Genomic DNA, 144179 nt, shown 5'->3' with positions numbered 1-144179 from the left:
ATTTATTTATTTATTTATTTATTTTTTTCCCCAATACCTGAGATCAGGAATTAAAACATGTTAAAAATTGGTTTCACCCTCATATGGGAGACTCTGGTTTTGCAAATATGTGGAAGGCATGTGAGGGGGTGGATTTAATAGTCATTTGCATGAGACTTGTTAGTGTGAATCCAGGTGAATGTCAGGCAAATTAGAGAATAAAGAAAATGAGAACTGTTAGCTTACAAGAATGAAACTATACAAGCCTGGATTTTGGGAAGATTGCATTTTTAATGAAACACATGGTGATATTTGGGAAAAAAAAATGTTTCTGTAATTTTCTAGCCATTTTTTTCTATAATTTCTTTGTTCTCTTCGTCCCTCAGAAGAGAAGGAAAATCCCCACAAAGACTTCAGTTAATTCTAAGGCCTTTGACACTGTCCCCCATAACATTCTGGTAGAGAAGCTGGCTTCCCGTGGTTTGGATGGGCGCACGCTCCACAGGGTGAAGAACTGATTGGATGGCTGGGCCCAGAGAGTTGTGGTCAATGGAGTGGAATCCAGTTGGTGGCCGGTCACAAGTGGCGTCCCCCAGGGCTCGGTGCTTGGGCCGCTTCTGTTTAACATCTTCATTGATGATCTGGATGAGGGGATTGAGTGCACCCTCAGTAAGTTCGCAGACGACACTAAGCTGGGAGGGAGTATTGCCTGAGGGGAGAAGGGCACTACAGAGGGACCTAGATAGACTTGATCGATGGGCCAAGGTGAACGGAATGAGTTTCAATAGGGCCAAGTGTTGGGTCCTGCATTTTGTTCACAATAACCTCAGGCAACCCTGCAGGCTTGGGGAAGTGTGGCTGGAAAGCTCCCAGACGGAAAGGGACCTTGGTGTGCTGATGGACAGTCGGCTGAATATGAGCCAGCAGTGTGCCCAGGTGGCCAAGAGGGCCAATGGCATCCTGGCTTGTATCAGGAATGGTGTGGTGAGCAGGACTAAGGAAGTCATCCTGCCCCTGTACTCATCATTGGTGAGGCCTCACCTCGAATACTGTGTCCAGTTTTGGGCACCTCAGCACAAGAAAGATATGGAGGTACTGGAGCAGGTCCAGAGAAGGGCAACGAGGCTCGTGAAGGGCTTGGAGAATCAGCCCTATGAGGAGAGGCTAAGGAAGCTGGGGCTGTTTAGTCTGGGGAAAAGGAGGCTGAGGGGAGACCTTATCGCCCTCTTCCAGTACCTGAAAGGTTCTTACAGTGAGAGTTGGGTTGGTCTCTTCTCACTAGTGACATGTGACAGGACAAGGGGAAATGGCCTCAAGTTGCGCCAGGGCAAGTTTAGGTTGGATATTAGGAAGCACTTCTTTACAGAAAGGGTAGTTAGGTACTGGAATAGGCTCCTCAGGGAGGTGGTTGAATCGCCATCCCTCTGGAGCCATTTGGATGTGGTACTCATGGATATGATATAGCAGAGGTTTTTTAGACATAGGGTACTGGTTAGGCTGCGATTGGACTTGATGATCTTCAAGGTCTTTTCCAACCTGAGTAATTCTATGATTCTATGATTCTGACTGGGGGCTGGTTTGTAGGTATGCTGCACCTGCACCATCCTTTCACAGTGATGTTTCTCAAAAAAGGGGGAAGAGGAGCTCTGCATCCTGGCAGTTTCCAGCTGTATTTGCAGAGGTAGTCTAGGATGGAGAAGATGAAGAATGTCACTCTGCTCAGCAGAGATGTAAGAGATGCTTATAATCAAAAGCAAAACTTTCAGATTCTAGTGGCAGAGGTACATATCTGTTGAAAAGAAAGACAAAGGGCAGCTGTTCCAAAGATTGTGAATGCCTCGGCTTTGTGGCTGTGCAAAGAACAATCAAATGTATTATTGGATATGGGGGAATTAGATTAAAAAGAATATTTGGCCTAAGCAAATAGGTGTGAGTATTAAAGCTTCAAAAGGTAAGTACTACTTTTTTGGGTGCCCTACAGAGTTGAGATGGTGATGGTTCACTGGTCTGTTAGTTTGCATAGATCTGGAAAGGGAAGGCAAGTCTTAAGATCTGTCTGCCGCATGGGTGTTACTCATCTACTAACTGCTCACATCATTTATGCTCAGACTTCAGTGGAGATAAATGCCTGCCTAACTACTTTCAAATCTATTGGAATTAATCAGAATTGTCTTCAAGGATCTGTGCATTAACCTATGGGGATGGACATATTTTATGTTGGAGCTAAAATCTGACTTGCTCCTTTAACTTGCTTAAGGTCTCCTCAGCTGAAGGATACTTGTTTGAATTGATTATCAAGGGACTCATTTTGTGGGATCAACAACAAATCAACTTTTCTATAAACACACATGTCCTTTAGACAGCTGACATGAAGATCCTTCGAAAAATTATCTGAGGACTTCACAGTATTGGTATTACTGCTATGGCTAGGAAAACTGTCTTGAGACCTGTGCTCAGCATGCTCTATTGGTCTGCACAATGGAGGTCGTGGTCCTTCCCAGGTCACAAAGGGTCGAGTAGAAATGCATTAAATTCAGGTCTGCTCTGATAGAACAATAATAGAACTACTAAAGAAGGAGAAATGTCCTTCCAGTACTGTATGCATTTTACTGAATTATACTGTTCAGGGCAAGGGCCTCAAAAAATATGTCACATATTTTGTTCAACATAAATAGTAAATGATAAAAATTAATTTCTGCTGAAGGATGTGTAAGTGGGGGCTGGATAAATAAGAGGTGGTAAGGAGTAAAAGGAGCATGGTTACTGTCAGCCTCAATATGCTACAGTTTAAGCACGGTAAATTTACTTGGGCTTTCCTTTATTTTAAAACACAGATTTCTCTCCAACTGCTTTAAGCAGGAACTGGAACCTACTCAGAAGAGGAATGCCTCCCCCTGTTCATCTAAGCTGAGAAGAAAAGCTACTAACATCTGCATGGTTACAGAGAAAAATGGAAATGGCAGCGTTGAATTCACAAGAGTATTGTGAAGATCATTCATTCATTTATTTGAGTTAGAAAGTATCACAGAAAAATCTTAAAACATAAATAAATGGGAAATGGCTGGGGTTTTCTGTTTGATAGGATTTCTCACACAGTTTATAAAGTACAGCATCTCAAACTTTTAGGAACTGAACATAAAACTTGAACAGTTCTGTGAAAATGGGCATACTATATCTGAAAAACAAAATGACATTTACTGTCTTAATTGAGTTAGTACACAAGTGGCAAAGCAAATAGCAGTATAAAATTATGATAGTAGTTGTTCAGATCTCTAGTCTTCTATAAAAGCACAGGAAATATGCTGCTGTGGTGTGGAGTGCCAGGAGACATTTACAGGCAGGCAAAAAGAGAAAGCTCTATTAAATGTCAATTTTATTGTAGGGGAGAAACAATAACTCTATGTAATAAACAATTTGAATCCAAATCTGTAATTAATATGTTGCAGATACACCAAAAAAAAAAAAAAAAAAAAAAAAAGTACCTGACTGTTGTATTCTTGTTAGGATTTGATTTTTTTTTTAGTACCCATATTAAATTAAACCCAGTTTGCAAGACAAAGTAAAGTGGTCACACAGTCACACAGAAACGTTATGACTTAGGTTTTTTCTGTTGTTTTTACTGGTTGTAACTTACATGAATAATACCTATGCTTTTTATGCAGTTGAATAATACCTATGCTGTTTGTACAGTAAGCATATATTTAAGTTTATATACACATAAATAAAAGTTCTGGCTGATATGGCTCAGGGCCAGACTGGGTTTTAGTGTGCACGTAAAGACTAAGAGCATATGTTATTAGGCATTCCTGAGACCTGCTGAATTGTATCCTCTCCTATTACAGGAGCTATTACGGAGTTAAGGCTGTTTGGGGAACATGCTGGGTAATAAATAAAAGTATCCATTCATTTAATGTTGTAGTCATGTAATGGTTAAATTACAGTGTGTGGTCAGGCTGCCTTTTTTTTTGTGTTAGTACCACCAATGTAGAAAACCTCCTCTTTACTGCAACTGGAAAAACATACATTTCCCAGCTTACAAAATACTAACTCAAATAAACCTTTCTTTGATGTAAATGAGCCAATTCAATTTTTAGCTTTTCTGCTTCTCTTTATAAAGGAGTTGTTTTGAGATGGCAATATCTTGTTGTGACACAAAGTGAAGTGTGCCCTTAGTCTATCATCATTCCAAAACAAATACTATTCCCTGGGGCTACTTCCTGATCAAATACTTAAAAATGATGTGGCCTGGATGCAGTACTCCAGACAGGGCCTCACAGGAGCTGAGTAGAGGAGGGGGGACAATCACCTCCCTCTCCCTGCTGGCCACCCATTTTTTAGTGCAGCCCAGAGCACAGTTGGCCTTCTGGGCTGCACACGCACACTGCTGGCTAATGTCCAGCGTCTCGTCCACTGGGACCCCAAACTCCTTTTCCACAGGGCTGCTCTCAAGGAGATCTTCCCCCAATACCTGGGATTGTCCCAACCCAATTGCAGCACCCTGTACTTGGCCTTATTGAACGTCATTAGGTTTTCATGGGCCCACTTCTCCAGCCTGTCCAGGTCCCTCTGATTATGGTATCTCAAGAAAGAGATAGTGTCTTTAGTGTCTTTACCTTATGCTGCAGTCTAACAAACTGCCAAAGATGAAAGTCCTGTGTTCCCAGGCTTCCTGAGCTGGCAGTCTGAGCAGTCCCTTCAGACTGCTGCAAGGGAGGTAAGGAACTTTTTTTTTTTTGCTGGGTTACCTTTCAGCTGTCTCAGCTCCTCAAACCAGATGACTTCTTGATTAACTTTGATGAGATGGAGCATTTTTGAAGGTATGCCTGTGATCAGTGGGCAAAGCAGTGCTGCGGCATTCTTGATTTAGGGTACTTCATGATAGATGATATCTGTGAATGTACAGTGCTGGAGATGATGGAAAGCACACTCTCAGTTCTCTTGCAGCTGTAACCTGCAGTTAGATCATCATGATTTAAAATAAGAAACATCAGTGTAAAAGTCCACACCAAGTAAGATGGCTATTCAAGCTGAAATTTTGTTTTGTATTTTGTTATAGCTCTTTAAAGACAATCAGGACAATGTATTTTCATCATTCTCCACCTTTCCAGAAGAGTGATTTCCCCTGATGTGTGTTTTACATCTAATTTAAATCCTGGGTGGCAATAATTTTGTAGTAACTCCACATTACTAAACCAACTATACAAACATTTTTCCTCTGTTGTCAGTCTTGCCTTCAAAGGTGCTCGAGAGGAAGGCAAACAACCTGCTAGCTTCTGACAGCTGGCTCAGCTCAGGGGTGAAATCCAGGACAGAGTCGCCCCAACAACGCAGGCTGTTTAAACACACAGTATAAACGTGAGACCAACTAAACCCTCCGGCATTATCTTATCTTTTTGAGAGCAGTGTGATTATTTTCAGGGCACAGTCTATGTGGTCCCAAGCATCTGTATAATAGCTAATTGGATGAAAGATGTATCCTTTTCCACCACATTACTCATAGCATGATTGGCTTTGCTGTAAACCAACTACAGTTTAAAATACACAGTGCGGTTAACTCTTACATATCTTGCTACCTTCCATGAACAGTATTTTACTGCTGATACATTTAAAAAAATTCAGCAAACCTCATATCAGATGAAACCACATACATTAGAATGGTTGCCATAAAGACCTGTGATAGATTTTAGAGGATTACAGTGAAGGATTTATGTGCAGGTGATTTATATGACTTTATCGCATTTGAGGTCATAATTATGTTTGCCAATAAATTTCTCAGCAAGGACCATTTTTCACTTTAATTTTCATTTTATAACAAGTGTTATCATAAATGGCAAAAAATAGGAGAGACTGAGAGAGACTTTGCAGGATAATCTAATCCAACATAAAATGCAAACCTCCCCCATGAGAAAATTTTCCATCAGATGACACACAAAGTCACTGTGTCATTTGACAAGGTTGACAGACAGAAAGTCTCTCTTTAAAAGTCAGAAGCCAAACTGTCTTTGCTGTTGGTAGTGTCTCTAGGATTTACCAGGAAATATTAGTGCAAGATAAATATCTCTTCCTCATTTCAGTATCTGTTTCAGTATCTGTTTACCATGAAAATGAAAAAAGAGAGAAAATTTGGCAGCCCAGCCTTTTCAAGGTTCCATTTATGCAACTATTTCTCCAGCATTATTTCAATCACGAAAAATGATTCCATTTACATTTAAGAAGTGAGAGTGATTACCTTTATTTGTGCCTGGTATTGGTATGCTGAGAGTATGTGTGGCCACACAAAGAATGGGGGAAGCAGAAGCAGGCAAATCATTTGAGCTAGCAGCACAAGGCAGAGCAACTGTAAACCTGAGTTGCACACTTTTTATAGAACTGTATTTGTATTTCTAACAGGCCTTCAGCATGTATTGCAAAGTCATTTGGGTTGGATTATATAGAAAGGAAGAAGGGTGTTCTGGGGAGCCTGAATATAGAGGGCTATTATCTGAGAAAAGTATAAACAGAAAAATATGTTACTCAACATTATTCTTTGAAAGAGAATTACCTTTTTAAGGAAAGGCACAGTGTAGGATATTGGTAGAAACAACATATAGAACTGCTTCTCTCAGCATGAAATTTAAAAGCTTTCAAACCTTAAGCTTCAAGGCATATGGTCAGATGGGATTTCACTTCCATGTAGGTGCTGCATATATTGGTGTATCATAAGAAGATTTGTTGCCTCAGGAACAACTGCAACTGACAGATGAGCTGAGGTCCAAATTACCAACCTAATTACCTGTGTGCCGTATCCTCTATGGAGACCACCCAGCTGGGAGGGAGTAGAAAGCATGGCTGTAAGTGGCAGCTCTGCTCCCCTTTTGGAACAATGTCTGCAGGTTTGGGGGGCTGAAGTGCCAGAGGTTCCATACAGTGTGAGCAGAAACAACCCCAGCTATCTACTGCCATCATTCCTTTTGTTCTGTCCTGCCCACCCATATAGAGTTGCTCAGTGTTCCTTATAGATAAAACATTTCTAGCTTTCTCTTATTTATAAGTTCTCCAAATACTGTACTTCAGTTGCTGATGGAAGAAACTGACATACAGTTTTTTAAGGTCTGTTTTAACATTAGCATTTTGGCCACAATATCTTTATCAAACTTCCATTCCTTTTTCTCCCCTTCTATTTTCTCCCCTTCCTTTCTTCTAGCAAAATGAATTTGTGATAGGAAGATATTTTGAAGATTCCCAGAACAGATAATGTGAAGATTTCAGGACCCATAATTTATAATGAAAACCATTAAAAAACAAAAACAAAACAAACAAACAAACAAACAAAAACCAACAAAAAAAATCTATAATTTTGAAGTAACAGTGAAAATATTCCATGCTTGAATTTTCAGAGTGGAAACCTTAGTAAAATAAGTGTGTGATAAGTTCTAATTTAGAAGGTCAAAATCTTTTGTCAACACTCTTTTTTTTTTTTTTTTTTCTTTTTTCTTCTCTTTTCTGAAAAAAAAATTGTAATTATTATTACTCATTTTACTTGCAAAATTATTGCTACTCCCTTTGTCAGCACTGCATGGAGCTAAACATCAGCCTGGGATGCTTGTGTGTTATTGACAGCACTGACATTTCCTCAGCTATGATGGAATCCATCTTACCTACTCCTGTGGGTTTTAAATGCTTATAGTAACAACAGCCAATTTTAAATAGTAAAGATGGTATCTAAGACAAGCCTTGTTATTATCTTCTAAGATAAGCCACTGAGGTTGCAATGGGGTGGTCCCAAACATTGGTCAGTTCAAGCAGATGTTTTAGAAAGTTCCTGAGAACATGATACTTGTTTTTATGTTCAAGTGTTTTTGAGAGGAGTTGATAGAAGGTTTCAGGGCAAGGCAGGAACTAGTTACTTTGTTTATTACTTTGGTAATTCACTGGCTCCACTTAAAATTTGTGTTATTTAATCTGCAGTTTTATATATACTTGTATATGTTGGCAAAATTTGCCATTTTCCTGCAGATTAAAAAAAAAAAAAGTCATACATAAGAAAAGGAGGGTCTGATGTTCTAAAAGTCAATCAGAAAAAAAAAATGACCTCAGATATCCCAGTATATGTACATATTTCCCTTCCTAGTTTCCCTGCTCTAAGTGGGCAGTGCTTCATTATGAGGAATGTTTTCATAATTTGCCCTGTTTTTTGTTTGGTTTTTGGAAAAGCATAACAAAAATATGCTTCTATTTCAATAGTGTATTTTTTCTCATAACATTTTAGGATATTTACACCTAATGCCATTATACATTGTAATTATGTAATTGCACATCTTAATTACACATTCTCATTATTTCATCATGCAAGCTACCACAATTAAGTAATTAGATCTAATTTTATAAATTAGGCCTAATTGTATAAAAACATGACAATGGCATAAAAGTGGCCTGAAAGAATGAAGAAGACTTTAATCAAAATGCAAAGAATGTTCTGTGTGTCACAAACCCATGCAGACAGGGCATATGCAGCACAGGACCAATCCATGGGCACTGTATGATGGCTCTGTTTTCTCTTAAAATGAGAACACTGTCTGCTTGCAGGTAATCATTTTAGAGATCTGGATCTTGAGATTTTGTTTCTTCCAGCTTTGGGCTAGACATTGTAATTTCAAAGTGATTATTTTTTGGTGCAATGGCCACATTTATGTCATTTTTTTTTTTTTTTTTTTTTTTTTTTTTTTTTTTTTAACCATGTTAGTCCTCTAGTATTCTTCATATTTATTTAATCTATTCCTTACTTTCCCCAGACTTCAATTTCCTTTTGGCAAGAATTATGGGCTATGTTTATCCCAAACCCCTCAGCTCATCAGTGTGCAGCCTTGAGCACCGCTGAGCCCTCACAGACCAGAATACTTGCAGGTTGCAAGCTCCTGGGCACACTTTTGACTTGCTGCAAATACTTAATTTCCATATAATACCTTGGAAACACATTAGGGAGGTCAGAGGCTTTTACCAGTAGGAAGTATGAATGAAGCTGTCCTGTCCTGAATGCTGTGACAGAGCGTTCTGTAATATGGACACAAGCAGTGCAATCCTGCTTGTCAAAGACAACCAGGAAGGGACCTTTGTCCCATGTAGTATTTCTGTATAGCTTTAGGCACAGAGACCATCTCATGAGACAGACACCATCTTAGAGCTGAGAAGATTCTGCTAACTAACTCAGTACTCTTGAGCTGTGCCCATGAGGCTGTTCATGGTCATTACACTACTGTAAACATAGCCTTTAGGTGAGGCCTCGACAAACTGGCCAGACTGCTCAGTTTTGCCACACAGAACTTGACAGGTACAAATATAATCTGAATTTTACAACCTGTTGGGTTGTCCTCTCTATGCAATATTCATCGCCAAAAAGTAAAGGCAGTTCTCTGCTATAACTGCAGAGAAGAGGCTCTGCTCTGTGAGCTGGTTCAAGAAAAGGTAGTGTAGGTGTACAATGAAGAGACTTGCAAGCAAGACGGCATCATAATAAGATTCATCCATTTCCTTTTTGGGGGCAATATTTTTTCTTCTTTTCAGAAGATGAAATTAAACTGATTTTTCTGACAAAACAGGAAGAAATTTTACAACAAAAGGAATCTGGATGAAAAAAATCCACATAACTTGAAAAGGAAAAGATTGCCTCAAATCAGATTATTTCATAAATGTAAATGCTTTTAAAATATCAATATATTTTGAAAACACGAACAATTATCTTACTGTGGGGCCCTCAAGAGTTTCTTTCAGAAACCAGCCAACTACAGGAGAAACAGTGATGGCTTTAGCAAAAAATAATATGAGTTGCATCTTCCATTGGAGATTCACAAAAATGATTAATTTCTCAAGGGAATATGTACCTGCCTATTGTGACACAATGAAGACATGTCCTATCTGACTGAAGTTATTCTCTTGCTTGCAACAGGAATTTTGTACTGGCTGGGAAATTAGGAATTTTTTTTTTTTTATTTTTTTTTTTTTTTTTTTTAAATTCTATCCTCCCTCCTCTCTGCTAAATACCTTCATTTTTCCTCTGAGAGTTTCCCCAGGAAATCTGAACTTACCCAATTTCACTTATTTACGAAAAGAAAAGAAAAGGAGATGTGCATTTATTTCTACTCTGTTTTAATATTGAGCTAACATTTGTTACTATTTAGTTTGTGCAATTACAAGAATTAAAAACTATCAGTTCTTACTTTGCCCCTCGATACCTCTGTCTGCAATGAAAACGGTAACAAATTTATCTCTGCTGCAAATCCATTGGAGATAATGGAGTTGCAAAGGGTTTGAATACTACTTGTGTGAAACCTGTAACCTCATTTTCAGCAGGGTAGGAGTAGGGGTGCTCTGTGCCTTTATTTAGACCTGCAGCTTCCATTACATTTAATTACTTTTCTCCGAAGCTGTAAATAGAAGATGTTTCTTGTTAAATGTAATTCCTTTTACTTGTATCTTGCATGATAAAGATATGGTTACTAAATGGATTGAGATTGAATCAAAGAGAAGATTTCATTTTTAGGCTGAAACTGATAAACCTCCTTGAAAAAAAAATCACAGCTAGTAGATAAAGCACCATAACTCCTTCATTAAAAAGGACTTGTCCTCTACAGCTAAGCTGGAAGTACAGGAAAGCTGAGCATAAGGAAATAAGCTAGAGTATGCATAATGAATAAAATGAATTATTGTGATTAAGGATGTTAAATTAGGATATTGATTGAGTGCCTGGTTTTCTGATAGGTATAAAAGAAAGGAAATGATTAAAAAAATATATGTATATATTTTTTTCTTTTATAAACTCTCTTGATTAAAAGCTTAAGGATAAATCTGTAAGAGCCTGAGGGTTAGTTCTCTTGAGCTACTGCCGTAGAATCATGCTTTGGGAAGAAACTGATTAAATTTCCTATATTGATATATATATATATATATATATATATATATATTTCTATTACCCTTCTCTTATTGTCTTTCTTCCATTATCATATTTCTGATCATTCCTCTGTTTAAAATTAACCCCTGCCCCAGCTGACATAACTCCTGAGAGAGTGCAAAGGTTTCAGTACAGTTTTCATTGGTCCCTAAGAAAAAATGTAATACCCTGGGATCTGTGCCATACCCTGTCATTCATAACCATCCTCTTCATCCACTGTGCATTTTTTATCAAGATATTTTCTGCATGGTTACAAGTATACACAATTATGAAGTACTCATTGCCATGGTATTCAAGTGCACTTCAATTTATTAAAAGGGTTATATGACGTGACTGCTTGAACAGCAGGGAATTGGACATGATGACACAGGTTCCTTCTAGCTTCATTGTTCTGAAGATTAAACTAATACCGTAAAACATTCCTCTAAAAATAGATACTATTTGGAAGGTCACAATATATTTAGTGTTTAAAAGAGCAACATCATGAAGTTGCAAATTATGCTATGAAATGCTCAAGGACTCTGTGCTCTGACTTTAGGGTGGCATCTCCTTTGCTGCAGCTAGAAAAGTTCAACCTGAAGCAGGACAGCAAACAAAAGAAAGGCTGAATCTGAAACTGGAAGGCCCTCTTGATACTGACATCTGCCTTGCTGTGGCTCTGTGCTATTTTGCCAGCCATTCTAAGAGTCTGGTCCTCTGCAAGGAGCTGCAGTCAATTCTTGGGCCTCTAAGTGGGGACTCAGGAAGTCCTAGAAAAGCAAAATGATGATGCATGAAAGGTATTTTAGTTATGTATTTTTGACCACAGGGAACTAACTGACAGAAAGAGAAGAAGGCAGGGCAGGGACTATGCAAAATAGCCAGTGAGCATGCTTATCCAGGCAGGAGAGCAGGAGTTTGTGCTCTGAGCTAGGTCTGACTCAATTCCTGTCAGTAACTAATGTACACCATGCTAGTATGGGGTGTGTGGGCACTGTGACAAAATGGATTCTGATGTGGAAGTGTGAATGAAGCAAAGGTGTGGAATTTCTGAAGTGACAAAAACAAAAGCACACACATACACAAAACAAAGCATAAAAACCTTGAATAGCGTGCATATACTAGGAACTTGATTTCAGCTTGGTTTCTGTGTCTGAAATAGCTTTAGTTCTAGCTGGCTACTGCCTTGGCATGTATGTGCAAAACAGGCAATCTTCAAGCTGCTAAAATTGGTGCAGTGCAGCTATTGTATTTCTGATCCAACCTGTTAGTTAAGAACACCATTTCAAGCCATGTATGCTTTTATAGAAGCCCGTAATCTCCACAGACCTTGAAATGCTGTTATCAAGATTGAGACCAAGATTCTTTTATCAAGGCAAAAGAACTGGCTCACCATATTTTCATCTGAACAAGGAGAGGCACTTTGTCTACAAGAACATTTTTCACTTTTGTATTCTGTAAGGCATTGGAAGTTTAACATTTTTAAAGAAGGAAAACTTAAACTTAGTCACTTAATGTGACCTTACTTTAAACAAAAGCACAGCCCCAAGTACTTATTGAGCCGTGTGTGTGGGCAGTAATATTTTGGCTGTTAATTTGTTAAGCCATTGTGAATATGAGATGATCACTAGTTTACTAACAGATGGACATCCTTTTAAAGCCAAGCTGTTACATATTTTTACCATTTTAGTTTGGATAGAAACCAGTTTTTTTTACTTTATGCTGTGCTTTTTATTTCTTGAGTCAGAAGAAAAATTTACTACCACACAGTGCTTTAAAAAATAAGGAACATTCCTGTATTCCACATGGACTTCTTTAACAGAAAAATATTTGCCCTGGATGTTCCCCTGCCAGTAAAGTATCGAAGTCTGGCCTCAGGGCTTCATTTACTCATGCATCCTCTACCTAAATCAGTGAGATGCCATTCAGTTGATTGACATCCAGGTACAGCAGACTTGGGAGATGTCATGGCAGGTGCCAGGTCTGAGGATATTTTGTCAGACTACTCTCTTTGTTCCAGTGTTCCACCATTTGTTGCTACTGCCATCTGTCAGGTTTTCCTTAGTGACTCCCTTCCTTCTTTTTGTATGTTTGATTCATAGCTCCTGAACCAAAATCTGATCCAATATTCAACACTGTTGTTATTAACATTCAGTACTGTAAAAATAAATTTAAAATATTGCTAATATACAATGTACTGTAGACATAGATTGCAGTAAATAAACTGATGGAGATTTTCTCAGGCTTCTTAGTCAAAACTGTAACTCTGAAAGCAGCATATTTTAGAATGAATATTGTGTTTTTATTTATTCCAAACTCTTTACTGATTCCAAGGGCTGGTGTCAGTATTCCCTATTGCATAACCTTTCTCTGAAAAAATTCAGATGTCAGAGAAATAAGTAGTTGATAATAAATGTTTAGAAAATATGACTTTCTCTCTCTCTTTTTTTTTTTTTTTAGTTCAAAGAATGTAATCTACATTTTTACTCAATTAAATAAATAAATAACTTGAAAGAAGGTTGCTCAGAAAACCTGTAGATGTCCTACCCCTGGCATCATTAAAAGCCAGATTGGATGGGCCCCTGGACAACCTAATAAACTGATAGGTGGCCACTCGGTCCATGGCAGGGGACATGGAACTGGGTGATCTTTTAAGGTCCTTCCCAACCCTAGCCATTAGAATCACAGGATCATAGAACCCTTAGAGTTGGAAGGGACTTTTAAAGGTTATCTAGGCCAAGTACCCTGCAATGAACAGGGACATCCACAGCTTGATCAGGTTGCCAGGTCCTGATCCAGCCTCGCCTTGAAAGTCACCAGGGATGAGACATCCACCACATCACTGGGCAACATGTTTCAGTGACTATAACAGCCACCCTCATTGTAAAAGATTTTTTCCTAACATCCAACCTAAATCTATTCTCTTTGACCCTGAAACAATTTCTACTTTTTCTGTCACCATAGGCCCTGATAATAGTCTGTCTCCTTCTTTCTTGTAGTTCCCCTTCAAATACTGAAAGGCTGCAGTCAGGTCTCCCTGGAGCCTTCTCTTTTTCAGGAGCCTACCTCATAGGAGCAACATTCCATTCCATGGATCATTTGTTTAACCCTTCTCTGGATGCACTCCACAGGGTCTATGTCTCTCCTGCACTGATTCCATATCTGGATGCAGTGCTCTGGGTGAAACCTCACCGGTGAAGAGTAGAGGGGCAGGATCGCCTCCCTCAACCTGCTGGCCACACTTCTTTTGATGCAGCCCAGGATATGTTTGGCTTTCTGGGCTGTGGGGGCTTATGTCCAGCTTCCCATCCACCAACACCACCAGGCCTTTTTTGGCAGGGCTGCACTCAATCCTTTCGAAAATCTTTCCAATTTGGAGAGAAGGAAGTTTTGGGTACCATATCAAAGACCTTACTGAAGCCCAGTTAGATGACTTCAGTGGCTCTTCCTTTATCCATTGATACAGTTACACCATCATAAAAGGCCACTATTCTGTGGTTCTGTAATTCTATGATTCAATTATAAGAAAGCAGGTTTTAAAGGAACTAGGATATATTTAGGTCTACAATGCCTACAGATGTGAGAAATCAGAAAAACTAAGCAAAACAAAGAAATCACACGTTGGTATAGTAGAGATACCAATAGTATCTCTACTATATATATGGTATAGTAGAGATATATTAGAGAGAATTAGGTGACACTTCAGATGCCAACCTTATGGAAAAATATATAGATCTCAACTTCTCTGAAATGTGGCTCTAATGACAGAAATAAAATAAAGATTTGGCAAATCAAGAACTGACATCAAAAGGTAAAAAAATATGGGAAAAGTATAAATTAAGTCGAATTATTAGGGATATGTATAAGAAAGTTATAAAAAAAAAGTAAGGACAAAGGAAAAACATAAAATGAGACACAACTAGCAGGAGACATCAAGAGTAAGAGGAAACTGTTTGCAGCTACATTATCAGCAATGGAATATTAAGCAAATATCTTCCTTTTTGCTGAGGTCTGATTACGCTGGAAAAAAGAAAGAAACAAAAAACCCACCAGTGTTTAATGTTACTTTTATATCAGCTGTCATTAAAAATAAATTTGGATATGAGATGCTGCTTAGTACGGCAAAAATGGTAAAGAACTCAGGCAGGAATATGATAGGGAGTGGAGAGATGAAGTAGAGATTTTCATATGAAATCCCTGACAAGATATATCATGATCTAGTTACAGAAAAGAGTAGTAGTTCCTACTAGTTATTTGGTAGAGGACATCTGACAGAAAACTGAACAGATGTATTTTTAATTCTTTTGAAATTATCTTTGAGAGCATAGGAATTATAGATGGACAGCTAAATTGCAGTTTCTGGAAATAAAAGCGACAAACTTGGAACAAATAATGAGACAAACTTTTGTAAGCACTAGGATGATAATAAGAAAATGAATAGTAGGAAACATACCTTTTTGAAAAGATGCACTGAACCAAAGTAACTTAATATGTTTTTTTAGCACAATAACACCTTGTAGACTGTTGCTTCTGTGGGTGTTACCAGGGATTGTATGAGGTCTTTCTGCACCAAAACAAGTGAGAAAATTGGGCTAGTTATGCTAGTCATGACTGTCAACTTGTCCAACTCCCCAGCAATTGAAATGCTTGCCCTCTTTACAGTGCTGCTCTTCATAGTGTCTCATTGATGAGAGTTCTTTTCCAAGCTCACAGAATATGGAGTTTTAAAATCAGATTTATGTTTTTACAGAAATTCCTGCCAACTACCAGATGATGGTTGGAAATTAAATAACTTTTCAAAGATGTTTAAAGAAATTGCAAGGGAATGTAAAACAATTTAAAAACTGCTGGGCAAGGATATAGCAAAGAAGCAAGTCTGAGGTGAAAGAGGGAATTCAGCCCAAAGGTTGGAGATGAATCAACAGAAATGGAAAACATTGGTCTTACAGAAAAGCTCAGCCAGGACCTGAAGGCCCTGGGCTGGGCAGAAATGATCCCATGCAGCAAGGTGTGTTGGGAGGCCTAGCCAAGGCTGGTAAAGGTGACAGGGGCTTAATAGTGCCCTCAATGCAACTCTGGCACATTTCAGTACATTTTTGAAACAGGTTTAATTTTTTTTTTTCTTTCTTACTTTGTTATGTTATTATGACTTTTTTTTTTTGTGCAGTGATTAGAGTTATAGCCAACAACAACTAGTAAAACTGAAAATAGTCAAGGTTTCAAGACTTATAATAATTTTCAGGCTTAGCAGTTTGTCTGAAGCTGCTATGAATGGCTAAAGCCCTACTCTATACCTACAAAAGACAGCTCATCAGTATTTCATATTCCTTAATTTGACTGTGCTGGGATAATCCAGAACTGTTTGTAGATTTCTAGCCTTTTCTTCACCAGGCTGAACAACTCCAGCTCTCTCAGCCTGACTTTGTTGGAGAGGTCTTCCATCCCTCAGATCATTTTTGTGACCCTCCTCTGGATGTGCTCCAACAGGTCTGTGTCTCCTCTGTACTGAGGATTCCACATCTGGATGCAGTACTCCAAATGAGATCTCTCCAGTGCAGAGTAAAGGGGCAGGATCACCTCCTTTGATCTGCTGCTCACTCTTCTTTTGATGCAGCTCAGGATACTGTTGGCTTTCTGAGCAGCAAGGGTATATCATTTTTCCCCCTGCTTGCCAGTGCAGACAGCTCATTCCATATAGCCTTAATGACTAAATATGGGTAAAGAAGAACAGATGACTCTATCTGTGTGTTAGTGAACATTCCTCAAGTTAGAAATTGTATGGGTTGTTGATATACAGATGGTAGCAAAGATGGTAACAAACATACAGAAGTAACAAGCAAAGGGAAACTCACCAGTGGTGAAGCCTTAGCTGAAGAAGCTGGAGCAGTCCTCACTGGAGAGCAATCTCGAAGAGATGCTGCCTCAGTGGGAGTCAGCCCTTAAATGAGGTCTCAGAGGAAGTGGAGTCGAGCTCCACCCCTTCCGGAAGCACAGCTACATCACTCTCACCTGTGCTCCCACAGCTGACCCCACACTTGCCTCAGCTGATTAATCAGAGGTTCAGGCTGTGATTACCAATTTCCCATACAGAAATCTTAAAAGTGCAGGAGCAGGCTGTCCCCGTGTTCTGTAAGATGAGTTGGTGGGGAAGATGACTGAGCTGGCTGAATAGAGATTATAATCTTACAGAAAATTCACAAAATTGTACAGACAAGTTATGTAAATAGTAATTTATCTGTGAATTAGGAAGAATTAGAGAGTTTGAACAGTAGATAGGTGCTTGCAGTTAGAAACAAGTTGTAGAGGAAACTGCTATATCACAGCCTGAACTGATGACTGAGAACCTGGTGCAGAAGGTAACTGACTCAAGAAGTTCAGGTACAAACAATTTACCTGTGATTTTGATTTGACCAGAACGTGACATGGGTCCATCCCTCTCTCTGGGCTCATTTAAGGGCTAGCCTCCAAAGAGAGTGTATCCTGGATGAAGGTTGCTTTCAGAGGTGGAGTGGTTTGTAGCTAGAGACCCTATCACCAGTTGGGTGAGTCAACTTTTCCCTGTGTGTGACTGTTGGTGTTACCAATAACACTTTCTCAGGTGTCACAAAGAACTTGGTAGAAGCAGTTTTACTGCTTCCAAGGACAAAACCAAAATCATATTATTTTCACAAGAGGAATGCAAATCAACAGCAAGAGAACAGATATGTAAATGTCCTGGATGAATAAAAGTTATCAGAGTGATGTTGTGAAGAATGAGGTGAAGTTAAGCAAGTTCACTCACTGGACATTGTGATTGGGTTGATATTATACAATATGATATATGGTAATAATTTTGTAATATAGCTTTGCCCCAAGTAGTACTTCTATGGTTAGTTAGAAGCACAAGGTGTGAGTTTTTTTTTTTTTTGTTTTGTTTTGTTTTGTTTCTTTTTTTCCATAGACCCATAAAAATCATACAAACTTTAGAACTGGAAGGGACTCTTACAGATCCATGTAGTCTGACTCTTCTGCAATGAACAGAAGCATCCACAGCTAGACCAGTTCACTTAGTGTCTTGGTCCAGCATGTCTTTGAAAGTCTTCAGAAATATTTTTTTTCCTCTAATAATACAAAACCATGACACCAGTAAATTGAAATATTAGTAACTTTTGCTATTGGCTTTCCACATCATAACATTGTGTGGAACACAGAGAAGAAGAGCTATGCATCCCAGAGGATCTCACGGTCAGAGAGGAAGATGTGTCATGGAAGTGATTCTCGCTGCCTCTTACTGCCTGGTAGCAGGTGTGGGTATGCATCTTCAATTTCAAAGGAGGCTTCTTGGTCTTTGGAAAACTCACTCTCTCTTACTTTATTTGATTTATTAGCCTCTCTTTCATTTAGATTGTTATTATATCGTGTTATCTTGCATTCTGATATCATAGTTAAATAAGTTTTCCTCCTTAGATCATTGTCACTCCTCTGTTTGTTTCCTTGAGTCTAGCTTTTATCTTCCTACCCCTTTCCCTTTTTCCCTTCCCACTTTTGGGGGCAAGGGGGCCCATGGGCCTCCTGCTCCACAGGCACAAACATAGATTGATCTAGACAACTCCGAGTCAACTTGCCTTAATATTCTTTATATGCGGAGAAACACAGAGCTGCATGTAATGTTCAAGGTGAGGCTGCACTAATGCTAACTATAATGGAGAATCACCTGTTTTTCCATCTATGTAAGATGTGTTTAATGCCCCCCAAAATGTATCTTTTCTTCTTGGCTGCCAGGGTGCAGGCTCTTGGTGAACCTGCTGGCAACAAAGACCCAAAGACCCTGAGGTTCCTTTCTGCTGAGCTGCTCTCCAGTCACTTGTCTCCCATTTGTGTCTGGCATTACTCCATTCCAGGTGCAGAACTTGGCATTTTCCTTCATTGAATTACACGCCATTGATGACTGCTCACTCTTCCAATCTATCTAGATTCCTCCGGGATTCCTCTCATTCCTCTATGGAATAAACAGTATCTCATTGTTAAGAATGTTGAAAAGAACTGGCCCTAGAATTGGACTGGTGGTTTCTGAGGATGGATATTTCTTACGTGGCCTGATAAATGATGGCTGAATACTTGGTTAAATATAGTTTACAATTTTATTTAAGAAGAATCCTTACCAGCAGTATTTTGATGGCTTTTTCTGTGAAATAGCTTGGCCTGATTCCTTCTTGCTTCAAGCTGGCATAACTCTAACAATAAAGATCTGGATTAATATTAACAACAAAGAAGATCAGCTATAGGATTGCAGCAGTACAACACAAGTCTAGGGAGGAAACACCTGGTGTAAATATCCTTAGCATAACCAGATGAATTTATTTATTTGTTTGTCGGTTTGTTCGTTTATTTCACGGGTGCATTTTAAAATATTGAAGGATAAGACAATTTTCATGAAATATCATGGAAAAAAATAGGCTTTTTATTTTCCTGGTTTGTAGCTGTAAATATTTAATAATTTAGGAGAATGACATATTCAGAGCAAGTGTCTATGTTAACAGTCACTATGACACTAGAAACATTCCACGTTTCTGAGTGCATTCTTTTCTGTCACATTTAAATTGACTGTTCTATAGTTCCAATTACATTAAGTGTCAGGGGTCATGATCAGTGGATGTCATTGTCAGTAACTTCATTTACATAGCATTCAAGACAACTCAGGATCATAGTCATACTGGTGATTTTAGAGAATACGGTGATCATCTAATCTCTGAATCAAGTGCCTACTGAATGTGAACGGAATACAGCGGAAAGCTACAATGATACATTGCTGTTGCCTGAGCTGAGTAGGTGGATTACTGTTCAGAACTCTGTGATGTTTATTAAATTCTATTTTTTAAGGAAAATAACTTCATACTTAAATTACTGAGAGATGCATTTCTCAGCTAAGGCCTTGCTCATAAGTGTGCAGTGCATCAGTTATATTTGTTTCCAACAAAAGAGAACAGTAAAGGCGTGTTTTTTCTTTCCTTTTTTTACTTTTTCTCATGATCATTGCTAACCCTTGCGAAACCTAGGGCTGTGAGCAGTGGATACAGAGTCTATAGTCTGCCTTAGTGACTGGAGAATAGACACCCTCACCATAGTGGTGTGAAACTCCTTGAAATGCTGCTTTCTCCTGAGAAGCATCACTTCAGGCTTTGCAAGAGTATGCCTCAGTCAGCTACTTCTCATCCATATTCAGGCAGAGAGAGCACTGTATTGTCCTGTGCAGAAAAATCAATACTGTGAATACTGTGTGTGCTCAGCCTATTTGATCTCCATGGTTGTCATGACTACACTTCAAGGTATTGATTCATCCACAGGGATCTCAGGGTTGGATGGTCCTTGTATTGAGGCAGAAATCTTTTGTCCTGTGAAATCTAAGCACATTCTACAGTGCACGAAGTTTCATATATTCTTAGACCACCAAAGTGTTTTTGTTTTGTTTTTAATTTTCTGGGGTTGAGGGGTAAAGGGAACAATGTCTTAAATACCTACTGCAAATTCCTGCACATTCTGTTGACAAAGATATTGCAGATGTGACAATGTATAATGAAAATTAGATGGATAAAATGAAAGACACTTAAAGTACTGCTGGTTTGCTTCAGTGAACACAGTGAATTGTGCAGTCTGGGTGTATCCTCAGTAGCTCAGATCTTTTTGTTCATGTATTTTATCTATTATGGTCTTCTCATGAAAGGAAATAAATGGAAAAGATTGTGATTGGAAAGGACTGTAATTTGCATTAGAGCTATGTATTAGAGTCTGCTTCATACTAGTTATTACAGTTCAATTTTTTACATGAGCATGTATATAAGATTTATAAAAATAGTACTTACAAATGTATTTATAAAATAACAGGTCGCAAAAGACTTATGCTACACATCCTATTTGTACCTCATATTTATGTTTCTCTGTTTAGATGCCTTTGTGCTTGTATTCGACTGATTCTTTTATGATTACTACTGACTTTGATCTCCTGGAAGAGTTTTATATAGAGTAGCAATGTTTTGGCCTATTTTTCTACTATGGAGCTATTTGAAGTAGTCAGTAAGGTCACACATGGTAAGATCATGGTTTGACTCAGACCACAATGCAAGTCTTTGAGGTCCAAAGCTAGTCTTTGTCCACTAAGCACCACTGCCTTAGGTGAATTATGTTTTGTTCATTAGCATTCAAAAGAAGACTTTTAATAGAAAAAAGAAAAGAACAGGAAAAAGAAACATCAGTCAAAAAATTATTAAAAATGTGTGTGGGAGAAGGTCAACCTGCATCTTATATTTTAAATTCATTTGAGGATCCAGGTAACACTCAGTTTTGCCTTCTGTGGCAGTGCAGATCTTGCTGTAAAAAGACAGGGAGGCGCATAATGGGGAAAAGTGTGAATGAATAGAAAAGGTATGTTCTCCAGCTTTAAACATTGAGAATATCAAGCTTCTTTCTCCCTTGACTGAGGGAGCAGTCAAGTTTCTCATTGCCTGTAGCTGTTTGCTCTGTGCAGATATGCTGCTTGAATTTGCACCATAAAATTCATTATGTCCGCATATTGTGAAGAAATAGTTTTCTCAGTTGAATTTGCATATTAAATCTGTATAACAACTGGGTAGAAATCAATGGAAAATCCTAGGGTATTACAGGGACAGGAAAGTTGCCTTGGCATGCTGCTCCCTTTCTGATCCCATGATTGTTGCAGCTTATTGTACTGCTGAGACTCTACTCTTCAGCTGGATTTCCGTCAACGGTGTGTGTGTGTGTGTTTTTAATTTTTATTCTTTTATTTTTTATTTTTATTTTATTTCAGTAATACTTTCATGGCAGAAACCAAGGAATTTTTTTTGTCTTTGGAATGAGGTACTGAGGTTCTGCTGTATTTTATACCTACAGAGATTTCTGGTGTTAATAGCAGTAGAGTTGGTACTGTTTCTCAGCTCTTAGCTGAGAGAAGTCTTCATAGGAAGACATAGGAAGTCTTCCAGATTTCCTACATTTAAGTAATTTTTCAGTTGCAATTATATGAAAATATCCCTTCTATTCCCTCTGATGTATGTTAAGTTTTCATCTGTTTTTATACTTTGAAATCATTGATAATATAAATGTATAGCATGAAGGAAGCATTATAAAAAGATTCATTTCTCTTTGATTATACACTTTGGATTTAGATGTTAGTTAATAAAAATGAATGCTGAGCTTTAATTCTTTCTTGAATCTCAAGAGGATCTCTCAAGAGGAGAGAAAACTTCTGGAAACACTGTGTCTTTAAATTACAGGTGACAGTCATGGAATGGTCCTTTGTGGATCTTGAGCTCTGAGTGGTATTTTGATGTTGTAGCAGTTGGACAGATCAATACAGTCAGTGGGAATGGCATTACAACAAAGGTGCAATGACAGAAGAACTGGCACAATAGAAAAGTGCTGTGTAGGAAAGGAAGTTTGTTCACTCATATCAGAAGATTCTAGGGTCACAGGGGAAAGTTTCACTAAGGAGTAATATCCAGAAAGAGATCCTTCCCCAGTGGCAGTCAGCCACTGGTCTAAGAGAGATGCAGCCAGACACCACCCCTTCCAGTCATACAGGTGAACTGCCTTAATTTTTTTTGTTCCCAAGGCTGACCAGGTCCATTCCCCAGGTGATCAATCAGTGTTTCAGGCTGGGACTCAGAAGTTCCCATACAAGTGTCCATAAAAAAATATGAATGCTGGTCCCAGGTTCTTGGTTAACCAAAATCCGAGACTGAGAACTCAAATAAGAAGCAGAAAGAATTTTTATTTATTTTTATTTCTTTATTTTAATGTAATAATATCAAGAGCAAGACAACTTCCCTTTCTAGAGACATTAGACTTTCTTCTTAAATCCCTGGAGTTTTGGTTTTTGTGGGTTTTGTTTTGTTTTTGTGTGTGTGTGTGATTTTTTTTTCCTTTCCCTCTTTATTATGATTTGCTAATAGAATGGTTAATATTTTAAGTCTTCAGTTTTGAGCTGACTTATCTGGGAGTCTCAGATTTCAGTCTTTTTCCATGAGACTTAATGAAAAGAAGAAACCCTTGTAGTGCTATTGGCAGAACTTTTTTCTGGTAGAAGGTGAATAATTTCCTGCATTAAATCTCATCTTGGAGTGTGCTGCATCCTAAAATAATGTTAAGGTCTTGAGTCAGTCTTATAAACGGTGTAATGAACATTTTAAACTGAAGAACAGAGCACAGGCTTGAATAAGCGTACAGTTCCCACTCTGGCAAAATGAGGTGAATATCTTAAATGAATCTTTTGTGGAATTTGAAAATGGGGAGAAGCAGATGTATGAAGCTACTAATGCCACACCTCCAGTCCTTTTCAGGCATCTTGTCCTGTCTATGACCAGACATAGGCAGAAGCACCTCCATGAGATGCTTTGTCTTAATGCACTCATGGACCTAAGAATCCTTTTCAAGGCGTGTCAGTGAAATAGGCTGCCATAACAGTAATAAACTTTGAAGACATAGCACAGATAATATCAGATGATAAAGGAAGAAGGTACCTGGGGCTAAATGCAGATAATGTAGCACTATTGGCTATCATCACTTGATGACTTAACCTCAAACTGCATGTTTCGTTACTTGCAAAATGGAACAGTGATATTTAAAATTATGATGGAGCTGCTGTGCCTGCTCTTCAACAACAATCTTGTAGAAGAAAATCTCACTACAGCAGATACACTTATATAACTTGAAAAATATAGAAACAAGAGAAAGGAAAAATATGAGGCCTACTAGTAATCTTCCAGAGATTCATAATGCATCTTTAGTTACTTCAAATAGTCTTCTAGAAAGCTTTCTAGCAGTTCAGAAAACACTGTAGTTCTTCTCTTTCTAGGATCCTGGGATTAATCATTCATTTATGAACTACTCAAGGTCAGACTTTCAGCAGTAATTTACTTAGTAGATATTCTTGTAGCCAATGCATTTTTTAAACCCTAGAAAAAGAAGTTTTTGCAACCAGGTGGTGGTCATTTCTTTGGAACTATTATCTGGAGAGTAACTGAGTTCTTTCTTGATTTGTATTTGTTTCTGAGGGATGGGTGTCTCTAAACATGTGCAAACAAAAACATACATACTCCTTACAATCTACAACCAGAATGGTTTTTAAAATCATCAGGGAGAGATAATTTAGTCTTTGTTATATTATGAGAATAATCATCTCCACTGAGAGGAAAGCAACTTAAATCCTATTATTGAAGGTTTAGGGAGAAGGCTAAGAAAACTATTTCAGAAGCATAATTCATGATGTACTGAAAGCTCACAATGCCTGTAACTGTTAGTGTGGAAGCTGAACCAAACGTATGCTGAACATCATTGGCAAATATTGTACCTATGTGTAAAGACTGTTGCTAGAGTAAGAGCAAAGGTTTCTCATCAGCTTTTAGCTACAGTATATAAATTTTTATTTATTGGTTCCTTGTTGTATTAGATAGTTGACTCTAAAGCAGTTGTTTCTGAAACAATTTAAAACAGACTAGTATCATTTGGTCTGATACATGAAGGCAATATCCTCTCCCTGCCCTCTTGAGATCCACCAGAACTTGTTTTCTACAGTAAAAATTTTTTCTAACAGCATTAGGTTCACTTATAGCATCTGTTAAGAAGTTCTAAATAACAATATCACTTAATGAACATGCATTCTTATGTCAAATTGTTGAAGTTTTGTTTTGGACAGTTTCAGCATTTGCATCTCCAGAAAGATTTATTTCCCTGACATTAGTTGGATATTAGAAGGAAAAACACAATTCGACCCCAGGTGAGCTAGAGCTAGATGAGATGTGAGACTGTTCCAGGTTGAATTTTCCTCTTTAAATTTTTCATGAAATTCTCTCGGCAGGGCCACTGCTCATCTCTGAAAAGATTTTTGAACCTAGTAACTGCAAATGTTTCAGTCCAACCATCAGGAAAAACACACCTGCACACAAAAATCCCTCCAATGAAAAACATGCATTTCACCAAAGCTTTCTTCCTGGTTTTACTGCACCATAATAACACTGAATAGATTTAAGGGCCATCAATTGTAAAGTTATCATTTTTCACCAAAGCAACATTATATTAAATGCTTAATTATTCATTGCTAATGCTTGTCATGGTGAAAGATTGGTCCCAGAAATTTTTAAAGCAGTAGGCCTGGCTTTTCTGCCTTGAAGGTTAATGGCTGAGCCCTTGGTTTCATTAGGCTCCTGAATGTAGCACACCTCATATGTCATAGCCTAGCTTTTTGCTTTCTCTCCCATCACTCCCCTGGTGACTACATATTCACAATGCTAAATATTCAGTAGGGTCTCTTTCCTGGCTTTGTTCTGTGTTGTTATTTTATTTTTTAAAGGATAAATGTTTTACTGTGACAGTAAGGTGGGTGGTGGCAAGAGAAGTTAGGGGCTTTGTGAGAAGTGGTTGTTCTTGGCTGGGTAGAATTATTCCACTTGGGCATTTTTAAAATGGTGGCACTTAGCTTTAAATGGAACAAGGCGCACTGAGATTATGAGCAAATTATGCAACTTGCAGAAAGCTATTTACTCATCTGAAATTACATGCATAAAATATTGATGGTACATTAGTAACACAATGGGTATAAAATTGGACTACATTCTGTCTTCCTATGTACAAGGCTACAGGATTACAGCATTAAGCTTTTTTCCTCTGCAAGCCTCTGGACGTTTAAGGTTTGTATTTTATAGGCCAATTTCAATATACCCTGTCAATACACGGTGAAAGTTGTTTGGGTTATTTCAGAACGTTAACAGCATCAAAAATCCCATATGACAGAGAAGATATTCACTTCACAAACATGGAGGGAAGTTTTCTACAGTTAGAAGGGATTGCTCCATATGTTTTCATACTGTAACTTTTATTCACCCTTAGAAGTAAGAAGCTTTTAATACATGATTAGGTCCATTCTATTTTTTGTGTGATTTTTTTTTAAGCTCTTTCTGATCTCTTTTAAAAGAATGAGACAAGACTTGACACTGACTAAAAACACTTAGTTTCAAGATTGAAGAACTAATGCAATCACTGAAAATCCAGGAATTTTGGAACAGACAGTGATACTGTTTCCATCTATCTTGGTATCGCTGCTAGGAACCTTTCTTTGATATCTAGCAGGTGAGGGAGTTTGTTGTATTTCTGAACATATTAGAGCTTTCTGTTTAGCACTGTTTTTTTTACCATGTGCTCATTCCTCTAAGTCTGAATCTTGTATGCAATTCTAATTACTGAATTTGATTCCTATAAATAAAGCCAGTGCTGTATAAATAATGAATTTTGAACCTACCTATATATGTGCCAGTGTTCTATAAATATAAATGTGTAATTTTCAACAAAGCTATTCAATGCACTTTAAAGGGGTTAAATAATTAATATGGGCTCCTTTTAGTTATTAAAGAGGCACTGTCAAGATAAAAATCATTGGAAGTTTTTAACAAAATTCCCTGATTGCTAGAAGTAACATTGATAAATGGAAACAGATTTTTTTGAAATATCTATTCCAGGTCTTGCCTTTGCTGCCTCTACGAATCCTTTATAGACAGCGATAGATGATAGATATCTGGGCAAGAGAGCAGATGGATGCCCAGAAATGCTGATTTCTCACTGTTTGTTTGCTTTTCTCTCAGCTTGGAAAAGAAAGTATTTGTTTTCTTAGTTTCTGAGCTTTCATTTGCTGTGCTTCCCTCTTTTCCCTTACTCTCTCATCCAAACAAAATTCTGTGCAGAAGTTCAAAGCCTTAGTTTCAAAGCCTTGTTAGGACAGCAAAACTTCTAGAGGTGGGAACTGGGGTTAAGAATTCAATGATTGTTCTTAGGTCTGTGGTGGGCTCTTGTTCAAGCACAACCCTTTCTTCCCTTTCTAAATATGTGTGATTTCACTGCTCTGGACATTCCAGGTGCAAAGTGCTGTTGCCCCTTAAGGAAAGATGGAAGATTAAATGGTAACTGTTGAATGGGGAGATCAGCTCGATTGAAGGCTGTTTGCAAGATCCTACTGCTCTGTGGCTTCTCTTTCCTTGGCCACTTCTCTTTTTATTATTCAAGAAAGTTTTATGTCTGATTTCATAGGAAGATGACCATGTCTGGGCATGTAAGTATCGTTGCTTAATTGTGACGTTTTGGGTTTGCAGTAAGAAAAATACTCTGTTCTTACTAGTATTTTGTTCTTGTATGTTAGCTGATTATTGATCGAGCTGATCAATGAATGCCTTTCCCAGTAGTAATATGATTATATTGTATTTCATTTTTAATTAAATATGGACCCGACCAAGAAACCACCTGCTATATCCACAGTTTTAGAAAATGTTTGGAAGATCAGTTAAGCAAAGGAGCGGGGATAAAACAATTATTGCTGTGTAACTCAAAGGTGATATTTATTCATCCACTATCAGTGTTATAAAACTTATGTGCCATTCTGAGCTGGAGTCCTTTGCTGGTTACTATGAAACAAATTCTGTAATGGGTAGAGGAGAACTCATTATGATTAATAGCATCCTTCTGCTGCATCAGAACTCAGAGCGTGTTCCTAGCCCAGCCATTACTTCCTGCTGGAGACTGCACACAACTGTTTACCTTTTCTTTGGGAACATTTGTAATCAGATAATTATTACTCATGCTGTGGCAGCTAAGTGGAGTTGAAATACAGGATGCCTTCCTCATATGCAGGCCAAGAAACTATACCTCCCTCCTCATGGGGTATGTGTGATCTTCTTCCAAACATTTATAGCTGAGGAACTGGAACAAAATACTTAGGTTTTTAAATTATTATTTTAAAAATTATTTTTAAAAAGGCATTTAAGGTCAGCATAAGCTGTACCCTTTCAGTATGGCATGTTTTCTTCATCTCTGATGGCAAATCATGTCACATAGAAGTCAATAATCTCACAGCAGCACAGTGTACCCATTCTGATAACTGCTTAGCTGAGATGATATAAATACATACATGAAGTAGTAGTGTATCCTAAGAATCTTGAACTTGAGATACCTATGAATGGTTTGGGAGCTAAGATACTAGGAAGAATATGCAGTCTATATTCAAAAATGCTTCCAGTGACGCTAATAATATTTGTTTACAGGCCACTGGATTGTTCCAGTGTGCTCTGTAGGAAAATATAAGTGGAGGCTTAGAGAGCAGGTTCCAGTCCCAGGAGAATATTTATTGGTGTACAGAGTCAAACAGTAGATTATGGCTGTGAAGATTAGGCACTGTGAGTTTTAGGTGAATGAACTTCATCTACTGTAATACCATCCTAGCTGATAAATATCTAGCTGTATATATGAGAGAATACAATTGCATAGATCCATAGATCTCTGGAGGCCTTCCAGACATAATATTTTTGGTAGTAAATCACTTACCCAGTGTTTTTTTTTTTTTTTACCTCATGGGTGATCTGTATTTTCTTCTTTTTTTCACTGAATTTGTTTAATCTGTTCTATCAGATTAAAAATGAGTATCATATTTAATACTAAACTCCAGCCTTGCTAAATACTGTGTTCTGAATGTTTAATTATTTTGCATGTAGAACATAATTAGCCATTTGTTTTCTAACAAGCTTTCATTAGAGATTCCAAAATGGATAAGTAAATGGCATTAACACCCTCCCGATACAATTATTCTCTCACAGGAACATTGCATCATGTAAACTAGTTAGACACTGGCACCAGAAAAATAGACTCATTCTATTGTGCTGAACTCATATTCATTTTAAGAATGTTTCTTTAGATAGCTCACTGCACTAAATATTCTGGAGTGTAAAGGAGAAATTAGCAGGCAGAAATGTTTCTCAACTTGGTCAGTTTGTTGGAGGACTTTTTTAATATTTCTACATTGGAAAATTCTGATCAAAACTGAAAATTACTGCAAGGAGGTGCTACATCTGAGAATATTGTTTTGGAAACATAACATAACAAACATAAACTGGATAAATCATTCTTTGAAAGTACCTATTAATTTCAAATGTCTACAAAGGGTTATGTGGATGTTGCCTGAATCCAAATAAGCCTCAGGAAGTTGGTAGAAGTAGTCTACACAGCACTCTCTGCAAACTCTGGTGGGTACTGAACAGCACACTGGGAAGAAGGAGTCTCCCTGCATTAGCCCTGGTATTTCTGATGATGTGATCGCAAACTTGTGAGTGCTATATGTGTAGGTCACTCTAAAAGTAATGCCTCCTATTTATTTCCAAGGAAACTACAACAGAAACAAAGCACTGTTTGATAGAGCAAATTCTTAGCTACTAAACACTGTTTTCCAATGTAGTCACTGCCATTATTTATGCGTTTTGGCCAGCAATGAACAAGAGCCTGCATTCTGTGGTTGTAAAAATCTACGTGGCTATCTGAAATGTGGCTCATCTTTCATGCTGTTGTCACCATTGCTGAAGCTTTTTCTACATGGAGGAATTCACTTCCACACCTTTGCTTCATACGTACTTTCATGTCAGATACAGTATTGTTAGACTGCCCCTCTGCTGCCGTCTGTCACATAGCAACAAAATGTAATGGAATATCGGTGGGAAGGTTCAACCTTTACTGTCATACCACCAACATCCTCTTATGCCATGGCCCAACATAATAAATCGATGTTACTTTTGGAGCAGCATCACTGCTCCTTTGCTGTATTTATGCCAGTCTGCTCACTCTTTCAAGGTCTGTCCATGTTCAGGTACAGCAACTTATATCCTGAAATTAATTCTCTCCTCCTTGACTCCAACTTTTGCAAATACTTGTCTGAGGTTACATCCTTGGTGTGTCTGCTGTCATATTCTGTGGATTCAGATAGCTCATCTGAATAATCATCAGAATAATCTCACACTTACTTGGGATAGAAAAGAGCTTAACGAGTAAAGAAGTCTAGGACATAGAACTCCAAGCTCATCTGTCTCTTGTGAATCACACCTGCCTTTTCTGCCTAGCTATATTCTGCATGATGCCTTTCATCAAGTAACAGTTGTCATATTCTGCATTAAAAGAGACAGAGAGTATAAAAGATGGAGGAAGAACCTCTGACAACTTTAAAACCACCTAAACAAGAATCATGTTCTGTCTTCTGATTGGCTTGGATTTTCTATATGGAGTGAATGCAGTTGCCTTGTGGCTCTGTATACCTCTGAAAGCCATGCATGTCTCATCAAAATTTGAAGTCTTCCTTTTTTGCTATTTTTATACTGAAAGAGTAATCTGTTACCCATTTTCATATATTAAAAAAAATAAAAAATGTAGCACTGCCTAGAGCTTATGATTATGAAAGTTATCCAGATTTTCTAGAAGGCTTTTCATGTTAGGAAGCTGCTCTGGATGGGAATATGTGAACCAACCCTGAAGTATTTGTCTCTAGGTGTGTAAAGACTGCTCCAAAAATAATGCCTCCTATTTTATTATGTCATCCATCATGTCACAGCTGACTGCTGGTGGTATGGCAGTGGGTAGTGCATTTCAGCAGTGGTGACATCAGTATGAAAGACAAGCCACATTCTGGTTAGCCATGAACAGCTGTCATGCTATGAAATGAAGAGTGTTTTGGCCTGCTCATCCATACAAACTGGTTAATGATAGTGACTTTCCAGAAAATACTTTTAGAGGGGCTTATGTATGGCTTTTAAAGTCTTACTCTCCAAAAAGATCATTACTATTTATTGTTTTCTTTTCCTTTTGTTATTTAGTTGTTTTTAGTGGAACAACTATCATTAAAAATGAAATACTATATAAAAGGAAAGTTTTTTTTTTTTTTTTTTTTTTTTTTTTTTTTTTAAGACAATATTCAGTGTATTAGAGAATTATTAGTAAGATATAGGTAACAGTATCTTTCTGTCATCACCATTCAGTTCCTGTTTGAGAGATGAGACTGGATGTACCAGAGACTGTGAATAATTCATTTTAAATATGAGAAGCAGTGTAGTTTGTGTATTTCTTCTTAGATATGTGCTCCATGGATTCCATTCTGCATTTAGTAGAATCCAGAAAGGCACATTTCCCTGTGTGTATGTGATATGTCCATGTATCTCTGCACTGGTTTCTGTCAGTGCATATATGATACACTAGGATACTTTATGGGGGTGTTATTTAAACATTAAAACTTTTTAAAATGCAATTTTTGATAATTTTGAGTGAATCCAATAACTCTTCACAGCAATGTATCAGATATTCACTCAAGAAAAAACAAAACAAAACAACAACAAAAAACAACACAAGGAACAAATCTTGTCTCAACTTCTGTAAGACTGTTAATACGAACTGTCATGACCATTTTATGAATTTTATTACAAAAGAGAAATATATATATATATATATTTGCATGTATTCCTTGTTTTGGCTAAGCCTCACTTCTATCATTTCTGTATTCTTCACATTGCTGGGATAGAAATGAGCATATCTGTTCAAAATTCTTCATGGCAGAAGTGCAAAAACTCAAACGTTACTTCTGAAAGACACAATCAAAATTTTACATGCCATAATAGAATCTAACCCTTTAACAGAGTAGTCAAAAAAATGGTATTCTTCTGTCTCAGAGACAAATCATTCCTGTCTCCGTTTCCTACAATCAGCACATTCTTCCAAACTCAGCTCTATCCAACCTGTGCCAGCAATACTGTCAGTCAACAGTTGTCTCTTGGTTAACCAGAGGTGGAGATGAAGAGCAGCTGAGGGTTTTCCTAAAGCAAGGAAGTTTTAGATTAGACATCAGAAATAATATTTGAACAGAATCATTAGGTAAGTGCTAGAATGCATTTCTCCAAGGAAGCAATGAAGTCTTCACCATTGGACATTTAAGAAAAAGCTGTGCAGATGTTCTCCCAGGTATGAGATAGGTGTCATTGATTTAGCGATAGAATAGGTAATTAAATACATCTTAATGTTTTAAATAAACCTCACTTTTGACATTTCCACTACTGAATGCTTTGCTTTTCTTTATTTTCCTCCTTCCCTTACATACGCAAACAAACATGTACTTCATTCAGCAGTTGGTTGACTATGACAATTTCTATATTGCATAAACTGGAAATTGTAATCACCAAGCCAGTATAACTCTCTGTTTAAATTAGCAAAATTGTGCCATTTGTTGCAGATTTGCGATTGCATTTAAAAACAGTAGGTCTACATAGCTGAGATTTGCTCGACTTATCTTTGAAACTTAGTTCTTATTGGAGGAAAATACTCAGAGGAAAAAAATTTAGTACTGGTGTAATGCCATACCCGTATGACAAAACTGATTTGTTGAAAACAAAGTTCTCTACATTGTCTGCTTCTGAAAACACGTTGTTTCTATGTATGAAGTTTTAAATCTTTGAAATTGGAATACATTGTTCCAAAGAGTCAGGTAAATTGAAAGCTATTTATCACAGCATTTCAGAGAAACAAATTGTGTACATTTCCAGCCTGGATAGAATGTCTCAACTTTACACAAAAAAGAACCATGCTGTTTTCTGCATTGGTCAGCTAGAACTGAGGTTCTCGAGCTTTTGCCAGACAAATTAGTTTGTGCCAAAATTTTTCCTTTGCCATATATTGACATATTTTGATCAGACACCCCGTCAAGGAGACATTTAGCAGGTAAGAAATAAGAGAATTTGAATATTGCTGAATCTTAGGCTTAGACAGGGTTAATTCAGAATCTGGAGGAAGCACTAGACAGAAGAAAACTTTTGGTGAAAATCTAATGTGGATTTAAAAGGTTATACTAAAATGCAAATCCCAATCCATGACTGTTAATAGTCAGCACAGTAAAGTAGCTTGGGACATTGCTATCTAAAGTCACTTTGAATTTCTCACAGGCATTGATCACATATTTGATACCACATATAAGAGAGCTTCTGCTGCTGCTAATACATATTCTGGGATATTAAAAAAAAAAAAAAAAAGTCTATTTATGCTGATGAATTTGTTTGGCTGTATAAATCTCTGATCAAATTCTCATGTACTGAAAGTTCAGATAGCGTACTTTGTGTATTACTGATTATATAGATATATTTAATAGCTATGCAGCATAGAAATGCTGACCTAAATAGCTCTCAGTTTACTTGACTCTCATTGTCAGCTTGTGAAGGTGAATGCTCTTTTAACCAAACTAGTTCTGATCAAAACCAGACTGAGGTCAACAGTGAGACAGGAGATTGAATGGGTTATCACCAGTGTTGATTGAGAGTGATTTGATTCAGCTGCTGCTGCAGCATTTCAAAGGAACAGTTGGTGATTCTGCAACATCAAAGAGCAGAAAGAAGTTTTAAATTAAACTGCAGATCTTAAAACTTTGCTAAATATGAATGTTCTCTTTTTTTATAACCAAAAATTATGAGTTAAGACATAATGTATCAGTGGCATTTTTGTTAAATGTTCCTTTAAATATGGTGTAGCCCGATGTCACTAGTATTTGCCCGAGAAGCCACTGAATATCAAAATATTTATTACTTATATTTAACCTTTGATACTGCTGGTGACGTGATTGTTTTTTAATAACTGCATTGCGTAGAAAACTATGGCTACCATTTCGCTGTTGGAATAATGGATCAGTTATGCATTCTAAGTGGTAATGTTTCATTTACTGTCATTTACTTCACACACAAATAAGATACTTTGATTTGTAGTTGGGCATGGAGTAAGCATTCTAAAAATACTGAACATATGAAATACTGAAAACCATTATTTTCACTTTAACTTCTTATCTCCCTATCCATATAGAGCAGTCAGAGATTTATTGCCTTGAAATATCTGTATTCAGAAGAGGCAACTATCTATTTTAAAATGAAAAAAAGAATATATATTTTTAAAAAATATCCAAAATTGAACATTACTCTTGATAAAACTATGAAAGAGAAGAGTGGATTATTCTTGATAATAGTGAATTTCTAATTAGTCAGAATATAATTTTTCAAGTTCAACTAAGAAACAAAGCTCTCTGGTACTCCACTTGTTACTTCATTTGTTCTGCAAATCTGGCTATGGGTGTTTTAGTCTATCTGTAAGATTCTGTCTGTTCTGCCACTATATACTGAAACAGGAGTACAAAAATATGTGTAGTTTTCTAACAGGGGAAGCAGAGCTTGTCCAATAGCATGGTAAGGTTTAGCTTCAAGAGCATGAAGGGATTCTGGAAGAAGGAAATTCCCATGCATCCTTCTTCTGAGTTCAAGGCAGGAGGACTTTCAGGCTAAATTTCTTGCTCTGAGCTGCAAAATACAGCCTCCAAATTGGAATGATCTTACTGCTTTTTTTTTTTTTTTTTTTTTTTTTTCCTCGCCCGGAAGTGATCCCACCAATTCTAGACAGCAGAAATCCAAGAGCCCTGCAGTTTCTCTTCAACATGCTGAAACTTAAATACCTGGGAGTGATAGAAGCCATAAAACACCCATTTCAGAACCCTTTTTACTCACTTTATCCAGGCAATGGCTATTTACCTATTCCTAACCTCCTCAACACTTTTTATCCCAGCAATCATTCTAGTAATGAATCATTTTAATGTTTATTGAAAACACAGGTATATCTTTTTCCTCTGTGTATGATGAAAAAAACCAACAACAACAACAAAAAAAAAACAAACAACAAAAAACCAAAAATAAACAAAAAAAAGAGACAAACCACTCCAGTCTCCAAACTCATTAATTAATCATGAATGCCATTGTCTCAATTCCCTTAAACTGTTTTCTCATACTTTTTTGATGTGATGTCTTAGACTTAAAGTTATATTTAGGATGATCACTCTGTGTGAAAGTTCTTATGCTAAATTCCCTTATTTAGATTCTTATATTGTCTCTATCTCTTTTAAAAGCAAAGGAGTTGAGTTCCTCTTTAAACACCTTTGAAGATTCTGAGCTTAAATAAATGTAATTTAAGGAGTCACCAATTTCCTAACAAATGTCTCTTAATGTTTCTTGATGTACGTTAATGGTCCCGAAGCTTTGCCTACCCTAAGTGCAACTAATAGCTGATTCTTTCCTATGTATGCTGTCTGTGTATACTTCTGTTGCAATGCTCCTTGAATATTGACTCCTGAGTTGGTTTATCGCCAAATTCTGTAAAGACACAGACAAATCGTTTGTATGCCTACACGGTGTAATTTATCACTGATTGGAACTCTATGTTGTAACTTAATGACAAAAAATTTTTACTGCTTTCCATTGCATAGGTATGTCTTCATAAATAGGTAAAAAAGAAGAAGCAATAGCCTGGCATCAACTGCTACCCAAACCATATTTCTGTATATCTTTTACAACTCAATTGTCCTGAAAGCTGTTCTGAAGACTGCAGGGAATGCTAAGGAAATTTTCAGAGAGAGCTGATGGAATCTGAGTTGATTCATCTAAAGAAACATTTAGATGTCCTGAGGGATATGGTTTAGTAAGAAATGGTAGTGGTAGGAGGATGGTTGCACTGGATAATCTTAAAGGTCATTTCCAACCTTGGTGTTTTTTTATGATGAACATTGTATACAGCCTTTCACTTTTGTTTAACATTTCCATCTGTTTTAGGACAATGCTTATTATTTCTTCAAACTTTTCCTATAATATGAGGTCAGTTCCCATTACCTCTGTTATAAGGCAAGTTGTATACAGATTCAGTGACTAAAACTTCTTTTAAACAGTAGTAATAAAGATTTAAATGTTTTAAGAGCTAGCACTATTTGAAAACTAGATGAAGTTTTTCATAATGGAAGCTGAAAATAAAAAACAAATATTTACTTTTTGTCAGGATCAAATTCATTTTATTAAAAAGATACTAAGATACTGAGGTGATGTATCAGATGCAGACAAGAAGAGGGCCTTTCATTGATAAGTGCCCTCTGCATGCTCTACTGACATTTTGGGGTGGTGTACTTCAACAAGACAGTACACTTCCACTGACAGATTTTGTACTGATCTTTAGAAATATAATGAAGCAGAGATTTAGAGCAGAAACTGTGTGCAGCACTTTATTCAAATGATTCCGAGCTCTGCTTTGTATTGTGCTTGCAAGAGACATGAAGCTGGAACAAGGAAATGCATATGGAGTTTTAAGGTTTCTTTTTTTCTTTTCTTTTTTTTTTTTTTTTTTCTGTTTGCATGTGATGAGGTAACTGTGCTTTAGTTAAGGAATACATACCAGCACTTTGCATGTTCCTGATGCTTCAACAGTCAGTTGGAAATCTTCCAAAGAGTCTGAAGAAGTGTTGAAATCTATTAGTGTACCTGCATTTTAAGTCTCCACTGAGCTATAGTGTTGACACAGCAGAGATAATTTACAGAAATGGTGAAATATGTTTCTTAAAATATCAAAGCAAACTAATTGCTGATAGTCTCATTTAACAGTATATTTGCCTGTCAGCTTTATACATTTTAAGACATGGAAATGAACAGTTGCTCTCTTTTTGGCAAATAAACAGACATTGGTCTGTTTTAAAATTAAACAGATTTTCACATGAGTAAAGAGTAAGTTTTGTGTGCTCAGAGATCGACAGAGGAGCCAATGTATATCCTTAGTCATCTGTTTTCTTTGGTATGAGCCTTCACAAATGGTAAATGGGCTGATAAAGTATTCTGTCATCCGGCAACTTGATTTTTTTAAAAAACTGTGTTGTAAGACCTGTGTATATGCATCCAAATCAAAGGAGAAAGACATTACACTGTTCAGCTTTAATTGCCAGTGCAAAGGCAGTAGAGCTTGGTAGCAGATATGATGGACACTGCCTTCTGCCCTCTGCTCACTGTCTCACCTATTTATTTATTTTTTTTTCATAGAGTGCAGCATGTTTCTTCTCTATGTGGGCATCTTAAGATGTTCTCTATCATATCTATGGTGGAATTTTTGCGAAGTAATTCTTCCTGATCCCTTTTCCTGCTGAGTTTCATAGTACTTTTAATATTAGATTGTGTTTATTTCTCTTTGGTTTAAAGGAGTTTCTAGTATAACCAGATTTTTCTTAATTGGAGCTTTGAATTTATAGGCTTCATAAGTTGAATGACCTTTTGTTTTCCATTCAGCAATGTCAAGTGTCAGACATCAGTGCTGTCTGGAGGCTAAGAATTTAAACCTACAGTTCATTTTTTCTCAAAAGCAGTTTGGGCACAGTGTAACTGTGGATAAAAGTTCCCCTAATGACTATAATGAGCGTGTTCTTTTGAAAAATGTCCTGTTCATGAGTCTCTGATTCTGTAATTCATGTTGGCCAAAACAGCAGCAAAAAAATCTTCTGCAATTAGGCAGGACAAATACTAAAGCTATCTGGAAGAAAAGTCTGTTAAAGAAAAAAAGTCCAAGAGTAGCCATTGAAATATGAGTAACAATGAAGTCTAGCTTGCATGGTACAAAAAAGACATAGTGAAAACTCACTCCCTTGACATGTATAAGATAAGGTAAAGTTGAATTCAGACGATAATTTGCAGGATAAAACTATACTGAAACATCCATGTGCTTTGGTCTGATTTCTTATTCATAACAACATTATTGTCTTGCACAGTCAAAATAAAGTTAAGTCTGTTGTAAAAAGTATATGAAAATGGGAGAGTGAACATCTGTGAATATCTTTGCTTTTGAGTTGGCCCTGCAGAGAAGCAAACAGAAGTTCTACAGGTCAACATGGAAGCTTTTGATAATTAATTAATTTACTGGTTGATTGCAATGTATCATAGAATCATAGAATTACCCAGGCTGGAAAAGACCTTGAAGATCATCAAGTCCAACCGCAGCATAACCAGCACCCTATCCCTAAAAACCCTCCACTAAATCATATCCATGAGTACCACATCCAAAGGGCTCTTAAACACATCCAGGGATGGTGATTCACCCACCTCCCTGGGGAGCCTATTCCAGTACCTAACTACCCTTTCTGTAAAGAAGTTCTACCTAATATCCAACCTGAACTTGCCCTGGCACAACTTGAGGCCATTTCCCCTCGTCCTGTCACATGTCACTAGTGAGAAGAGACCTGCCCCACTCTCGCTGTAAGAACCTTTCAGGAACTGGAAGAGGGCGATAAGGTCTCCCCTCAGCCTCCTTTTCCCCAGACTAAACAGCCCCAGCTTCCTTAGCCTCTCCTCGTAGGGCTGATTCTCCAAGCCCTTCATGAGCCTTGTTGCCCTAAGAAACTACAGGGAAAGAAGAGGCTTGTGGGGGAAAAAAAAGAACTCATTTCTGTAGTTTATCAGTTATCTTGCCAGTTAATGCTTTCACTGCACTTGTTTTTCATTTGTTTCAACACAGAGACAGCAGAAAGCAGTTAGTGATATACAGTGCTGAAATCAAGTACTTGTGTTAACCCCAGTGTGATAGAGGTGAAGCTCTTGAATAGAAGGCTGTGGAGAGGTACAAGCTTATCCTAGCAGATTGACAACACAAAATTGTTGATGTATGCTTTTAATATAAGAAATCAATAAACATGTTTTTGTGGATAAGGTTGTTGAATAGACTAGATAGAAAAGTGGAACTTGTGAAAGACTGCAGACATGCATTTCCATCCTTGTTTGAAAGCTGCAAGAGCAATGAAAAATAAGGTGCACAAGAAATAAGCAGAATTTTAGACCAGTTCGTTGATTTAATATGTCCCTTTGCATTGTTGTTATTTTATTCTTCGGATATTCTTCTAGATATTACTCTTGTACAAAACCAGAATGCTAATTTTTATGCTTGCTTTACTTTGTGGTACAAGATTTTATTAAAAAAAAGAAAAAAAAAAAGAAAAAAGAATGCTTTATCTCCAAATCTTTTGTGCTAGTTGGGTTGTTAATGTAATCAACCTCTTCTGAAATGAATGGTAAACTAATGACTAGAGATGTGTTCAGTAACCCACGAATAATTCCAACACCCACTCATTACTTAAAAAGAAGAGATCAGATTTTTCTGTGGGTGATCCAACAGTAATTACAAGACCACAAGTTCACATAAATGACAGTGCAAAAGTCAGTGTTGTCCTTTGGTAGATCTAAGCTCAGTACTTTCTTTTTCTTTTTCTTTTTTAAATATTCTTGTATTTCTCTATTGAGACAATTTGTAGAAAAATAGTTGTTAAATTCTCTTTAGGCAACGGAACGGGTTTTTTTCCAGTGCTGGTTGCAAACTGTGATATATTGTTAGGGTTTTGCACTCACTGGTGCAGACCCTGTCCCTAACACCCCCTCCCCTGGCACAGCTCCATGCCATTCCCTCAGGCCCTGTCACTGTCACAGAGAGCAGAGTTCAGTGTTTCCCATCCACTCCTTGTGGGGAGCTGCAGTTGCCATGAGGCCTCCCCTCAGTTCCTCTGCTCTGGGCTGAACAAACCAAGGGAACAAACCTCAGCTGCTCTTCACACTTCTTGGACCTCTAGACCAAAGATGGTGATCTTTGTAGCTCTCCTTCGGACACTCTAATAGTTTTTTGTTCTTTTATTGTGGTACTTAAAACTGTACCCAGTGTTCAAGATGATGCCACACTAATGCAGAGCAGTGTTGAAAAACTCCTAAATCCTGACTGACTAGCACATGGTAGACACTTTTCAAGTAAACATAAAATCTTCCTTTGCACAAATATTTAAACTACTGTCCATATTCAGATGAATTCTAGACTCTCTAGACTCTCTTGTGCAATACAATTCTTTGCCCAAGTCTGCCCTGGAGTTTGATCTGGTAGCTATTAACTGAGTTTGTCTAATAAGTACTGACAGATCTGAATTAATTCAGAAAAGCAGCTAGAGAAATGTGCTTACTATTTACATAATTGTCTAATAATCACAGCATTTACCCTGGAAAAGGGAAACTTTTTCTTCTCAACCTTCCTCAGCCTGAAGAGATTTGAGCCCTACGTCATCCTGTTTTCTGCTAGAGTGCCCTATAACCAGTACATCTGGGAATGCTGCTCCAACTCTCCTGCTTGATAATAGCAGCGGAGCTGGGCCTGACTCTCGGCTTAACAAAGTATTAAAGCATATTCTGAATAAAAGACAAGAACTCAGGTTCCCTTTCTATCTTGCTATACAGATATCTGCTTGTGCCTTCTCTCCCTCTGATGTTTTAGGTATTCCTGGATGAAAACTGACCTTGTGGAGGTATGGAGAGCTTTCTTAACATGAATAACTTAGAGCCTGGAGTTTAGGGAGATTTCCATGACTGGTGATTATGGGATCAGGGAATGAAATCTAAACCATCTGAGCCAGAAGGAAAGTATAGTTGCCTCTGTAGGGAAATGCTTTTAACACTAAGCTCTCCTACAGTGAGAGCATGCAATTTGTTATCTTCATGAATAAAGTGTGACCGTGCCTCTGAAGTGCTGATCCTCAGAAACTGCCTGGCTTCACATAACTGGGTTATGAGAGCTCCACAGAGAGACAATTGCTTTGAAATACCACTAAATATATATGTATTTCCAACGATAGTTGCAAATAACAATCGTCTTAGTACTGAAAGTTTTTTGGTGTGGGGGCCAAGGGTGCCATATACTGTATACTATGGTTTTAGGATTATTTCTGATAAAGTGTCCATAGTGCATTTTGGCAGCTACTCTGTTATGTACCAGGGCCATTAAGGCTTCTGTCATGGGTTCTAAAAATTTCCAGCAGTCACTGAGGTTAGCTGAAGGTGCCACTGCTATTTTGGTATCTCCCTAGGGCAGCATTTCTATAGCAGGAAGCAGGATCCAGATAGTGTTGGGTAGCAAGCCAAATCTGGAGACCTGGAACATTTTGTACCTGTGCAAGAGAAAGAGTGGGAGCAGAATAGTATGAAAGGAAAAAGGCACGAATCTGTGAGCTGTTCCTCAAAATACTGTTATAATATTAGAATATTGTTTAAGCTTATTATGCTGATAGAATGTATTAGATGCCACTTACAGTTTGGGCAATTTATTGATCTTGATCAGTGATAAGAAAATAAAAATTTCCCCGGTGGAGCTGATCAGAGAAGGCCACTGTTCATAGTCAGGAGTACCATTATGGAGCTAGTATACACATAAGACAACAGTAAATGACATGCTGTCAGTTACAGTGGTCTTATTAAACAGAATATCCACACAGTATTATATATAAAAGAGAACTGTTCAAATTGATTGGCTTAGTCTCCTAGCAGATCTTCTAGCAGACACAATTTCCAGTGGCAGCAGGAATTGGTTGCACCTGTCCAGTCCCACAAAGGTGTTCCACAGAGAACAGTGGGATGTGTTTCACAGGTGGTTTTAATTTCATCACTTAAATAGTGATATAGATGCAGCTGGGCAGGTCATAAACTCAATTTATCTTTGCAGGGTGGTGGCATGATATATAGTTGTCTTCTATCTGAAGGTGCCAGCACCCACCAAGAAGGACATAGTGATTGTCCCACAGGGTCACATTTGCTTGTTGTCAACAGCATAGGTTTCCTTTTTTCATCTTAACTATATTGACTTTTTCTGCTCTTCAGAATATATCTGTTTGGGAAATCACAATTGTCTAACACACCAGATGGCATTAACTCCGGTCATCAGCATTTTGCTGTTGAGTTTAACAGCTAAAACTATTTTTTGTCATCATAAATTTGGCAAAACGCTACATGCTGACTTAAATTTACAGTACTTGCACATCTGGCAGTACTTACTATGCAGCTAACAGGAGTAGGTCCTTTTGTGTTCTTACGTATTTCTTGTGCTGGCAGGTGGCTTCCTCCATACTGCTAGGAGTGTCTGTGCGTACAAGCAAAACTCAGGGCAAACAGACAACTGAAGTTGTTGTAGAAGAAGCAGATTCTCAGCTAGAAGTGTGCAGATTTCTTATAACTTTAACTCATTGAAAATGACCTTTACTGATCATTTATTCTGATATTTCACTTTGACACTCAAGAGATAGTAAAATCACACAGTAAACTACAGAATAAATATTGTTGCCCTAATCATTCCAGCTGGTCAGGAGTTGGCATTTCTGTTTGGAGAGAAATTCTGACATTCTAAAAGTTAATTACATAATCAATTAAAAGGAAGCAGGAATTTCCTCTCCTCTCTCTATCACAGACTCTTTGGTTGTGTTACATTTTGAATATGGTGGTTAAATGATGTTTAAATATATATTTTGGTTAATATTGACTTTTTATAGTAATAATGACTATAGAGTATATATAAGGTAAATATAAAGATTGAAATAAACCACTTTAATAACCTCTAAAAGAAGAGAGGGTCATATTCTGTTTCAATCTTTTTCTCTGCAAATTTTGTCTAAATCAGCATGTTCTTCCAAAATTACACAATCACAATTTCATGAACTAATACTTTAGTAGGAAATAGTACTGCTGAGGGATTTTCAATCATCAGCAATTATCTGTCTGAATACCTTTGTTTAGTTAGACTAATTGTTTTAGAGAAAAATATTATAAAAATAGTGAAAGTTATGAAAGTTATGTATAAAGATTAAAGGCATTCTCCCCTACTAAGGACATACCTATTTACGAGGGTGGATAGTGGTAGGACAAGGAGGGATGGTTTAAAACAGATAGAGGAGGTGTAGGTTAGATATTAGGAGGAAGTTTTTCATACAGAGGGTGGTGATGCACTGGAACAGGTTGCCCAAGGGGTTGTGATGCCCATGGAGGCATCCAAGGCCAGGCTGGATATGGCTCTGGGCATCCTGGTCTAGTGGTTGGCAATCCTGCACATAGCAGTGGGGTTGAAACTGGATGATCACTGTGGTTCTTTTCAACTCAGGCTATTCTATGATTCTATGATATTACCAGTTTGAACATGATCTTCAAGGTCTTTTCCAACCTGAGTAATTCTATGATTAGCAAGTTATTATCAAATAGGCTCTTTATACTTGGGCATAGACATGGAGTGAAATTTGCTATAGTGAAGATACGGGATAGAAAGAAGCAGAATGTTTCTTAAAAACATCCAGGGATGGTGACTCCACTACTTCCTTGGGCAGCCTATTCCAGAGCCTCACCACTTCGAGAAGAAATTTTTTAAAAGATTTTTTTTTCCCAGAAACAAAAGTGAATGTTGTACAGAAACATACCTCAGACACAACCTCCCCTAAGGCAAAATCCAGTAAGGCCACAAATCTGCCATCCATGTGCTTTTAGCTTTCTTCCAAACTGGATATTTTCTTTTTGTGCCATTTTGACTCCCAGTACAATCACTGGGAATCCATACCTTTGATTTGATGAGGCTTTCACATCTCAGTGTTCTTAATTCATAAATCAAAAAACCTAGTTTTCTGTTTCTGTGTACCTTAGGCTATGTGCTTTCTGAGTAAGTAGGACTTGTATGTCTGAGGTGAAGCCAATAACAAAAGAGAAGGAAGAATCAGTGAGCTCATCCCTGGTGAGACCTGTTATGGATTCATCTTTCTAGGTAGCACTGGAAAGAGTCTTCCCCGACAACAGTAAAACTCCTTGGGAACCAGCTGTTGTTTTGATAACAGTTTACAGACCCATTTCAAACTGACTCAAATAAGGCCTTGGTTCAGGTCAAGCCTGTGTAGCAGTAGTCATGCATCATTTACTACAGTACTTTAACATAATAGAAAAACTTAAAAACAAACAAACAAACAAACAAAAACCCACAGTTGCTTTCTGATTGTTCAGATGTTGATTGTACACTGAGATCAGAATGAGTCTTCCCTCTAATAGGCCTCAGATATGATGCTGCACGTGTTTGTAGAGACCCACTTGACTTCTCACTGAGTGAAGCATATTTTTTCTCTACAGCTTTTGAGCCTGTTTTTTGGTATCAGTCAATAAAATGCTAATCAATCAGATCACTTGATTTCAATTTGTAGTGTGATGGATTCAAATTCTAATCAGAGTTGGAAGATTTTCCATGTTATTTTGAAATACTGCTATGAAATGTCAACTTATTTCATTTTCTTTGTGATTATTGCAGGTAAGACTAATTATGATTTCAGTTTTTGACTATAGTATTTGTATTGAATTTGTTGTTTCATATTTTAGTCAGCATCACCATTTATATTTTCAAGGTCATTATCATCAAACTAGAACAGGTTGCCTAGAGGTGTCCTGGAATAGCTGTATATGTCCATGCTCACTGCAGGGGAGTTGGACTAGATGGCATTTAAGAGTCCCTTCCAAATCTATGGATTCTCTGATTCTATGATTTTATAACTATTGTGTTTTCTTGTCCAATTTAGATTTCTGTTTTTCTTTAGATGGGCTGCATTTAGTTAGTACTACATTATTTGATTTTCTCTATCTCCTATTCCAGATACAATTAGAAATCTGCATTAGCTTAATTATTACTGCTATCTACCAGACGAAGTAATGGACTATAAATTTGATGCATGAATATGTTTCTGTTAAGAAAGCACACAGACACATGCACAAAGTATTTTTCCATTAAGTTGTATCTTAAATACTTTATATCTTCATTTACAACACTTGAAAAATATATCGAACAGTCTCATAATACAAGTTTACTTTTTGCAGGATTGATTTTTAAGTCCATTTTGTAATTAAGTTAATCCTGTGTGGCATCTGAATCTTAAACCTAATTACATAATTAGACATCTGCATTATTAACTGATCTGTGGTGACATAACAAATGCATCCTTTGAATTCCGTTGTCTTTTTACATTTGATCTAAAAGTTATTAGGCATACAGCTGACATAAGAGCATATGTTTCAACAGCTTTGTTATATTAAAATTTCCAAATTGATACAGAACTCAAATGTGGAAGAGTTAAATGAGTAGCTACAAGTTATCTATGGATGATTGTAGCATGTTTCAGTATGAAAATCTTATTTCTTAAATATCATAGACATGCAATGCCACATTTTGTAGGAAATTATTACATGTGCAAATGTCTTCTAAATTAAATGATTACAGACAGAAAAAAACCAAGCATGACTGTAATGGGGAGGTTGAGAAAGAGAGGTATGACTGAAAAATATATTTACTTGACATTTTGGAATCAGTAGAATGCTGATGAAATAAATAGACATATTAGATAGCTATTTCTTAGATCAAAGTGAGTGTGTGATAACTATATGTTACAAAATGACTAGAGTTAGTGCAGAAAGGAGTGAAGAGAAATTGGATCCATGAGGTGAATTATAGCAGATTTGTTTTAGTATCTTTATAATATTGCCTTTTAAAAACAGAGGTGTGTGAGTTTTGTGTGACCATTTTCACTTGATATATATATATATATATATTTTTTTTTTTTTGAAATCTCCTATATAATTAGGTGTACAACACTGATTAGTTTGAAACAACAACAGCAAAATCTGACCAAAAACCCCCCAAAAACAGTGATAAAGGCTGGTTTCTGGGCCACATAAGTTTCCATTACCTCCACTGTTTTGAACACAATTTATTAATTGATTAATTATTCTTTATGCAGTGAGTTACAAGTTCATAAGAACTAAGCTTAAGATGTAGGGTCCTCAGCAAAATGGATTTGGGGATATGATTTAACTGCTCTGGATTTCCTTTATCTGCAAGCAGAGGATATGCTGATACATAAAGTGAAGACAAATGTTTCTGTTCTGTATTGAGGTGTTTTTTCATACTAAGGCTGTTCTGCCTTGAGGAACAACTAGAGCTTTAAATTTCTCCCATATGGAGAATGGATTTGGAACACAGAGATTGCTTATCTGTGGGGCTCTTGTGACACCGAGATTTATATTCCTAGCTTATGCTTAAGGCCAAATTTAACATAATTTGAACCATTTTTACACTTTTTAATCTCTCTTGGTTATGTTGATTAATTTAATATCACAATATTACTGTAAAGTGAATTAGGTGTTCTTATTAATGGATAGGACAAAGGCACCCCACTGATCTTCTATTCATCCATCTGGATTCAATTCCTAGTTTTTCATAGCCTTCCTATGTTACCTTGGCCAAATTAAATTACCTTCCTGCATCCTGAGATTTTTTTTTTGTTGTTGTTCTTCATCCCCCCTTTTTTAGTGTTTCATCAGTTAGTATCTTGATCGATTTGTAACAGAGATTGTCTTTTCCTGCAATTTTGGCCATACTTGGAAGAATCTTATTTGAGGGCCAAAGCACTAAAAATGAAATGATCAATTAACAAATTTTACAGAAGCATAAGAAAAATGCATAAAGATTATTTTAAATTCATTTATTTTCTCAGAAAGTTGTTGATGGTAATAGAAGAAAAGCAGGGCTTTTCTAACTCTTTTACACATCGCTTGAATGACTCTGCTGCACATCCACCAAGGAAAAGTTGAAGCTACAGTGGTTATGTGCTGAGGACTTGTCATTGTAAAGGTGTCAGAAAATGAAATGAAAGGAAATAAAAGGAGAGGCTTCCCGAGAGTGAAATCATCTCATCTCCTGAAATGTTTCATGTTTGACATATCAAAGTTCAATGAATGTCAAATAGTAAAGCCATTTTGCATGTTTATTTTTACCTTCACTAACTTGCATGTTCTTCCTCTAAATTCCAGATCTTTTTTTTCCATCCAGTTTCTGTTTCTGCCCCAGAAAAGCATGATGTTGAAAGAATTTTGTGAGGCAGCAACTAAAATAGTAGCTATTTCATGCTATTACCCTCTTTTCTGTTCAGTCAGGGCAGATGTGTCATTGCATACCAACCACATGCTGGAAATCTGGCAAAACTACAGCATAGATCTTAAGTCAGCACAGAAACAAAAATCTTTCCCTGTGACTGTGAATACTCTGGGTCTTTTGCTGCTTGGGACCAACAGCGGCTTCTGAATGCAGCTCAGCTGTGCAAAAGGCTTCAAAAGGCTCAGAGTTGGCTTACCTCCAGTACCATCTGTGCTTTTAGATCTTAAACATGTATCTATTCAGATGCATTAACACGTGCAAATTCATTGTTTTATTTAAACTAGCAAAAGACAATGAAAAATAGAAGGGGAGAAAAACCACCCACAGTGTTAAAACCCCTAATCTTGTTATTCACTGAAAAGTTGCAGTGACAGAATACTCACTCCTCCTTTTGGCTTTAAGTGTTGTATTTCCTGGGTGAATGATGTGCAGACTATTGCTACATGGCATATAGTAACCCAAAGTGGAGTTTTGCATGTGAATGGTGGTACTCTGAAGTCATAAAAGAGTTACTTGCCATAAATACAGGCAGTTGATTTTAGTCCAAGTGCCTGAAGTTTATGTAGTCATCAGTACGGAAAATTAGTTTTTATGCTCCCTTAGCTTGAAGATTTTAAGATCTCTTATATTCACATATGAAATTCTAGGTCACTGAGACTTCTCAAATTATTGCTTAAAGAAAATAGTTCATATCATCTATTCGTATCTAAGTGCAACATTGTGTATGCGTAATAGAGAGAAATCCCACTGAAGTACAAGAAGAGTCCCTTTGTGTTTAGAGAGTTTCAGATAAAGCCCAACATTTTATACTGCGACTCAGTGACATGCACTACAAATGCTCGAGTATTGTAGCTTTTAATTATTTTATAATATATATTTAAATACAGTTGTAATAGGTTACATATGTTTTATTCTACAGTTTGTCATTAGATGGAATTCTATAGCTTGCGTTCTGAAGGTGATCTGAGCAGACAATTTAGGCCTCTGAGTCTTTGAGTCTAAGAGGAGTAACTTTTGCCCATTTTGGAAACTACTAAAAATGCTGATATTGCTTCAGATTCCATTCTCCTCACAGTTTGGAAAAGGTTACTGAATGCAGTTTATTCCATTCTCCTCACAGTTTGGAAAAGGTTACTGAATGCAGTTTTTCCATGCTGGAATCTTTTTTTTTTTTTTTTTTTTTTTTTTTTTTTTAAATTTAATTTATTTTTTTTAAGTAGCGCCCTGCAATAAATCTTGCCTTGATGACTGTTATCTTACTTTGCCACAGTTATTCCAGGAACGTTCCTGCCAATCCCTTGTCAATCCCCTGTCCGTTTCTCTGAGAGTAACAGATTGCTGAACTGCACATATGCCACTGTCAGAAAAGTTGCCAGTGATGTCTCTTGTGATTTGCAGCCTCTACTTCCAATGAGCGCTCTACAAAAAGGAAAATACAAACGCTTCTCATCATTTCCCCAATTTTGTCTACCCGTAAATCTATATTTCTTGGTGGTGGTGTAATGACTGGTCCTCACTCCAGGCTACTGGACTGGTAAGCAGCAAGCATACTACTGGTTCACTGTAAACCACCAAACCTTAGATGCTTTTGATTCCTTCCTGTGTTGGATAGAGATGACAAGATATAATAGCTTTAAATCAGCAGCTTCTTAGTCTGGCAGTGCAAGTAGCCTGAGATCATATAAATGCCAGTAGCATTTATATGCTTCTCCCCTGAAGGAACTGTCTGCTTTCTTGGCTCTCTTTAACATCTTTCCTTCTAGCTGTCCAAATTATGCTTGGAATGACATCAAGTGAAACGGCTTTTACCAGGTTGAGAACTGTTTCTTCTTTTGCCTCACAACTGCTCCCTGGGCATCTGCAAGACAATGACAAGTGCTGCTGTGCTGAGGTGGAAGCTGAAATCAAAAGGTTTCTTGGAGTGTGTATATGCATGGAAGGAAGTATTCAGCAACATTATTATGTAGGTTACCATCATTAACCCATTATTTTTAGAGATTGAATATGTAATTAATGACATAATTATCACAAATCTTTTTCACCCACTTTATATTCTCTTTCTTTCCTTTTCTTCTTTGTAAAAGCTTGTTTTTCAGAGAGTTTGCAATTAGCATTATCTCAGCTTCACAAATTCTACTTAACCTGGGAAGTAAAGGATTATTTACTTTCTCTTTATTGACAGATTGTGTGCCTGAAATAGTAAACTTTGACGGTGATTTAATAAGTCAGTCCTTAACCAAGAAGCATTATGCCTTTCCATATTTTAACATTTAGATCTGTGATTCCTGCTAACATGTTCTATATATTTATGAAAATGATTAATTTATTCATTTGTACTTAGTATCCATTAGGCAGGGTTGATATCCTTCAAACAGTGATGAATTACCGAGTAAGTAGGCCAGATACTTCTCCTGAACAAGAAGTCTTTTTTTTTTAGCAAAAGGAATCTGAGAAAGTCAGAAAGGTTTATGAAAAAGACAGTGTTTGAATGCCTTGTGTTTTTCATGCACCAACTAAATTAAGTATAAATATAAAGTAAATGGCTAGTCTCAAAAGAAAAAAAAGGAAAAATAAATAAATAAATCTGAAGTCTGCTTTTCTGTAACAATTTAGTTAGAGGCTTTTAGAGTTGTTTTTCTTTTTGCCACCAAACCAGTGGTGGCAAACACAGCCTGTGGGCCATATTGTCTAGTAGCCTATACAAGATCAAGAACACATCTGCCATTATTTACTAATTTAAATTCCTTGTTGTAAAGTCTGCCACCATTTCATTAGCAGAAGAGAGACAATGCATTTAATACAGAAATCCCACTGTAGAGACAGGCAAGATTTGAAAACTGCCTATTTGCACAGCATTGTGCAGCAGTATATCCTAAAAAGAATGTTGGGTATGGTAGGTGGGACTAGAGGATACACGTTATTGAGATTTCCTAAGATTTGTGAGTTCATACTGAATAATAAGAGAAATGTGGGGCAGTCAGAGCTGGGTAGCTTTGTGTAGATGCTGCAATAGGTGATGATGGGACAGTGCTGGGGATACATGATGTTTGTAGGATGCAGAATATAGCTGTAGTATGAGGATGAGGAGAGCAGAGCCGTGGGAGAGGACACTGGCAGTAATGTTATTGGTCATAGAATAGTAGAAGGATTTGGGTCAGAAGCGTTCTTTAAGATCACCTAGTTCCAACCCCCTGCTATAGGCCGAGATACCTTCCTCTAGACCAGGTTACTCACAGCCCCATCCATTCCGACCTTGAATGCCTCCGGGGGGCGGGGGCATCCAAAGCCTCCCTGGGCAACCTATTCCAGTGTCTCACCACCCTCACATTAAAGAATTTCTTTCCAATATCTAGTGTAAATCTACCCTTTTCCTGTCTGAAACCATTTCCCCTCATCCTGTTGCTACATGCGCTTATAAAAAGTCCCTCCTCAGCTATCTTGTAGGCTCCCTTCAAGTAGTAGAAGGCAGCTAATAAATTTCCCCCTGAGCTTTCTCATCTCCAGGCAGAAAAGCCCCAGCTCTCTCAGCCTGTTTTCATAGGGAAGGTGCTCCAGTCCTTTGATCATCTTTGTGTCCTTCTTCTGGACCTGCTCCAATAAATCCACGTCCTTCTTATGTTGGGGTCCCCAGAACTGGACATAGTACTCCAGGTGGGGTCTTGTGTTATTGTTGGGTCTTTTAGAATAAGCAACATATGATACGATTTTGAATAAACAATATTTGCCATTTATTTTTTAAACATGAAGAACAGCAACAAAAAATGTAGTTATGTGATAGAGATACATGTCATTTTGCTGGTAGTCTGGATTTCTTGTATTTCCAGGAGAAAGAATGTCGTATGTGTGTTATTGAATTGAATGCTAGTTCCCCTGATATTGTATATCAGACATCATCCATTATTACTTGTCAGAAGTCAGTCTGGGTCCAGGTTGGCTCTCCATCAGGGAAGTGCTATCATCATTTTGGAAATGGAAACTGATTGAGACTGGTGTAGGCATGTTGAACTGAGGAACTCTACAGTGGAGGTAGTTCCTATGTATTCAGCTTCTTTTTCTCTCTCTCTCTCTTTTTTATTTTATTTTATTTTTTTTCCTATAGCACACCAGAGTCCAAATATAGTAATCAGAGTTCATATATAGATTATATTTCAGTTTTCAAGCTGATAGATATTTTGATCTTGGTTTGCCATAGATGTGAAATGTTTTTACACCCCTATGGCTGCTTATATGTATGAATAGAGACTATTTCTAGAACATTATGTATCCGGTGGGAAATTATGTGATACACAGATATGTGCAAATACTCAAAAATCACAGGCTATGATGTGATTTTGCATGTACTTGCATGTCCAATCAGTTGTAAGCATTGGAGACCAATGTAAGTGAAGGTCTTTGTATCAGTGCCTTTAAAATTGCAGATTTACAGCTTTAAAACAACAACAACAACAACATTTAAAATATTAGCCTGAGATTTTTCAGTCTTCTAGTTTTTACCTCTTTTACTTGAAAACGGATATCAAAACAGCAGCTGTGATTTTCAGACACTGAAATTATGAAAACATTTTGAGAATCCTTGAAGTCTATGGATTTTAAAATGAAGACTAAATTTAAAGAAAGCATTTCTCACCATATTTTACAGTAAAAGCATTGCTATGTCTGTGTCTCACACCAGCATGACATAACGTGGCATTCTCCTGGGGGAATACGTCAGCTCGCAGAGACCTTCTTTCACATGTAGGTCAGTTCCCTTTTGAACTGACGTGAGATAACTGCAAGAGGTGTGAGAGTTGACATTGCTGGGTCAGAGGGTGAGTTCTGCTTTCAAGCTAATGTAGACTCTCAGCAACACCAACAGACCCTTGGGAAAATTTACAAATGTGGAAAAAAATAGAATTTGACCTCATGGTTACACGAGCTATCTTTACTCCTCTATTGCATATGAGCCTAATGAAGTAGTAGCATAATTAAACTCACTTTGTATAGATAGACTACATTTCAGGCCAAATTCCGTACTGCGACATGGAAGGGATTCACTTCAGGTGCTTTTGTTTTTTCCCAATGGTCTGAGTAAAGGAAACAGGAGGGGGAGCTGTGGGAACAGGAAAATGAAGGAATTATTGCTTTGCTTGAGAGGAATGACTCCAGCTTATTTTAACTTTAGCTCACACAAAAGACTACTTTGTTTAACCTAGCAGAGTAAGGGCTAGAAAGGCTAAACATATTGGGCAGGGGATGGTGGAGAGGTAAAAAGGAATACTTAATGTGAAAGACACTATTAGTATCTGGACAACTTAGTATAAGTAACAGACAGGAATAAACCCAAACTGGACACCTAAAGGTTTCTGACTCATTAGAATTTCTCATTTTCATGCTTCTTCCAGTAGGTGAAAATAATCTTTTAGATTCTGTGAAGGCAGAAGTTGGCAAATTTCTGAAAGACATGGTGAATGAAATTGCAGGGTACTGGATTCAAAACTCTAAAACTTTAAGTCCTGTACAACTCTGGGTTTAGAAGAAGTAAATTTAGTCTTTAGATAGCTCTCAGGGAGACCTCCAGTTTTTATTAGCAAGAACAGCTTCACAAAAGGAACCTACGAATAGCCCAAGGTGCTAAAGCAGCGTTTATGAAGCAGTGACTTCTACTCTAAATTTGTGTTCTGCATCTGTTGGTGGAGAAGGGGGAGGACCCAGCCTTGTGTATGTATTTGAGTGCCTTTTCTCCTGGCTTCTGGGAAGGGAGAAGACAGTGCTGGGGCAGCAAATGCCTGAAATAAACTTATTCTGTTGCCTGTCTGCAAAGAAGGATTCATAGCTGTGAATCCTCAGAAGAGCTAAGCACTACTTTGTGCCTCAGAGTTTGTTACCTGCCTCTTCTAGGCCAGCAGAAGCACCTTCCTCTGTAACCTTGGCTCTTCCTACTGCCAATGCTAGATGATGCTTCCTTGAGTTTTGCTCTACACGGAATATGCCCACATTTAAAGCTTTAACTGTGATTTTCAAAGGTCTCCATGGAAACAACTTCCTAGGCTACCACACCTGTCTTGGATGTGATCATCATCAATGCCTATCCTCCCATGGAGAGGGGAAATTACAAGCCTCAGCAGGAGCTACTCAGGAGATGGGGATAAGGGTGGATTTCAGTGTTTGATTCACTTCCGCACATCATCAGCACAGCAACAAGCTGCAGTACTCCTAAGAAAATCTATTTTAGCAATGCAACAGACAAAAAAAAATAAAAAATAAGTGTGTGTCCTGGTGAGAGACAGAAAGTAAACAAGAGTTTCTTTTATAATTAATGAAGTGTTTATATTCTGTAGGGGTAACAGTGATATTAAATCCTCCTCCCATAGAATGAAATAATGGTGTTCTTTAGGTGCATTTAATAGTATGAGTAAGGAGAATCCAGTAAATAGAACATACACTACAGACTTATGAAATGTTCAATTTTGGTCACATTCTTCTTTCCTTTAAGTTCTTCTATGCATCTTCAGTTCTTCAGTCGCAGTTATTTTGCTGCTATTTAGTAAACACTTCCACTTTTCTTAGTTGGCCATGTTTCTTATTAAGCAAATTCAGCCAAAACTTTAACAGAATTCCATAATACGTGTACTAAGCAATATAAAACTACAGAGATGAGTAAAGTTACAATTTCAATATTAAAAAAAGCCTATAAATTAAATTAATCATTGTTGAAAACATTTTATGTATGATAGACTTGTTAAATTGACAAGAAAATATTTTAATGCCTACGTGGAACTCCTATTTTCTTTTTTATTTACTTGTCTTATAATGCTACTCTTGCTCACTTTGCTCTTCATACTCTAGATTAAAATGTGAAAATTGAGATTGCAGAGAATATTAGTGCAATAATAATTGAAAATTTTATTTCTACTGCTTCATGCAGTGTGATGTGCTTTTGTTTAATTCAGATCATAGCTAAATCATTTCCTCCTACTAATAAAAACATTTCAGAGTAGTCTCATTCTACTTTCACTATATCATTAGTCAGTAATTGCATGGTTTATTTAAGAGAGATTTTCAGGTAGAAAAACCTGCTGTCACTAAGAAAAAGGGTTCTTTTAATAATTATTTGTGGATTAAATGAATAATGTTCATGTTTAAAGAGGAGCTGTAAACTAGCTGCACAGTTAACCTAGAGCTTTATCTAAGTCACTGCCCAAAAGAGCAAAACTTGAAAAATAAGAGCTTCCCCATTGCTTTCTGAATGAAGGCTTTTTATTCTACATAAAGGTCTACATTATTCACGTAGTGAGGTAAATAAGAACCATTTACCTCTTTCATATAGACTCAAACCTGTTAATTCTTCAGTTACCAGTGATCATCCTGAGACAAAGCCAAATGCATCTGTTCTTGTCCTGTCCACCTCATCCTGGACAGATACTGAATTCCTGGGTGTGAAAAGCTACATAGAACCCTGACACACACACAGGGTGTCTAATAGAAATCGATACAAGTGCAGTGCTTTCATGGCGGTGGGAATCCATGCATCAGAAGGCTGAACAATTAAGTTGTTGTGGCTTTCTCATCTCCAGTTAAAACTGCCAGTTCACACTGAATGTCTGAGGTTGGTTAGGGTGGTATGGAACAAAGCAAAGCTTTTCAGAATGGTTTCAGGAACAGAGGCACAAACCTTTGCATGACAAGACCTGTAGAATTAAACTGACCTCTGTGCATCGCTCAGATGGTTTTCATCTTCTTAAGAAACCCATTTTAGATATATATATATTTTTCATTTATTCTTAGATTTGAATTTGAATTACTAGGACAGAAGCAGTGACAGATTTGTTGCATTTGGATGTAGGGAAGTTTGTGGAAGGGCTGGAAGCTGTTTTCTTTCTGGGCAGAGTGGGATGCTTAATGTTGCTATAGTATGTAGGGGGAGGGGAAGAGAGAAGTGGCTGATGTATCAGGGATTGAATGAGTTCTGTGTAGGACTGGACCGTGCTTCTGGGGGGACCCTCACACACTGTGAGGAATCTGCAATAATCTTGTGGATGTTTCTTCTTCATAAACACTGGGTATTTGGGATTTCTGCAGCATAGCTGTTGAGCGCTGGATCATGTTGATGTCTTCATCTAGTGCTTCCATGTCTTGCAGGAATTCTGTTAGAACATACAAATTGAGGGTTACAAGATGATGAGCTAGTTTAACATGGAGAAATATAAATATCTCTATGAAAAGTATCTAAACAATATTATTACTTTTTTTCCTCAGACAAACAGTATTTTATCCTGGAATAAAGAACTATCAGGGGCTTTTGTTACAGCCTCTGGTATGCATAGGTTTTATGAATTTATTTTTGCTTGTTCCACGCTTAATTCTAAAGCTAAGCTCTGTCTATAGGAGATTATGAAGTTTGAAAAGTTGTATTTATTAACATTTTAAAATTAACAGTGACTGAACCCGTACCCACCAGACTAAAAGGGAGACAGAACTCTTGTGAAGAAGTAAAATCATATAATGAATGTCTCCAAAGGTGTTCAACATCTTCTTTTAGAATTAAATTAGAAAAATGGCTATTTGGAAAAGTACCAGCATTATTCCTGATACTGAATTCTCTGATAATGAATCAAGTTCCATGGAAGTGATTTCTGACTGTAATTCTTTGAGAAATGTTTACGAAGTTTCTTATCACATGAATTTCCTTGTGACCAAAGTTTCCATGAGATAAACTTACAAATGAGTCCATCCAGCAAGAATAAGAGATTGCTCAAGACTCTAATAGGCCACAAATTGGATTGCTGAACAGTCCACTAATCTGTTGTCTCTTTTCTTCTTTCTCTATAACTGAGGCTAAGGAGGGGGAAAAAAAGAAAGCTACAAGCTGCTGTCGGTTGTAATTATGCCCAGTTGAGATAAAATGTCCTGACCTGTGAGAGGTAGGTCAAATGTCAGAGAAGGCTTATGGGAAACAGTAGAGTGTTGATACTATCTGTATAAGCTTTGCAAGTATCTACCCATTTTGTAGAAAATAACTGTGAATTTCTAAACCAGAAAATTATAGAGATGTCAGAGCACGCCTATGATGACTCTGTTCTACTCATCTCTTGTCAGGTGTATTGATAAGTTGAGAGGCTTAATAATTATTTCTCCATCAGAGATGATGTACACTGATGCTTCTTCAGCAGATAATTTTTTTAATATTTTATACCTGAATTAGAGCTGCTTAAGTCATGCTGTTTAATGTTGTCTGTGTATAAACAGCCATGACACAACTTGAACCAATGTGTTTTAATTTGACCAAACTTGCTAATTCACTCAGTTCTACTCTACAGGTACCTATTGTACCTGTAACAATTAAACAGAAACCTGACATTTTCAGAAATATTCTTATCATTATGTAATACAAGAATTCATTACTTTTCAAGACTCCGCTGATGTTATATTTATGGGTTGTACTGGTAGCTATAATATTCTGTAACTTATTTTTTGTTTTCTGGATAAAGGACTCACTCATGAAAGAGATGGGCAGCCAAAAATGTGATTAGCAAGTGAGAAATGAAACACCAAATCATTCACCACTTTGCGAATAAAACATGGGATTTTCTGTTCTAGCTGAAGTAGTCCCTTTGATGCACAATGCCACATTTCTTTTTTTTTCATTATCATTTTCTTTAATGTACTAATACACAGGATGCAAAATCGGGAATAACTGTCAAGGAATGAGAACCAGGATATTCAGTCCAACACGTAGTACCTGTTAACTTGCACAGTAATGTTATTTCTGTGCTTATTTACACAGCAAATTGAATGGCTTTACAGGTAAAGAGATTGCTGGTTTGCAAGCACAGAAGAATACTGTTGACTTACAGGATAAATTATTACTATTCCAGTTCTTATACCACTTCAGCTGCCAGTGTGAGTTATCCTTTCCTCAAACAAGCTAATGGACAGAACAACTTGGATGACCTGTTGAATCAACCTTCCTTGTCTTCACTCTTTCCTTTACTGAAAGATTATGCTTGTGGTGCTTCTGCAGATTAACAGAAGTGGCCATCAACTCCATTTTGGATCACTAAAGATTTTGGGTACTTAACTGATCAGTTTTTATTGTTCTAACTCCACTGAAGATCTCATAATAAAATGTGATATTTTGAGAACAGAACATATATTGCAAATAATCATCTTTTGAATACTTTTTCCATAATATTTATGTATAAACCAGTAATCTATCGTGTCATTCCAAACTTGTTTGAATTTGCAAATGGATTTTGAGCAATCTTACAGTTACTAGAGTCTATAATGAATGAAATCACCTCTAATCTCTTAAAAAATCTTCAATTTTATATGAACATATTCTGTGCAGACATTAATGTATGTTAATTATTTTACCTTAAACAGTATTTTCCTGTCAGTTCTAACCAGCCAGGACACCTCCTTATCAGCTACTTCTATAATATTGTAATCGGGTTATCTAGATTTATCCGTGATAGAGGCTGCTGCCCCTAGAAGGGGAGAAATGAACAAAAACAACGGCAGCAATCTAAGGAAAGAAATTATTTTACTAAATACGAGACACAATATGATACAATATAACTACAACTACTATATCAAACAAGGCAGAGAAAAAAGAAAGAGAGAAAAAGAGTCCCGGAGAACCGGGGGCCTACTGCAATCTCTAGGCGACAGGCTGGAACGTTGCTGATAGAGCGAGACGGCAGGGATGGAGCGCTCCAAAGCGAAAGACAGGGCGAAAAGAGGGACGTTCCAGCCTGGGAGCGAGATTATATGTGTGTCCTCCTCCTCTGGTGATTCATCTCTGGCCGCGTTGTCCCCTGGGATATGTAGTTTCCTCCAAGGGCTGAGTACTCGGGATGCTGCCATTCCACAGATATGGAGCATGAACCTTCCACACTTCCGCATACCCTCTGTTACACTTCCACATACCCTCTATTACACTTCCACATACCCTCTGTTACACTTCCACATACCCTCTGTTACACTTCCACATACCCTCTGTTACACTTCCACATACCCTTTGTTACACTTCCACATACCCTCTGTTACACTTCCACATACCCTCTGTTACACTTCCACATACCCTTTGTTACACTTCCACATACCCTCTGTTACACTTCCACATACCCTCTGTTACACTTCCACATACCCTCTGTTACACTTCCACATACCCTCTGTTACACTTCCACATACCCTCTGTTACACTTTCTTATACCACCAAAACAGTTCATACCGCACATGATGTCATGATGTAGAATATTGACAGCACAAAACCATGACATTCCACCCCTTATTCTACATTATTACATCATGGTTACACAGATACATGGAATTACTGACTGCACTCCCCCAGCATCAATTTGCCCTGTGGTACACACTGAACATCCCCATCCTTCTGCATCACCCACCAGGTGCACCCAGGTCCCTGGGCAAAAACAGTTCCACGGACAGAGATAATGTAATCGGGTTATCTAGATTTATCCGTGATAGAGGCTGCTGCCCCTAGAAGGGGAGAAATGAACAAAAACAACGGCAGCAATCTAAGGAAAGAAATTATTTTACTAAATACGAGACACAATATGATACAATATAACTACAACTACTATATCAAACAAGGCAGAGAAAAAAGAAAGAGAGAAAAAGAGTCCCGGAGAACCGGGGGCCTACTGCAATCTCTAGGCGACAGGCTGGAACGTTGCTGATAGAGCGAGACGGCAGGGATGGAGCGCTCCAAAGCGAAAGACAGGGCGAAAAGAGGGACGTTCCAGCCTGGGAGCGAGATTATATGTGTGTCCTCCTCCTCTGGTGATTCATCTCTGGCCGCGTTGTCCCCTGGGATATGTAGTTTCCTCCAAGGGCTGAGTACTCGGGATGCTGCCATTCCACAGATATGGAGCATGAACCTTCCACACTTCCGCATACCCTCTGTTACACTTCCACATACCCTCTATTACACTTCCACATACCCTCTGTTACACTTCCACATACCCTTTGTTACACTTCCACATACCCTCTGTTACACTTCCACATACCCTTTGTTACACTTCCACATACCCTCTGTTACACTTCCACATACCCTCTGTTACACTTCCACATACCCTCTGTTACACTTCCACATACCCTCTGTTACACTTCCACATACCCTCTGTTACACTTTCTTATACCACCAAAACAGTTCATACCGCACATGATGTCATGATGTAGAATATTGACAGCACAAAACCATGACAAATATACAACTTCTTTGGTCTTTTGTCTTCCTTATTTTAAATGGTGTAGAAGATATTTTAACTTTCAACAGCATATTAATGCTAAAACTGAAAAATTCAGGTTGATATAGAAATATTATTAACATTAATTCTCTGTAAAGTTGTTCATTGGAGCCAGATAATGTGCTTCCTATGGTTAGATGTATGTTCAGATGAGAAAAATATGAATGAGTTTCAGTGGCATTGGAGTGCTTGCGATACTGCAGTTTTGCTTTGTTGCCAGGATTATATCAGTTCTAGGGGATAAACAGGTGAACGCTGTCTTCATCTCAGTCATATGGAATATTTCCAGATATGAAAAGTTTCTACAGGGGATGTTGGTCAGGTCAATGGGACAGCTTGATCAAGTGACATAAAAGCTTTTGAACAAAGTTGTCCATCTAAAAAAAAAAAGAAAAAGAAAAAGTTTCAATGTAAAATTACTGCTTTGGTTGCTATTCTGTGAGTAAAAGCCTTGAATATTAATATGAACCTCAGTAGTGCATTATCTTGTCTGTTGAGAAATTCATCTCAATATTTTCTTGCTAGAGCTATTTTAGTCACAGAAGAAAGCTTGTGATCAATAAACAGAAGCTTTTATTTTAGGCATCAATCTTTTATTCATAAGTATGCAGATTTCCAGCTTTCTAGTAATAATACTCACAGTCCCCCACCCCCACCCCATTTTTTTTTTCTTTTTCTTTTTTTTTTTTTTTTTCTTTTTTTTTTTTTTTCATTGAATGGCTGAAATGGATTGAAGTCATTCTGTCAGACCCTGTCGGAACATAGAACCAGTATGTGTCGTGACCAGTGTGTATCACAAGAAAGTGTTGCTGATGCCTGTTTAGATGTTCTGCATGTACAGTGGGAAGGACGGACTTCATCTCTACTGCTTTATGGAGTTAGTAATATTCTAATATCTTCTCTTAATCAAAACTTCTCTGTACAAACTGTGGCTACCTATGAGAAGGAAGAAATTTCATAGGAATTTCAATGTGGTTTTTTTCAGAGATGGATAATAGATAATGCTGTTTTTCATACTGTCAGCTGAAATACATGTTTGGACAGCTGATAAATTTTTAATTCTCCAGATTGGTTACTTCACACTGAAAGTGACCAGAAGGAAAAATATGATGCTTGGATAATTGATATCTGATGGAAATAACTATGGATCTCCACTGTAGAATGGGATTTGTTATTTTCTTTGCTTGTCACCCAGGAATCAGAATATATGAAACCATAAGATTCCACCACATTTCTTTGTTCATCCCTCTGAGAAAGGACAACTTCTATGTCTTTGAAATTAATTTTTAATGGTATATAGATTACAAGTATTAAAAAACAACACAGCTGCTTCATCATCAGGTTGATTATGATTTAATTCACAATGAAATAACCACATGCTTTTATAGATATCTTGCAAATAGGTTGATGGTGGTAAATTTGTCAAGCATTAAATGATCAGTGCAACAACTTTTTTTTATGTTGCATCATTACTGACTTTTGAAACAGTTCTTGCTGGTATGAATTCCAGACCACGAATTAGACAGGGTTGAGATTAAAGTCTTATAATAGAAGCATTTTCCAGCTGAAATAACTAAGGAAGAGAAACTAAAAGCCTTTTCCAGTCTTTGAAACACTGAGCAGTCTTAATGAAACACAATAAGAAGCGTGGCTTTTACCAGTGTCAGTTAATCTTCTTTTCACTATAAATTTTTCAAATAAAAAGCTCAAATGTCTCTTCCTATAGAAAATTTAAATAATACAGAAGTCTTTGTGGAATATTTAGAGATTTAAATATTCAATCAATTTTAGGAGCTGAATAATAATGAAAGAAACCTCCAAGTATTATTTCTTTTTACTTTTTATGTTGATTACCAAGCTAGGTTATTTCCGACCTATGATATTTCCTGGTAATAAATAATAATTCTATTAATCAGCAAGCTCTCCAGATACATAACCCAACAACCTATTATTGATATCTAATGGACTTCTTCTATTACTGAACTGGAACCCATGTCTCTTTGCTGCAATTTGACATTTCCTGTCATAGTTAGTCAGTGACATCCTTTCTGAATTAAAGAATGTGTTCTAAAATGTAAATGGAGAAAGTTCAATATACTGTAAATATTTACATATACTCTACATTTAAAATACTATGTAATAAATCTATAGATAATACATTATTTTGCAAAAAATTATGTGACTGACAAAATAAAAATCACCAGCAAATTCTGTGAGCTTATGAGCACATTGGTAGAAGCAGAGTATGTATTATGTAGCAACACGTTATGTAATGTCATTTTTCAGATATTCGTTGACTACATTATGTTTCTTTCTAAGTTCATAAACATCCATAGTATGTTGACAATCTAACTGTAATTTCACATTAAGATATATAGGAATCTAGTGAAACTCTTTAAACCAGCATTATCATATATTGAATTCTCACTTTTTAAGGGCTGTCTGCTAGGGTATTTATTTGATATCATACCATGTATTACATGAGCCATTTTCAATTCCCCATCTTGCATGGTAAAAATAGACCACTTTTCCTGAAATCCATTACCATCTTTCCTGGTTATTATCTATTGGCTAATACAGGACTGCCCAAAAAACACAGCAAGTACCCAGCACAAGTAAGGGTAAGGGTGGTTCAGTGCACTGATGGTGCAGAGCACATGCTGAGTGGGAAAAAAACCTAAAACAACAACAAAAAAGCAACCTACAAACTTGTGTTATGCCTAAAGAAAAAAACAAATACAGAAGAAAAATGCATCGATCATTTCTCATTTACCCTTCAACATGCAGCCCTGATCTATTTTGTATTTTGTTCACAGGGTCATTACTGGTCTGACAATATAATCTATTTGTTTTTGGAATGTGTCATCCTCTGACTGAAGGAGTTGATTCTGAGGGTGAGTGCTGATAAGGACATGGAAGCTGCTGGGAAATTCCTTGCAGAATGAAGGGATCTGTTTTAAACTTGAAGCAGCTGCATAGCCTCACTTACACCTATCTGCAAAAAAGAGGATTTGGTATTTTAAAGTATTTCTTACTCTGGTGTTTTCATGTCTGCTGACAGTTCTGATTGAAATGGAAAGTTATCATATACTCCATATCAAAATCTAAACAGAGGACAACCTGACCTTTCTTTACTGTGCTGAAGAATTTATGTAAATGAAGAGAAATAGTAGTTTGAAATGGAAACAAAGAGTAAGCTCAATTTTTGTGTACAATTTCCTATCTGCTGTTTGATTCCTACGCCACTAAGAACAAACAAATCAAGAACTGTCATGACAACCATAGGTGATATAATTGAGCATTTTAGGTGTTGCAATGGGATGCTGTTCTGATTCACGTACTCATGAATATCTTATTGGGTTGTATAAGTGTTGCTTTACTTTACATCACTGTATTTGTAAACATGCAGTTTTGATTTGCTGTTTGGTTTCATAAAAATATTTTAGGGGGAGAGTATAAGAGGATTGTTTCTACTGGAGGAAATACTGTTCAAACATTTTAATGAGTGATATTTTCCCTCTGAATTGTGCATATTAGTGTCTCTAATACAATACTAACTGATGGCCATAAGCTACCGTTTGAATGACAAAAAAATCTTCAGTGTAATATACTTATGTGTTCTTGTGCTGAGGATTATTTGAGTTGAAACTCTCAAATTATACAGCACACTTGTTATCTGTTTGATTTCAGTACTGGGTAATATGTGTGTTTTAATTAGATCAACAACATGGCTAATTCCTTATTTTCCTGAATTATTCCAGCATGGCATAAATCGGTTGAAACATCTACATATTTGTTTCATAGAAGTGTAAAGAAGAGTGAAGGGACCTTCTGCAGCTGTTAATATTCTTTTACAGAGGGAGGAACTCTTACAGGACCAGGAGCTAGGGACTCCTTGCTTGTTTAATGTTTCAGTAAAGTCCTGATGACACTGACTTCATAACTTGAGCATAAAAGTGAAGAAAAAATATATCCATCACAGTGTCATGAACAAACTAGCATTTGTCAGAGAGAGACTAATCCCTGTTGGTTTCATGGAGTTATTATTGTTAATTACATTAATTACAGCAGTGACTAGAAATCCCTGAGAAAGAGACCCTTCTATATTAGTCTGCTTAAGCACAGAGTACTCAGTGAGGCTTACAATTTACACAGGCAGGACAGACATTAGATGAAAGAAATTATTAGAACACACCTTTGGGATTTACAACTCTGAGAGAAGTATGTCAATAATATGGTAATTCATGTTATATTTATTTTCATTATTTTGGAAATATCTTTCCTTGTCTTTGTCTTCACATTTGGTTAAAATGGTTGCCTGATGTCTAGCACATGCTATTCCAACCAGATTGGGGTTTGATTGCTGTTTATTAACAATAGAGTTACTACCTGTAATATAATACAAGGATTCTGTTACTTGTTCCCAGATGCTGTTAACTGAAACAGATTTCCCACTCATCTTGACTCATACAGTTTTTAAACTTGTACTTAATAGCAGGACTTTGTATTTGCAAATAGGTCACTTCAACCCAAATTATAATTTCTGGTCTAATATAATTTCTGTACAAGAAAAATGCATAAAGAAATGCTGATGTTTTTTGGAACATGAAAGAGTTCAGTACTTAGGCTGAAAACACCAATGGGTAGGATGTTAAATCAGAGTGGTTGGAGTTTGCATTGGAAACCCCTTAAAATTGTTCTTCTGTCCCCAGGAGATGAGAGCACATTGAAATGTTTTTCAGGCTGTTCTATTGCAGCTCTTCTGTAGAGAACTCAAAATAATAGTAGGATTAACAACCAAATTCCAAATTTCTCTCTTGATTGCCCTTAACCTCCAACCTTAAGGGTCACTCCCAAGCTCTTTCTCAGCGAATTAAGTTAGTTGTGTAGAGTCCTCTTTCATGCATGTTTGTACCCAGGAGTGGAACCTAGGGAAAAGAGGGCAAGTGGTCAAATGAATGAAAGCTGCGCTATGCAACTTGAGAAGGTTAAAATAAGGCTGTTAATGTTCGCAAACCTTCCTTTCAGTGTCTCTTGGGGTGCTTCAGTTTGTAATCCAGGTAAATGTTCACAGCAGGGTAAGACAAGGTGACATACACACCTGTGCTACTTTAGTATTAAAAAAGATATCATAAAATGAATTATCAAAAAAGAGCCAGTTATACAGTTTGCAAGAAAAACCTCAGCAACAATAACTCATAGAAGTAAACTGAGCTAATAAAGTCATTCCTGTTAAACCATACTTGAGGTCTTAAGTTTGAATTATATTGAATTATCTATGCAACCAACCTACAGGTAGTACTGAATCTGGAGATTCTGCACTGGAATTCAGCTGTGCTTCCTATTGTGATGTGAAGATTAAAGTCTGCATATGGTCATAGGAATCATTTGGCAAGAAATTTTCTGAACTATAAGAATTTGGAATATCTTGGGTTATTATTATACCCCCTGCCCCCCTTTATAATTATTATTATTTTGATATAACTGATCCAATTAGTTTGTTTTCTAATTCATACACAAACATTCAAATAGAAATCTGAGGATAGCAGAGACCGAGTTTGTTTTTCTTGTAGTTTCCTAATCCTCTGGAATGTTTCAATTAATACCCAGATGATTTTGATACCAATCCAGTCATTATAAAATAAATTTACAGTACATTAGGAATTATTATGTGGGTTTTGCAATTTGTCATATGATAGCAAAATACTTGAAGTGTTCACTGTTGCAGAACTGAGCATTGTTCAGCTGGAGTTTATAGTTATTAATAAATATAATTTAATGACCTTAAGTTGTTCCAGGGGAGTTTTGGGATGGATATTATAAGAAATGTGGAGATGTGGCAATGAGAGATGTGTTGGTGGGCATGGTGGGGATGGGTTGGGGTTGGACTAGATGATCTTATGGATCTTTTCCAACCTTAATGTTTCTATTATCATAGTACACCTCTTTTCTTGTAGATGCTAAGGAAGAATAGATGTTACTAAAAATGTTAAAGCAATGAGTTAGTTACCTTAGTTTAGAAAGTTGTTATACAAATAGTTTCTTTACTTTTGCTCAGCTTTTTTTTTCAAAGTATTACATTGTCCCATTACAAACCCTGGGTCATAATAATAAAGTAACAAGGCAGAGATAATGTTATTGGGGCAAAGATAAACTGATGCCACATTTTATTTGTAGTGTTTGACATATCTTTCTTACCTGTTTCTATACCTTATGTATGTTTGAGAGCTTTACACATTTTCAAATTCTGCTTCCAGGGCAACTTCCTAAGATTTCAAATGTCCAGTTTTTTGAAGCAGCCTGCTGCACAAATCTGTATTCATTAGTTCTTCCTTACAGACTTTCTCTTAAAGCTATTAATTTTCTAGTCAGGAATTATCTAAATATGTCAGTCTCTGCTATTTACTTTGACAAGTATTTGATGACATATTATGAGTTTAGACCTGTCTTTGAGTTTGTTTTCGGTGATAGACTGCACTTCAGAACAAAACCCTGGTTATTAACGTCTCTTAATTTCTTTGATGTTATCAACAATGAGTATCAAAGGATTAATTTTTAATAAAACATGAAAGCAAACATAAGTGAACTTTCCTGCTATGAAATTCTTCATCTATTTGTAGAAACCAACAAATATCCTGTTCTAAAATCCAGAGATATTTTAGCTTTCCTGCGCAATTTTAGTTAATAACCATTTAAATTTGATTGATTTGATTTGGAAAGGTTTGGAATTAGTGGCTCTTAAGGCATTATGACATTTTACAAATCCCAAATATTAGATGTGATATGTTTGTTTGTTTGTTTTTATGCTCTCTTTCTGAAAATTCTGATTGTACCCTTATCATCTTGTCGATCTCTGCCTATAACCTTTTCGTTGTCTGTCTCTGTTCTTTATCCAAGCTTAGAAAAATGTTTTTTTTAAATTATTATTATTATTTTTAATTTTTTAATTTTTTTATTTTTTTTCTTCATTGTTTCTGTTTATTTTCCCATTAGATTATCTTCTGGATTTGAACACACACACCTGTAGTTCTTATTTCTAGTAGTCTAAGAAGCAGTGTATATTGATTGAGGAGCACTATCAACACATACAGATTTATGCATAAGAATGGAACTAAAGCTCTTAGAGAAAAGTCTTTAGTATATTTGGCATGTGTATCTGTCTTACCCAACCCCTTATACTGGCAAAGCTGAGGTTTTTACGCAGATCCATATAGATTCAGGCTCTTTCTCTAACTGCAATGAGGGAGGGAAAAAAAAGTTGCTAGACTATTTCCACTTCTGTGATTCTTTTTCTTCCTATCTTAGGTAGACAGAAGCCAAAGCTGAAGTCAGTAAATGAATTCATGTGTCATGGGTCCTGAAACTTTCAGCAAACACAAATTGTTGCATTGGATTTTTAGTGAAAATGCATTTTCTTGTTGTATTGATAGCTCCATATAAAATCATACCTTGTTGTATATACTGTATATAATGTATACATTACATATATTACATACATTAATATATATATACATATATTACAATATATATTATATTGTAAACATCTCAATTGTCAACCTCAAAAGAAAAACATCTTGAATATCATCTCAATTGCTGTCATATTCAGCCTTTGGATTCAGGCCATAGCTTCTCGTTTTTTTTCTATGGAAAACTGAGTAGCAGTCCAGCTGCTTGAGTGTCCATTTCTCAAGTAATCTTTCTCAGTAAATTTTGAGCTAATTTCCTCTAGCTTGGCAACAACAAGAAGATCATTAAGATTCTGTGTTTCATGAAAATAGGTAGAATAGTGCCTATAGTGCACTCATGTCCAATTGAGACTTGGGCATTCTTACATTTGGAAGACAGTAAATCACAACAAAATGTCCATCAGAGGCCGATAACTCTTGGGTGTCTACAGAACAGTCTATTGTTGTTGATTTTAATGCACCAGGAATTCTGACAATATGAATTCAAATACACACAAACACAGCAAAAATATATGTATTTGTGTGTTCAAAGGAAAATCCTCAATCCTTCAGAAAAAGTAGAATAAAGTATTTTGACAATATCCTACAATTGAAAGACAACAAAAGAAACTGATGACAAATGAAGAAAGTTTTGTACAAACCATATTTAATTTGGGGCCTGTGGAACCTATGGCTTTTATAAAAATGAAAGCATTTCATTTGTATGAGAAAAAGTATCTGCTGTTAGCACATCATGCAGATCTGCCTCAGACTTTTGACTCCGGTAAACATGTTTATACCTCCTTCTGCTTCTGGAAAGGATATTGGATACAATTTACCTATACAATGTTTTGAAACCTAGCATTTCTTCTGCAAATGTATGTGTACTGTGATTCTTGGCCACAGTTTTAGTTTTTCAAAGATGACTTGCTGTGAAGATCTGTATCATTTAAGTGCACCTGTTCCTGTCCACACTGTTTGTTTCAGGTTCCCTGTAGAAATTTATGTTTTTGTGTTTTTTTATATATATTCAGAGGTGGGAGGAACTTGTCATCTCTGTCTGTCATCATCTTCCTTACCCTAGAATGAGTCCTAAGCATGCTACACCTCCTACTCTCCAAAATCCCCATTCTGCCATTTCCTTCTGAGCTTCTCTCTTGTCCCGATTCTACCCCCACGAACAGTCTTGTTCACATCTTTTCTATCCAGTTCATTACAAGATCATTGCAAGCTGTTTTCTTCAGGGTTTCTCTAGTTTGCACTACTGAAATTAACCTTCATTGTTCCTCTTCCAGCCTCATCCACATCTCTTTCTTCCTTCCCTTACTCCCAGTGTCATCAATGCCCCTAGACTCTGTGGCCATACTTGGAGCTTACTGATAATTGTTGCTAATATTGCCACTCCCACTGTGCATTTTTCTTTTAAAATTAGGATTTTATCTTCATCCCGTTTTCTTTTTCTAATGTTCTGCATACGTATTTATGACTGACTGAGTTTCCTTCTTTTTCTGTTTTTTTTTTTTTTTTTTTTTTTTTTTTTTTTCAATTGTACGGAAAAAATCTTCCTTACTCCAATATTGCAGGCTCTGGAATTTGCAGGAATATAACTTTCATTACCTATTCTGTTGGACATATGTAAACAAACTCACTGATATATTTGCAAAGAGGGTTAAATACACATTGCTGACTTTTTAGTTAAGTTTGGATATTTCTAACCATACTTAAATTTTAATCAGAGAATCATAAAATGGTTTGGGTTGAAAGTAAACTTAAAGATTATCTAGTTCCAACCTCATGAATCCCTGCCTCAAACTGTGGGGTGGGAAGAACTCATGAGGGTCACCACAACTCACAGAGAGCAGACCTGCAGAGAAGAATCTGAGAGTCTAGATGAATAAAAAGCTGGACATTGAGCCGACAGTGTCCTCTCACAGTCCTGACAACGAACAGTTCCCTGAGCTGCATCAAAAGATGTGTGACCAGCAAGGAGAGGGAGATGATTTTCTCCCTCTACTCAGCTCTTGTGAGGTCCCATCCGGAGTACTGCATCCTCCAGCACAAGAAGATAAGTCACTAAGATAACTGAGGGCTGAAGCACCTCTCCTATTAAGAGAGGCTGAGGGAACTGGGGCTGTTTATTTTGGAGAAGGCTCCAGGCAGACCTCACTGTGGCCTTCTAGTAACTGAAGGGAGCATATTAACAGGAGGAATGCCAACTTTTATGTAGGCTGATAGTGATAGGACAATTAGAAAAGGGGAGATTTAGGTTAGATGTTAAGCAGAAATTTTTTACTCAGAGGGCAGTGAGACTCTGGCACAGGCTGTCCAGAGAAGCTTTGGGTGCAACCCCTGGAGGCTTTTAAGGCCAGACTGGTTGGAATCTTGGACAGCCTGATCTAGTTACTAGCGATCTTTCCCCTAGCATGGGGGGGGGAAGGGGATATTTCCTAAATTCCTTTATTTTAATTTATTTTATTAATTTATTTTTTATTCAGAGAAGAATAAAAGAAGATTATTAGAAGATTTTGCCTTAAGATGGAAAATACAAATAAGATATGGTAAAATTATATGCAAACATAAATCAGTGTTTTATACTGAGTAGTGTCAGGGAATATTGACAATGGACTCTGTTCCTTTTCACATTGAAGAAGTGTGTGTTTGCTTTCAACCCACTTTTCTTCTGCTATCAAAGAGCTATGGTGTGCTGTATGCAGATAGACCTTCATTAGCTTTAATGAGGCCTTATGGAACACTGCAGCTTTCCTTCTAAGATCTCCTTATGAATAAAGATCTTTCTTTTATATGACCTTAAACAGAAGGACTGTCTGTCTATGAATATATGCATCAGAGTGTACAATGGATTCCCATCTGTTTGTGCTCTTTAAGTATTATTAGATCATAAATTAAACATTGACTCTAGTAATAATAATAACAGGCACAAATTAGCTCAAGACTTCAATAGCAGCCAGATTCTGCTGGCTAGGAACTTAATTACTTAGGAAATGAGTGTGTGGCATTGTGGAGTGCAAAAGGAGAAATGGATTTCCTGAGAAGTGATGTGTAACTTTAGGATCTCTTCTGACAAATGCTTTTTGGGCAGCACAGTGTGGCTATAAGTTGCACAAAAGTCTCAATATTTCTTCACTTGATTTGAAGTTGAAATCTCTTTGGTTTTATTTGTTCTTAAAATGGGAAGATATGCTTTAATATAGATGTAATAACTCAGAATATAATATCATATTGTCTAGGGTTTCTTTGAAAAGAACAGAAATCTTGACTATAATACTGTTAATAGTTTCTTGATAATACTAATTACACCCAATCAGTGATTATTCTTAATTACAATTTTATTAATGTGCAAAATAATCTATTCTAATAGAGAATTAATTAGTATCTTTCCTAAATGTGTTGATAACAAACTATAATATATATTCACAAAATATACTCTTCATAAGTATGCATACTTAATTTTACTTGTAAGTCAGTTGATCTTAACAGGACAGCTTGTAACAGTAACCAAATTCATTGCAAAATCATGATCTAGTTTATCCATTAATTACAAAAGTAGATACTTTTTTAAAGTACTCAAAGATGAAAATATTATCATTTTAATAATTATAGAATAAGGGCTATCATATTTTTTAAAGATAACTCTTCGCAAGCAGTGCTTTATTGTTAAGGTAATCTTCTGGATTCTCTTCTTTTTCTTGCTTATCGTGATATGCTTCACTGCCTAGAAATTAAAAAGATATTACTGCCTTACAAGACCTCTGCAGCCTTGTTGTCAATATTGAATTTAAAGGATTACAATCTTTACTCATGATTTCTTTGCAAAAGCAGAAAGCAGGTGAAAATTGAAAACAAGCAAGCATCAGATAACTTAATTTTTTTGAAAAACAAAAGGCAAATTTCAACTGAAATATCATGATTATTTTCTTGTCAGTTGGACCATTTTATTTGTTGACTGTTTAAATCATTCATCACAAAAAGTGAAAAGTATCAGTACTTTGGCATCTACAATTCTGTAGCTGTTTATAGCTCCAGCTTTTCTCTTTCATGGGAGAGGTATTGTGCTGAGTGTTTCCAGGATGGTGCAGACAAGAGCTATCAAGTGTTAGATGCAGTTAGGAAGGTCATTTAGAGCCTTCTGGGTTATTTTCTTTTGCATTTTTGTCTTTGCAAATTTTCAAAAAATAGTTAAACCAGCAGTACAAAGCTGTCATTCAAAAGAAAATATTCCCAGCAGCCTTTTCAGATAACCCATTCCTCAAGGTAAGTAACCTCAAGACCTTTAAACCAAAAAGTATTCCTAAGGTAAAGGGTTTTTAAGCATTAAACTGGGAAATTTTCAGAACTAACACTGCATCATTTAGATGTTTATTTTCTGTTCCATAATTCTATGTTACTGATTTGTATAATGCAGGTTCTAAGTTTTATCGAGTCTGTACTATCCTGATAACTGCTGAAATCCAGGAGTATGCTTTCAATTACATGTGATATGGGTTCGTTTGTTATGCAATAGGGATTAGTACATTAGTTTAAAAAACAGTATATTAGTTTAGTGAAAGGAATATATAAGTGATGGTTCTAAAACTTTCCATTTCAGCTTTAGTGGGTGAACTCAATGATTTTGCACTGAGAACATAATAGAATACTTCTATCTTCTGCCTTAGTGATATTTTCCACATGAGAAGTGCTGGAGTCACAATGGAACACTTTTATCGTTTGCTTCAAAATGTGTAAGGACATTTTCCTCAGGTTCCACATACAGTGTTTTTTAAAAAGTGTCTCACTGTGACCTGATAAGCAATGGAAATCTTTCAAACTGTGAAAAAGTGGATGGAAGTGGGTCAAAGGTTTCAGTGATGAAGCAGGTGGTGAAAAATAAGGAAGTAGGTGGGCAATCAACCACCCTAGATGACACTGAGCATGCCCAAAGGGGCATTAGCACATATCTATGAATCCTTGAAAAAAAATGAATACATGTGCCATTGTACAGCATATGCATGTCTTAACTATTCAAATGTAGAACCTGAAGTCTGAGAGGGTGAACTTGCTTGTCAAGTTGCCTCTTATGTATCACGAGGAAGAAAGGAATGCCGCTTTCTAACACCACTTTGGAGTTAGAGAGTTTTCTTCCTGGATTTTAGATGACACTTGTCTGTACTTAAACCCATGTTGGCAACTAGCAGGATTCTTGCAGTTTTATAACTTTTATTATATAATTCAGTTACAGAAATAACTTTCATCTTTCATAAGGCAACACAAGATGGGATATCACGTGGAATATGAGAGACACGTAAAAGTGTTCTACTATATGGAATTAGTGCTATGTTGTATGGAGTTAGACATATAGCTTTGTCCACTTAAAGTTAGTAATATTTTGTGACACAAGAGAGCCCAATTTAATCAAAGCTCATTTATGATGGAGCTATATTGGCTTTTACTTACTGGTTTAATTTTAGCAATATGAAGTACTGTTGGGGACTAAAATCTTTGGTAGAGTACTGAACACATTGCAGAGTGACTCCAGTACAGGAACACTGGCTTGATTTGCAAGGGTAAACTTCTTTGCTCAACACAGGAATGACAAGAAACTTGAAATTAGTAGTCACTTGGGCAATACAAGCCTGGGCTCACCAGTGTATCACAGGCACGAGATTCTATCTTTCATGCTTCCACAACTACTGGATGATTTTTCAGATAATGAAATAATAATTGCTTCGAGATGCTCTCTGATCCTCTCTTTCATGTAGGCTTGTAAATAACCACATTTTTTTTAAGAAAGTTCAAGCAACTTTAAAAAAACATGATGTCAAAAGCAAAGCTTGCTTTTAGAGATAATCCCCAGTGGAATGACTTTCAACTGAATAATGCTTTGTCTTTTTATTGACAGGTCTTAGCTTCTTTATGTTTTTCTGTTTGCTCACATCAACCTTGTTATTTTTTCCTTTACAAGAAAGCAAACAGCCCGCAAATCTTTTCTGCAGACAAGTCAATACATTTTTATACTTTCTGGTGTTTTATTTTCAGGGAAGCTCACATGGTGAGGTTGGGCATGAAGCCAGATGGCCTGGAGGTAATTCCTAGAGCTGCAGCAAGCTTTACACTGACTAACAACTGCTTTGAACAAATACTTCCAAATCACAAGCTCACTGATGCTTGTCTGTTGAGCTTCATTCCAGAGAAAAATGGCTCATGATCTGCTGTTGCCTTGTGCCTTTTCTCCATGCTCTCATCCAAGAAGTCTGGCTACAGATGATATTTAGCTGGAATAAGTAATTTGGGCAATGTGCTAATCTAATAGTATGCAAATAATTTTAAGAATGCATCAGTGATTTATTTTTATATCTAAGTAATCGAACTTCAATCTAATATATATATGTATCAGTATGAATCAGCATAAAAATCTTAGGATCCTGCTGCATTAGAAAGGGGGACAAAGGCCTACTTCTGAAAATACCAATCTAAGTATTTCATTTGCTATACTAGAGAGTGAGAAAGAGATTTATGGCAGTTGGAAGAACTTCAGAAAGAGGAAAATCAGGAATTACTGTGCTGAAAGGACTAGGAATAGAAATTGCCCTCAGATTTAGGATATTGATCCTAAATCCTAGGTCCAACTTCACTAACCTGATCTCCTTCTATGACACGATGACCAACTTGGTAGATCATAGAATCAAAGAATTACCAAGGCTGTAGATGTTGTGTACGTTAATTTTAGTAAAGTGTTTGACAGCTTTCCGACATTACTCTGCTGGAGAAACTAGATTCGTGGACAGGTCTACAGCTCACCTGATGAAGAACTAGCAGTATGGCTCGGCTCAGAGAGTCATAATTGGCCAATTGCTCTCAAAGGACTGAGGTCTGTGACACATATACCAGCTGGACACAGGTCATTACATGGACCGTGAGCATTGATACCAGGACCAAGTGAAATATAGGAAATTTCACTTAAACATAAGAAAACTTTTGTTTTGTTTGTTTTTTGTTTGTTTTTTGTTTTTAACTGAAGTTTGTCAACAGCTGAAATTAATAACTTAGATAAATTACAGTCTCCCCATCCATGAAGGTATTTGAAATCCAATTGGACGCAGTCTTGCTTTTGACAGCTTAAGGAGGGGATGTGATAGTATATATGTGATAGTAAATATTAGGACTTCTTCCTAAACACTGATAATTCATTTCCTGTGCAGTGTTCTTTAGTTATTACTTTTAAAGAAAAAAAGAAAAAAAGAAAAAAAGAAAAAAAAAAAAAAAAAAAGGCAATATGCAGTATTCTCCAAGGTGTATCAACACTGTCAGGAATAATGAGGTTTCCTGAGTTCTGCACATACATGTTGAACTTCCATCCCCACTATGATGCTTGTAGAAGAGAAGTTTAGATAGAAAATTGCCATTTTTATAGTAATTGATTTTTATTACGAATGAAAAGGATGAAAGAAGTACACAATTTTATCTAGGTTTGTTTTTTTTTTTTCCTCATGCATAGTGATTGTTGGCTCATTATGTTATTGTCTTGACCTCTGACTCATTTATCTGATTTAAGGAATAATTTGTCTGCTAGTAATTAGTATCTCCATCTCCTTCTCATTAAAGTAGCTAATATGCTTTCCTTCTGCTCCAGCTGAAGCTGGAATGAGGTTTATTAAGCTGCAAGAACAGAACCTTAAGACCATTCCTTTTATTAGAAAGGCTTCCTTATGTTTTTACAGAACGGGTAGTCTGAAACTTTAATTTAGCTGCTTTGACAGAGGGAATCAATACAAACCACCTAAAAAAAAACAACAACAACAAAAAAACCAAAAAAACCCACCCAAACAACAATTTATATTTCCTTGCTAATTAGCTTGGGTTTGAGAGACTGACAAAAGGAGATTCAGAATTTTTCTTAGAAACACAGTCATTTCTCTGTTTCTTCTCTGGAGAAGACCATCCAGTGCAACTAAATCAGCCTCTCTACATGTAGGCCAGATGTCCTGTTAATGCTTTCTGCTCAGTCTCTTCTGAGGATATTTGTTATTACTATTTACTCACATAAGTTATGCACTACAGGAGGGGTAGGAGACTAAAAGGCCCAAGGCTGTGTCCTAAACAGCAACCCAAAGAGATACTGCTTTGTCAGTAGGTCTTTAAAAAAGCTCAAAGAATGGAGGGAGATCACTTTCTGCTTTCCGTGTGACACTTGTTACTTTTTTTAAAGAGTGACCTGAGAGCCTCACTTGAAAGAATAAGGCATGAAGCCCCAAATTACCACTCTCAGGAAGTGTCAGTGCAGTATAGCAAATAGATTTTGCCATTCATTTGAATTTGCTTAAAAGAGAACTAACATTTCAATTCCATCTAATGCACTGAAAAAAAAACATTACTTTACAAATGTTGAAAGGTCTTGTTTCTACGAAAAATCGTAGAGGTCTAGTCTCTTTCATCCTATCTAAATTAAATTAGAGATCTTTATTCCATGAAAAAAAAAAAAAAAAGCTTTTTTTTTTTTTTTTTTTTTTTTTTTTGTGTGTGTGTGTGTGTGCAACCTGAGTGGAAAATCAAACTTTTTAATTGCAATTGCTTTAAATGACATTTTTGATTTTTCAGGGATTAAAAACTTCCTTGTTTGTGGGCTTTTACTCATATATAGAATCACAGAATCATAGAATTACCCTGGTTGGGAAAGACCTCGAATATCCTCAAGTCCAACAATAGCTTAACCATAGTACCCTGACTCTAATGACTATCTGTTTATACAAGAGATCATAAACACAAACAATGATTTTCATTTTCACTGAGTAGCCATATTTAAAGACCTTTAATCTCTAACTATACCAAGTGAGATAAGTAATAAGTAGCAATTTTATAAAAACTGAATGCTCACTGTGAACACAAATTGTTCTTCCCTTTCAGCTCTGATTTTCACCTATGCAACACAAAAAACTTCCTGTTTCCAAAAAGACTAAGAAAATGTTTGCAATAGAATTTAGCTCTCATATAATAATCTGACTACATTACAATTCAGCCTGATGTGGTTGTGAATTTTTATATGTAATATTTAAAAATGTATACACCTATAAATATATATGTATCTCAAAACCTAAATAAATAAGATCTAATTTCTAAGACATTCTTTACTTTGGAGAGTTGTCTACTGCTCTGCAAGTTAGGCAGTTGTCACCTGAGCAAAGTAAAAGGGAGATTTTAGTCACTCAGTGAACACAGCAACATGCATACTGCTGTTGGCAATACCAGTTTTCTGGTAAATACCTAACTTGTTTCTTTATTATGTCCCTTCCCTGTCAGACAGAAATTTTGCATGATGAAAATATATTTGATAATCTCACAGAAAACGAAACTCAATAGGAATAGTAAATGAAAATTAAATATGTTGTTAAATGATAATTCCTGATAAGACTGTTATTTTGCAGAAGGTGCAAACAACTTTTGAATCAGTCTTTCCCTTGCTTTATATATATGCACATTGAAATGCACCTGTCTAGTACAATCTTTGGATCTTTTGCTTTTTTTTTTTTTTCATACTCTCTGATGATGACATGATAAAGTAGTTATGTCAAACCAGGAAATATTTCATTATAGCATGATCAAAGGAAAGTGAAGAACACCAAAGCATTAGCTCTCAAGAATGTCATGATATAAAAATAGCTCAGGGAAAGCAATAGCACAACTTCAGAAGTTGTGCCAGCAGTTGGATTCAGTTATTTGCTTGCTTCAAGGAAATCTGGTGCTAGGGAAAGAAATCGTTGGGATTGCTGCTGTCCCTTGTGTCATGGGAGACACTATGGTGGAGTTTTCAGAGTGGGTCTGGCACTTGTGGGACTATTGCAGAGACTTGCTGGGCACTGGCCACAAGCCAGTTTTGCAAGGTGGGTATCAGAGGTGGGCATCAGAGAGGGGCAGAGGCTGCATGGTTCCCTGCTGGTGTTACATAAATGTCCAAAAGCTTGTTTAAATGACTGTGGAATATATCTGTTACCTGAACAATGCACTTGTCTCCTGATGTCCTAATTGTAGGAGAGAACAATGTATAGCCCTGCAACCTTCTGCTTATTAGCTATTGTTAGTTATATAATATCCTAGTGCTACTTTGAAAGAAATATGGACTAGAGTTATTTAGTACACTTAAGATACACATTTTGTGTAACAAGTTGTACATCAGTTTGATTTTGTTACATACAATAATATAGTATGCACTTTAGGAATGTAAAAGGCTGCACACCTGAGAAGATCATGGGCAATTTGGTTCCTGTTCTTCCCTTAAATTCCTACTGAACAGTGAGACTGTTTATGAGCACTGCAGTGCTAAGTGAGTTTGGTCACAGTCCTGGTACTGATAATCTGTGTAGATCCTTTTAAGCCCACAGAGCACACATTCTAATTCATACTTTGCAAAGAAGATCCTTGGAAATGCACTGTTGGAGATTTCATCTATCTCTAAAGTTCTTACGTGCTGCACTTCAGAAATTGTGCTAGTAAGGGAGAGTACAGATTCCAAGCTTAACGTGAGCCCTGGAATGACTGAAACAGATACCAGGAAAAAATCTGGAGAGGAAAGCTTTGTCCAAAAGAAGATGACATGTCAGATGCCATTTTTGCTATCTTAATGATAGCATTCTTATGATACCATTTTCCTCCTGTCAGACTGGAACCAGAAAAATGACCTAATTGGTTTTGAATCAGATAACGAAGTTGCATCATTTCAGATTTGTGTTTGTTGATTTGGCTTGTGTCTGTCTGTTAACAGAAGTACAGCTGGAAGGTACCAACCTTGCATAACTTTTTGCTGTCTTCAAATTGTTGTAGTTGAATAGTGCCACTGTCAAAGCTTGTTACACTATGAATCTGCTGATTTTTAGCAGAAAAATAAAATGTATTAAATGACATCACAACAAATTCTGACACTGATTAAGAAGGCTGTAAGTTTTATTGCTTTCTCTTCCTAAAATAAATAGTGAAATATATAAGGAAAAAAATTACAAACTGTATAAGTTTCCTGTGAGTGGATTGATCAAATTGTACAGCAGTTGTACATTTTAAGAGGAGTTTTTATTTACCATCATAGACCTGGAGCTGTAAGCTTCAAATATCTGAATAGAAAGTTGCTTTTATTTGCCTCCCAGCATCTTTGAAATAAGAAGTGTGTACTTTTACAGCAAAAGTGAGCACTATGCTCTAAAGGAAACATACTTTCATTAGTGCTTTGCAATGGTTCTGTAGTTTATTTTTTTACTAGGAGAAAGAAAATTGTTTGTATGAGAAACAGGAAATTATGTTATGTATGTATGAAAGTATTTTCATATGTGGATAAAAAACAATACACATAGACATGATAATCATTGTTTTCTTATTTGTGCTGTATGTATGATGAGTACACCAAGGTTCTGCAGCCTGCATTATTTTGTAACAGGACAGCACATAATCAGAACAGCTCCTTCTGTCTGTGTAGTGAGTAAGGGTGTTTATGTATCTTTAGTGGAAAGAAATTAAGAAGAGAACAAGAGATACTATTTATTTGTTCATTCACTTACAGTTGCAGTAGCTATAAAATCAACTCTCTTGCAGGTTTAGAATACATTTACAGTTAATAGATTTCCATTACTTTCCTGTTAAATTGTGCCTAGCTGAATTTGTCTCTCCTCACTTGGATTAGGTATCATACCATCTTCCTGATTTTCTGTTTTGTGCAGTTATATTTCACTACACCTTGACAATTTAATGTTAGTTTCCAAAGTCTTACGATGACATCAATTTCACTTGTTTTGCTCTTTTTCCTAGTGTGTTTTCCCTTTAGTAATATTGTCTTCCATCTGAATACAATTTCCTTGCAAAATGCCAACGATATTTGAGAGGTAGCGGTCATCAGTTTACTCTGAAATAAAAGTCAATACTTGTGAATTTTTAAGTCGTTCCAGAATAGAACAGATGTATGAAGCAATGAAGTATCTTGCATTTTCATGGAGTGACACTAGATGGCATTCTATATATATAATTTTTTTTTTTTTTTTTTTTTTTTTTTTTTTTTTTTTTTTTGGTCTGTTCTTTACCACAATACAGGGAGCTGTGTGGTGCACATAGATGTCAGACCCAGCATATTACCTGCTGACCTGTATTCTGCTCTGCATTAGTTATTTTTGGGCACATAACCCTTATAAAATAACTTTCAGTATATCATAGAATTATGCAGCATCATTCATTTGCTGTCTTCTGTGGTAGTTTTTTTCTCTTTTTTCTTTAATCTTAAGACTGAACAAGTGAACTAATGTTTGTGATTAATATCTGTTGTGAATCGAGATGGATGATTTCCTAAAAAAATATTTCCACGAAAAAAATACAGTCTCGAATTTGTGAATGATGCTGACAAAAAAATGTAAATAGACATTTTGTTGGCATTTTTTGAGAGCATGAATTATTTCCTGTCAAAGTAGCATTTGGGAACAAAAGACACGTGAAAATTAATCTCCCACTTCCAGGCATAATTGTGGTTACTGTTCCTTGTTTCAGTGATGAAAAGCCCCTGTTGTTCCAATTGAGCTCAATCCAAAGTGAAGCCCCTCCTCTCCTTCTAGTCTAACAATCTCAATTTCACAATCAAAATGTGAATAAATATCTAACTGAAATTACACGAACCATAAGATTAAAATAAAATTAAGCTGAAACAGCTAAGGTTCATCTAATAAGGGATTAAAATTGCCAACAGCATAACTAATTTTTCAGTGCAACAGACAGTATATTTTACTTTGTCAATTTGAAACCCCACATCTCCAAATTACCAGATGTGATTTGTAGTTTATTTAGTTGCTCATTTCTCCTTGCAGTTATCTACAGTGGGATTGGAGGACATCTTATGCCCATTTCTCCTTGCCTACAAATTCTTTAATATTTTTCTGAAGGCGAGACACTTCAGTGCAGTATGCTTTTTATTGAGGATTTGGGCCAACTGCCTTTGAAGAAAGAGGAAGGATTCACACTGACTTCAGTGGAAGTTGGATTAAGCCCATGGGAATGTAATCAACACTGGAAACATGCATATTTATCCTATTCTGTTTGTTCATGCCAAAGTAAATGGAGTACCACCAAGCTTGCAAATTAAGCTACCTCTAAATGTTTTCCATCTTCCTACTTATATTCCTACTTTCCTAATTCTATATACAGCCTGTATATGTTGACAGTACACATAAATAGATCAATGGTGACATTAGATGTGCAGTCGGTGTGTGAAGCTCCATAATTTGGCCTTATGCTATTTTACTTTTCATGTGAACTAACTCATCTGATGGCCCCATGAGTAGCAATTTGTGCCAGTCTACCATGTCAGGGTTCTTTCTATCTGAAATAAAGTGTTAACATTCAACTTCTACAAGAAAATTGCAAGCTGACTAATACAGAAGAGCAATTACAACTATTCATATGTTTTTGTTTTGTTTGTTTGTTTGTTTGTTTGTTTTCCTTCTCCTGGTTTTACTTATTATTATTAAAATCTCTGAAACATAAAGTAATAGTAGATTAAATCTCAGTCTTAGATGATGTGGTGATGTGGAGACATGAACAGGAGGTGATGTAATATTTTACCAGCCTTCCGATTTCTGAAAGCTTCCAGTGACAGCTATTAAGTTCGAACTTAAGCATGGTGAAATTTTGATCAACTGTGATGCCCAAAGAGACATGATCATGTCAGAAACTAGCTGGATTGCTTTTATTATCACTTCATAGCCTCATAGCTTGCTCATTTTTCTCTCTCTGCTACTTTAAATTTATTTTTATATGTGAGGTCTAGTTAAATGCTGCTAGTGTAGAAATATGCTATTCAAAGTATCTAAAAGCAGAACTTTAATGTCTTGCTCAGTTTTGAAAAGGCTAGATTGCACTGACTGAGGTAAGCATAAGCCTTTAGGAAGATTAGCCACTCATTTGGCTAAAATATTGCCTCAAAGTCAAAGCCTTTCGTAATCTTGTTTTTCCATCCTGCTTTTTCCCTATTACCCTTTGCAACCAATATTTTTATATGACCTACATCCACACTAGGGAAGTAAAAAAATCCAGGGTACAAAGGTGAGAACTGGTGCATGACTGACCAGAACTTTTATCTTTTAGAGCTCTGGTAGCATGGCTCTGGTGCAGTGCAGGTCCCTCACTGTTGGTGCTAAAATGTGCTCATTGCCTAAGGGCCAGAAAATGGGCTTTGGCCCATTTTATTTGTTCACGGTGTTGGAAAAGACCCAGATTCTCCTTTCATTTAATTAACATATAGCTTGAATTCTTACATGATATTTTCAAAAAGTGTAATTAAGTTAGCTGTTTCTGTTAACAGATTTCAAAAACAAGCATAAAATGAACATGTAAAAGCTCTGGTTGCTGTCTCATGCTCTTGAAGAAAAGTTGTACATGAACGGTATAGGTAGTCTAAAGTAACTTGGATCTGTTTTCATTCCTTAACAGAGCATTAAAATGCTGCAGAGACTTAGTCAGTATATTATATTTATACTTTAACAATAATTGTTTTATTGAAAAAGAAGTCTGTTTCAAGGGCTATGAACTTCCTGATATTACAAGTGTATGTGGATAAAGTGACAGCTGGCTCCCAAGAATAACTGTTGGTCAGAGCTCTAGTCTCATCAAATTCATTTCTAAACCTTTCTCCCTCTCCAGCCTTAATTAATAGATAATTTTTGACAGCACTGTCTGCAACTGATCACATTTATACTTCTCTAAATCTTATATTGGTTCCAGAAAGAAAAGGTTACAGTCTTCTTGATTACGCTACCATCCTCTGGTAAAAATATGGGGATTCTTGGAATAATACTTTTTCAAGGGAAAAGATAAAGCTGATTTTGAAGCATCCTACATTATGGAAAATGACCTTGTTTTATATTTATACTCCAAGTGTTACGGAACAGCATATTTTTCTGTGTTTTGATAGTGGCTGGTATCAATGGCTTGTGGTCCATGACCAGGAACCAAAAAACTAAAGTACAGAGGAATTTAAAAATGTGTCTGTCAGATGAGTTGAGTATAAAGGAGAGAATGAGGAAAACGAAAGCTGATTTAGATCTACCAGAACAGAATTTAAGATCCTATTTTCAGGGTAAAAATGTACTGATGTTTATTGGCAACTGCCAAAGTACAGGCGGAAAATATTATAGATGGAATTTTATTCAAAATATGAAAAGCTGATCTTGAGATAAGCCCTCAATTTTTGCCTGTAGTAACTTCAAACTATTTTCTTTATCTCTCAATGGATTCTTAGCCCTTTTTCAGCTTGTCCTTCACCTTCTTTCTTCTCCTTACCCCCTACCTGTCCAAAGAACATCCTCTTTCTTGGAGTGAATGAAATTTCTGCAGAATGTTCTTGTATTCTTCCCTCTCCTCCTAGATTGGATTGGGAAGTCTAGATCAGGGTCCCAGCTCCTGGCCCTGACTCTGAATTTTTATCTTCTTTAACTTCCCATGGAAGTCATTTGGGCCTTGGAATAGCTTGCAGACATCAGCAAAATGTTTAGAATGGGTACCCACAGAGAAGCAGTTGATGTTTCCATTGGCTCTGGAAATACTGCACAATAAACCATGTCCCTGCATACAGAAATAAAACTGAAGGAGCCAGGTAGAAGAGTTATTCTACAGAGTTTTGCTCAGCACGTTGTACTTAGGACAAGAGAACCCTGACCTTTGTCCTTGTGAAAGGCAGAATAGCTGGAACTCAGGCCTGCACCAGGCAGCTCCAGGCATGGGCAGTGAGAGCAAGTATCCAAGCACTGTATACACAAAACGAGATTACAGTGTGCCTGCAAAGTATGTGTAACTTTGCTCTCAAAGCCCCTCTTGTCTGTTATCCCACTAGACCTAAATACCGGGTGTACTTACACACCCTTTCCTTACAGGAGAACATGACAGTAGTTGATTAAAGTGAATCCAAGCTAACATCTTCAAAAACAAAATATTATTTATTCATTCAAGAAGTTCTATAACAGGGAGCAAAGGCATAAAATGAAAACAGACCAATTCACATGGGACTCACCTATATGAAAATTTCTCTTTCTTTTTTGTCTTCTTTATTTTTACCTCCCTACAAGATTTTGTTAATTGATTCAGCAGCATCCACTTGGCTTGTATAGTTAACAACCTCTTTAAACCTGAGCTATTAAGTAAGCTGTAGTTGAAGTTACAAGATTAAAGAGTTAAAAAGCAACTGAACAGGACAGAAATGATCATTGTAACACTAATGCATATATAGCCCAGACCTAGCAAACTTAAAAAGTTTCAAATTGTACTCTTGTCCACTCCATCAGCCATATCAGAACTCACCCCATCTTCTGCAATGGGCAAGGAAATCATCCAGTGGCCACTTCTCCCTCTTCCTTTCTCTCTTTGTCTTTCAGTAGAGATTTTTCATGCAGACCTAGCCCCTGCATTATACAGGAGTCTTAGCATGTATGACTGTTTGATCTCACCAACAGTCTTGGCTAGTTCATTCTTTGTACTAGTCTCACATAATGTCTGTGCTTTCATGCAGACGAGTAAGTCAAACACTGGCATAAGCATTATACTTGAATACACATGAGGATTGTTGATGCTTGCCATAATGTTGTATCTGACCATATAATCTAGTGTAGCACTATGCTAAAACAGTGACCCAAAGCAATGGAAGTGCCTGTTCCTCCATTACAGTACACCTATATATAAACCTGTGACTGCTGTCTGCTCACCTTTCTGCTTTTGTGGTCAGTATTGGCTGTTTGGATTAGCAACCACAGACTTTAGCACCAACAAGGACAGCAGCAAATTGATGAATGGGGCTGCTTGTATTAGCCCTAAGTGTACTGTGTCAGCAACCTTTCCTTTAGCAATGAGTTTTTTTCTTCTCTCTACTCCATTTGCTATTGCTACAAGAAAAGGGCTACATGTAAGCTGGTGGTCAGTTCATGGTAGGGATTGTTCTCCGCTCCTAAGATTAGGTGTCATGATAAGGCTTACATGTATAAGGTTTAAACATTTTTTTCTCACTACAATAGAGTGAATCCATGTATTGAGGATGGCCCTCTCTTGAGTCCTTTTCCTCTCTGATTCTCCAAATCATTGCTGAGTCACTGGCTTGGCATGGGCCAATCTGTACTAGGAAGCCTGCTAACAATCAAACATGGATGTCTGTGAAATAGTACTTGTCTGTGACTTTGCACTATGGATGCACTGTTTACTATTTATTTTTTTTTTTGTCTCAACATTGCAGCACAGTAAGGGGCTCCTGAATGATCTGGGCATTTGCTGCAGAAGTGTAGTTTCCAGGGCTACAGAAATGGGGAGACTTCTCTGTTCTGCTGGCTGAATGATCAAATGAGCCTATCTTGCCTTTGAGCAGAGTACTAACAACAATGTGTTTCCTTCTCTATTTCAAACACTAAACTCTGCCACCAAAATGCCTTTCTATTTTGAGAACAAACCGTGGTACATGATTGAATAAACAAAAATTGAAAAAGAAATAAAATACTGCTGCTGATACAGCACAGCTTTAATAGACTGGATGATTTTGTATATGTTTAAAGTGATTAACTCCTAATTAGAACATTAGAATATATTTTAAAAGTGTCTGATGTGACACTTAGTGTTTATTTTAAGTGACTAGGGGAGCAATCACATAGGGAAGAAAATAAGCAGAAGGATCCAAAACTATAATATCAAAATGATCACTAAATCTATTACTGATTTCAGTACATCATATTGAGTGTTCAAGATGTTTATTTAGGTATCGTGCATGTCAGGTATTTAACACTCCCTTTGAACAAGTAAAGTGCAATCAATAGTTTTAAAATCTCTTGCTACCATTGCATTTCACACATGTGCATGTCACTTATGTATCTTAGATCTTCCATCTTTATCAGTATTGCTTCCAATAGTACAGAAATAATTCTTTTGTATTTCTTACATTTACTTATATTGTAAACACTTGTAGATTTCTTTCTGAGTCCTCCATTGTGTCTATGTATTTGTTTTGCTTTTTTCTTTAGAGAATAGCTATTTTTATGCTGTTACATGAAATTCCTTTTGCATTTTCAAGATATTTTTATCTTAGACTCTCAATGGAATTTGTTGTCTTTTAGCAGAAAAGAAATTGGAAGTAATTAAGCAAATTTGTATGCAATAGAATGAAGTTGGTCCTTTACCACTGGGACAAACTGGTATGAGAAACTTTGCATGCAGTCAGATTCTCTCTGGGTCCAGAGCAGGTTGTCTGCCTCCAAACAAATGGTCACTGATAGTAAATAGTAACTGTACATGCTGTTGAACTATGCATAGGTTTTTTGGGGAATATAGTTGACATGGCCAATAGTCTGGTAATAGCAGTTTAATAGCAGACAAAATCAATTTGCAGTGCTTGGGACATTCCAGTGTTAAACAGCATTTCTGAATTCCTCAGTATAGATGTAACCAGAAGTTACCATCCCTTCCCACATGGGCTTGCAACTACCAAAAGCAATCTGTCAGTAATTGACAGACCAGGACAAAAAATGGCTGTGAGAGGTTTCACAACAGAAAGGGTGTGGCATCTGTTGCGTACATAGGCAGTAATATGGGCTGAAGTGCATCTGCAGATGTTTGTTTTTTCTCCCATATCTCTGTGTCCCTATACAATGGAGTGCCTCTTTTGTGCTGACAGTGCAGTTCCCTATAATGTCACTCTCCTTGATAGACATTGCTGATACTTACTGTGATTTTAAAGCCTTAAAAAATGTCTTTTTTCTGGTACATGAAGGACCTGTCTTTCACAAAGATCTGAGTTTTCATTTTCTTCATGCTCTCTGATGCTTTATTTCAAGGACATTTAATTTTTTATAATGTCGTTTCTGAAATACCTGTACTTTACTGGATCCTTTTGTTTCTGAAACACTCAGCTAAGATTGCATTTGTTTGTTTTCTTTTCTTCTATCAGTGCTCGCAACGTCTGATCTTTCAGCTTTTTGTATATTTAATAAGTGTGTTATTGTATATTTAATTAAAAAGAAGTGCTGCTTTGCCATAAATTTTCAGGAGTCTACCTAGAAACATTGTGGGAGAAATGCTCTGTTTTAGCTAGACTGAAATTCCATCTATTTTGATTCTCCTGAACAACTTTCTTCAGTACAAACCATAGCATTTTCTAGGTAGGTGCATCTCCTGGAGGGTCTTGGTCACTGCTGCTCCCCTTGCTGCTCTCTGAAAAAGTGACAAAACACACCAGACCTGGTGAGACTTTGATTGTTCTGTACTAGTTCAATTAGAGTATCCATAGCTATATAATTGTCTTAGTAAGCTGGTACTGCCAGGGCTGCTCTGCCATACCAAGATCAGATTTGATGACATTAGAGAGAAGAAATTCACTGCTTCTCTTGAGACTTTGTTCCATTTGTTAACCTTGTTCATAGGAAGAATTATACATTTGTTTCTGACATAAATTTATCCGCTTTGACTTTAAGCCATTGACTTTTTTTCTCTTTGCTTAAGCATTTCATTGTCTGCTCAAAAAAAAAAAAAAAAAAAAAAAAAAAAATATATATATATATATATATATTTATATATATATATATATATATATATTCCCTTAACATTGCATGGATTTGGCTCTTTTAATATTCTGGGGCTTTCTTTCCAAACCTCAAATCATTTAAATTTTTTTTTTTTTTAGATTGTTTTTGTACAGGGGGATATGGAAACTTTAGAGGCATCTTCAGGTATAAAATGACAACTTTTATTATTTATTTTTATTTTACAGATAGCTGAAATCTGTTGCAGGGGAAGGGTGCCCATTTTGGATATGAGAATAGCACTCAACACTCAAGGTCAAGATCATATTTTCCTAATAAGGTCTCTTCTATTTTATATATAAAATTTAGAGGCAGATGTCTGGATCTCAGTCTGGATGATCTTCAGGATGGAATATTGAAGAAGGTGACACATGAAATTCTTCTTTTGCTGCCAAGAATATATGTGGATTTGGAAATAGCATGATTGAAAATAAATAAATATAGCATGTACATATTTTGGAAAATAAGAGCCCTATACTTGCCAGGTGCAGACTAGTTAATATGAACTTAATGATACACAGCATTTTGGAACAATTACAGAAGTGAATAATTTGAGAAGTGGAAGTAAATAACTAATGAGGTAAGACACAACATGGCTTTAGCAAACAGAGAATATGTGATGCTAATATGATACTTTACTAAGAGAAGATAACTGATTTTCCAGACAAGTGAACTGCAGCAGATCTCATCTATCTAGAATAAAATGCAGCCCTTGAATATAGTGCCTTATCAGAGGTTATTAGTTCAGGAGCTGAAGCTGAATGCAAATGCTATTATGTGTATAAAGATCTGGATAAAAAAAGACTTTGTTGGGTGAAGTTAAAAGGGGAGCAGTTGGGTAGGAAGGAAGTCATTACATACCAATTTCTCAAAGACCAGTCTTTGGACCATTTTGTTTAATACCGTTGTAAATAAGATCGGCAAAAGTAGATGCCTGGTAGTGAAAATGACTACGGTCACAAAATAACCTTAACAGAAAGGAAAATCAGAATGTAATTTGATAGCAAAACTGAATGATTATGAAGACTGAGAGTAATAGTATTATTAGGAAAAAGTATTAATAGCACAGGGAGTATAGTCATGAATTAGGGACAGAAAATCACTATACTAATGGCTCTTTATGTATAGAAGGCGGGGAATAAAATGTGCATATATGTGACTATGAAAAGAGAAAATGCTACCAGAGCACATTTTGAACAAAGTATTTCAAGTGCAGGCAGGGAGATCCTTGTCTCATAATGTCTCTGAGCATTTGTGCTCAAAATTGAGAAAGATACATTTCTAAAATTGGAGTAAGTGGAAAGAAATTTTATTAAGTATCTGGAAATTATTCTTTGAGGATAGACTAGAAAGTAATCTGTCTTACCTAGGCTTTCAAAATGGAGACTGAAAAAGGTTTGATTAATCACCAGTGGGGGAAGGGAGATGTATTAGATTTAAAAATGTGTTTGTACAAGGACATAAATTAGTTTAAGTGAGAAATTAGAATAAACATAGTGGAGTGTTGCTTCAGTGTTTTTTGTTTTTTTGTTTGTCTTTGAGCTATAGCCATGCTTTGAAAAATTCTTGTGTGAAGAATGCAAAATCTTAATTTGTTTAAGTGAAACAGTATCCATTTCTAAAAAGGATTCTGCTATAGGTTGTCTTCATTAGCAAATCTGTAGAGTAGCTGCTCCAGGAGTTCTCTTGAGTATGGTTTCATGCTCACTGCCTTCCATTTTGGTGCCTATTGCCCTCATTTTGAGAAGAGCACTACATCTGACACGCTTTACAGTCTTTTCTCTGTGTAAGTGTTTTGGCTCTGATAATGACTCCAGTGTTCTTCAGAAAATAAGACCCTAGGTTAGTTGCTCAAGCTTACACAAGAGACACAGTACAGGTTTTGGATGTTAACTTTCAAAGATGAACATGTCTTAAGCATACAGCCATCCTTTCATCTTTGCACTTCAGTCTTATTTTATTTTACACACAAATTAATTTCTGACAACAGTCTAAACAGAGGATTAACAAGGTTTGTTTTTTGTCTGTTTTGGCAATAAAGCAAAATATATAGCACAGGTTTTACACAAAATGGTTATTGAAAGACAAATTGTTATCAGTCAGGAGTTGTTGCCTTCCTGTTGCTGTGTTACAGATTCATAGAATAATTTGTGTTGGAAGGGGCATTTAAAGGCCATTTAGTGCCACTCCCCTGCAATGAAAAGGGGCACCTACAGCTAGATCAGGTTGCTCAGAGCCTATGACCCTGAATATCTCCAGGGATAGGGCATCCACTGCCTCTCTGAGCAACCTGTTCCAGTGCCTCACTACTATTATTGTAAATAATTTATATCCTTATATACTGTATAACTCTCTCTCCCCCACCCCACCCCACCCCCCCCCTTTTTTTTTTTTTTTCCATTTTTTTATCTCTTATTTCTTAGATATCCCTTTTAAATAGGTTACACTTTGAAAAGTCACTGTCAGGTATCCCCAGAACCTCCTCTACTCTGGGCTGAGCAGCCCCAGTTCTCTTAGCCTGTCCTCACAGGGAGGTGTTCTATCCCTTGGATCATTCCTGTACGCCTCCTCTGGATGTGCTCTAATAGTTCAATGTCTCTTCTGCACCAAGGACTCCACATCTGGATGCAGTACTGCAGGTGAGATCTCTCCAGTGTGGAGAAAAGGGGAAGAACCACCTCCCTCACCCTGCTGACCATGCTTCTGTTGATGCAGCCCAGGATACTGTTGGCTTTCTGGGCTGTGTGTGCACATTGCTGGCTCATGTCCTGCTTCCCATCCACCAGTACACCAAGTCCTTTATGGCAGTTCTGTGCTCAGTCCTTTCAACCCCCATCTTGTACTGCTAGTGGGAGAGAAACATGCATTCTATTTCTGAGAGTCCTTATTTTGTCTGAAGGACAACTTAAGTTATCTAATGAGAATGCAAATACATCAAGAATTCATATTAATCTTGGTTAAATAATCTATTCCTCTAAGTAAAGCTTAAGTAGCTACCATACAGCAATATATGGAAGTGTACACAGGAGTTTTAACAAAGTTTGGTAATCAATGTGTTTTAGTTAATCTAAAGTGTTACCAGTAATTACCAGTATTTATTCATTACCAGTAATGCTCTTTACATTACCAGTAATGCTCTTTACATCTTGAAAATTATCTGTTAAAAAGTATTAAAAATTAAAGCCTATATTGGGTTTATATTATGACACAAGAGACTAAAGTATGCTGTTTCAATGACTGGTGATCCCTCAAGTTGGTGTTACACCTTTCCTTTTTTTCCTATTAAAAGGCATCTGAAAAGACAAGAGACAGAAATAACATAAAGCACTGGGAGCGATCATGGGAGACTGCTTTCTCTTTTGCATTTTTAAAGACCTTATCTTATATGTGAATGTCCAGATGGTAATTAAGACTAAGATAAATAAAAGCCCTGGGGTTCAGCATTAGGAACTTAGGAACTTCTTTATGGTGAGGGTGATGGAGCACTGGAACAGGCTGCCCAGGGGGGTTGTGAAGTCTCCTTCTCTGGAGATATTCAAGACCTGCCTGGATGCCGACCTGTGCGACGTGGTGTAGGGAACCTGCTTTGGCAGGGGGATTGGACTCAATGATCTCTGGAGGTCCCTCCCAACCCCTACAGTTCTGTGATTCTGTGAAAACTAGGAAACTTCAGACTAAGTTAGATACACAAAACTGTAAACTTGGGGTTAAATGCCTTTATCCATAAGAGACAATTTACAAAAGATGAATTAACTGACTTGATATCTCTTAGCAGTAAATACTGAGTTATTCTTCCTACTTACTCTGTTAAGTGTTGGTAGGAACACTCCACTAAAACAAAAGAAGTTAAGAATAAAATGGAGCTGGAGTTTTCAGTCTGATTTGTTTTCTGCTTAAGTAGGGAAAAAGTTAATTCTCTTGTGTCTTATCTCAGATCTTTCACTTTAAAGACAGCAAGTTGTTCTCAGAGTAATTCCAAAGTAAATCTGGGCCCAGCTGGTACAGTCAGCATGACATCAGATTTGCTCCATCCACAAGTAATGACAATTGATAAACTACTGATAGAATTGTGATGTAGAATGGACACAGGGGAAGAGAAAATGTACCTACACTGTTCTTATTTTCTTTCTTTAAGCATTCGCTGCTGGAAGTGTACTGGACCAGGACGGACCTTTTAACTGGTCAAGTACACAATTTCTTCTAGAACTGAGGAGCAAGAATGAAATACTAGGTTTTGGTTTTATCAGATCATATCAGATTTTCATGTCTAATATTTACTAGAAAACACCAAAATAGTGTAATGACACATATTTTGAAAGCTGGTAGAAAGATTCTGTACTGAAACTCCTGCAGAAAAACAAACCAACAAACAATCATTGGAAGAGATTTAGCAAAAGATCTTATGCTGTTTTACATATTATGATGAAATACCTTGGATTGTCTTTGTAGATGAATATAATGCTGCTCGTGTTTCAGGCTTTGCTCTGTTCTTTATTCCTGTTTTCCAAACTGAGCAAGCTTTACATATGTTGCAGTGTACAGTCTCTTGGTCTACCTTTCTTTTTTTTTTTTTTCTTTTAACAGCTGATGTACAGGGTGATCCTAGAGATTATCCTCTAATTAAAATAATTGTAGAAATCTAGATTTTACTATTGTTAATCTTTCCATACCCTTGAAATTCACATTCTCTCCTATCTGAACCTAAACTCAGTTCATTAAGTACCCTTTGTTTCTCACTGTGTAGTAAACCTTCTCTTTTAACTTCCCAGTTTTTTTTTGTTTGTTTGTTTGTTTTTTTTCCCTAGAAAAAAGGAATCCAACTTATAACACATAGACTATAAGCAGCAGTTTTAATGTAAAAAAACATTTTAGTTAGTGTAGCTTTATATTTAATGTTAGTGTCTTTGGAGACTGACTAGCTCTATTCTTGATATGCCAAGACCAAAAATATAATTTATTTCTCCTTTGACCTGCAACAATCCTCTGTGAAGTGGAGTTTGCCTTTGCAATAAATTCTGCCTCTCTTTGGTTTTGGTCAGTATTGTTTTAATAAGAAAATGGTAGTGATTGTTTTGCTTTTGCAGATCTACAGCAATGGTATCAAGGAATTTTCCAAACCTTCTGGAGCCAATTAGTATCTTATAACACATTAGTTTCATGTTAGTTGCCTTATCTATAAAAAAGGGACAAGTGACTGTTATTTTTGAACTCCTTTGCTCCCTGAGGCTTGGCAAATTCAGAGAAATAAATTGCAAATCTTCTATTATTATCATTATTGTTATTATTATTATTATTATTAGTCCATATTGGTGTAGTGAGGAAAAAAGCCCCATGAAGTGCTCGATGCTATATGTATGTCAGAAACTGATGCCTCTTTTTTTTTTTTTCTTTTGCTGAAATATAAGGCACTTATAGCAGGAATAGTACTGCTTCAGCAAGTTGATTTAAGGGAAAACTGCCCTATTTGCTAGAGAAATATTTTTTCCTTTTGTACAGTGCAAATCTTATGTGAAATTGGGCAATGCAAACTCAATATATTTTTTTTAGTTTTTTACTGTAGTATTCTAAGTGCCTTGAAGATGTTCAGATTGAAAGTTGACGTTACAGATAGTAAGGTGATAGGCAGTGATGGAATTAGTAACTCATAAAGAGCATTAGAAACATTATTTCTAGCACTTTAAATGTTTCACAGTATTGTATGTAAATAATTTTAACTAAATGATTTATAAGAATTTTCATTTGTTTGAGGGACCTTAGTATAAAATATGATGCTTTTAGAAGTATATTGGATTCTACAGTGAAGTGAAAAGGTGTTTTTGTGAATTTCATAGCTCTAAGATTTAAATATTGACTGGAAACAGTCACTTCCTTTTATAAGCAAACTAAGAATCTTTGCTGCTAGTTATGCTATTTTGTATCATTCACTGATTTGTGGAATAATATCATATAGGTACTGATGTACAGTATCACACATCCCTGTCATTTTACTGTGAGAATTTACCATTTATTCCCGTATTTTGCTTCTGATCTTACCTAAGTATTTAAGTATGCATAGACCTTCTTTCTTACTGAGTAACAACTTGCTTTCTTCAGAAAACTGAGTGGAAGGGGGACTCCTGGAATGCTTTTGGAATCCAGATGCTACTGCTGTCTTTCAAGGAACCTGAGTGAGTCACTGAGGTGTAGCTTCTTTTGGAAAACCTGTTTTTTTTTTTTTTTTTTTTTTTTTTTTTTTTTTTTTTTTTTTTCTTTTTTGTCATATTATATGCATTCCTACTAGCTCTGCTCTTTAGCATGGGGAAGTGCGAGACCAGTTTACCACTTTCAGGTTGCCCTGAATTATTTTTAAAGATTGATTGCTCTCCAGGATGCTCATGCCAAAGCACTTTCAAATGAGAGGTGGCACATTATTACTGTGGCATTTTCTTGAGTTCCTACATCTGGAGGCAGTTATAATTATGTTTTTCTTTTATTTTTCCACACCACACTTCAACTAAAACTTTTGTTTAAGATAGACTCTCTGTTAAATCTTCTGTATAATATTTTGCCCCACCAAAAAAAACAAACATATCCAAATCAGCTGAATAAGACATTGATAGTCAATTGTCTGTGAACAATCTGAAGAAATTTCCTATTAGAATAAACATATTTTTCTTTCAGGATATACTATAATGGTGATAATGTGCCTTAGCCTAAGACTTTTTGAAGTATTTAAATCTGTGCTCACTGACTCTTGTAGCACATATCTGGTAGAATAATACTGCTGTGATTCCTAACCTGCAGTGCTGTAACATGAAAACATGCTCCTGATATTTTTATTCTACATGGGTAGATGCTAAATCTATAGATTCAATGAGATACTGATTTATTTCACTATGTTGATAATCTCATGATCCCAGGGCTGTCCAATCTGACAGTCTTATTCTTTTTCAATATTTGTTAAATTTTTGTTTGGCTTTCATTTTTCTCAGGCCACTCAAACTGGCCAATGGTGACTTTCACTTGTTGGTCTTTCCATCTCTTTCCATCTGGAATGATATAGATGTTTTTTCTAAATCTACTTTTAAAAGAACTCTGAAGCAAGAGATTTATGATCTCAAAAGTAACTAAGATTTCCTTCAAGTGAGTTGGATCTCCAAAGAAAAGTGCACTTAGTTAGTTGAATGCATTACTTCTCAGTTTTATTGGTCTTACAAAATTAGATTGCAAATAGTGACTGCAGTTTTCACTGTAGAGTTATACAGCACCGTGCTGTTAGAACCTCAGAAAGAACTCCCTTAGTACTAAGGGAGAATATATATATGTACAATGCATAAGAAATGTATGATAAGGACAACAAAGCCGGTGAGGAGTCTGGAGCACAGGCCTTAGGAGGAGCAGCTGAAGGAGCTGGGATTGTTCAGCCTGGAGAAGAGGAGGCTCAGGGGAGACCTTATAGCTCTCTATAACTACTCAAAGGGAGGTTGTAGTGAGCTGGGGGTCAGCCTCTTCTTGTGTAACCAGTGATAGGACTAGAGAGAATGGCTTCAAGCTGCACCAGGAGAGGTTCAGGCTGGACATTAGGAAATACTACTTCTCTAAAAGAGTGGTCAGGCAGCAGAGTGGCCTGCCCAGGGAGATGGTGGAGTCACCGACCCTGGAGGTGTTCAAGGAATGATTGGACGTTGTGTTGAGGGATATGGTTTAGTGAGAACTATTGGTGATGAGTGGATGGTTGGACTGGATGATCCTGAGCGTCTTTTCCAACCTTGGTGATTCTGTGATTCTGTGATTCTATGATATGACAGAGGTGTGCTACATCTGGTGGTAAAAATCTGTTCTTGATACATCTCCTAGAGTATTTAGGAGATAAATACAAAATTAGAACAACAACAAAATGGTAGGGAAATGTCAAAAGCATATAGAAAATGAAAGTCAAAGCAAAAAGTCAAAAGTCAAAGCATATGGAGTGAAAAATCAAAGCATATGGAGAGAAGCCTTTAGAAGATAATACTGCATTTTTGGCCTCGCAGCTGCTACTGCTGACCCAATAACCTAATTTATTTTGGTTGGAAAGTCATGCTGTCTAGATGATGTAGTGTTGCAGATCTCTTCCGTTATGCATTGCTGTAATTTGGAAATATTTTTACTTCCACAATTACTGTAAAACAGCAGCATTACCTTGTGAAGACAGAATAGAGAGTAATGGATTAGAAAAACTGCAGAACTTATGCTAATAGTTTTGCAGTTTTTGATATTTAGTCAGTTTGTGAAAAGCTACATCATATTGGAATCAGTGACTTTCATGAACTGCAGTTTTTCACCTCACCCAGTGAGGTTAGTTTGTCCTTCTCACAAAATTACAGTCAGTATTTCCTATTTTTACAGTGCCCACCTTCAATACAGTGGATAGAATGTGACTATTCACTTTTCTTAGTCCAATCTTCTCAGATAACATTTGCTGAAATGCCTTCAGATATGAATTGGTTATACTGAAGAGATCTGAAAGTCAGGATTCTTCTTCCTCAGAAGGTGGTATAGCTTGTAGGTTTCTATGAGAAAGATTCTTACACTATACTTTTCCTCGAGCAATGTTTCTAAAATAAGGAGACCTTATTTTTGTGTTCGTTTTTGCTACAGGGGTATGCAAATTTGTGCTGAGTCAAATATATGCATTACGTGTGGTTTGGAGTTGAAGTTAAAATGTTATCCTGTTCTTAACTGCAGCAAAAATTAAACATGAAATAGGTACTCAGCCTTTGTGTTTCTATGCAAGTGTGGTATTGTACAGAGAGGGATTTTATTTTTGTTCAAAATGGAGGTGATATTTGCCTCCAGCATTAGAGAACATATGAAAGGAATTACTCTTAATCTCTCCCTCTGAGACTTAGGCATCTAGTTTTTGTCTGTGTCTGAAAAAGTGTGATCACTTCAAATCAAGCCTTAAGCTACTCTTAACTACTAAATGTTCTAATAAGAAAACATGATGTTATTTCTAGGTAAGCAGTGAGCATCACCTCTCTTCCCCAACACATATTGAGTAAATTTTATTTTTCTCCAAAAACATCCATATTCTTTTTGTGATATGAGTACTTATGTTGAATAGTGATCCTGATGGCACAAAACATCAGTACAATTAAGCAGTCATTATGTAAATGGATTCTGCCTCACTAATTTCTTACTGAATGGTATAGGATACATTAAGATAAGATCTGATATATTCAAATAATAACATGAATTTGAATTTGGAACACTGACCATGGTCAAAAAACAAGCAACAAAAAATGTGAGCCATTTGTAGCATGCGGATAAAAATTAGGATACTGATATTTTTGTATATGAATACCTTTTTATTTTTTTTTTCTTTTTCTTTTTCTTAACACAGAATTAATCAATAAAACATTGTAAAGTATCAGAGCAAAAAATAGAATCAAAGTGGTATGTTCATGTCTTCAGGGCTTCTGGATAAAGAACATATAATTATTTCTTTTTGGCAGTCTGCATATTGATAATGCCATACCTGCGGAGAATATGCAGATAAACTTCCTAAAACTGTACAGTTCTTGTCATGTAGCGCATGCCTTGTTTTTCATGTCATGTCCCATTAATTTAAAGAAATGGGACCCAAGGTTTCCTCAGTTTAACCATCAGCTGGAAAACATCCAGTGGATAGGATCTCAGTTAGTTGAACCAGTTACCACTGAGATATGCTATATGTTCTCCAGACTCATAGTATATTCTGTAGGAACAGCAGGATGTGTGCTTGCTCCAAATAAGTAAAAATAATTATTACGGGCATGGTGCAGGAAACATTTCCTCACAGCTGAATTTATATGATGAGATAACAAACATTTATTATTCTAGAAACAGGGAAGATGTCCACAACTGCTCTTGAGGGAAGAGTAAACAATTTTTTTGGCCAGTACTCATCATCTTGTATCTTATGGAAGAAAACCAGGAGCAGATGGATGCTACCCAGAAGAGGTGCTCCCTCGGACTCACAGGAGATGCTTCTGCTGCTGCTTTCAGCTGAATTATCATTTCAAGAAACTCATGCTTCAAATACTCAAGTGGCAATTGCTTCAAGTGTAGTTCTTTAATTTATTAAAAAATGTGTCAGAAAACATATTGCTTGAATAGTAGCATTATTTAAGGATAATAATGCTAACAAATTATAGTAAACGTAGTTCCTAAATTAGATCATGGGCTTAGCAATATCATAAGCAGACTACTTTTAAAAAGGAATAATAATTGTAATGTAAAACTGATGGTAACATCAAGTTGAAATTTAATTAATGTCACTCATTAAAGAAAAATAAAAATAAAAAGGATTGTCAAGATCTACAGTGCGCCAAGAATCTTAATCTCTTTAAGCAACCACATCTGTGATTTCCTCCCAGAGTCCTTTCCCATGGGATCCCTGTTTCCACTTCATCTCAGCATCTGCTGTTGAATGCACTGTGTGTAGCTCTGTCTCTGCTCTCCATGCATATGGACTGGTCTCCTTCAATGTTTTTTTTTTGTTGTTGTTTTGTTTTTGTTTTTGTTTTTTTCTGGCTATATAGGCGGATTTACCTTCAGTTTTACTGCTTGTCCTGTTTCCTGCTGCTCTATGTTGGGCTTCTCAATTGTACCTAGGACCTTCCTCACCACCTGCAACCACACGTTCTGTACTTTGTTCACCATCTGCTCCTGTCTCTTTCCACCACCTACACAGTAGCTGCTGCTGTCATTACAGTCTTCATCCCATTTTTTGGGTGAAGCTACAAATCTATAGAGTACCTTGTGAGAGGCACAGTTCAAATGCTCTCCTGCTCCCATGCCCTTTATGACTGAAAAAAAAAAAAAAAAAGCCCACAAGATTTTTAATGTTAGGATCTTAGGTTGTCTTCTTCTCAAGTGCATATTCTTTGAAAATCAGGGCAGTTGCACATCTCATAGAATTTTATTTTCAGGAACAATATAGAGGGAGGAGGGAGAAATACAGATTTAATATGAACACCTCCAATAATTCTTGGACCAATCAATAGCAAAAGTCAAAGGTTGTTTTATTTGCCTTTAAAGTCAATGGAAAAATTGAACTATAAATGTATCCAGAGTTGAGAAGTCACATATTTATTACCACTGAAGGAAAGACTGAACTTACTACAGGGCTTCTAATAGGATTTTAGATTCCTCTTTCAAATAAAATACAATCAATATAGTCCATCAGAGCAATCCTCAGTTTATTGGATACTTCTACTTAGAAGTTCTTTGCAGATTTCAAATTGTCTTATTGGTTTGTGTGGAGCTACTAAGGGCAGAATCTCCTAGAGCTATATTTGAAGAGTCATTACTGTTCTTCTATCTCAAAAAATAATCCCAAGTAAAATAATTGGATAGTATTAAGTTGTTTGCATCCCAAACTTCTATAGTTTGGGTCTGGTCTTCAAAAAATGAATCAATCTTGTCCCATCTCTGTTTAACATCATTAAATTATTTATGTAGTGATTTAACACTTGAGGGGAGAGAAAAGGTAGCAAACAACAGCATGTCTTGTAGTGCTTTTGTATGTCTTCTGACAAAGTTTTGTGGGGACATTTAGCATTTTATTGAGAATAATTCCATTAAGACTGTAACTACACTTTCTGATAAAGTATTGCAATTATGTAAATATATGTGCTCTAATTACTTGATTAGGCCAACAGTAATTATGCATCCACACAGACAATTCTGAGTTAAAATTACATTTAAAACAATGTCACTCAATGCAAAGAACAAAAAGAAAATTAGAGATGTGGAAATGAGAAATATGGAAATGCGTGCCAAAGGTTATACCAAGCCATTCACTCATATAAACTAACTCTGTTCCACCTTATCAATGTCTTTGTTCTGTTTCCCAGCTGTTGCAGTAGCTAGGACTACCTTTTTTTTTTTTTTTTTTTTTTTTTTTTTTTTGCTGTTTAACTTGTACATAGGTGCTGAAAATACAGAGGTGTAAGGCTAGACAATACGGCTGTTTGCCTCCTAAGAATTCTCTGTCAGTTACAGACTCCTCCTTAAATAAAACAAATCCTTCATGGTTTATTTTGAAATATGATTTTTAAATTTGTTGTGACTGAATGGACAAGAAGTGCTCTGAAGGATAAAACCATCTTATGTACAGAGAGCAAGAGGGTGAATCAGAAGGTGCTGGCTAGGTCTGAGCATAGAAAATTTCTGTGTTGCCATCAATATATCATGTTTTGAACACATTGTTTCACCTGATCACAAATTTGAGTTGCTGCTTATTGACAAATTTCCAAGTTATCAAAATATCTTCCAAACAGAATACATAGTATTATGACTTTATTAATAATTTCCCAAGACACACTCCTTTTGAGTGCATGAACTCTGATCACAAAAGACTATCTATACCTTGCCATGTTGTTTCCTGAAAGCATGACAGAACTCTTGATTTATATAGACACCCACTTTATTTAACTAAGTGAGATAGTGCTATTTATTTTTGGTCTATATGCATGCAAAAATCTTTGAAGCAATATATCTTGCTTTTCAAGGAGTCATGACGTGCAGACAGAAGTAGCTTAAATAGTTCATTCACATTTAGGGGCTGTAATTTGTCAAGTGCAAAATACAGAGAGAAATTAACTTGATCCAACTAATGCACCACGCTGAGAGCTATTCTCTTTCACTCAGGTTGCTTATAACAAAAGGCACATACAGCAGTAACTCAAAGCTACACATATACAACATTTGGGAACATTAGCAGTTTTTGCATCTGTAGTTTGTCAGTTTTAGCTGAAAAGGAATTAACATATCTGTGGATGATTTTCCTATCTAAGACACCATAATAGGCATACAAAATGGAAAATTTAGTTTCTTGATAAACCTAATCTTAATTTACAGAACTGAAATGCCAGATTAAGGATGAAGAAATACAGACCAGATATAAAAGCCTTGGTGCCTATTTCGGTGGTGCAGAAATAATGTAGAGCAGGAAAAGGGACTAGAATTTGGTACTACTGTTGAAATCACCAGGGTATTTTTGTGGATGAAATTCCATTTCATGCTAAGCTACCTGTAAAAACATTAATAATCCCATTTTTGGTCACAAAAGGTAACACTGAGTTCTGGAGGTACTAGAACGGTAGAATGGGGGTGGACACAGTACAGACAGAGAATGAAATGTTAGCCTCAAAAGGCCAGCTTAAAGATAAGTAAAGGTAGCAACAGAGTGGGGTGATAACTGCTATACAGTAAATTTGAAAGGGCATCAGACTATTAAAATATACCATATATACAAGAAATGTTGTATATATCATCCAAATTTCATTTTCTTGATAATTTAGCATTCATTATTATTATTTTTTTATATAGTTATTCATTATACTTCTGATCAATGCACAGATAGATTTGTAACAAAATCCATGCATATGTATGTCTAAGATTTTCTTCTTCTTTTTTTTTTTTTTTTTTTTTTTTTAATCACCATTTTATTCTTCAGGTCTGAAGTAATTCTTGCAGAATGTCTCAGCATTTCCATACTCCTGAAGTAAAATGCAAACAAGCAGAATATGTGCTTGAGAAAATGTTGAAAAGCACATAAAGATTTCACAAATAATGGCATCACTCATTAAAATTGAGGAAAATTTTAAAGAACAATTAATGATAGTTTTTCACACAAAATGTGTTTGTTGTAATAATAATGTAACATTAAGTTCTGGAACAAGTATTCATGCTGAGAATATTTAAAGCATGACTTTAATTTATAAAAGTTTCTTAGCCAAATTATGTAATTTTGTATTAGTTACAGTATAGGAATGTTTATGATGTTTGTGTGTAATAAATGCCTAGATATGTTTTATGAATTTGTATGAAGGAGGATTTTGATGTGTAAAATCTACAACTTCTATTACAAAAAAAGCATCATCGTATTTGTATGGTGCTTGAGGGGTCAGAAACATAAAGCTACATTTCATGTGTCTTTTAAGTAGGCTGCTTACCAGCTGACATTATTGTTTGATAAATTACTGATATCCATCATTATCAAGCTCTGCCTTAAATTTGGAGGTCAGTGGCCCTTTGCATCATGATTCACAAGTCCTGACATCCCCCCATTGCTTGCAGAAATCTGTTTTGTTGCTGACCCAATCCCTGCTTCCATTTTTGCTTGCAGTTCTGCCTTGCACTATTGTTTTTGCTGATCGATCTCCATCTCTCCTTGGTATGTCCCTGAAATATTTCAGCTTGCTCTCCTTGATGTTCTGGGAGCAGTAAATGGTTCTTTCTGCACTGCTGCAATATATGCTCATTTGTCTTCTTTCGTTCTCTAAAGTCTTCAATGTATATCAGCCACATAGATCTCAAAGGACCCTGATGACTTCACATTTGCTGCCTTGAGGATCCAGCTTTCACAGTCACACCTAGCAATAGATCAAATTGTCAGTGATTGCACCAGCTTGACCTTTATGAGCAGCTCTCCAATATCCTCTTTTCTCTCAGAATATCTTTTAATTTAACATCTGCTGGACATGGCATAAGCAACCTTATCCAGATGTAGCCTTATTCAGATGTTGCTATCCTTATGCACAGGGAAGACTAGGTACTTCCTATATTTCCCCCCTCCTGTCACAGTCCTTATTAAATCAAAATGAAATGATCCAATGTCATCCTTTCTTATCTTTTACTGCTATTTTGTGCTTCAGTGAAAGAGTCAGACCCAGATTATATAATTAACTTATTTCTGCGCCAATAGACAAGTGCAAATTCAAACTGAATTTGAAATAGGCTAAAATTTTTGGACTTAGTTTGAAAAATCACTCCTGTTAGACTTCTTTTTCAGGAACAGGTATGATTCTGAACTGTGCAGCTTAATGGCAGATAAGAAAACCAGTCTCATGATGCAATTCTTCCTTATTTGGGGGTTTTCAATTTTTTTTTTTTTTTTTTGGAAATTATTTATAATTTGCTTTTAGAGACAGGTTTTGTTTTCTGAAAATTAGATGAAATAATTAAAAAAATAAATTCAGCAAAATTAATGTATTCTACTTTGTTAGGAGGCTGGAGCGCGCAGTAGCGTAATGCTGGGACATGTCATGTTTTAAGTCTTTATACATGATTGGAAAGAGGCAACTGAGTTCTTGTCCTTCATGTTTGTAGATAATGCAAAAAAATAGAGACACGGAGAGGCTGGAGAAATGGGCTGACAGGAACCTCACAAAATCCAGTAAGGACAAAAGCCAAGTTGTGCACACTGGGAGGAGCCCCTGGCAATGACACAGCTGGGCCTGCCTCCCTAGGAGTAGCTTTGATGTAGAGACACTGGCAGTCATAGTGATCAGCAAACTGAGGCTGAGACAGTAATGAGCCTTGGAGGTGGAGAAGATAAGCTGTCCTGGGCTGTGTTAGCAGTAGCACATACAGACTGGGGCAGATGATTACCCCCCTGGGCTCAGCATGTTTGACCATATTCAGTTTCGGGCCCCCGGTTCAAGAAAGTCACTGATAAACTGGAGTGATCTCAGTGAAGGCCACCAGGGATGTTAGGAGGGCTGAAATATTTGCCCTGTGAGCAGAGGCTGAAGGAGCTGGGCTGAAGCTGAGATGGCTTTAGCAGTCCCTGGTGTTTAAAGCGAGGTGGTGGAGCACCTGGTGGCATGTCTGGTGCACACTGAAACTAGAGAGTTTCAGACTGAAGATTATGAGAAACTTTCTTACCATGAGGACAGTGGGTCAGGGTGCCCAAAGAGATTATGCAATTACCATCTCTGGTGATTTTCCAGAACAAACGGATAAAGCTCTGAGCAACCTGCTCTGATTCCACAGTATCTTTGGCTTCCTGTGTGCGAGGATGGGATAGAGATCTTCTAAGTTACCTTCCAAAGAGCAGTTTAAATTCTGAGATTCTGTGATTTTTCTAATATGAAGAAAGTATCATAGATTCACTTTCTGACACTGAGGCAGACCAGAAAGAATTTCAGATGTACTATAAGCTATGTGAACAGAACTCAGATGTACCTGAAAGCTGTCTGGAAATGTTAACACTGTACATCAGTGCACCCAGCTGTAATTTGTAGATAGCTGCTTTAGGTATGTAAGGTATTATATGTAGTGATCTGTCTTTTTTCACTTTCGGCATCTGTCCCCTAAGGGTTATTGTATCTCTGAGACTGCTTTTTTCTATTAACAGACACTTTTGAGAGCTCTTTACTTTTATCTAAAGTGCAAGATTTAAAGATAAGACTCACACATCAGTACAACAAACATTATTTCAAATCGCTTGAAAAGGATCAGTCTTGGGTTTTTGGATTGTTTTTGTGCTTTCTAAGAAGTGTTTTTAAATATTTCTTAAGAAGTTACTGAGGAAGTGATTAATTTAAAGCTTTAAAAGTATGTAATAATTTTCTTGTATGTCTTGTGTTTATATAAGCTTGCATTGCTTATCTCTTTAAACTTAATGTCTCATACAGTATTATTTTCTAGTCTTTTCCCCTGCTTTATCCTTCAGTACGCATCCTGAGTGCTTGAAGAAGATAGTTACAGTCTCTTTATTTGCCTGGACTCAAGAAGTCAAACTGTAATAGTCTCCTGTATGACAGGAAATCCATTCTGTTTTATCTTAGTAGCCTTTTTATCACTTCTATTTTTATGAATGTTTCTTCAATATTTGTGATCAAATGTATGGCATAACACTTGCCAGATCTTTGTTTTTGTCCATGCTTTGTAAACCTACATTAGTGTTTTCTGAGTATGACTAGAAGTACTGTCCATGAAACATCATTGCAGAAACTGTCTTCATGGATGCTTTCAGTGATTAATTCACACACTCAGGTCTGCTTTTCCTTCTGCCTTTACACTCGACTGAATTCCCTCCTTAATACAGAAGTTTTATCTTTAGTCCTTAAATGCACACAAGAGTCTTCCTTGCATTTTTATTATAGTAGTTCTCAACATTAGATTTGTCTCTGGGTTATACTTAACTACCTTCTCTAATTACACTGTAGGTTATCAATGTATATCATAAATACATTTTCCCTTTCCTGAAAAGATGAATACTGATACAAATAAGTATACCAGAACCTAAAGATAGTCTTTTAATACTTTCAGCAGCAAGTGTTCCATTTCTGTTCTTGTAGTGCCTCTGTATTCTACCATTCACTCTACATTTCTTTCACAAAAGTTCCTTTATCCTACAATTCTATCCTACTCAATTTGCATTTCTTGAATTCTTCTGTTTAAGAAGTGATTTTTGGGTCTTGTGTTACATGTTTTGTGGAACTCTGAGCAGGTGTAGCTATCTTTTTGTAAGCAGCACTCTCAAGGAACAACATACACCTGTTCAAATACAATTATTTTGCAGGTTATTTTTTCAAAATCAGCTCTTTTTTGACATTCAGTTTTGATTACTCTCATGTGTGAACATAGAATATCAAGCTTTAATTGCTGATCCAGACAGTATTTATATGTGGGCACATGCTCTCCAACACACACACACACACACACACACACAAAGAAAAAGAAAAAGAAAAAGAAAAGGAAAAAGAAAAAGAAAAAGAAAAAGAAAAAGAAGAAGAAAAAGAAGAAGAAAAAGAAGAAGAAAAAGAAAAAGAAAAAGAAAAAGAAAAAGAAAAAGAAAAAGAAAAAGAAAAAGAAAAAGAAAAAGAAAAAGAAAAAGAAAAAGAAAAAGAAAAAAAGAAAAAGAAAAAGAAAAAGAAAAAGAAAAAGAAAAAGAAAAAGAAAAAGAAAAAGAAAAAGAAAAAGAAAAAGAAAAAGAAAGAAAGAGAAAGAGAAAAAGAAAAAGAAAAAGAAAGAGAAAAAGAAAAAGAAAAAGAAAAAGAAAAAGAAAAAGAAAAAGAAAAAGAAAAAGAAAAAGGGAAAGAAAAAGAAAAAGAGAAAGAAAAAGAAAAAGAAAAAGAGAAGTAGATCAAACACAGAAGAAATTAAGGAGTTAACAAATGCCACATTCCTTCTAAGAGCAACTGTGTGCCACTTACTGTTTGCACTCAGTGTCTACTTAACACTTAACTCATCATTCATCTCCCTGACTCACTTTTTTTCAGATATTTACTTTGATACAGCAATAATGGAGCCCTTTGTGGTATTGATGTGCACTCACCCATACACACCAAATTAACAGAGGATCTTTCTTCTTGAAGTTAGCTTGAAGTTAGCTTCAATTAGCCCACTTATAGGCTTGGAATGAGTGTCCTTCCTGACCTTTAGGCCAGGTTGTTTCGGGAAAATGATTTAATGAAGTTGGACAGTAGACAGAGATAGCAAGGTCTTGTTTACTGTACAGCTGATAGATCTGTGATCACTGAAAAAAATTATGTAGTACTAATTGGTGACTCAGAGCCCACTGTACCAGTAACCATACATATTGAAGCCTTCTTCCCTTTTTAGGAGTATTTTAGACCCAATTTTCTCTATTGTTTTCAAAGTGACTTGAGATTCAAGCAATATAAATATATTTATTAAAAGAAAACTTTGCTGTGTAAATTCAGTTGTTTCTATGTGCCATGTTTCTTCACTATATTTATTAATCCTTCAAAATAAGGAAATATATAATAATAAGAAAAAAATAAACTGAAGCATTCTGAGTGGAAATAATATAAGAAAAATGCACCCTAACATTTTAACTTGATTTTTTTTTTTTTATTTTGATTTTTTTTTTTTTTTAAGTAAATCTCACAGCAGTTTAAATTACTATTTCTGAATGCTAACTACAATGTTGGACGTGGCTTTGAGTACCTCAGTCTAGTGAAAGATGTGCTCATGGCAATGGGAATCACAGAACCCAAACAGTTCTATGATTCTTTGATTCTGTGATGTAATGTTACTTTAGTCCGCTTATCCACAATTTTTTGTTAAATGCAGTCTAGAAGTAAGATCGGTTGTGTATACATTGCTGAACTGCAGATATTCTGCACAGAAACAGATAATGAACTTGAATTTGATGTGCCTCTGTATGTAACTGATGGTATATTTTGAAAACTAGTCAGGGAAAAAACATTATCCTTAGCCAAATTCTTTTCAGAGAGGATGTTTTCATGTGGTTGTTGCATCAGTGAGGATGTTTTCATGAAACCCCTTGCCAGTATTTTTGATTTTTTACTATATGTTAGATCTATGCAACTGAACAATCCCAGTAAAAGTTTCTCAAATACTTAATGAACTTCCTGCTCCCTTCGTAGAAATCAGTGTTGGTAACATTCTTCCTATATTGCAGATATTCAGTATGGATTCTTATGACACACAGCTCTCTTAGCTGATGATAGGTGATCAAAATGGATCTCTTAGTCTAATTTCCTAGAGTTAAACGAGGTGAAATTTGCATTTCAGGGTGCTGAATTCCATTTTACACTTTTCTGGGCATTAAACTAAGGTCCTCCAATGAGACATTACATAAAGTATTTTAAATTTAAAAACTGAAAATGTGACCTATGTAGCAACAGGAAAAATGGAAATAGTTTCAAACTAGAACAGGGTAGATTTAGACTAGATATTAGGCAGAAATTCTTTACTGTGAGGATGGTGAGGCACTGAAACAAGTTTTCCAGAGAGGTTGTGGATGCTCCCATCCTGGAGGCGTTCAAAGCCAGGCTAGATGGAACTTTGAGCAATCTGGTCTAGTGGGAGGTGTGCCTTCTTAGAGCAGGGAGGTTGGAACCAGATGATTCTAAAGTCCCTTTCCAACCCAAAGCATCCCATGATTCTGTGATTCTATGAATTTGTGTTTGAGCATGAAAACGGATGCACACCACAGTGTAGGCAGTAGGCTGCATAAATATATTTTGAACTTAATTATATGAGTATGTTTGAAATGTAGAATTTATGTAACTACAGTGGATAAATTAAAGGCTAAGACTAGACTTTACAACCTTAAAGGTAATGAGTTTCTTATTTAATGAGTTTGTGCCTAAACTGTATCCATATCCACAACCTTGTATTTCTATCATCCCTAACAAGAAGTTAATATAAAGGTTTCAGGATTTGGGAATTGGATTCTACTCAAATAGAATTGCTCATAGTGCTGTTGCTACCCTTCAGAGACATGTAGGAAGAAACCTCAGCTAATTCTTTTCTTTACCCAGGATGTTGTTGCCTAGTTAATACAATCATTTTCAGGAGTGGTGATGTAGTGTCATCTGTGTTTATGCCTATTTGGGCATGCACAGGGAAGCAAACTCTGATTTCTGCCACATGCTGTGTGGCTCCCCAGAGAATAAGCAGTGAGCAGAGCATGCTGTAGGCAGTGTTTAACAGCAGTATGGAAGCTATAATTTCAAGTTTTATTGAGCTAGTCTATTCTGCTTTACAGAACAGCTTTGCCTTTGCCCCAAGGAAAGATCAGCTCTGTATAAACCACTCTTTACTGACTGAGCCAACATATATAGGCATTCTTTTCCAGAACTTCACCATCCTCACTTGCAGAATTGTCCTAGAGAACAATTCAGCTTGAGTTGCAGATATAAACTTGTTAGGCATACACAAAGGAGACATCTGCATGTGAACTGAGCTCTCTTTATACTCATTGTCAGTAGGGACAGTAGAATCCAGGAACTTTCTCAGACAAGAAAGTGCAAATATTATGTTTTGTCTATTTTTCTAACCTCCACTGAATTTGATGATAGCTTAAATACCTGGTTCACATGTGAATGCCTTTTTTTTTTCATCACTTAAATGCAAGTGTGAGAAACTGATTCTGATTCTCATCCTTCATCTCTATATCCCACATAAGGCTACATATCTGAAAATTTCCAAACTACATGTCCTACTCAAAGAAAAAAAAAAAATCTACATGGAAAAATTTATTTTTATACTTATAACATGCTAGAAGACTGTTGTAATTTTTAACTTCAGTTCATTACCTGACCTTAGTTAACTTGTATTCATTTAGCATGTCCCTGTGCCCCATATATTCTTAAGCTCTGATTGTTCTCATTGCTGTCTTCTGGATTCTATCCAATATCTTTACACTCTCCCTAAAGTGCAGAGGCTAAACTAGATAAGGTATTCTGCTGAAACTCAACTGTGGGAAGAGTATTAAATGGAAGGCATTCTTCTTTATTATGGCAATGCAAAACCTTCAAAATCGGTTCCATGAATATTTAATTATTTCTTATGAAGTGAAATGGTTTAGGTAGAGATATTGTACTGGTTGACACACAATTCAATATGCTCTACAATGTCTTCAACTTATTACTTTTCTGCAAGGCATGTGATTCATGTTGCAAACCTTGATTGTGAGCAGAAGCTGGAACTAGATCTCAAAAGATATTGAGCTATTGTATAGGAAGAAAAAAAGTTTATGCCTATTTCGTTTTCTGTTGAGAAAGGGAGGATTAAGCCTTCCATTGTTTGAGCTGAGTTTCTTGAGAGAAGGAAGAAGTTGTTCAGCTTAAAATGCTTAATTGGGATAAGTGTAATTGAACATATGCTCTCATAGTTGGCCACTTCCTACTGTGATAGGCAGCCCCTTGCAGTCAGGGCAATGTGTCTGGTGTTTGGTAGTCAAGGGAAAAATCAGCTAATAGAGTATTGGACTGCTGGCATACCGGTGGAGGTTATTTTCTTGTTCTTATTGTCTTTTTTTAAAGTTAGATTTCTTCAAAAATCTGTTTACAGCAACTGATAAACCATGTCTTGCGTTTGTTCCTCAAGCTCTCCTCAGACTGCCTTCTCCTCAATGTCTACTCCTCAAAAACAGCAGTTTTCTGTCTAACTAGAAATATCTGTTGGTGTCCCAGCTTGGCTTCATTTGGTACATTATCATTTCAAGAACTGAGAAAGAAAAGGAGAGAGACAGAGGCTATCCATACAGTTAAAAAGAAAATGGAAAATAATGTAGTAAACAAAATTCAGGCTGGCAGCAGAGTACTATCAGCCTTACTATATTATATGTAGTAAGGGGTATTCTCTCTGCTAACATTGTGTGCTCTATGAAATACACAGACAGAAGGCTTACTTTGAAATATGAATACCTTTATCTTAGAGAAAGTTTCATAATACTTTTGAAAGCTTTTCATGGTTATAACAGAATTGAGAATGTATTCAGAGTAACGAATTGCAAGCTATTTAGAAATTCAAATTAAAGTAGAGCTTCAGCAAATGGAATGCTACAATGCTAACAAGATTAGAAAGCATGAGCCAATTTTCATATGCAAAAATGTAGAAAATAATTTCTAAGTCATAAAATACTTGAAGGCTGTATTATAGAAAAATGAGGAATGGTGTGTGTGCGAATATATATCTAATCTCTTACAGCCCAGATTCTGCAGTCTTGGTAGCACTCCTTTGAACCTAAATATGATGAGGTTTTTTCATATTCCTTTTTGAAAATATATGTATATACTTGTATATGTATACATGACAGATGTAAAATTACTCTTTTGCATCCCATTTTTGATAATATGGTCAACATCCATTTGATTTCTATGTTTTGGTGTTTCACTTTTTCTGATTGAAACATCATACTCATTAGCAAGCCAATAATCAGTGCAGAACTTATGTTTTTCTCTTGAGTTTTCTGGTGTGCAGAAAATCTAAGTGAGCTTTTCTGAAATATTCTAGTAAAATGATGAATGTATTTGGAAGGTGGATACTACTGACTCAATGCAGAAATGAGCTTATGCTCAGAATATTTTTCTGTTCTGTGAACTCTTGGTATACCTCTGATCTTACTGTTTTTTTATAAAAAGGATAAGAATTGGCAGTCCTTTTACCCTCAGTTTATAAAAAGTACATAGTTTAGTCTGAAAGCAATGCCTCCTGTTTATTTCCATGGAAACCACAACTGATGCAAAGAGCACAATTACACTGCTTGGTAGAGCAAGTTTTCGATTACACAACACTGTTTTTCAATACTGACCACCATTAGCTGTGCATTTTTGCCAGTGACGAACAAGAAACTGCATGCCATGCTCATGGATATTTGCACCAGTAGTGACGTAGTGACCTACTGTTTCACAGATGCTATTTCCATTGTTGCTAGGAAAAAGGCTGCCCATGCAGTCCAAATTTCATCCGCCTGAACAAACTGAAATCAGAAATTTCCAAATACAGATTATACAGTGTGTGTAGTAGGACAGTCCAGCCAAGACTGGCAGCTCCATGATCTTCAAACTGATATGGGGCCTGTCATTATCATGTTGCAAGAAAAAGGCTGTTTTTTCAGTCTGGTCTGACTCTGGAAGTTCCAATATGCACACTGAGATCTAGAGAGTCTCCTGATTTTACTAGTTCAAATGTAACTTTTCTCACATATACAGTTCTGTTTTCTCTTTTAGTTTTAAGATTAAAAACACACTCTTTTCTGATAAGTTTTTGATTAGTTTTAAACATTCACATCCCTAGTTAGAGGTATTTTATTACTTATACAAGGCAAAATTTTCACAGCCCTTCTAACTGAAGACGTTTTCTTAGTTATTAAGCAGCATCTCTTTTGACACTATTGATATAGATCCAACATAAATTTATTTTGTCTGCTACCGTTGGTTAATACTGTACATATTTCTTAAGTTATGGGCAAAATGAAACTAAACATGCTTAAAAGAGATCATAAAAACTAAGAACAGAGTGTTTAGTATGTAAATGGGGTGTATTCAGTGAATTAGAAAATTAAAAGGAGCTTATGCTTCAAACGTTGCCATAAACATAACATGGCTCTAATCCAGCAAATATTTGTGCAGACATGTAACTTTTCTCCTGTGAATAAGATTAATAACATATCTAATCAGAATTTTTAATTCAGGAATCTGCAGGAAAGAGATCTCAAAGACATGGAAGACATAGGTGACTATGGTGCTTTCTGGGAGATCAGGACTTTTGTTCTTTGTATTGATGCTCACCCAATCAAGTACAATGTAGAATTTATATTTTGCTTATAAGTTTTCTAGAAGACTGTCTAGCCCTATGCAGATGGCTCAGTAATTTCATCTGTTTTCTGATCTGACTTTTCTCTCTTGCCACAGACAACATCAGTTCTAAAATCTGTGCAAAAATAGTCATACAACTTAATTATATCCTTACTTTTCTCTCTGTTTTCTACACAAAATGAAAGCACTTCATTTAAAGCATTTACAGAAGAAAACACATTAGAAGTTTTGGTGTCACAATTCAAAAGCTTAAGTTTGTACTTTCTTAAATCAAACTAAATATCCTTCTGAAACATATACTATTGCAAATTGAAGACATTATGTTCAGTGAAACAATTACTGGACACAGTTCCATCTTTGAGGTATATAAGAGAATCCAACTAGATGATTGAATTGCTCTTTATGGTCTAAGAATCTACATCTTTTTATTCATTCATTTATTTATTAATCAAATATAACTTCCTGAATGGAGGTTGTAGTGAGCTGGAGGTTGGCCTCTTCTCTCGTGTAATCGGTGATAGAACTAGAGAGCATGGTTTCAAGCTGCGCCAGGGGAGATTCAGGTTGGACATTAGGAAATATTACTTCTTGGAAAGGGTGGTCAGGCACTGGAATGCACTGTCCAGGGAGGTGGTGAAGTCGCCGACCATGGGGGTGTTCAAGAAACGTTTGGATGTTGTATTGAGGGATATGATTTAGCTTGGAAGTATTGGTGATGGTTGAATTGGATGATCTTCTAGTTCTTTTCCAACCTTGACAATTCTGTGATTCTGATTCTATGAAATATCCGCATGCTTGTTGTTCTTCAAGGATAACTAGCTGAATAACAGCAGGTGGTGTTCCTACTTGGTTAAGGCATATCAATGCTTTCTAAAAGGAATAACTTTGTCTATTTTTTGTAAAGAATAACTTTGATTAAATAGAATAACCTCATTTTCATCAATCTGTATATCATCTGATTAGTCAAAAGTGAATCAGTGAATCTACGATGATTTGTTTCAATTTTTTTTTTTTTTATTTTTTTTTTTTTCCCAGCTGAAGTTTCAAGGGATTTCCGCTCAGAGATCACAACTGAATTTTTTTCTTGAAAGTTCGTGGAAGTAATTATTCATAATGTGTACTTGCAGAAATGGAGTTACACCAATTAGAAACAAACTATATATACACATATATGACTAGTACATATATGTGGGAATTCTTTCTCCACAAGGATAAATATAGATGTTTTGTCATGTACTCATGAAGACTGCCGTCTTGTAAAATTTAGGATGCTTTGTGTGGAATTCACAAGTCTAAATATAGGCCCAGATATAAAACAAACGAACAAACAAAACAACCACAAAACCAAACAGTCATCTTTCTAAAACAATACCCTTAACATTGCAATTGAATAAGCAGGTCAACTAACAGGAGTCACAGATTGTATCAGCTGCATATCCACCGTGTACATGCAACATTTGCTCACATTGTCAGAGTAGCTTCATCATCTTCATACATTTTCTAACATGTCAGCTTGCTGAAGAGCCAACCACAGATAATATTCTTAAGGGGATGTACAGTTTACATGCGTAGAAGCAGGAATCAATTGCTTCCAAAGAGTCACAGAACACAAATCGCTGATGCTAACAACTTCAGATTTGCAGAGGAAAAATCTTCTGAAACTTTTACCTGATATGATCACATCCTGCCTATCAAGTATTTTTCTGAATATGATATTCATCAGACTAGTTTCTGTGTGAAGAAAATTGTCTGTATTTGGACTGAAAAGAGGGATGGAATTGACCCTTAGCTTGTGAGTGGCAGGTGGCCCTGCCAGGCAGGGTTGTTGGAACTTCATGATCCTTGAGGTCCCTTCCAACCCAGGTCATTCTGTGATTCTGTGAGAATAATCCTGTAGATGTGGCTGATTTGTCTGCCTGCCAGTGTACATAAGAAGGTGGTATGAGTAGTACTTCAGCCTTGAGGTTTAAATGGTTACCTGTGGTTATTGAGTCACTCTGACAATTTAGGAATGAACTCCAGCAACTTATGTGTTTTGATGTTTTATGTTGTACTGTTGTACTCAAACTTATTTGGAACCGTTACTTGAAAAAAGTCAGTTTCAAGTTCCTGACACTTATTGTAATAGCCCATGTCCACATCAGTTTGTTTAAGGATGAAGACAACATGTTAGTTCACCTAACAGAAGACTGAAGATGCAACACAACTAATTTAAATAAATGTCAATGATAAAATACCTTCGTAAGTTACCGAGCATTATATTCATCTGACTCACCAAAGCTTGATATTTTGTCAGTGATAGCTTTTACTTGAATGAATGTACTCTAGAATGACTTTTAACCAATATGATACTTTTATTCAGTGTTTGATGGTATGATAATTAACTATTAGCAAGTAGAATTCTAAATTGCATGCAGTCACATGAGGACCAAATCACAACACAACACACCTTCTTTCAAATGCAAGAATTTCAGTAGGAATATTCACTAGAATGGTTAAATATTTCAACAAGCGACTGCACTGTTTACCAACATTTGATATTTATCTTCTGAATTTTTATAGTACACATTATGATACCATTTTTTGATGCAAGTCATTTTGATTCTGGCTTACGTTAGGATGTGACATGACATACAGTAACATAAAGAACTGTTCTAGTGTTACACTATTATCCATTTATCACATGAAAAACATCTCTTGTGGTTTTGTAGGGTTTTTCCTTAGTAATGAGATGTCAGAAGTTGATTCAAATATATGATGCTTTCTGAAATACTAGATAATATACATAAAATGTGTATGTACCAATAGGCATTTAATTTACTTTACTGAGAATGCTAAAGAAAACAATGAAAGATAGGATGACATCATTTAAAACTGTACGCATTTCTGCAAGGGCTTCATTATTCCCCTTTTATATTTACACTAGGGTATAGTTTTTAATTATTTGATAGGTAGGATTGGGTTGTTATGTTTTTCCCCTGTAAGTATTCAGCCTTACACAATCCTCATGAGAAATATCAGATCAACTAATTGCCTTGTGACTTCTTTAGTGCTTTATATCTCCTAAGCTATCAATAATCCCCTTCTGATACAGCATTGAATCATTTATTTCCCTGCAGAGTACGTGCATACATACAAATATATATATATATATATATATATATATATATATATATATATTGTACATATGTGCAGAATAATGCAGCATAAACATTGTAAACTCTCTTAGGAGAAAGTGGTTGTAGTTACAAAATCAAATACACAAAAGTGATAAGATTCATTTATTTGTTTTGGAAAAATAGATCTCATAATGAAATTGTGAAACAAAAAAATGAAATCAAGGTCTTCTAATTAGTTGCATCAAATGAAACTCGGTTGTCTTGCCACTGATTTACAGAACCAACACCTACGGAATAAAATAATATAGACAAAAGTAGAACACTTCAGAGTTTTACACTGATTCAAAAAGTCAAAAAAATATCTCATGGTCATAACACAGTCTCTTCATTTTTTAACAAAACAATAATAATTCTTTGCATCTTTGCAGAATAGTTTTCTGTCTTTTTTTTTTTTTTTTTTTTTTTTTTTTTTTTTTTTTTTAGCCTTTTGCTATGGATTAGCATATATATTGTTAAAAGAGAACATTTAATTATTTATTTATTTTCAATATTGTTTCATGTGATGTATTTTTCCCCACCGTCCCATATGGAATTAACTTTTAAAGAGAACTGTGGAAGTTTAAGTTTTCATTTTGCAACAAAGACATCATTCGTGGTGCTATTTGCAATTTACTCTGAAACATTAGTTTTTGTAAATGTAAATGGTAGTATTAATTACTTAAAAACATACACCGTTCTATATTAAAGGCCAAATTCCCTCTGAGACAATTTTATGAAGCCAAAAATAAATCTACAGATTTCAGCAAAGTTTAGCAAAGTTTATTAAATGAAAGCTATTTTTTTTTCCTTTTTTTTTTTTTTTTTTCTTTTTCTTTTTGTTTTCTTTTTATTTTCCCCAGACTATTGAAAACCTTAGGGAGGTTTTAAAACCAGAAATTTAATGGTGGTGGAATTTTTGAGTTCTGTGAGAGGATAGTTGTGCAAAGCAGGTACTTGTTATGGAATAAAATAGTAGATCTTCAGCCATGTTGTACTGAGATGAATGTGACCAATATTATATTAAAATTTTTGTACACTTAAGGACTATGAAGGGCTATAAATGCAAATGGTTACCTTTCCTTTACCTCGGTGCAGTAGTAGTGCCATCTAATGTTCTAATTAATCTACTGTATCTTTCTAGTCCAACTTTCAACAGAAATAAAAAATGCTTCCAGAAATGATGAAATTGGCCTTGTTCCAGATACTATTGTGGCTGCTACTCATATCAGCTCTTGGCTTTTACAGCAAAATGATCAAGTTAAGAAAATCTGGACAAGATATCAGGAGTCAATCAAATGCTTGATTTCACTTTTAAATACTGAACAGGCGCAAGTGTGGTACATTCAAAGCGGTCATTAGGCAAAACTTGCTTTGGGGAAGGTGGAGCCAACATCTGTTCTTATTTTCACAGATACAAAAGAGCAAGCCTCCCAAGAAAATGTGAGGATCCAAATGGACGAAGCAGCAGGGCTGAATAAAGTATTCTGATTTAAGACTTTCTCTGCTGATAGTAATTTGCATTTGAAAAAAGCATGATCAATCTTTTCTTTTTTTTTTTTTTTTTTTTTTCTCTTGGGGTAGTGAAGGAGGAGTCTGGTTTAATTAAGAAAAACATTAACTCCAAGCACCTATCTAATGAAATATTAACTATATTCAGAACAAGTAAATTATAGTCATTTTATAGCAATTTACGTGTTTCCCTCTACTGCAACATGTATTTGTTAGAGTGCTTTTTTTGTTTTTTGCTAAAAAACCCTTCTTAGTTTACCCTTCTTATGTTCTACTTTTTCATGATAGGCTGATAGGATCCTCCTACAATAGACCTTTATGACATCATTTTATATTTTATATCCAAAAAAATGAGAAAGGATTATGTGTAACAGTGAAGTAGAGCCAGCTCATTAAATCATGATGTGACATCTTATATTATTAGTGAGATGTGTGAAGAAAACTGGTTTGCATTTCTGATTCTCACTGACTTTAAAAAACCTTCTGTTTATATATTACATTCATCCTGTCTAGCAAACTTCCTCATTTTGCAGTTAGAATGAAATACCTTTGTTTAATTTATGTGTTAGTTTTTCATCAAATAACTATTTAAGAATGTGATGTTTTTGGTATATTGCTAACACGTGGCTTGACAGTTCTCCCTACATCCTGGTACGGCTGTGAATTCTCTAGCTGTATACAGTTAGGTGGATCTCAGAGGAGAACTGGGTGTGAATGCTAACTATGCTGAATTACCTGGACTATACTGGTGCTGGATGATCTCCTGAGGATTATATCTGGTTCAGCTTTTACTGGCAATTATTTCTAGCTGATGTTGTAGTGTCACATATTGTTACATGACCTTGAAGAAACAGTCATTATAAAGGCTTTATTTCTGTTCCTGGTGGGCCAGGATAGGGCACTAGTTTATTTGCAACCTGACTGTCACCACACCTATTCTTTGCTATTCAGGAAAGCACACACATTGTACAACTGGCAACACTAAGTTACTCAGAGTTTGCACATAAACTGGAAAAAGGTTATATTATCAAAATGTGCATTCATGTTGCCACAGTTCTACTTAAGCTGTACTTGTCCAGTACCTGAAGGGGGCCTACAGGAAAGCTGGAGCGGGGCTTTTATAAGGATAGGTAGCTACAGGATGAGGGGAAATAGTTTCAAACTGGAAGAGGGTGGATTTAAACTAGATATTAGAAAGAAATGTTATACTGTGCTGGCTGTAAGATACTGGAACAGTTTGCCCAGAGAGGCTGAGGGTATTTCCACTCTGAAGGAATTCAAGGACAGAACGGATTGGGCTGTGAGCAACCTAGTCTAGTGAGAAGTGTTCTTGCCTATAGCAAGGGAGTTAGAACTAGATGATGTTAAAAGTCCAGTGCCAAGGCAAAAGGCAATGGGCACAAACTGGAATACAGGAGGTCCCATCTCCTGTATTCACCAGGAACCACTTCTGTGAAGTGTAGGAGACAGAACTCTGACATAGGCTGTGCAGATGCTGTAGAGTCTCCTCCTTGGACATCTTCAAAATCTGCCTGGAAATGGTACTACGACCCTGCTCTGGGTGTCCCTGCTGGAGAAGAGGCTGTGCCAGATAGACCAAGGGGTTCCTGCTCACATCTGCCATTCTGTGATTTCTGTGAATTTGTGATAGATATTTCTGACCAATCTAGTGGAAAATATTATAGAGGTTTAGTTTTCTACATATTTGTCAGAGCAGCATTGGGCTGCAAATAGAATTTTTTTTTTTTTTTTTGCTGAAAATAAAAATACTCCAGTTTAAAATTAAGGGAAGTTAGCACATACTGGATCCCCTGCATGTATATTTATGTGGTGCAATCTAAGCTGGATGTTTACAATGAAACTGGTGTGCCACTGCTCAGTCAAATGTAATTGTTTCTTCAAGACTGGTTTCACCCTCTCAGTCATATATGTATTTGTTTTCTTTGCTTATGAAGCAAACTCTCTGTCCCTGAAGGTGATTGATTGCGCAGAAGAATGAACCTCTTTATCCACAGGCCACCTATGCTGTTTGTCTCTTTTGACTTTCATGCTTCCCTATCTAAACTCTGACCCAGCTAGATAACAACCAGCTGAAATAATCTCTTTAGACTTGCATACATTCATTACTGAGCTGTGCCAGTTTCAGTTCAGCATAGGTAAAGATAGTATATCTTGTATGTGATAGTAGGAATACTACCTGATATGAATGAATGTAGACATGTTCTCACAGGTTCTTATTTTTATTTTTATTTATTTATTCATTTTTTTTTTTTTCTGGAATTTAGAAGCAGCAGAGGAAGGAATGTCAAAAAAGCAGGATGCTGATTAATTTTTTAAATTGCTGAGAAGGGTGTGCAGGCTCAGATTGCAGTTAGCTTCCTTGTGTGCTACTGATTTGTGATTGCTGAATGTTTTATTTGTTAGAAAGAAATCATTAATTGTGATATCATATTTGTATGTAAATGTGAACATTTGTATACAATTGTATGTGTATTATACATATATATCTATGGGTTTTTAGAAGCGACTAATGCTCTTGATGTTTCTGAATTTGAGATCAAATAAATACATTTATCATATTGCAGCCAATTTAAGAAAGGGTTTCATAGAGTCATAGAATTGCTCAGGTTGGAAAAGACCTTAAAGATCATCAACACCAACCACAGCCTAACCATACTACCCTAACTCTAACAACCCTCTGCTAAATCACATCCCTGAACACCACATCTAAACAGTTTTTAAACACATCCAGGGATGGTGACTCAACCACCTCCCTGGGATGCCTATTCCAGTGTTTATCTACCTTTTCTATAAAGAAGTTTTTCTTGATACCCAACCTAAGTCTCCCCTGGCACAACTTGAGGCCATTTCCTCTTGTCCTGTCACCTGTCACCAGTGAGAAGAGACCAGCCCTGCTCTCACTGCAGTTACCTTTCAGGTAGTTGAAGAGAGCAATAAGTTCTCTCCTCAGCCTCCTCTTCCCCAGACTAAACAGACCCAATTTCTTCAGTTGCTCCTTGTCGGGCATATTCTCCAAACTTTTCACAAGCCTTGTCACCCTTCTTTGGACCTGCTCCAGCACCTCAATGTCCTTTCTGTACTGAGGTGCCCCAAAATAGTTCTGAATTAACAGTGACACTTCAGATATACTTGCTTTCAACTGTTCTGAAGTGGTGATGTACAAACTATAACAGGTTTTAGAGTGATATAAAAAAATCTTTGGTGTGCTGAGATATAGCATTGCCATGCATAACATTCTGACTTCTATATAGCTCTTCATCTAGGTTGCTCTGGAACAAAAATGCAAAATATTTCTTTAAATTCTTAGTATGGCTCATATTGACATCTAGGGATGTTAAGCCATAAGTTGAAAAAGGTGTCTGTAGCAAGATATGCCTACGTTATGCTGAGGAAGTGCCAGGAGAAAATAGATGTAATATGAATAGGTGTTCCTTGGTAACCAACAAGACATACTGGCATTTCTGAGGTTTGACAAGTATGGATACTCACACTGTATTATAGTTAGAATAGTTTTATGTGATTTCAGAAAATAGCCTCTCTTGGGATCCTGCTTTTACAGCAACCAAGCCATAACTGAGTTTTTTCATTAAAAATCTGAACCCTTTGTCATTAAAACCTGGTTAGTTAGTTCAGTCACCAAACTCTAGCTTTATTATGGGTACAAAAATTAAGGGTACAAAAAGCCACCACTGGTTTACACACAAACTTACATGTCAGGTAAGACTTGAATGAATACTGTCCTCAGGTAAGAAACTAAGAGTAGCTTCACATTTGTTTGCGTTGCATTTCTCTATGACTTATTGCAACAAATAAAATCTTTGAATATAATCTTCAATATATTGCACAAGAACACTTTCTTGAAGGATGCTTTAATTTTTTTTCCACAAACTGAATAGATAATGAATTGTCAGGAACACAGATAAAGTGTTTATACAACACAAAGAAATTATGCTTATCTTTAAACCCATTAGATTTACAATTTAGATGGCTTTGCATTGGGATTGGGCATAACAAAGTTTATTTCTCTATACCACACGTGGATAAAAGAATCCTACTAGTATAATTCAAATATGGCAGCAACTAGATTGTTTTCTGATTCTCATGGCTATCAAGAGAGAGAGGAAAATACAAAGAGTGGAAATTAATTCACACACTAATGAATTTTTTAATTAGTATTTAAAAACCCAAATTTCAGCATTATATTTCCCTTTAGGGAACAGTATAGAATGATCCAGGTAATTAGACCAAGTGAAGATATTAAAACAAACTTATGGATATAATGTGATAAAAGATGTTTGAAGGTCAACAGTGGCAATCTAAGCAAGGACAGAAAATTATTGGATAAGGTCTTAGTATCACTATGCCCTTTTCCTTCAATTTCCTTAAAATCCCAAAAAGATTCTAAAATGTAAGTTAAATAGTTGAAAATATAAACATATATTACTTAAGATTTAAAATCAATCTTCAGACTAATCTGGGCATTAATAATTATATTAACTTTTATGTTTGGAAGATATTATCCCTTTTGTCATTAGTGAACAGCAACAAAAAAGCTTTGAATATACAGAAATACACTAATCATACTGTTATTTTTCCAATCATGCTGTTGATCTTTCATTTTTGCCACTAAGTGTACACTGACCACCCAGCATGGACCAGCATATGCTATTTCTATTACTATTCTGGCTGTAAGAAAAGTGAAATAGCCTGAGGGCCTCTCTGCCACTGGATTCTACTGCCAGCTATTTGGACAGTACCTTTTTTTTGAAGCCTGAAGCTCTCAGTGTGTTTCCTACTAGAGTCAAGTTGGTTTTGAAAAGGCAGAGAAGAATGAGATATGCCTTGCTCCCACCCATAGGCCCCATGCACCCTGACCTTAGGGCTAGGGTGACTTTCAGTGTTTGAAGTTCAAGTAGTAACCTACTGACTCCTGGAGTGAGACAAAAACAAGGAAGAGCTGAGCTTTGGTTCTTGTGCCACCCTTAGCTCTGGGCTCAGCCTCCAAGCATGCATTAATACAAAGTAAATTAGTCAGAACTAAGTTTTTCTGCCACTAAATTAACCTTTATTTTAAGTGCTTGAATTTTCTAGGCCTCAGGCTTATCTCCCTGTCTGCTTTAAAGTTGAGCATGTTAGACTTCATCCTGGTTTACAACAGGCATAGTGATTTTATATAATGGAGTATAAGGGAACCCCCAGAGAATAACAATGATAAAATGTGTTTACAGACTCAGAATATTTGGCAGTACAAATAGCAGCTAAGTAGTAAGTTAGAAAGAAAAGCTAACCAATGCATTGGCATAAGGCTAGGTAATGCAAAGCCATCCTGTTGAACATCAGCCCTCAAACACACACATTTCCAGTCTGCAGCTCCAGTCTTACAATTCATTGCATGTGAAGCAGACCCTAAAGCCAATGAATTATAAGATGAGGAAACTTTGCCTTCAAAAAGGAGTATGCTACTGTTCTCATCTATAGTAATCGCTGCTTGTGCTGGTTTTGGAAGCAGGATGAACAGAAAACTCCCTGCCAAATTAAAATGAGGTACAATCTCTTTTGGCCACTCCATTTGAGATTTTGGTAAGATTGAAAATACTTAATTTCCCCTCAATTAACAGTTCTAGAATAGTATTTTATGAATTTTCTTGGCACCTAGTATCATTCTTTTCACATATTCATTATCCCTTACATCAGTACATTGTTTCATCCCAAGAATAGCTGTAGTTGCCATCTGTCTAGAAAGCATGAGTTGATGGTAAGATAGTGACCTCAGCTCTCAAGTCAATCATTAAAGATTTATGGAGAAAATAATAACACCTTTGATTTCTAATTGCTTGTTTATAATAATAGTCCATCTTCAAATGCATGTAAGTTTTTATCCATCAGTATGTGAAAAGCAACATTTGGAAAGTTATTTTCACCAATAGCCCAATAGTCTGCTTTGTTTAATTACTAATGTGAGCAGTCTCAATTAAAAAATGAAAAACTTTTTTTTTTTTTTTTACAAGAAAAGAAATTCAATTCCAAATCTTCAATATTTCAGACAAATTACCTTAAAGAATTTCAAACATTGTCTAACTAGTAGTAATTTCCATCTTTCCAGTTTGATGAGTGTCAAAATTTAAAAGGAAAGAATTTCTGCTGGGCTTGTAATGTGACCTTTGACTGGAATGTAATTTTATCTAGGCTATAAAAATTACATTTGCTATTCATAATGGAGGAAAAACGATCAGTGTTTTCTTTTTCCTTCCTTCCTTCCTTCCTTCCTTCCTTCCTTCCTTCCTTCCTTCCTTCCTTCCTTCCTTCCTTCCTTCCTTCCTTCCTTCCTTCCTTCCTTCCTTCCTTCCTTCCTTCCTTCCTTCCTTCCTTCCTTCCTTCCTTCCTTCCTTCCTTCCTTCCTTCCTTCCTTCCTTCCTTCCTTCCTTCCTTCCTTCCTTCCTTCCTTCCTTCCTTCCTTCCTTCCTTCCTTCCTTCCTTCCTTCCTTCCTTCCTTCCTTCCTTCCTTCCTTCCTTCCTTCCTTCCTTCCTTCCTTCCTTCCTTCCTTCCTTCCTTCCTTCCTTCCTTCCTTCCTTCCTTCCTTCCTTCCTTCCTTCCTTCCTTCCTTCCTTCCTTCCTTCCTTCCTTCCTTCCTTCCTTCCTTCCTTCCTTCCTTCCTTCCTTCCTTCCTTCCTTCCTTCCTTCCTTCCTTCCTTCCTTCCTTCCTTCCTTCCTTCCTTCCTTCCTTCCTTCCTTCCTTCCTTCCTTCCTTCCTTCCTTCCTTCCTTCCTTCCTTCCTTCCTTCCTTCCTTCCTTCCTTCCTTCCTCCCTCCCTCCCTCCCTCCCTCCCTCCCTCCCTCCCTCCCTCCCTCCCTCCCTCCCTCCCTCCCTCCCTCCCTCCCTCCCTCCCTCCCTCCCTCCCTCCCTCCCTCCCTCCCTCCCTCCCTCCCTCCCTCCCTCCCTCCCTCCCTCCCTCCCTCCCTTCCTTCCTTCCTTCCTTCCTTCCTTCCTTCCTTCCTTCCTTCCTTCCTTCCTTCCTTCCTTCCTTCCTTCCTTCCTCCCTTCCTCCCTCCCTCCCTCCCTCCCTCCCTCCCTCCCTCCCTCCCTCCCTCCCTCCCTTCCTTCCTTCCTTCCTTCCTTCCTCCCTCCCTCCCTCCCTCCCTCCCTCCCTCCCTCCCTCCCTCCCTCCCTCCCTCCCTCCCTCCCTCCCTCCCTCCCTCCCTCCCTCCCTCCCTCCCTTCCTTCCTTCCTTCCTTCCTTCCTTCCTTCCTTCCTTCCTTCCTTCCTTCCTTCCTTCCTTCCTTCCTTCCTTCCTTCCTTCCTTCCTTTCTTTTTTAATTTTAATTTTTTGTTTTTAGGATAGGACTCTATCAGTTCTCTAGAGTTATTCTTTATCTATTCAACCAGATCATGTGCAAAAAAAGCATGTGGATAAGGATTTATTAATATGAAATTACAATATATTGCTCCACTGTGTCATTTTCTACATTTCCTTTTGTCAGTGTTGTGGTTCCTGTACAGATTATTCTGAATTAATGGGAAATACATCCTGCTAAGGAAGAGTGGGAAGGCTGTTTCAAAATGCTGCTGTGATTTGTCAAGTGCTGCTATAACACACAGGAACTCTCAGCACATGATGCTCTGATTGAAATAGACTTTTTTCCAGCTTTCTGCAAAATGCAAACCTTGTTTACACTTTTGTTATATATTTGGGAGAACAGTAAATTGCCTTATAGTAAATTTGAAAGGACAATTTGACTCAATAGCACTTAATTTCTGTTTGAAACAATTTAATTCTGGAAAGAGGAAGCAGTGAAAAACTTAACTCCTATTACATAGCAGTAATGAATATTGACTTTATGACATGAAAAAAAACAACACAAAAAGTTGTAATCAGCATTACCCACTTCTAAAAGCTGATACATAGAATTGCCTTGAAGCACATTCTGGGAATTCACAAAATTCTATCTATGCCTGAGATGTAAGTGTTCAAAATGCCCAGGAAGTGTGCGTACATGAACAGACATAGTTTGTTATTTCATCCGACTGGTGGATTTTTCTGCCTTTTTATTTACTGTGAAGTTTGTAATGCTGCCTTTATATAAAAAGCTGTGAGAGATTACACTCCATATCTGCTTGTTTGTTTGTTTTCCACCATGCTCTAGCAAGATTTAGACTACTTCCCCTGATTCAACTGAATCCTTTTTGTATATATTTGAGGGTTTTCCCAATGAAGTCAGTTCCAGAGCTGTCTTTAACCTGGTTCTTGCTGTTGGTTTTTGATTTGAACTTTGCTACCTATGATGTGCCACAAGTCTCTTGGTAATCTTCAGACAGAGACTTGGTGTCTTTCTTCCCTTCCGTCCTTCCAGCTGAGTGTCAAGCACTTCTGACTTTGTTTGTCTGTGGAATTGACCAAAAAACAGATTCTCAAAGTCTTTCAGCAGAAACACTTTCAGTATTCTTAGGTTAGTCAGCTTTTGCTGTTATTTCAGTTGCTTTCATTCACAGATTCATGTGAAAAACTGCGAACAGCAAATGTGTCCCTTTAGTTCAAAGTGGGAATAAACTTCTTCATGCTGAGGTGTGGTGAGCCTCTGGAAAAGGTTGTCCAGAGCAGCTGTGTTTGAGAGATGTCACTTGCTGCCTGCCTGAGGGAAACAGTAGCTCTTTGTCTTCCCTTTTGTGGTCAACTCATGTCATTAAAATATACAGAGGTGGAATGCATAATGAATAATAAAATCTGTAAAACCATCAATATCTGCAAAAGCATGATGCTTTTTGTGGGACTGTCAAGTTATCAGCTTCCCAGTGTTTGGGGCTGAGCCAGCAGCTCATCAAGTAGCCATATGACAAGATGGACCTCCAAGTAGTTGTAGCTATGGATATGGATATGTGCTGCTGCAGGAGAATGTGCAGTCCTCGGGACACAACAGCCTCACTGACTGTTTTTCACTGCTCTTTAGCTATGTGCACTACATCAGGGGAGCTTCCAGTCAGCTTCCTCTGGCACAAGGGAAAATGGAGTTGTAGAGAGAGGCATGGTGCCATACAACCCATGGAGGAGGCATAGATGGTGGACGTGAAAAGAGTGAGCTGGCAGAAGAAACATCTTATTACTTGTATGCAAAAAACAAAAACAGCATGTTGTATAAAGAAAAAGGAGTGTTTTATATGGGAATAAATGCAAAAAAGGCAGGATCTGAAGCCTTATGTTACTGTTTGTCCATGAACATAAGCCATATGGATATTAAATAAAAACAAGAAGGAGAAATTAAACCTGGTAATATTCCTCACCTTTCTCACATTGCTTCATCACTGCTTTCAAATTTCCAGTGTGTTTTTTTGAATAAGGACTCAATGCTGTAAAACAGACTTTGTAGATGAACATTCCTGCTCCTTGGAGATAGTTAATATTTTCACCCCTGTGGAAACTATCTCTTGCATCCTTAAAGTCGCCCAATGGAGGAAATCAGCCTAAAGTATGGTATCATTAAACTACCAGGGGCTGTGAAATTACAGGCAAAATTCAGGAAGACAAAATTAAATTATGCATATTGTAATTTGGCAAGGTTAACTGTATGCTTAATTAAGTAAATGTTGCATAATCAGAACAAGATTAGGCATTTCAAAAGATTTGCTTCCACTTTCACAAATGATCTTAACATTTTTATGCTTTTTAAAAGGTGTTGTCATGTTAGGTATTGAGATGTCTACTTTATACATTGTTTTCAACAGTAAAATTCAAACCAATCCTTACCAACTTACTTAAGGTCGTCACTTAACAGAAAGATATTGGCTAAGTATTATTTAAGATATTAACAGTAATAATGGTTCTTTTAGGAAATACTGTTAAGAATGGAAGTTATCTTAAATCATGTTAACTAACACTGAATAATCGTAACCATCAGTGAGTAATAGCAGTAATAAATATCATAAAAGTATTGTAAAGGCATAAGGTAAGGTCTTCATTTTATCTTTTGCAATAGTTGCAGTATCCATGAATTAAATCAGATATGTGTTCCTATTGTTTGCAGGGTTTTTCATTAGGATGATGGCTCAATGTATTTTGTAAATGGGTCGTTGGGGAGGCATTAGCAAAAAAAATCAAAGTCAAAGCACTATTGGTACAACTAACCTATTGAAATTAATGTACTAAAATAGCACTATTCTATAATGTTTTAATGGGCTTAATCAGTTATGTAACATAACATGTAGATAATACTGAAGGTTTTGAGCATAACAATAAATCAATCAAAATAAAAGCAGACTATTAAAAAATCTTTTAATATGCATATTTGCTACCCTTTAGGAAAAGCTCTTTCAATTTTCTCTACTTCTTATATTTCTGCATAGAATGTTTTTTATAATATTGGACATGACATATTTTTGTCAGAGAGTTTATTACCAATTAGTCAGTTCAAGTGCTAAAGGAGTTGCATATTTCCAACAAGATACCTATTTCCATATTCATTCTGTGCTTTATAGTTCCTTTAAATTTTTAGTGTCTTTCAAAAAAATTAAAAATCACTAGTTACTGGATAATGAGAAAATATAAAGCCCATTATGTGATCTTATGAAGAATTACGTTGGGAGCTTTTTTATAAACAACAACAAAAATAATTCTTTATAAAAGTAGGTGTTTCACCTTTCCCTGAAGAGCCCTGTATGTTATGTAACTGTCTTGTACATAAATATGAATATACCATAAATTGCCAACTTATATTCTCTGTCACATGATGGAATTGGTGCTGGGGCTTCCTTGCCATTGAACAGTTACAGCCAGCAGATGTCATCCAGTTGTGACTATTTCTCAGAATCTAGCACATTTTTGCCTTTATTGCTTGTATTTATCTGGCTGCAGAGCTTACTCAAAGGGCATTGCTGGACTGGGCTACCATCAGTAGATGGTACTTTGCTCTCTGCAGTTTCTTCTTTGTGTATACCAGTCAGCTTTTCCAGGAGATGGGAAAAGTTCTAGGTTGTACAAGGAAATACTCGTCAATACTTGTCATCACTTGTCAAACTGTGATGTGCAACCACCTGAATTTGGGTGATTCTTGGCTTCTTTGGGTGATTCTTGGCTTCTAGAAGTGCAAATTGAGGTGACTGGGAGCTCATGTCAGGCTCCAGTTATACAGGGGGATGAGTATTATATTATAAAAAAGATTTTCAGCACAACTCTGTCAGCCCTTTCGGACAGAGTGGGAAAGCTGTATGGAATTTGTAGCCTTGAGCAAGCAGTAAGTGTTTCATTCAGGATGTTGTAAGATCATGTTTGAAGTCTCCCTTCAGAATTACTTTTGAGTCTGTGGTGTGAATTTCAGAGAAAAATGAGTGAGAACAGTAGGACATTTTTACCATTTTCTGAGGAGCCCTTCTCAAAGCCATGGTGCACTAAACATAGGGACGCAGTGTGAGCTTACTGAGACAGGTTTGGATGACTGAAGCTCACACCAGTAGTCTTCTTAGAAGGGTCCACGAAGAAGAATGGTATTCTAAAGTAAGGATTCACCACTTTGTCACTGTCTAAAACAAATTTGTGGGAACTGAGCGGCAAGTGCCTTTGTTGTATTCTTTCTGTTGCCTCACAAAGTTTTGCACTTCTGTCTTGTTGATTTATTCACTGTAGAAAGGAAGATGGGAATAGAAGTGTGCGGAACAGTTTATAAAGTGAGAAAGCTGTTTTGAATAGATTACATGAGTGGATTACAAAATCCTTTACAAATATTTTCAGATTTGGAAACAAATGCTTCACTGTGAAATAGAACCAAGGAAGAACAAGAGATGAGAGAGTGACTCAAACCATATCTTGCATGTTATTTACCAGCTTCCTATCTAAATCTGTTCCCAGAAAAATAATCATTTGTTACGTTCTTTTCTTAAGAGTAGATTGATATGACATTATTTTATATACCTTAATTGTGGGAGCCAAAGTGGCAATACTGGTCTCTTTTCAGTAGTGTGTGGGGACAGGACTAGGAGTAATGGGCTGAAACTTCAGCATAGGAAGTTCCGCACAAATGTGCGCAAGAACTTCTTTACAGTGAGGGTGACGGAGCACTGGAACAGGCTGCCCAGGGGGGTGGTGGAGTCTCCTTCTCTGGAGATATTCAAGACCCGCCTGGACATCTACCTGTGCAACGTGTTGTAGGGAGCCTGCTTTAGCAGGGGGGTTGGACTTGATGATCTCTAGAGGTCCCTTCCAACCCCTACAATTCTGTGATTCTGTGATTTACATATTTACCACGTTATTTTTTCTTTATTACTTTAAGGGCACATACTGCAAAAAAATACTTCTGTGTGCTGTCATGAAACAGCACGTAACAGATCACAGAGAGTGATGTAGAATGGTGAGTCATTAGCAGGCATTTCATTTGACATACCACAGCTGACACATGTAGTTTGCTGTGACACTGGAGGGGGCCAATACACTATTTTCTGGCAGGCACTGCCATGCTGGCTGAAGCATGTAGGCAACTACTCAGTGTCCATGAGTTGCCTCAGCTTTCACATGATGCCTTCTCATTGCACATTAACACTAAGTCACTATTTTGTTAGCAAATAATCCTGGTATCCAGTGTCTGATAAGACAAATATTTGAACCAGGTGACATTCAAGTATTTTTATTAAGTAACATTTTGAATAAGGCAGCTCTCACAGTTGCTTGGGTGGTAGCAATTGATTTTTTTTTTGTCATGCAAATGGAATGCTACCTAAAGCTGGGAAAAAAAAACGACTTTCGTGATATTCTGGAAAAGTTTTTCAGACTTCTGCAGTTTTTAAAAATAATTGGAAATGTATAAACCATTTTTTCTCCATAAATCATAAATCTGTGAAAATTTTTAAGCTTTGTTGTAGTAAATATGTATGCTTTATTTAAATGTATTCTTATATTTTGCACTTCAAAAGATGCATAGCATAGGTTACCATGACTTGTATTCCCTTTTTCTTTTGTACTCTAAGAATTACATCTTTTTCTCAGAGCCAACTTCTTAATCTGTAGTCTTCATTATTTTTGCATGTCTTTATCATTTCTCTGTCTCAAGGCCTTTACTGCTCTGCTTGCTATTTTAGTGGTAGTTTTGTCTGTCCATTAGAGGTGATTAATTGTTTGCAAAAAATTATCTTTTGTATTTCTAAAAGTGAGTGTTCTGGCGCTTTGTCACACAATTATTTTCTCTCATCAGTGGTTTGTTGCACAATGTTACATATAGATATTTATGTAGAGTACTGTATATGTATCATAAGGGAGCGATTGCTCTAGATTGTACAGTTGAGTATTTTCAAAGCTTTAGTCATGTTGAAATAGGTCAGATTAATATTGTACTCTGAATAAATTGGTTGATTGATTGATTTTTTTTTATTTATATTTTTTTTTTTTAATTATTTTTTTTTAGGAAAGACATGTTGGGAAGATGAGGAGGAAAATCATCCTCTATGTCAGAGGCCAGCTGAAACACATGAAGCACTGCCTGGGGATGGATGATGAGCCAGCTTAGAACTTAATTACAGTGCAGTCCAATATGGATAGCACAGTAATGAGTGATAGCTGTAGTCTGTCTGATCAAGAAGAAGTGGAAGAGGACTTCTGCAGTGCATGTGGTGGTCCTCATAGAAGACTAACCATCCCAATAGTTGTTGAGAGGACAACACTGCAAGGCATAAAATTGGTGACAACATCCTGACCCAAGTGATAGAGAATCCAAAGAGGATAGGTACTTTCCTGGGCTTCACAATTACAGATGAAGGATAAATGCTAGAGAACATGAAGGTCTAAAAAGAGAAGGCTTAGAGATTTTATGAGTATATATAGCACAATATGTGACCATATGAGTCAATATACATGAAAGGTGGGTACAAAGAGGATGTAACCAGACTCTTTTTAGTGATGTTTGATGTTAGGTCAAGAAGCAGTGGGCACAAACTGGAACATAAGAGTATCTGTCTGAACACCATAAAACATTTTATTACTCTGAGGATGGAGCACTGGAATATGTTGTCCAGAGAGGCTGTGGAGTCTTCTTGGAAATCCTCAGAATCTGCCTGAATGTGGTCCTGGGTGCCCTACTCTGGGTATCCCCACTTGAGCGGGGGTTGTAGCAGATAGATTGATTCAGAGGTCCCTTCTAACTTCAGTCATTCTGTTACTGATTCTGAATTTCTGTGGTTTTCCACAAGAATTCTTACTGTGGAAGTTTTCTCAGTTTCTTATGAACAGACTTTGAGGTATTCATCATTTGAACTGTATTATTTCTGATTAGATTTGCAGCTATTCCTTCTTATTTCTTCCAATATATGCCTGAGTCAGAATACAGTGAGTGAGAGTTTGTTTCTTTACTAGTTTCAAGTACAAGTTCAAAAATCTGCTGCTATAATACTTTCTGACAATTGTTTGATGTTTGTTGCTGCTGTAATGGTTTTGGTCAGTACTGTTAGAATATCTATGGAAAACACATTCAAACAAGGAAGCATCATAGCCAAAGTTGAAAGTTTTCAGAAGTATGTTGATTCTGTGTAAACTATTACTACTGTTTAAATAGTTGCTTTCTTAGTCATCATATGAAGTTTTTCTGCAGGGCAAAAGCTAATGTTGACTGAGAGGGAATTTTAGTTTCATAGATAAGAACATGAAATTGCAGATGAACATCTAGTCTGTGATCTGCAAGTATATTTAAAAACATTTATAAAGTGGAATGAAGTCAGTGTCTGCATCTGGCATCTTTACACTGCATTTTCCCCTCTCTTTGCTTAGAAATTACTAAATTGGTGGCATAAAGAAAAACATCACACCAAAGAAATTTTGTTTAAATTTTGTTTAAGATAAGATTAAGATTTTGTAAAGATACTGACAAATAATCTTAGTTTCACAGTAATTTTCAAAAACAGTAATAACTACTTCTCATTTTAAAAAAATAGGCCATATTCTTATGTTCTGTGACTTATTAAATTAAATGAATGACACGTGATGCCAAACATGCACAGAAATACTTGCTGGAGAAAAAAAAAAAGTTTTCACTACAAGGAATTGCAATTTTATGCTTAGTTTTGGTTTTAATTTCCTTGGCTCTGTTCTGTGTTGTGCAGCCTCCCTTAGTATTTGGAACACCTATGAATGTGCCACATATTTCTTCTCCTGATACCTTTAATAACTGTTTCCTTGATTTAGTCAAACTTTTAAACAAACAAGTACTTAATACATAAAATGACAAATATTCATTTTGAACCTAAGTGACTTTTTGATGCAACTGAGCATTTCCATATACTGTGCTCTGTTCCAAACTGGAGACAATATTAATTAGGCTTTAGTTCTCTACTCTTTAGTGTTTCTCCCAGTAGTACTGACATATTAGTGAACTCACCCTTATGACAAACTTTTAGAGTTTAAGGGCTAAAGGTATATTTACTCACATTTCTAGCCCATGAGACAATTTCCAGTTAATTTCAGAAGGACAAAATTTAGACTAAATTAAATATTAGGCTATGGTTAGACATTATGTGTATGTTTATCTCTACAATATTGCATTCAACATTAATGTATGATAATGCATTCTTTCTAATTACCTTTTTGAGCACTTTTATGGCCCTTGTCACTGTTGTACCTGAGAATCTCATAATCATTAATGGATTTATCTTCACTAAGCACCTGAAAGATAGGGACACAACAAGCTCTAAAACAGTAAGAATGGAGATAAAATAGACTCTGACATACAAGTTTGAATAAATTCTGTCAGAAATAAGTGAGCTGTAATTTGAAAATGTATATCTAGGATATGGTCCTCTATCATACTCACTAGTTTATTCTCCATTTATTGATCACGAGTTTGACCAAAGATTTATGCTTTTATTTAGTGGACAAAAATTCATTGCTTTTTTAGTATCAGTTCATTTTCCTCTTTTTAAAATACACAGTTTATTTTATTAGAATTTTCAGTTGAAATTTTAAGATAGTTGCTGCCTGTATCCTAGTTATGTACTTCAAACATTGTTACTCCAGTTTTGCGCTGGCACCTCTAATTAGCCCCAAATTACTGCTAGTTGCTTAATACAAGTATTTTAAATAATTTCCATTAACAGTATGGGATAAGAATTGGATAGATCATATATTCACAGGCTACATTTCCCAATAAATTTACAAAAAATAAAAAATGAAAAAGATTTACTGAAATTACTTCCTATTTATAGAGCTCTTCCCTATTCATCTTCCACAATACTGAATTTAAAGATATAGGGCAGTAGGACAGCCATTTTAGATTCACAGTTGATTTTTCTTTTATTGTCTGGTGTTGTTGCTTAAGATTCCATCTTCATTCTTTCATGTTCTGCATGTTTCCCCCCTGCAACAAATATTTTCCATTTAGAATATGAGTCTGTCAAATATTTTGATTCTTAAAGAAGTAAAAATAGGCGTGACAATGAAGAAGAGAAACATCGTTCAAAACTGCCTGAACTTTCATGATAAGTCTAAAAGTAATCACAGTGATCTTTTGATTAAATATAAATAAATAAATAAATAAATAAATGAAAGAAGAATTCAGGGCATATTCAGTATTTTTAAAATGTTTATCTAGAGTCCCACATTCAATTTTGAATAAATATATGTGAGATAAAAAAGAATGGACCAAAATGACAATATATGCCACCAAACTAAAAGAATCAAGAACAATTTCCCTTCCCACAGTGCTTTCAGTCTTTGAGAACAAATTGTAACTAATATTTTCAAATAGGATTTACCAGATCACTAGTGAAATGTTTTATTTCACTTTTTAAAAGGAAGATATAATGTTGACAATGAAGAAAGGCAAGCTACATCAAAGATAGTAATAATAGATATAGGTTTGTGGGTGTGTCGGGGGGGGGGGGGGAGGGGGAGGGGGCGGGGAGAGGCATTTGATAAGAACATCTTGTTAATAATATAACATAACTATATGTATTGTAAGACAGAAAAGTGAAACCCATAGTGCACTTATTCTACAAAACTGCATACATGTGGAAATATGTGAAATATTACTGAGTTTCAGCAGCTTTCAGGAATCAAGGTCACTAAAGAAAAAAACTCAGCAAACCTACCTAATCTTCCCTTTTATAAAACATGCAAAACAGTTAATCAGAAAATGAATGAAGTCTAAACCACTTTAACTGGCTGGCAAAGAACAATATCTTTAAATGTCATAGTGAAAAGGCATCACTGAGATAAAAGTTCTTCCCGAAGAGGCGCCTGTTCAAGAGACCAGACTAGTGACTGATTACTACTTCAAGGTTGAATTACAAATAAAATAAATTCTAAGTAAAGTTCTTGAGACCAAAAAACAATAGACCAAACATATTTTGAAATTACTATTAGCAAAAGAAAGGTTGAGTTGTGGAGAATCTTAGAATAGATAAATCCTATCCATTACAGTACACCACATCTGTCACCAGCCACACCTTGCAGTTTGCATGGGTAGCAGTTAAGATCTGCAGTTACTCTGATTATATTTGCTATATATGTCACTGCATTCTTGATCCTACCAAAAACTTGAAATTCACATCTGTAAAATATTTGAAGGACAGTAGTGCAGTCTTGAAGAGATAATTTGATAAAAATTGTCAATTGTCATCGCGATACACCTAATTTAGATACAATAAATATAAATCTTTTAGGTAAATTAATAAATCTTTTGAATGGTGTAAGACATTTCCACTTCTGCCTCTTTGGAATATCCAGTATGTTACTTCCATCTTTAATGGAATGGTAAAACTATTTTTTAGTCTTTTGACACGGATTCGTGTCTGTAGATTTAGCTCATCTCTTACTTTTTTCATTCTTTTATTATAAGCTGTGTTCTATCTCACAGTGGTCTCTTTCATTTTATGTGCAGCAAGATCATTTTGAGGTCAAGTTTTGTCTTTCTGAGTTGAGCTGAAAACAAGTAGGTTTAAGTTACATACTAATCCTTCTTTCTTTCAGTTCTTTTTCCCTTGCATCTTTTCAAAATCTGAAAATGCAGACTACCAGGGTGAATAAAAGTGTGTAGATCAATCTTAGGATGTTGCTATTTGGTTTGCTTCTTTCAAATCAGACATTCTCCTGTACTAACTTTAGGTAGAGTTGAAACGAAGAAGATGCTAAATAAAACCTGACAAATAGAACATTTTAGCAGGCTGCCCCTACAGTGCCATCTTTAACTGCACATCTTGATTTGTGATTCAGACCATATCTTTAGATTCTCTTTTATGTAACAATGATATTTGATTTGTAATAGCCATAAATATACTACCTGTACAACTACTATGGTACTTGCTTTAAACTATGAGAAGAAATGTGGGTGTATTTATTTTGATACATTCATTGAAAATATCACATAGCTCAGTCAAAGTTAATGGGGTTGACTCAGCAAGAAAGAGGAAACTAATGATCTACAATAAATAAATAAATAAAAAAATAAAATAAAATAAAATAAAATAAAAATTCACCAAGAAACAAAAATCAAAGACAAGAAACAGGCTATCAGTTTGTTAAAACAATTTACTAAATTTAAGCTGATTGCTGAGGCTTCTGCAGAGAAGAAAAGCATGAAGTTTTTTGTTTTTTTTTTGGCAATGTACTACTCTACTAGTTCTTTTTCAGTTGATTGTCTTTTGCTAAACATAAGTGCTTTCTCTAGTTGGTGAATTCAGACACAGTTAATAAAAAAAATTATTGGATTATAGAATGGTTTGGACTGGAAAGGACCTTAAAGACCATCTGGTTCCAAACCTATTGCCATAGGTATGGTTGCCCCACACTAGGTCAGGTTGCTCAGGGTCCCATCCAACCTGGCAGGTATTTTAATGTTGCTCCGTAAAATGGTAGTTTTCCCTGGTTCTTCTGTGTCTCTAAGAAGTATAATACATTTGCCCACTGAGTATGGTTTAAAGCTCTGCTAACAAGTCCAACCAACTTGCTGCCCTCAATACTTGTAGAGAAAGAAAATGCTCGAAGTGCTTTAATGAGATTTTCATGGATCTCAGAGTGCAGTGTGGTATGTGTACATGTCAATAGCAACTGAGAGTTATGTTCAGTCTTCAGCTAAGTACATTTTGGTGGAGGAAACCTCAGAATCCTAAAATAAGTTTTTTGCTTATTTTGTGTTTAGCGGAAATGCAGTCCCAGAGTGGCTGGTAGTTAAGGAGAGGGGAGAGGGGAGGAGAAAAGAAGTGTGAAATTATGTAAACCTGTTGTGGTTGGCAAAGATAAAACTTAGTTCACTAGTGTGATGCATTTGCTACTCCAAGATTATTAAACCTTGTGCAGATTTGTATTAGTACATGGGTAAATAAGTGTGCATTTTTAATGCTTTTTTTTTTTTTTTTTTTTTTTCTTTCACCTCCTAATAAAATTCCTAGTAAAATCTGCTAGTTCTGTGTAGGTCACTTCTCAGTAACATAAACACTGGGAGATAAATCCAACACTATCTCACTGTGGGAAACTGTTCCAGATAAGCAGATTAGCCCAGTCCAAGGTATGTTATACAAACAATGGTGACACTAAAGAGCTCGTAGGTAATAAGATAAAGTTAGGATAAAACAGCACATGAAGAAAATAGAGTCTTTGCAACCTGCAGATAACAGCATATATCTAAATGGAAATTTATCTGAATTAGACAAAACTGAAATAAAATCTTTAGTAAATCTCCACTGTTATAAAATACATTAATTTTATTCAATTTGATTGATTTATCTGTAAGATACTACAGTCTATTATCCACATGTAAAAAATGAGAACTCTAGATTCCTGTCCTTGTTTTATTTCTCTTCTACAACTTGTTAACACTGGACATTTCTGTTAGGAAATGCATCAAAATCTTTGCGTGTAGTAGCTTATCTTCAGTGCAAGTTATTGTTTTTTGCATATCTTTCAAGATCTAATTACACCCTATGCTTTTCTCATTCACATAAAAACTCAACTCAGTGCCCACTGATTCATCTGAGTGTGTATACAAAAAGGGGACAAACTCAGAACTTTGCTATATTGACTACCAAATAATCGATTAAATTTAAAAAAAAAAACAAAACAAAAAACAAAGCACTGGATCAGGTTACTGCCCCTCAGTTTCCTTGATTTTCTTGTACTGAATGTAAAGAAATAGATATTCAAGTTCAAATGTCATTCATAAATCTAAGTAAGGTTCTTACACTTGCCAATTCATATTTCTCTGTTTTATTGCAGGAACTACTTAGGGTGACGTGATCTAATATGTACACACAGTAGGTAGTTATGTACAGCTGGGTGAAGGGAATCAGCTCTTTTTATGTAGTTGCAATTGTCTATTGCACTGTTGAGCTGCATGACATGTTTTTCATATTTATTTATATATATTTATTTATAATTTAATTTTCTCGTTAGTCCATGTGCATTCATTTTACTTTCAACCTGGAAGTTCTTCATGGAATAGATGTTTGTTTTATTTTATAAGAAGCTAGCACTATGATTGGCAACTGAAGACTCTACATAAAATACAAAAAGAATGATCAAGGACAAATTTCTGGTGGAGGGCTGAAGTCACATACCAGTAATTCTATGTTCTGAGATCTCTGCTTTTAATAGATGCAACATGCTCTATTTATCAACAAACACTTGAACAATAGGTCCAGTGACTCTGGCAGAAATGTAATAATCTGTAAGCTTAGTGGCAAAGAGCATGCATTTATAACATTTCATGATCCAGAAAACTCCATAATTTTTATGATGTTTTTTTACAATTTCCTAGTTCATTTGTAATTCTGTCTTTGTGCAAAGTGTAAGGAGTAAACAGCACAGTATCACCATACCTCTCTCTCACCCCTCCTCTCAGAAAGACAGAGAGTGGAAATACCATGAAAAAGAGAAAACCCTGTGGGTTGAGATGAGAAAAGGAAAAAAAAAAAAAAAAAAAAAAAAAAAAAGTCTGTACAGAAGCAAAAGGAGAAAAAATATTCTCTACTTTCCATCAGCAATTGATGTTCAGCTTTTGAAATCCTCAGATCTTGGGAAACAGGACCTCAATATACTTAGCTGTTTCTCTAGAAAACAGGTGCTTTCATAATTAGCATCCCTCCTTTTGCTTCTTTCTTTTCAGCTTTTATTGCTGAGCATATTCCCATATGTTATGGAATATATTTTTGATCACTTTTGGGGCAACTGTCATGGTGACATCCACTCCCCACCTCTTGTCCACTCCCACGCTGCTGGTTTTTGGATAGGAGGTGCTTGAGTTTTTCCTAACCTCTCAGGTTAGGAAAGTCCAGTTATACAATTCAGTGCCCAGAATATTTTAGCAGTAGGAAGCAAAGCAGCCTCTAAGCAGAGAGAAATCTGCCCCAGAGATTTAAAAGTAAAGAACCATATGCATTCTCTTCAATTTGTCAGGATTTTGTTCAAAGCCAGCTAGACTGAATTAATTTTGATCCAGTTTTACTGAAATTTTCCTTGATTATTTATTTAACAGATTTGTTTAGAGAAGTAACTATGATAGATAAGAGGAAAAATATACTCTAGCTCTTTTTGGTTGTTGCGTTATAGAAACTATTACAGTCTTTGGCTTAACAGCAATTTACATTTACAACACCCGGTCTCATATTTCTGGTTCTTTGCATGATTCCTTTGTTTTATAGCCATATAATTTCCTTCCTTCTCTCCCTTCCTTCCATTTCTTCCCTTCCCTTCCTTCTGTCCTTCCTTCCTGTACCTTGGAAATCATCTTGGAATACCATCAGCTTACTCTCTCTGCCCCTCAAAGAAAGAGATAGAGAATGTATAGCTCTGTTAAGACTAATTCAGAAAGAAAATACTATATCCAGTAAGCTTTGGTTTCATACAGCAAATTAGAATATGTCTTTAATATTCAGGACACAAATTTCAACTTGAATAAAACAAAACCTTGAGAAGAAACAACATGTAAATCATTCATGAATACAGCTTATATTTTCTTGTAACTTGTAGCTATTTACTGTAAATAGGGCAGGAATAATCTCTCATGTAATGTGATCATTGCCTAATTGTAATACAAAATGGTGATCTTTCAGCATATTGGGCACAGTATTGTTGAATTGTAAAAGCAATACTGAGCTAAACTAAAATATCCCTTAGAGCAAATTTTTTGTAATGAAACATGGCTTAAGAGAGTATTCAGTTTTCAACAATATCAGTGCTCTTGAATTAAAAAGAGAGGAATTTTTTTTTTTTCTTGATAAAAAATTCACCAGCTAGTGATAAATAATAATGACAGGCTAATTACATAATTTGAATAAATAAATGAGATTGCTATCTGTTTTTTAGTCATGAATAATTGATACAAAAAGCAAAATTTGAATTAGATTTGATTTGATGTTAAAAAACATTTTCATATGCAACTGTGCAATTGTAGGGAATGTCCAAATACAAACAATCTTATATTGCTTTGTAGAACATGTATGACACCGCAGATAAAAAAGCTTAACTCTGGAAATCAAAGTTCTTGGGAATTTCTTGGAAGAGTGCATGCAGTGTTAGGTACAGTTTAAGAGGATATAACTGTTTTGCACAATATCATGTAAAACTAGATGTGATTCTCAAAGGGGACACTAGAATACTTCAAGGTCTACTCAGTTGAAATGTCAGGTCTTAAGGTCAGTCTATCTTGCAAAATGAACATAAAAACATAACCTCATTACACTCTACTACTTCCTGAAGGGAGGTTGTGGTGAGGAGGGGATAGGCCTCTTCTCCCAGGCAACAAACAGGGACCAAGGAAAAGATTGCAAGTTGTACCAGAGGAGGTTTAGATTAGACATAAGGAAAAACTTTTTCTCTCAGAGAGTGGTCAGGCACTGGAATGGCTGCCCAGGGAGGTGGTGGAATTGCTGCCCCTGGCAGTGTTCAAAAGGCATCTGGATTAGGAGCTATGACAAGCTAGCTGCTTGTGGTAGCCATGGTAATGGGAGGATGGTTGGACTAGGAGACCTTTCAGGTCCTTTCCAGCCTTGTGATTCCATGATTGTATGATTCAATGATAACACAAAAAGTAGTTTCTTAACTGCTTTTAGAAGCATTATTAAAATATTGTAGTTGTGGCTATCTGGAAGGAAAGCATGTTGGGAAGCTTCCTTTTCATTTGTAAGTGTGTAGTCAACTTTGAAATTCTCAGTCTGAGATCACCCTGACCCTGATCATGCTGAAAAATACAGAGCAGACTAATTTGAAGAAGTACTTCTTCAGCGTTATTGGTTCTTCCTGATTTGTGAATTAGTTTGCTGGTTTAGTTCAGTAGGTGGTGCTGGTTTTCCTTGCTTCAGTATGAAAATAAAACTTCACATCAGGATAAAAAAAAAACAACTTATAATTAGAAACTTTAAACATTCCTCAGTTACTTTTTTGTTCAGTGACATAAACCTCTGTCCACTGGTCTACCATAAGCAACTGAAACAGTGATCCTCCACTAGAATATTCTTTGTAAAATTCTTATTTGTTGATCAGTGTACTGTGGTGCTGTATATGTGTTCCTTGGAAAGCAGTAAAATGATGCAAAGTAAGACTCGACTTTCTAAAGCTTGTTCTCTGATCAATGAACCAGTGTCAGAACTTTATTCAAAGACAGAGAAGCAAAACAACAAATATGCTTCCCCTCACAAGTATTTATTTTTAAAAAAAAAAAACAACTTCAGAATTTATGCAGTTCTGCAGAGAGTTGAAATGATGTTGGAGGTTAGAAAGCAGAGTCTTTTTCTGGACTTGAGCTGCAGCTTCAGTGACATGCTAAATAACCGAGAACTTTTGTGTTTTTACTTCTCTGGTGCTATACATATGCTAGGGAAACCTAGGGTACAATCAGTCTCTAGATCACATTGTCTTTTTTTCTTCCAAGAGTGTACAGGGACTTGACTACCCATCAGGCTTTGGTGTATGATGAATATTTTCTTTGCAAAATCTTTTTTCTCATTTCTTTGACAGTGTGCAGTGTGCAAAATATCCTATCTGGAGAATAAGTGTCATGGTTTTGTGGTGTTGCTGTTAATATTCTACATTATTCTACATTGTTATTATTCTACATTGTGTGCCTCCAGTGGCGCAGTGGTAGAATTGCTGCTTGCAACACCAGAGGCCCGGGGTTCGAATCCCCCCTGTGGCGCAAGTGGCAGAAATGCTGCTCTGCTACACAGAAAGGCTCGAATCTCGGGAGTTGGACTCGATGATCTCTGAGGTCCCTTCCAACTCGCACGATACTATGATACTATGATGATGATTATAACATCATGTGCAGTATGGATCATTGGAAGGTTCATGCTCCAGTTCCGTGGAATGAGGGGCTGGATGGGGGGAAAGGCAGCGCTAGCAGGGTGTCCCCCACATCAAGGTGCACTCATCCTTTCCCTAAAGGAATAATTCACCCTTGTTGACCGTCGTGAGACAGGTTAGTTTTACCCTACTGATGATGTGTCATTGTGCTAGTAATTAGTAATCCTATAGGATAAAAATGAAGATCTTGACTCATCCTGTTTGTTTTTGTCCTGCTGGTGACCACTCTGATCACTAACAACTTACTGCCACTCAGCACTGAGTATGCCCAAGTCAATCCTGCATATTTTCATTCAAGTTTAGGAAATCCCAGTCTAGGAGCTTCTATTGCCACGCAGTGGTTATGAATGGGTGCACTGACCTATGGAGGGCAGCAGTAAAATAAAAATTCCCAGGAAATCTTTGGGAGGTGTTTACTTTCTATGTTGAGATAATGTTTATAATCCTTGTGGTTATCAAACCACACTTTTCAACTAAATTACATCCTTCTTCTGGGCAGTCTTCATCTTTGAAAACATAAGTGAGACACTTCCAGTCACAGGTTGTCTTTATTTGCCCACTGTATGTCCTGTTGCACCTAGGGGTTACATTCCTGATTCTGATTTGGAGATTTTGTGCTCCCTGGCCCATGATACTTTAACAGCCCTCTTCACTAGTTAAATGAATCAGCGGCTTACTCTGGTCCTGAAGGCTGGTGTCACGGGACAGCTGACAGCCATAGAACTAAATTCTTTTTGTCTCTAAAAGACAAGTTTTCTTATTCATATTGCTGACTAGATATTCTTGCAGGTTGAGATATCTTTTCATCCCCTGTTCAAGGGAAAAGAGCCAAGAGCGTGGAATGTTCTAACCTAAAGGAGAATGGATAACAGCAACAATGACAGAGTCCGTGCCTGTTTCTATCATCTCCAATAGAAGTAGCTTGAGTATCCAGTAATAGTCTTAGCCTTCTTGCAGACCCTATGCTTCTTACTTAATTCAGTAACGTATTTGCATGACATTGTAGTTAGCATTATTCTGTGACTTCGCAGCAATCTTCATGCAGATGTTTGTGTCCCAGAGTCTGAGCTGACCACTCTGGTCTAGATATAGCTGAAGTGAAGAAGGTCTACAGAACATGACTGTTAGGAACATAGTTTTCAATGTAGATGGCTCCTGTTGTCTGACACTGGACTGGAATCTAGCTTTGATTGCTGCATTTGATTGTAGATGACTTATATTTTTTGGAATTAAGCTAGTTTTGCAGAAGGTCAAGAAAGATCTTGAATATGTGAACTTAAACAGAAACTTTTTAGATATTAAGCTAAAAAGCAATACTGAAAAGAAAGACAGGACTGTAAATAGAGAGTGATCCAGCTGGGACAGACCAGACAGAATATTTACTGCCTGGATAAACTTCTGATATACTTAAGCAAATCCCTCAGCTGTTTTTACAATTACCATGCATATGTCAGACTAATAACCTACCTGTGCAGCACTTTTTGTTATGCACTTTTTTGGCTTTTTATGCCCATGAAAACATTATCCTCTGTGAAACTGCAGCCTAAGACATCACACACCCCTTAAGAAAATTAGCACATACTAATTGCATCATCACTCTGCTTTTCATCCCTAGTAGTTAGAAGTTCACATTCCATTTCATCTGCCTCATAAAATTTTTTAATTCTGCAGTAGATTTCCAGCTCATTAAATGAAGGTGAGATGGAGTTTGCTTACAGATCAATTATTTCTGTTTAAAACCTACCAGAAGTGTTTTCGTTTGCTTTCTTCTTTCTGTCTTTGGTAACTATAATGTTGTAATTAAACACAAACTTTAAATGATAAAATCTAGCATATTTATATAGAAACGAACAACCTTTTCTGTAGCTATACCATGACAAAATAATATAACATTGTTTTTTAGAGACTTTCTTAGATTTTTTTTTATTATTATTATTTTTTTTCCCTTCCATTTTAAACTTCATGTCTCACAGGACAGTGTTAAAACTGATAGAATACTTTAACTCTGTGTTTCTGATACACATGTGGATGTCTTTTGTGTGCAATTACGCTGAATATTCAGGATTTAAAAGGTCTGGCTTCATAACAATTACAACTCTATTGGGATTTCACTCTTAAAGCTGGGAATATGGATTGTTATTTTATTTCCAATTGTTTGGTTATGTCCAACATACATGAATTGGCTGAACTAGAACCCCAGAGAGGAAACCATCATGCAATATTTCTAATAAAATGAAGGTAATGCCTTCAAAAAAATGTATCTAGCTATTTCTCAGGAAACATATTCCATATGAAAAGAGTAGGTGACATAGGTTGAATGTTGAGAATAAAGAGTACGTTTGTTGATATTCTTCACACAAACACACAAAGATTGAATTTCTGAATGAGTACAAAAGAAAAATCAGTTTTATTTAAGGAAACTGAGAAGACTCAAAACAGCTGCATATTGAATTTTAAATTCCTTGCCAATTCTTTTAAATTTTCTTGCTTTAATTGATCTAAATTTCCATTGCTTTTGTAAGAGGACCATTGAACCACATCTTCACATCTTCAATATTCTACTCAGGTTAGGTAAGTTTATGATTGTTTTAAAGAGCTGCATGAAGTACTTCCTGTTAAGTGATAGGCGATTTTCCCCTTCTATTTAAATCTAATTGTACTGACCATAAGATAAAGGCTTCTACCATATTAAATACAACAATAACAGTCCACCAACTGAGTAAACCATTATTTTGTAACACCAGTCTATGCTCTGGGGATGCATTTATTGAACTTTAAACAAAAAAATGTCATCAGCAACCCATTTCATCTAGCTGCATAACATCCTTCTACCAATCACCCAGTGAAGCTGTCCTATTTCGCTTATCCGTCCCACTCAATGAACTGTAAGCACACTTTTGCCTAATGATAAGGGCACTGGGGGCCATATATAATTCAGAGGCTGCTTGAAATGCACCAACTAACTGTCCTGATATGATAATCCTCTCACTGGGGGCTTTCATTTGATGTCTAATGTAAATCCATGTTTTTAAGCTGCAGCATTATTATCATTATTGTAAAAGAAGATAAAAAATGAAGCAGTAGTGCTGGTTCTGATGATGCCTGAAAACTAGAGTTGCTTACTATGAAAGCTAGTTAACATAATTCCCAAGTGCAAAACAAAGGAGTGAACTTTTGCATACTATTTGAATGAACAAAGGAATACTCCAGTATTTATTTATTTATTTATTTATTTATTTTAATCAGAGCTATCTACCTAAAAAAAAGTAGCTTCCTAGTTACCAGAAATCCAGTCTATCCTGAGAAAATAATTGTTTTTTTTTTTTTTTCATTTTTTTTCATTTTTTACACAGTATATCAACAGAAATCATAACATATTTGCAGAATATGTAATTTAATTATATCTACTATTCAGTCAGATAAACAAAAAAGGTATCTGATGCCTTTGCACATGTGAAAATAGAAGAATGAAAATCTTATAAGGAATGCAGGTCAATCAATTTTTTGAAGTATTTTCTTTAGCTAGCCAAGAGCTTAATCACCAATGAAAACAGTAAACTGATTGTCTCTTTATTAAAATAAATTGAAAATATCAAATGTTAGTTAAAGTAAATCCGTTAACATTCAGCAGTCAGTGCAAAAGTGCTCTATGGGGTAAAAAGGCAGATTAATTCAAAGCAGAGCCTTAGACAGCTAGCAGCATTGCTTCTCTCTGCACCCTCCAATTCTACAATTCATTTATCCCAGCTGGTGTCAATCATCATTAGGGTACTATGGTTAGGCTATGGTTGGACTTAATGATCTTTGAGGTCTTTTCCAACCTGGGTAATTCTATGATTCTATGATCTATCAGAACTTTCTTTGGCTTCCAGGTAAATGTAGGATTTGGGGTTGTTTAAACTTCTTCTGGCCTAACGCTGAGTATCTGCAAGGATACTTTTTTTTTTTTTTTTTTCTTAAGATGCTCACAGGCCCAGCCCTCTCAAAGGAGCTGAAAATTCCTGGTAGCTAAATTGCTTCCCAAAGTTATATGTTTCTGTGGGTAAGTTGTATTATTATTCTCCTTGTAATGTTTCACTCCATGAGACTGCAATCCTCAAAAAATAATAAAAAATTCAGTTCTCCTTTTCTGAATTCCCATCTTCAAATTTCTGTTACAAAAGAAGATGTTGACGATGTTAGAGAACTCTCCTCAAGGTTCTGTAATCTTAGAGCCTCCAAATGATCCTTGTACGAAAGTTGAAAGACTCGAAGTATCTTCACGCGTTCTATCAGAAGCTCTACTTCTTTGATAGACTGAGAATAAGCAGACATAGAAACATTCTTGGACTATCTTCAGTGAGTATCTAGCTAGGGTAAACTCTTGTAATGTATTCCTGAAACTTTTCTATTTCATTACTTTTCCCTCTGCTTCATTCATACTTGTTTAATCAGCCTCTGGAGTTCCATCTTAAATTTGTTCTTTTTAATATTCAGTCTCTCTCTGTAGTTACCACATGAAGAACAGACTTAATCCTCTTAACTTTTCTGCATCTTTTGAGACTCTATCATTAGCCCCTAAAATTGAATACAGATTTCCAATAAAAAATGGAAATATCTAAACAGAAAAAGGGTGTGGAATGGAATTGGAAGCATGAATTTGAAAAAGCCATTAGAGGGGAAACCAGAAATGAAGTATGCAGGCCAACTCCAAATGAAAGATGTCAAAACTTTAGGTCTTCTATAAAAATCTTGTGTTCTGATTAGCTTCTCAAAGTAGTGTCAGATTTTTCATTAATTTTCTCCAATCAGGTTTTGAATATTAATGATGCTTTTCATGGAAACCAGGCTGAATCAGCCCATAAACCACTGTCATGGAATGAAAGCTATTTTTATGTTTATTTACTTATTTTTATCTTTAAAGCCTCTATCATATGCTGGAGTGAAATACACTGAGAGATTCTCCCATGGATATCAAGGGAAGCACAATCCCTTCTTCAGTTTACAGTATGGAGTGTGAGACGCAGTGGAGGTATGGGAAGGTAAGAAAGGAAGCAAAAGAAAAAAAACACAGAGAGGAAAACCAGGGGAAAATTTTATCTGTCCTTTATTGAGCATTAGTTTGCTCTGATTACCTAGTTTGATGTTGCATGCAAGCCATGACAGATGCCAGAAAGACAGTTTGAAGGAGGGAGAAATAGCATGATAATAGAATGTTTAAGCCTCCTGACTAAATTCCACAGGTATGAATGAGGACTTTGCAGTGAACTAGTGCTGAAAATCCCACTAACTGAGATGATCCACCTGTAAATGAATACCTGCCTGAGCTGAGAACTTAAAGACAGCTGCATTTGATACTGCCTTTACTGTTCCTTGTGTGTTGTTAGCTGTAGAAGCTTATGGGCTCTTAATCATGCATGCCAAGGCAACAACATTCAGTGGATTTTTGACCACACCATTCCCAATGCAACTCACATTTGGTTTTGGATCCAGAGATGTTGAAATATTCATTGGCATAGTCAGGAAATAACAAGACCACACCTTTCTTGTCTATATGAAACTGAATATGAAAGGCGAATTCTTCCCTGAAATGGGAGCCTATGACTCTATGGCTCATTATTCAATCCTGTAAGCAAAAATAATTTATCATAAACACAGAACCATTCAGTCCCTCTTCCTTATTTATCCAGTTCAACTAAAGAAATTAGACTTAAATGGAACTTGAAATACATTTCTGGGAATTGACGATCAGCTGGTCTACAGGATAAGAAATAAAGACTAGTCTCCAGCTGTAGCTACCAAAGGAATCTATTTTTAATGTATTGAGGGTCACATA

Source organism: Excalfactoria chinensis, chromosome 3 (assembly GCF_039878825.1).
Source record: "Excalfactoria chinensis isolate bCotChi1 chromosome 3, bCotChi1.hap2, whole genome shotgun sequence".
NCBI classification, from domain to species: domain Eukaryota; kingdom Metazoa; phylum Chordata; class Aves; order Galliformes; family Phasianidae; genus Excalfactoria; species Excalfactoria chinensis.
This window is presented reverse-complemented; position numbering follows the sequence as displayed.